This window comes from Apteryx mantelli, chromosome 23, assembly GCF_036417845.1.
Source record: "Apteryx mantelli isolate bAptMan1 chromosome 23, bAptMan1.hap1, whole genome shotgun sequence".
Taxonomy (NCBI): domain Eukaryota; kingdom Metazoa; phylum Chordata; class Aves; order Apterygiformes; family Apterygidae; genus Apteryx; species Apteryx mantelli.
The window spans coordinates 9,123,339-9,265,393 of NC_090000.1; the positions used below are offsets into that span (position 1 = coordinate 9,123,339).

Below are 142,055 nucleotides of genomic sequence, written 5' to 3' on the forward strand. Positions count from 1 at the left end.
GATCTGGGACGACCGAGGGGAAGGAGCAGGGTCCAGCCCTTGCTTACTCTGCACTTTGGCCCTGAGGTCTAAATCTCCAGGGCAGAAGAGGCTGGTGAGAGGCACCTGGCACACAACCAGGTCCCTGCAGAGCAGGTGCTCCAGCACAGAAGTGTCTGCCCCAGAGCAAGAGCCCCTCTGCACCCTGGGGTCCCCCTGCCCTGCCACACGCAGCCTGGGACAGAGATGCCTGAGACCCCTCGCTGAGCAGCACTGGGACTTTTCCCTCACGCCTACACTGCCTACATCCAGTCCCCTCCTGCGATCCCTTCCCAGCTCTGCACACATGGTCCAGCCCTCCTGCAAGGTCCCCAGCACCAGCGCTCCAGCCTGGAGAGGAGCTGGGACATCCCCAGCCCCGGGATGTGCTGCTGCCCATGGAGGGTCAGCGCAGGGCCCAGGGCTGGAGGAGCTCCCAGCGATGCCTGGGGAAGCGCTACCATGGGAGAGGGTGCTGGTGACAGCTGCCGGCTGCCTCCTCTCCTCGAGGGCAGGATCCTGCTTTTTGCAGGCTGCCAAGCTGTGGCTGTTCCCAATGGGGAGCCCAGCCACTGGGACTGGGACACACACAACCCCCACTGCTGGGTGGTGGCTTGGCTGCTGGGGGAGAGGAGACATGTCCCTCCTGGGACCCAGAGCTGAAACCCTCTTACGAAGCAGAGGCAGCGCTGGGCAGCACCGGGACTGGGGGAGTTATCCTCTGCCTCCCCAAGACAGGCACCAGACCCTGGGCAGACGCATTTGATTTTGTCTCCCAGCCTGATGGTGCAGGCTGCGGGGAAGAGGTGAGCTGTGCTCTGGCTGCTGGGCAGGGAGAGCTGAGGGCAGTCGCATGGCCCCATGCACTGCAAAAGGAAACATCTCCTCCCATCACTGCCTGCTCCCGTCCCCCTTTCCACTACACACAGATATTTGCCTCCACAAACCCAAACTGGCGCCCCAGGCGAGGCAGCTCCTTCTTCTGCCCTTGCAGCCCAGCAGCGGGAGGGCAGAGGGGTGGGGGGTGGATGGGAGCAGGAGGACGGGGGTCCCGGGGCTGCCCAGGGCCCTGGTGCCTCACAGCCCCTGCCAGGAAGGAGCCAGCTCAGGCTGGGCCAGGTGTGCTTGAGGGTCCACGAGGGCTGTGGGAGTGAGGAGCAGCCCCTGGAAACGGGAGTCCCTGCGGAGCCAGAGGAGGGGAAATCCCAGCTCCGGCTGCCCAAGCGAGCTGCTCTGTACCATGTGCCAGGGCAGCGGGAAGCAGAGCTGCCTCCCAGCTGCTATGGGGAGGTTATCCCTGGGTGATGAACCCCTCTGGGTCTGGCTGGGGTGTTCAGGGCCCTGCTGTCACCTCCGGACTCACGTCTGTGGGGCCACAGCCCAGAGATAACCCTGTCACTGCAGCTCTGTGGTGGCCTCCATGCCTTGGGACCAGGGTGACCCTGGTAGAGCCCCAGGGAAAAGAGCAAGTGGGGGCACTCTGGTGGGGGAGAAGACTGGCCCTCCCCCCCCAGAGGGGCATTACGGGACCCATTTTGTCTGGAAACTCTGTGTGCGGGTTGCAGGATGGAAATGTCTCTGCCAGCAGGAATATCCTCCAGCTGGCCTATTCACTGCTATCGCACTCCAGGGACCATGGGCACTTGCAGGTGCACAGCCTGTCTCAGAGCCCGCTGTTCCCAAGACGTGCCCCTTCCCCACTGCTGGTTCTTGGTGCTTTGCTCTCCCTGATCAGCCTTGGGGACACTCCCACCACCCGGGGAGGGAGGCACCAGCTCTGGATCAAAACTCCAAAGGGTTTAGTAAGAACAAATGCCAATGCACGCTGTAAAAGTACAGGAATAAAAATAGAGGAAAGGCCCAGCTGTTTCTGCTGCCAGTGGGAGAAGGGAGAGCGCTCTCTGGCACTCACGGCTCTCCTAGCTGCACAGGCCTCTCTTCTGTCCCCGGTGCGCCCAACTGCACGGCAGGGGTGGGCTCCCCTGGCCCTGGGCTCAAGGACCGTTTGGCACCAGGACCCTGTCTCTCAGCCTTGGTGTCCTCATGGGGATGTGCCAGAGCTGCCTCTTCAGCATCATCATACCCCGTGTCCATGGAGGGCAGGAATGGGGCGGCTCTCTTGTCTCCGGGGGCCCTGTCACTTCCTTGCGAGTGCAGGCTCCACCCTGGAAGCAGCAAGGACACTGCATTGCAGTTTTCCCCATGCGGGTGCCCCTCCTGGGCTCTATATCCCCTTCATCCCCCTCCCCTCACTGCCCCTGAGACATCCAGCCCGTTATCCCACCCCACTTTTCCCACCAGGAAAACACCTTGGACAGGATCCCTCCCCGTCCTGAGAGGTTGGGATCTCAGTAGGCAGTGACACTCTGGGCACTGGGGACGGCACCCCAGGAGCCGGCAGCACTGCATTCCCCCTCACCTCTCTGTGCCTCCCCGGGCTCGTCTCCCTCCTCTGCTTCCCTGGGTGTTTCCCAGTCTTGCTGCCCAGGAACAAAATCCTCCCTGGGCTCAGAGACTTCCTTGGCATCATCATAGTCATCTGCTGGGTCACCTCTGGGCAGGATGGGGACATCTGAAAGGAGAGGGGAGCTGTTGGCAATGAGAAGAGCCCTCCCGCAGAGCAGAGGAAGGAAGGAGGTGCCCGACCAAGGGGCTGAGATGCTGGTGCTGGCAGGACTACAGGAGACCCTGCGTTCTGCCCACCTCCCCTTGGGTACAGGAGTGTGCGTGCGGCAGTGGGGATCCCTCTCGCCCAGCCACAGGCTGGCAGTGTCGGGCTCTGCCCTGGAACTGGCTGTGAAGGCTCCCCGTGTGCCTGAGGAGATGTTGGGGCTTGGAGGCACGGCTCCTCGGGGCGAATTCGGGACCTGCTGGAGGCAGGGATGGGTCGAGCATGGGAAGTCCCCATGCAACCCCTCAGGGCACAGGGCTGCAGGTACCCAGATCCAAAGGGCACATCCGACCCTCGCCCGCTCAGGACAGCTCTGGAGTCGCACACGAGGGCGATTCCTCCCCACCGCGACAGTGATACTCAGTGATGCCGCTGTCCATTACACAGCTATGGGGAGGAGAGATCGACCCTTCCTCTGCCTCCCCCTCCATTACCTGGGGCTGACCCAGCACCGTCCTCCTCCTCCCTGTCCCTGGGGTCAGGCTGCAGCTTGGTCAGGGACCCCTCTGAAGAGGAGCCTGCGGAGAGGAGCAGCGGGTGTTATCAGGGTGAGCTCTGCTGACCCTGCTCATGGCCAGGGCTGCTGGGAAGGGGGACCTACACAGCAGGGACTGCACGGGGAGGAGGGCTTGGGGCTTGCCCTGCTCCCATGGGACAAACCCCATCTCAAAGGGCCTTTCAGAGCTGCCCTAGGACGGCCCCTTCCCTCACCCACCAGGTACAACCCCGGGGGTGCAGCAGGACAAGCAGGGAGGAGCTGTGCCCCTGGCTGCGATGGGCAGAGCTGGTGGGGAGGAAGCTCCTCTCCTGAGCCCAGCACTGGGCTGCTCTCCCCGCAGACTCCGTGGCCCCAGTGCTGCGGGGACCACTGGCCTGGGAGCTGCCGAGGTGCTGTCCTGGGTCAGGGCTGAGGGAAAGGGCCCTGCAGATGTGCTCCCTCCCAGCAGCGACCCACACTGACCTGAGCGACCAAACTTCGCCTGTTTCTCCCACGTCAGGCTGTAGTCAATCTCCTGGTACACAGCCTCAGAGAAGGACTCCAGAGACCTCCTGGAGCCTGGGGACAGAGGCAAGGTCAGCACAGGGACATGGAGACAGGAGACTGGACCCCAATGTGCTCACCCATCCCTTCTGCCTGGGCCAGCCCAGGACACACCCCACAGCCTGGCCCCACTGCTCTGTCCAGTCATCTTGGCCACATCCCTGCTGACAACAGCATCCCTGTGCATATGGTCTGGGGCAATGGCATCCTCACGCTCTCCCTTCAGAGACAGCCCCATGCCCCTTTTCACCCTGAGTCACTCCCTCCTCGGACCCTGGAGCAGCTCCCGCAGCTCCTCTCCCTGGTGAACTTCTCGCTCTCTGCCAGATGGTTCCTGGCATGGGTGGGAAGGGATGGACGCAGGGAGAAGCCCAGGGACCAGACACCCCCACACAGAGACCCCCCTGCTCTGCGTGCCTCCCAGCACCGCTCTTGCCCCACGACCTCCCTTCCAGCTCTGACCAGAGTGGGGCCAGCAGCATCCCCAAAGGTCTCCTGCTGCTCCCGTCTCCCCCAGCCCCTCACTGCTGTTTCTATCCTCCCCCATCACCATCTCTTCCTGCATTTTGACTCTCTCCACCTTGCTTGCTGCTGTCCCCAGCCAGACAGTGAAGGGGCAAGGATAGGGCAGGAGGCAGCACCCCCACCCCAGCTCTGTCTCTGCCCCTCACGGACACCCCACAGCACCCACAGGGCTGCCAAGAGGCGTTGCCCACCTGGGACCGATGGGGAAGGACCCACCTCTGCGCTGAGCTCTGGCACTTCTCACTTGCCCCACCAGCAGGGCCAGGATCAGGCACAGCAGGGCCCCCAGGATGATGCAGATGATGACAGGCACTGAGATTCTCCTGCTATCCTTCTCAAGGCCCCGGGGCAGATCTGCACAGGCAGGGACATGAAGGAGGCAGCTCCTGGCCTGGGGGAGGTGGGGCCCCAGGGACACCCCACTCCTTACCCCCCCCCCCACATGGCAGCAGGGGGTGGAGACACAGAGGTGGGTCATGGGGCAGCTCCCACACTGCTGGGGAAAAATCACAGCCCTCCCCAAAGCTACCCGTTCCCACCCCACGCCTCCTCTCCAGGGCTTCGCACCCCAGCACAGAGCCCCTTCCCTCAGGCTGCAGCTCACAGCCTGGCCTGGGGAGATCAACCCCCAGGGAGGAGGGCAGGTTACCTGCTCGGGGAGGTGACATTGTCGTCCTGGTTGGAGCTGCAGAGCAGAGAGAAACAGAGATGTCTGTGGGTGTCAGTGGATGTACCCTACAAGTCCCCTCTGAACTGCCCTTCTCTGCGTCCCTGTGACAGCACCCAGGGCCTCTGCTCTGGGACACACGGAGGACAGCACCGGCAGCCCAGGGGATGCACCCAGGGAGCTGCAGGAGTCCCACGGGCAGAGGCCTGAGGACACCCTGCCCTACAAACTGCTTCAACCTCCCAGTGCCTCCTTGATCATGCACAGCAGCCGAAACCCCCAGTAATTCAGTGTATACCAGCACGGCACTCAAGGCTCAGCCCCAAAGGGTCCATGGTGGGCAGAGGAGCAGACGGATGCTCCCAGAGGGGAGGCTTTCCTGAGCCAGAGTGCTGGCAGTGCCTGGGGCAGTGCCTGTTTTCCAAACAACCCACAGCCACCAGGACCGGTGTCACTCTTCCCATTCCCTCAGCAAACCACAGCCATGAGCAGGATGCTCTGCCCAGACTTTCCAAGCTAAAAGCTGGTGGTCCTGGTGCTCTCTATTGAAAATAAAGAGCAACAGGTGCCTCTGAGAGGTGTCCAAGATGAGGGCGAGGAGACCCTGCCTGCAGGTGCCTCTGCCCCTCCTTGGGCTATGCGGGGAGCTGAGGACAGCTATTGCTGATGAACGTGGGTCACCCCAAGAGCTGAAATCTTGCTCGTGTCACTACCAAGCTCTTTCTCTGCATTGCACCTTGCTGAACAGGGAGCAAGACTTGGTGTGAGCTTTGTGCCCAGGTGGCTCCAGCATTACCATTGCAGGTGATGTGGGCATTTTTTATTTTCTCCAGCCACTAAACCTTGCTCAGCCATACGCTGTCATTGCTCAGGAAGGTGCAGAGAGGGGAAAGCATGGGAGGTCCAGGCAAATCCCAGAGCCACCACATATGTCCTAAATGGCACATGTGGAGCAGCTCCAGCAGGAGGAAGCAGTGGCCTAGCCAATGGCCTGGGCGATGGACAGGATGAGCACAAGCCTTGCTCCTATCTCCACCCTGCGGCTGGCACCTGCTGAGATAGCCGGGGAAGAGCCCGCATGTCTCTGCCCTTCTGCATCCCCATGGATCGGGGGGACTGGGAGCTTGTGTCTTTGGCAGGAAGCAGAGAGAGGGGGGCCTTTCTGAAAAGACACATTGAGTTTGGGGTATATGCTGCAAGAAGCCAGGGCAAATCCCAGCCCTGCTCTGCTGCTCAGCCCCAGGCATTGCTCCTGCTGGGTGAACCCAGGGCAGTCCCTGCAGGCGGTGGCATCAGGGTCTCTCTGCAGGGCTCTCTGCGGCTCTGGGATGGGTCTGTGTGCTGCAGGAGGGAGCAGAGGGTCCTTTGCAGCCACCGTGAGTGGAGGTGTGCCCCGCAGCCCCATCCCATGCCTGTGCCACAGGAGGAGCGTGGAGGAGGCCAGGCCTGGTGGTGGCCCTTGGCGCCTGAACCACCTGCCCTGGGGAGGCAGAGATACTTCCTCCCTGCTCAGTCCTCCTCTCACAATGCAAAGTGGTCTGCCTGAGCAGGCAAAGCCCTTTGAATCCCTCCGTGGAAAGCCAGGGTTGCTCCAGGAAGAAATACAGGTTCTTGTTGCCTTGGGCTTCCCTGCTTTGTTGGCTTGCTGTGTCACACACAAGGGGCAAGTTTGGCTAATCCTGCGTTTTCCCTGCACTCACCTGAGCAGAAAACACCAGCATCATTGTCCTGTGAGCATTGGGAGGCCCCCAGGGCAGTCACAGGGCACTGTCCCAAATGGGATTCGGTCCCCTCGCAGTGGAAGCTCTCTCTCCAGACAGGGCCCGTTCCTCTCCCAAAATGCCCTCCTCCAGGAACAGACTCAGCTGTTGAGCTGATGACAGAGAACGTGGGCGTCGGAGACATCCCAGCAAGAGTCACAGAGCGTCCCCCAGGTCCCCTGCACCTTCATCTCCACTCGCCCTGAACACTCCGTGCTGCCATTCACCAGCCTGAAGCCTGTAAATACTGCAAAGCAGAGAGAGGGCAATTAGAGAGGATGGCTTTGTGCTCTTGCACCTCCAGTAGCCAAAGAGGGAAATGCCACAGAGATGCAATCCCATCTCCTTTGGCTGCATCACTGGAAGATTACAGACAACTCCACACCTCCTGTACTCACACCATGCTCAGCACGGTCACTTCCCCACTCCCCTACCCCACAGCGCACGGCTCACAGCAGGCATTTCACACCTCCTCCCTGAATGCTCACGTGTGCAGGTGACACCAGCGTCGTTCGCATGGGTGCAGGTCTGGTTGCTGAGGGACCTCCAGGGGCAGGAGGAGAGGAGCGATTCATTCCCCACACACTGCAGCTCTCTGTCCCAGATGGGACCGACCCCCTCTCCAAAGTGAGCTGCCCTGGGCATGGACAGGGCTCTGCCGCACTGCAGCTCCCTGCAGATAACGTCAGCGGCATTGAGATCAAAGTGTGAGTCACAGACTGTTCTCCACTGGCCTCCATCTCTGATCTCCACACGTCCTGAGCAGGGGCTGTCCCCTCCAGCCAGCTGCACAAATCCTGGAAAAAACACCAATGGCAGGCAGTTCCCAGAGGCTTCTGGCAGTTACATGCCCACATCCCACATCGTTTCCAAGGCAGACACATCCAAAATGCCCCGTGAACATCCCGGCAGCAGCTGTCAGTGGGTGCTGATGACACAAACCCTTCAGGGCCTCCCTCACCTCCTCTCACACCTGCACAGTGCTCCAGGGCTTGTGTCTATCCTGGAACCACAGCCACAGGCACTGCTCAGAGAAATGATGCTGCCCCAGAGACCCAGCACTGCCTGCCACAGGGTCCCCTGGCACAGCAGCACTTGGTCCAGGAAAATGGGCCCAGGTGCTCACGGCTCCTGCAGCTTGCTCAGCCCCTGCGGAGCTCAGGGCCAGGCTGGGGAAGCACCTCGGAGCAGCCCGAAATGCGCCCTGTTCCCAGGGCTGTCCTGGGGTGTTGAGGTGTCTGGGAGGGGAGACACGTGCCAGGCACAGAAATGGTGCAGCTGTAACTGGGTCGGTGTCTGGGCCAGCTGCCCCCTCTGATGTGTGCCCGGGGAGGGGTGTCCCCATGCAGGGCCACAGCACGCTGCCGGGGGTGCACACGGAGCAGGCCAGCGACCGGGCAGAGGAGCAGGAGACCCATGAGAAGCCCTGGGCCAACACCAGCTCTCACTGCAAAAGCAGGTGCAGATGAGGGTCAGTAAGTGCTGGCAAAGCCCTGTGGCACAGGGTAGCGTTCGGAGAGAGGGGCAGGCAGGAGCAGCTGGACTTCAGGTCAGCGCTGCCTGCATGGGCCGCGTTCCCCGCAGGGCTGTGACAGAGGACCCAGCAGGGCCGGTCTGAGCATGTGGTGACACAGGAGGGAGCAGCCAGCAGGGGGCCCTGGGCACAGGGTGCAAGGTCCTACCCGCCACCTTGCTCCTCTGCTCCACGACCTGCTCTTCTCCCCTCTGAAAAGCCCCTTTGGTTCAGCCGAGGCACTCCTGTTTGTGAGGGGAATGACCCGAGGGGAATGACCCTGGCCATCTCGTGCCATTGCCCAGCTGTGGGGGGCCGATAAGTCGTCCCTGGTGTCTAGGGCATGGGCACCCTCAGCAATACCCGATGGGTCCTGGCAGAACAGACGGAGATTGATGGCGACCAAAAGACCCTACAGGGCTGGGTGAGGGGTTCATATTCCAGCCCGAGGCACCGCCTGAGGGTGGCTGAGCCCCTTGTCCCCTGCAGGGACATCAGCAGCAACAGTCCCAGCCTGGCAGCAAGAGGAGCCACGTCAAGGCCAGCACTGGTACCCACACATTTCTCCTTCAGGGCACAGCCCAGTTAACGCCCTGATCCCAGCCCTGACCCCAAACGGGAGGGATTGGCTGACTCCTTACCTGAACAATTCACTCCAGCGTCCCAACCATGACAGCAGTAATGTTTTCCCCAACCAGCATGACTGCACTCAGACAAGGCAGTCTCGGTGCCTTGACACTTAAGAGAGCTCAGCCAAATCGGGCCAGATCCTCGCCCAAAATGTGTGTCCCGAAGAACTTGGAGAGCAGATCCACAGCCCAGCTGCTTACAAGCCACAGCAGCATCTTCCATGTCCCAGCCATAATCACACACTGTCCCCCACTGACCCTGGTGTTTCACCTCCACTCTCCCAGCACAGCGCCTGCCTCCAGCCTCCAGCTTCAGCTCCACAGCACCTTCAAACACAGACACGGGACCAGTTAGGAGAGCACCGAGACCCATTGCTACCGCTGTGTGGGGGATCCTCTGCCTGGGGCCAAGTCCCAGGCACTGGGGTGTGAGCCCTCTCCCCTCTCCGGGCTGTCCCGGGACAGTGTTGGGATCCCTCCTCTGCACATGGGCTGTGCTGGGCTCGGCTGGAGGATGCCCAGCTCCGACCCTGCTGGGACAGTCACACCCCGCAGCCCTCAGCACCGCCTCCCACCCCAGCAGCCCACTCCATCCTGCCCATGCCCACGTGGACACCGTGCCTGGCCCTGCACAGGGCACTCACTCCTCCACAGAAAAGTGCCCCAGGAGCAGCCCTGAACCCCCGGGCCTCCCCACACACTGCTGCTCCTCCCAGGGCCCCAGCCCCATGCCCACCGCCTGCTCTGGGAACCACCCAAACCCACCCACCTCCTGCAGGGTTTTCCACATCCCCAGGGAGCACTGAGGTGATCCTCATGATCCCTCCCAAACCACATCCCCTCCTCGCACATGCGCATGAGCCCAGCCTCTGTCCTTGGCCAGGACTCCCAGGAAGGACACCTCTCTGCTGGGCTGTGGGTGCAGGTGTCCTGCTCCCCTCCTCTCTGCAAAGCACAAACTGCCTTTCCTCAGGCCAAGCACACCCTGAACCCAGGGCAGTGAACAACACAGAAACCCTCCTGGGCACCTCAGGGGCTGGCTGTGCCCTGGGGATCGATGAGCAGTCGATCAGCAGTCACCAGCTGACTCACTGCCAGCTCCAAGGGCACAGCGCTGGGGGAACAGAGGGTCCCCAGAGGATGCCCAAGGATGGGCTGTCTCTAAACACACTCAGGCAATGACTGCCACAGCAGCACAGCAGCCCTGGAAGCACAAAAACCCTTCTCCTACCCAGGGAGGCAAAAGCAAAGGCACAGGCTGCATGGACTTGAGCACCTTCTGCCCCTTGCCTCTTTGGGCTGGGGGAGGAAACCCCATTTGCAGAGGGAGCCCAGTGACCTCACTGGTGCCTGTTGGCCCCAGGGCTGTGGGACAAGGAAGCAGGCACTTACCCCTGCAGAGCTGCACCCAGAGGAGCAGCCACAACACCCGAGGGACGAGGAGTCCCTCGGCCTCCATCCGCAGCCTCCTGCCCTGCTGGCACGGCCCTGCGGCAGCCCACTCCTTGCCACAGCTCCTGGGGACTCGCAGGGGACAACAAAGACAGGAGGGCAATAGATATCTGCAGGTGCTGGCCCAGCTGCAGGAGGAGCCAATCGAAGCAGCATTAGACATTTTTAGACATTATCAGGAGCCATCTCCCTTCTGACACAGCCCAGCCCTCCAATGAACTTCTCCAGTGCCATTCATGACCATATATGAGGGACGGCTCCGATGCGGATGTCACATTGCTGCACTGGGGCATCGTCATGGGACCCACCCCTGTGGGACAGGGCAGACTGTGGTGGGGAAATGGCTCTGCCGCCCCTTGTACCCCAGTGTGGGGACCGGGAGCTTTGGGCATCTCGTCCGCTGTGTGTACCCAAGCGTCCGAAGTGTGAGTGTCCCGTTGTCCCTGTACCATGGGGACCATGGAGCTGGGACTGCCCCGGGGGTGGGCAGTGTGACTGGCGAGTGAGGACTTAACAGGACTAAAGTTGTCTACCAACCGATATGCACAAGGATTGACATGCGCAAGGCTGCGGAATGGTAGCATTAACAAGACTGAAGAAGTCTGTCACCTGGAATCTGCACGGACCCCCAGGGAGGGAAGAAACAATAGGGAGGTGCTGTGGTCTTGCCTCGCTAGCAGAGTCCTCCCAAGCAGACAAACAGACAGTCCTGTGATTGTGAAACTTGCTAAAAGTCAGCAAAAGCAGTATTTGCCCAGAGCCCCAGCCTTATAAAAAGAGACTTGGGAGCTAGGAGAGTTTGAGCAGGGACGGGAACGTGACCTGACCATCCTCTCCGGCTGGACCGTGAGTATCCCCCCCCCCTCCCCTTTTCCTGGGACGCTGGGTTAAGGTAACTCCTCGAGGTTGAGAGCCCTCTCACTAGGAGATTGAACAAGCTAGCTTTCAAGCAGGGATAAGCAGTCCTTCCAATTAATAGTGCAGTAATATACGGTTTCAGGTTATCCTTTCTAAATTAGTAACTGATGGTTTTGTGTTATCCTTTCTAAATTAGTAATCGCATTATTTTAATGGATGTTACAAATCCAAGAACTTGTGTGAGGAAATAAACATCTTTTTTATTATTATTATATTACTGTCTCAGTCGTTGCTATCGAACCTTCATAGCATGACAGCGTGACACAGTGTCATGAAGGGAAGGAAACAGCCCCAACCCTGCTACAGCCCCACTGTGCTGGGAGCAGCAGCAGTGGTGAAAGGCCTCGTTACCATGGCCAGAGCCCCTTCCCGTGAGAATGGGCTTGTCGATCCCTTCCCGCACAGCCCCGCAGTGGGTGCCTTGGCTGGGAGCAGGGAGCTGGGGCATTTCACTCCTCTCACAGCAGACAGGGAAGCCCAGGCGTTCAGAGCCCTCCCTACTCTCAGGGTGTTCACCCAAGGGCCCGTTATTCCCTCTCTGGGGCTGATCGGGAGATCAAAGTCTTGCCTGCGGGTGCGCAAACCACAGCCCACGCGACGTCAGCAGCCCCCGTGCCACACTCTCCCTGCAGCAGTGCCTGAGCCAGGAAGACGGTGGTTTCTCTCTGGGCTCAGTGCCCCAGGCAGTGTCACAGCAGATCTCCACTGTGCCAGCTCCAGCCCTGAACCTGCTCCCAGGGATGGGGCTGCAGGGGCTGCTGCTGCTGACTTTGCAGACACAGGTGCTGCACCCAGGTCCTGGAGGGGGATTTTTCTCCTCAGGTGACTAAACTCCTCCTGGGCTTGTGGACTCAGGGCCAGGCAGGGGGGATGGATGTTTGTCCCCTGTGCAGCAGGGTCCCAGTGCTCACAGCTCACAGCACCTTCACAGCCAACGGCCACTGGCACTCGCCACCTCTCCATCTCTCTCTAACTGCCCTCTCATTGCACACCACCATTTAAGCAAAACAGCACACACATTTCAATGCAGATTTCTCCTTAGGAATGCTGCATCTCACACCATCACACCATTCTGCTATTGCACACCTTTATGCATTTCAGTGCCATTACACTTTCACATACAGTTATGTGTTTTACTTTTCCACTTAATGAGTGGATTCCTGTTGAAGAATTTGGGAGCATTGTATTAGGCTCTTTGAATAGTATTGTGGCTTGCTTTCTTCACGTTACTGTATTATTTTCCCCTTTAATGGGATGCTGGCCTTAGCCTCTCAGGAGCACTTGGCACTTAACTTATTTACCTTCCCGTCCCTTCCTTTCCCAACAGGCACGTGGCTTGGATATTGATTGTGAAGTCACTGGTTCCATAGGGCCTGATGGGCCAGCAGCAGGCACATGGCTGCGACACGTGCTTTTGAGGGCATTCCTGCTAGAGTAACTGATAGGCCAGCAGCAGCCACATGGCTTGAACGCTGGTTGTCAGGTCACTACTCCCTGAAGAGATGACAGGCCAGCAGCAGACACAGGCCTTGGATGTTGATTCTGATATCACTTCTCCCACATCCCTTGATAGGCCAGCAGAAGGCACAGGCCTTGGATCTTCAATCTGAGGTCAGTTACGCCTCAGCACCTGATAGGCAAGCAGCAAGCACATGGCTTGGCTGTTGACTGTGAGATCACTTCTTCCTGAGTACCTGACAGGCCAGGAGCAGCCACAAGGCTTGCATGCAAGCTGACTGCTAGGTCCCTGCTCCCGCAGTACCTGAGAGGCCAGTAGAAGGCACATGGCTTGGATCTTCATTCTGAGGGCACTGCTGCATTAGCATGGCGCATCAGGGACACAGAGGGGACAGGACTAGACATGGAAGCAGTCAGGAGCCTCCCCAAAGGCCTGAAAACACAGCAAGGGCCATTTTCCATCCCTTGAAGTTGCTTTTGTTCCCCCAACGGCTTTGAAAATGCACTTGCTCAGAACATCCATTTTCAGCCCTGCTCATGTTCAGTTCCCACCTCAAGGAATCTCAGGAAGTGCTCCCAAGGGGCTTCCCAAGGACGAATCTCTCCTCTCCCTTGTGCCTAATCTGCTGCCAAAAAGAGGCCTCTGTGCGCATTTTTCCCAGGCCTTTCTTTGCCGCTGACATTACCTCCGTCTCCTCCAAGAGCCTTTGCACCCATTCTCCAAGCAGAACATCCTCAGACAGAGCATCAGACATGTTACTGTCCCAGAGGTGATATTCAAGCAAGTGTACACATGAAGAACAGAGACCCAGTACAGACCCTGCAGGAAAATCTAACAAGCTCCCTGCTATTGGACAGGTGGAATTTCTACAGCACACGCAGCCTGGAAATCAGAGATTACTAACGCCACTGCTTACACCAGCTCCGGACTCATTTAGTGGCCTATGAAAGTCTTGCTGGCTCCCTGGCAGGCTTCAGCCTTCTAGTCTGAAAGAAGGACAAAATCCCACTCAATGTCCACAATTGCCAGAGGACAACATCCTCATTTTAAAGGTACCAGTACTAAAGAATGATAATGGAGTGGAATAAATTCATGTGCACACTGTTGCCCAATGAGCTTCTCTGACAGAAGTGTCCTCACAGAAGACATCCAAGCCTTTTGTCTCAGACAGAACTGACCCCACAAATGCTTACACCCACCATATGCCTTCTGCTGACCTGTGCACTTCAGAGACAGAAGTTTCTGCAAAAGAACTTCTCCAGCCATGAACATGCTGCTGGCCTATCCGCTCCTCACACAGAAGGGACCTCACTGTGACGTTTACAGCCATGTGCCTGTTGCAGGCCTAGATGCTGCCAGGACAGGAGTGACCTCCAAGGCAATTCCCAGCCATGTGCAAGCTGGTGGCCTGTCAGATACTCAGAAAGAGCTGACCCCACAGTCACCTTCACACCTATGTGCTTCTTCCTGGCCTGTAAGAATCTGAGATGGAAGTCACCTCACTGCAACTTCCCCAGCCAGGAGCCAAATCCTGCTTATCAGCTGCTCAGGCAGAAGTGATCTCAAAAGCATATATCCCAGCCATGTACCCGCTGCTGCCCTACCAAGAGCTAAGGGTAGAAGTGACCTCACATTCACCTTTCCAGCCACAGCTCTGCTGCTATCCAATCAGTTCATCCATCACAAGTGACCTCACTATCAATATCCAAGCCCTGTTCCTGCTGCTGACCTACCAGGTACTCAGGCAGGAGTGACCTCAGAATCAGTAGCGGAGTCATGTGCCTCCTGCTGACTTATCAGCTACTGACAAAGAGCTGACTTGACATCGGTGATTTTCTGGCATAGCTCTCATACATAGTCATAACCTCACTGCCCACACCCCGGCCACACGGCTATTGCCACCTGCAGCTCCCCCTGCCCTCCCCCAAGGCTGAGACAGCTCCTGAATGGCCTCCCTGATTCACCTTGTGGCCTCATATTGTTCATAGTGCAGCAAAACACCCAGTAGGTACCAGTTACTGCCTCAACAGAAGATTAGCTTCTGCCTATGTAGTACCCGCACCTCGCCTGTGATACTTCGGAATTGGATATCAACCTGCAAGTAATGACTGGCGACATTTTCTAACAGGACAACTGCATGGGAGCAGTGATCATGAAGCTGAAGACAGCAGGGCCTCATGTCTGAGTCAGAGCAAGAAGCCGGTCCTCAAAGAACTCACAAGTCTGCTTCCTTCCCAAATGATGAACAAACTCAGCAAATCCTCTACACATGAAGCAGAAAAGGCGTTGTCCTATTTTATGCTTTGATCTTCCCGGAGGAAAGCAGCTGGCTGCCTGGAGGAAAGCAGCCCTGTTGCCAGCAGTGCTGCCCCCACCCGGCATGAGGGCACCCGCTAGCATTTGAACGCACCCACAGCCCCACCAAACCCACTCACACCCTCTCTCTCTCCCCTCCTTTCCTCCCTCTCTTCTTCCCCACCGGCCCCCCAGGGACCTGCCGCGGTTCAGGGCATGGCCTCCCTCTCCCTGGGGGTCGCTGCAGAGCAGCGCAGCGCCCTGCTCCGGGCGCAGGCCTGGCTGCGGAGTAAGCTGCCCTGCCGGCTGCTGGCGCGGGGAGCTGCCTCTGTCCTGACGCCGCTGCCTGAGGGGGCTGTTTGCGCCCTGCCCCAAGCGACCGTCCTCGTGGGGCCGCGGGGCGTTGCTGCTGCGCAGCTCTGCCCTTCTCTCCCGCTCCTCTGCTCTCCTCTGCCCATCTCTCCCTCTCCCCTCTCCCATCTCTCTTTCACGCGGTTTTCTCCCTCTCTTCTCTCCCCCTCGCTCCCTCTCCCTCTTCTCTCTCCTCTCTCCCCCACCCAGGCCCCACTGCTTCCTCCCCTCCCTGCTGGACTCTGATTGGCTGACAGTGCCATCAGTCCAAGGGAGCCCCGCCCTGCTCCTCTTGCTAGCCAACAGGAGGGCTGCACTGGGGCGGTGCCATGGCAACCTTTCAGCCAGGAGAGGTGGCCATCAGCCCCCCTCCCCCACCCAGCAGGATGGCGCCATCTTAGAGGTGGCTGCGTGGAGCGCTGGGCATCCCGGGGCCTCGGGGAGAGGGTGTGGGGGGAGGCCCTGGGAGAGGCTGCTCAGGGTCGTTAAGGCCTGTCTGTGCCCTCAGGGCCCTGACTCGCACGTACAGGGACACACCTGGGAAAAGGGTCTCTCCGCTGGCTGCTCCTGGCCAGGGGCCTTTCCAGTAGCTGGCCCCAGACCCCACGGTCCCTGAGGTTGCTGGCACCCTCAGCTCACAGGCCCCATGACCGCTGGCCCCTTCTCCAGTGGTGGCACTTTGACCTCCATTCACACACATGCACACAGAGTAGAGAGCCCCTCAGCCCGGAGAACAGCTGGAAAGGGAGTCAAGAGAAGACAGGACGGGCTGCAGTTACCAGGCACAGACATGGCCAAACAAGCTGACTGACCAGGCACCTGTTCACAAGCAACCGGCACCTTTTATCCCCTTTGCCCTCTGTTTCTCCACATTGCTTCTTCCCTAAGCCAGTTTTTTCCCTCCCTTTCACCATCTTTGGCCCTTCCCCAAAACGTCCCATAATAAGTCTCCCTCAACTGCAAAATGTTCTTCCTGGTGTCCCCTATTGAGTCCCACACCTCTGCAGGCAGTAACCCCCTGCAAGGGGGTCTGCAAGGTGGTGCAGGGAGACCATTGACTCATTCAGTGGGTGTCACACAAGGACAAGGGGTTGAGTAGCTGGGTTCAGGTGCTCCGTTGGTTCTGATGAGGTTATGGGGGGTTCCTCTGCCTGTCACTGTTCCTTTGCTCCTCTGTGTTTGTAGAGATTAGCCTTTAGTCCCATAACCTATCATAAACCAGGAAGGAGAGGAAGAGCTGCCTGCTTCAGCAAGACATGCTTGGATCAGCTAGTAACTTGGTGCATTGCACTGCAGATTGAAAAGTCCGGTGAGAAACTGAATTGCAGCTAAATACACTTGGAAAAGCAAACAAGGCTGAAGAGGCTTCTGAAGTCTGGCATGCTCTTCATGAAACTTCACTTTGTAAACTGGACAAGCCGCAGTTCTCCAAGTCACCATGGCTTTCCTCACATTGTACAAGTGATAGCCCTCATCCTTCTTGTGCAAACAGCGATGTGAACGAGGTGAACAGGAACAAACAAAAGTGCTCTAAGCCTTGGACAGAATGAGTCTCCTTACCCATTTCTTTGTAGCTGGTGGGAGCTCATCCTAGGTGTATGTAGCAAGGTATGTGAGCCTTTGCTACCAGCTTCCTTTAAATGTTATGAGAAGGAAAGTTTGGTGTGGCAAGTTGGAGTCTTATGTTGACTGTTGGTTTCTTTTGGATAAATGCAGTGCTTCTAAAGGGAGTCCTTCTAGATCCTTCCAAACACAGCCATAAATGGGGGAGAGAGCAAGGGGAAAAAATGTCTTCTATGGAGAATTTAATTCTGGGACATATGAGGTAAGCTTTTTTTGTGAACCAATTATTTGGAAGGAAAAGGTGACTTTTTTCAGGAACCCCTAAGTTATGTGAAAGACTTTGCTGCAATAACTTTTCCAAAGAACATCATTTGCCTGCAAGAAGAGTGGGGTGGGGGAGGTTCAGCTTTGAAAGACTTTTCTTTGTGAGTTCTTCCTGAAGGCTACTTCTAGGCTCAGAAGTAAATCCAAGTTTTCCTGCTGACACTTGCCCCACTACGAAGCCAGGAGAGTTCTACAATCAAAATGCATAGGTAAGGCAGAATTTCCTTCTTAGCAGAACATACGTGGTTCAGAGAGTTACCTTCATGTTTGCTTATTTCCTTCAGAATTTTCTCCTGGCAAAATTGAATGTTTCACTAGACATTGTGTAAGATCAATGAGAAAAACCATCCCACCCTCTTCTGACTCTAGCCTTGACAAAAGCCTGCAAATATGGACACCTTACAAGGGAGTGTATTTCTCTACATCCAATCTCTGCTAAACTTCTAACTGGAAAAGGAAGTGTAACAGCAGCATAATGAGCTATGTCATGCTCGATCTACCTCTGAAAGTCTTCAGGGAATATGAGCATGTCAGTATCTTAGAACTGGCATCAGTCTATTCAGTGCAAGTCTTCAGCTTGTGTGCAAATCCTGCATCTTTTCCCCACTCTTTTCAGATCTCTCTCCCACTTTGGTCTTTGAGATCTTACTCCTGAGTCTTCAAAATGTTACCAAGTTTGGAAAGGCACCTACGCGTAGACCTGTGTCTATAAGGTACCCACCACACCTGAGTCCTGAATCTTTCTTGTAGTTTATAGGCTTTTCTCTGCAAAAACTTGCAGAGTGACTAAAAGAATCCTTCTTAGCAAGCCTGTGTACAATGCCGTGAGAGGGACTAGGGCCTTTCTCCTCTTTTTGAAAAGAAAAAGAGGTATTGTGCTTCCTGGCAACACTAGGGAAAGGTATTCAGTAGGAGGGCTGAGAATTCTCTATATCCTCCTCACTGTGTGCTATGTCCTTGTAATAACTGCGGGGATACAGGATCTCTCCATAATACGGTGCTGTTGGGGTTGCGGAACTTGGAATTTTGGAACCTTTGTTCCCCAGCAGCACATTCGCGTCCCTGTTACTATTTCCCTGTCATCTGTGGTGCTAGAACCTTTGTTCCTTGCTCAGATAGCGATCTACTCTTCCTCTGCCTACAAAGCTCTCTCCTGTAACTAGTGTCACCGAAATTGGGAGAAAAACTCCTTAACACCAATGTAGCATTAAGCAGGCATTCTCTTTATTACGGCGCCGGGTACACGGGGGATAGCTCCACCCAACATGCACACCATGTGTCGCATCATCTAAAGTTTATATTGCTCTATCCTATGCATATGCATTAAATTTCCAGGAATGATTATACATATTCATTCTATTTCCTAGAACTAGTTACTACATTTACATAATCATTACGCATGCAGTCTGAGTCTCTGGGGGTCTTCTGTGGGGGTCTCTGGTGGTCTCTGGTGGTCTCTGGTGGTGTCAGAAGAGGTGTCACTCAGTGTCGTGCCATGAACTTTGCTCTTCTTTTCCATACATGGTCTCAACTTGGCCTGCTTCCTTGTTTGAGAAAAGCTCTCTTGTTCTTAACCTTGGTTCCCACTGGCTTCTGCTGGTTTATCTGTACTTTCTCAGGATGTATCAGTCCCAGCTGCACTGGTGTCCTTGGGTATGTTTGTCTGAGGCTCCTGTTGAGACTCCTCCTTGTCCGAGCTGGTAACAGTTCCCCCATTCCCCCCCATTTGAGACTCTTTCTTGTCTCAGCCTTTTGGTAACACTAGTGTTAACATGTCTGTTGATTTCTGAATTGTACTTGTATTCCTTGGGATTGTGCAGCCAAGCTGGTTTGACCAGAGTGCTTTGCAAGTAGATAGCCACGGCTGTTTAAGTCTTCCCAGACTGAGAGGGCATGTGAGAGGAAGAGTTGTAAAGGCGCTTCCCATCTAAAGACTGTGACACAGCTCATGTTTGACTTGCCATTGCTGTCTTGGATGTTGGATTATCCTTTGATGAAAGACCTTCATACTAGAGCCTCTTGTGTCGATGGCCTCTGTGGTGCTTCCCCTTGTGACTTTCAGCAGATTTGTGCTCCTCAGCAATTGTCTCAGTACGAGAAACTCCTTCAGTATTAATCAGTTTTTGTTCCATGCTTTCAAAAGTTGAAATGTTGTTCGTACCCTGGTGGAATTAGGACACTGAATAAGAACGGACTGCAGACCAGCTGAAGTAGTTGTAACATTTCTGCATTCCTGTCTGGGGCTTAATTCTCAAGGGGCCCTTTGGGCAGCCCAAGCTGGCATTGTTTCCTAGGAGATTTGCAGTGAAACAATAGTGGGGTGCCTTGTCTAACGTAGGTAGTCATGGAAGAAACTTTACACCCCAGTTAAGAGAAGAATAGAGAGTCTTTGTATGTGAGGAAAGCAGTTAGCTGCCAATGACTTATTACTATCATGCAGAGCAGTTCAAGTACTGTTAAAATCTGCCATATTTTCTTCCTAATATCTTACTACGATCTTCAGAATTTCTCTGTTTCTTCTACAGAAGTGGATTTTTCAGTGCCCTCAGCAGGAGGGAAAATGAACCTAACTAGAGTGTGTGGCTGCAAATTCTCAAACACTTATTCTTCAATCTCTCTATAAAGAGTGAACATTTGAACTAGCATTTCCTTAGTTTTTAAGAACCTGCGTAAGTGTGAATGTGACTCTGTCGTTGTGTGCATTCCATACTAAGATGTCCTACTGCTTCTATTTATTCTTTCAACCCTTTTTCCACACTTGCTTTTCATTGCTGTGCCATGTGCAACTTTGCATTAGTTGCGCAGAAGCAGTATTACAAAGCCGTGGATGACATGAAGGTGATGGAAGATCTTGAGGTTTTCAGTGATGCAGAAGAAGTAAGGATTCATTTAATTTATTCTTTTTGTATAAGTAATGTATTTCTGTCAGCAAAATAATGTAAATGTACTTCAAATTTAGCTGAAATAACTTCTTCCAGAGAGCAGCACTATCTGAGAGAACCTTTAGTTTTCCTGGCCTGTCAGGTACTCAGGCAACAGTGACCCCACAATCAACATCCAAGCCATGTGCCTGCCACAGCCAATCAGTATACATGGAGAAGTGACTTCACAACCACATACTCCGCATATGTGCCTGCTGCTGGGGTATCAACACTCACACGGAAATGACCTCACAGCAACATACCCCTGTCATGTGGCTGCTGCTGGCCTATCAGGTAACCAGGTAGCAATGACATCACAAGCAACATCAAAGCCGTGTGCCTGCTGCTGGCCTATTAGCACTCCTGCAGTGATAAACACATTCCCATGCCATGTTCCTTGTTCTGATGTATGGCAGTGACCCCACCCAAGCGCCTGCTACTGGCCTATCAGGTACTCATGCAGGAGTGACCTCACAACCATATATCTGACCCAGCTGCCTGCTATTGGCCTAACTGGTGCTGAGACAGAAGTGCCCTCAGAAGCACATACCCAGGCCGTGTGCCTGCTTGTGATGTATCTGATATTCAGAAAGAAGGGACCTCACAATCAACATCAAAGCAATGTGCCTACTGATGGATTGTCAGGTATTCAGGAAGCAGTGACCTTACATGCAATATCCAAGCCATATGCCTGCTCCTGGCCTATCAGGTACTCAGGCAGAAGTGACCTCCCATTCAGTATCGAACCCCTGTACCTGATACTGGCCTAAGAGGTAGTTGGGAGGCAGTGTCCTCGCAAGCAACATCTAAGCCATGTGCCTGCTGCCTGCCTATAACTGACACAGATAGCAGTGACCTCAGGCAACATCCAAGCCATGTGCATGTTGCTGGCCTATCAGGTAGTGAGGAAGTTGTGGCCTCACAATCACTAGCCAAGCCATGTGCCTGCTGCTGGCTTTTCAGTACTCATGCACAAGTGACCAGAAAACCACTTACCTCTGCCATGTTCCTGCTTCTGGCCTATGATGTACTCAAGTAGCAGGGACCTCAGAATCAATATGCAAGCCAAGTGCCTACAGTTGGCCTATCAGTACTCATGCAGAAGTGACCTCACAACCACATATCCCAGGCACGACTGTGCCTGCGACTATCCCAGTGCCTGCGACTGCCTACCTGCTCCAAGTTTCTTTTTATATGGCCGGGGCTCTGGGCAAACACTGCTTTTGGTGACCTCTGTGAGTTGGCCAGTCACAGGACCGTATCTGCTTTTTCTGCTTGAAAAGTCCATGCTAGCGAGGGAAGACTGCAGTACCTCCGTATCACTTCCTCCCTCCCTGAAGTCCGTGCAGTTTCTATCCCAGAAGCCTTGCATAAATCAGCTGGCAAACTTCTTCAGTCCTGTTAACGCTTTACTCGCTCATCACCCAGATTTTACCCTAAGCTCCAGGGCTCACTTCTCCACTGGCTGCTTCACAGAATCACAGAATGTCTGCGGTTGGAAGGGACCTCCGGAGATCATCTAGTCCAACCCCCCCTGCTCAAGCAGGGTCACCTAGAGCATATAGCCCAGGACCCTGTCCAGACAGCTTTTGAATATCTCTGAGGAAGGAGACTCCAAAACCTCTCTGGGCAACCTGTACCAGTGCTCTTCTACTCTCACAGTAAGGATATCTTATTTAAAGCACCCTCTTTATAAGCTCCCTTCAGATACTTATACACATTGATAAGATCCCCCTTCAGCCTTCTCTTCTCCAGACTGACCAGGCCCAGCTCTCTCAGCCTTTCCTCACAGGAGAGATGCTTCAGTCCTTTAATCTTCTTAATGGCCCTTTGCTGGACTGGCTCCAGTAGCTCCATATCTCTCTTGTATTGAGGAGCCCAACACTAGACACAGTACTCCAGGTGCATCCCCACCAGGGCTGAGTAGAGGGGAAGGATCACCTCCCTCCACCTGCTGGCAACACTCTTCCTGATGCACCCCAGGATATCATTGGCCTTCTTGGCCACAAGGGCACATTGCTGCCTCATGCTTAACTTGGTGTCCACCAGCACTCCCAGGTCCTTCTCCACAGAGGTGCTTTCCAGCAGGTCAGCCGCCAACCTGTACTGGTGCATGGGGTTATTCCTCCCTAGGTGCAGGACTCTGCACTTGCCTTTGTTAAACTTCAGGAGGTTCCTCTCTGCCCATCTCTCTAGCCTGTCCAGGTCCCATGGCAGCACAGCTCTCTGGTGTATCAGCCGCTCCTCCCAGTTTTGTGTCATCAACAAACTTGCTGAGGGTGCACTCTGCTCCTTCATCCAGGTCATTGATGAAGAAGTTGAAGAAGACTTGGCCCAGTACTGACCCCTGGGGGACACCACTAGCTACAGGCCTCCAACTGGACTCTGCGCCACTGATCACAACCCTCTGAGCTCTGCCATTCAGCCAGTTCTCAATCCACCTCACTGGCCACTCATCTGGCCCACACATCCTGAGCTTGCCTATGAGGATGTTATGGGAGACAGTGTCAAAAGCCTTGCTGAAGTTGAGGTAGACAACATCCACTGCTCTCCCCTCATCTACCCAGCCAGTCATTTCATTACAGAAGGCTTTCAGATTGGTTCAGCATGATTTCCCCTTGGTGAAGCCATGCTGACTACTCCTGATCACCTTCTTTTCCTCCACATGCTTGGAGATGTCATCCAGGATGAGCTGCTGCATCAGCTTTGCAGGGATGGAGGTGAGGCTGACTGGCCTGTAGTTTCCTGGGTCCTCCTTCTTGCCCTTTTTGAAGGCTGCAGTGACATTGGCTTTCTTCCAGTCCTCAGGCACCTCTCCTGATTGCCATAACCTTTCAAAGATGACGGAGAGTGGCCTAGCAATGACATGCACCAGCTCCCTCAGCACTCGTGGGTGCATCCCATCAGGGCCCTTGGACTTGTGGATGTAAAGTTTTGTTAAGGAAATTTCTACTCTACTCTACTTTTGCAGAGAAAGAACATGCAAGGTCACGCGCCCTGCAAGCAGAACATCTTCTCTGACCTTGCCTTAGCCCTGTTTTTCATACAAAGTTGAAGAACTGCAAAGAAGCCGGTTCAATCCAGCCAGCAGCACAAGAAGTTGTTCAGAGGCAACACCAGAGGAGGTGCAAAATCAGCTGATGACTACTTTTAAGACGGACCATTTAAGGCTGGCACGAAACTATCTCCTACTGTAACACAGCAAGGGAATTGGTAGAACTAAGAATCGTGGGTAGATCTGGTCAGTGATGTAGACTACAGTATTGAATATGTAAGAACTTGCTATCGCTTAAAAGTTGTAACAAAAAGCTTCTTGGGGTCCCTTCTTGTGCTCCCAGCCAAGAGGCATTCTATTGCTAGCAATAAAACTTTAAAAACTTAGAAATGTGATTCCTGCTGCTCATTACTGGTGCCAGCGAATGACCAAAAGAGAACAGCTAATTTTAACAGGAGAAGGGACCCCAAACACCCCTAGTGCCCCAGTGTCTCCTTCCCTCTCCCCAATGTCCCCCTGTGTCCCCACATATCCCCATGTCCTCACCCTGGTCCTAATGTGTCTCCCATATCTCCCCTGTGTTCCCCTGTCCTCCCCCCAGTCCCCACATGGACACAATGTGTCCTCCGTGTCCTGACCCAATCCCCATGTGACCACTATGTGTCCTCCACGTTCCCAAACTGGTCCCCATGTGCCTCCTATGTGTCCCCACATCTTGCCCTGGTCCCCAATGTCCCCACGTGACCCCCAAGTCCTCACATCCTCACCCCAGTCCCCAGAATTCCAGGATGGCTGAGGTGGGATGGGACCTCTGGAGATCACCTCGTCCAACCTCCTGCTCCAGCAGGGTCACCCAGAGCAGGTGGCCCAGGACTGTGTTTCCCAGGTGGCTTTTGAACATCTGCAAGGATGGAGCCACCACCACCTCTCTGGGCAACCTGCTCCAGTGCTCAGCCAACAGTATTACTGGCTGACCTTGTTGCTTCTTGAAGGGGTCCGCAGCTCCTTATGGCACCCTGCAGTTCCCTGACACCTCGCAGCGCCCACCCTGACCCCATGCCTAGTGGGACACCTCACCTCAGTCACCCTGAAGGTGCCCAACCACCAGTTCTGGGGCACAGCAGAGCATGGGAAATCCAAATTCAACCCCGAGAATGGGTGTTTGCACCAAGAAGGGGTCAAACACTGCAACTTGGGGGCTCCATCCTTGGAGACATTCGAATCTCGAATGGGCCAGCCCCCAACCTCCCACATGGTGGGGAGATGTATGCGTATTTTTCTTCATATTGGGTTAAAAAAAGGCTGCAAAAACTCTCTTCTACCTCAATATTATGCAGCAGGCTGGAAGAATGAAGAATTTTTAATGTTTTTCTCCCTAGTGAATGACAATCTCCAAATTCATTTGAACTTTTCGCTTTCTGCCTTGGAGGGAAACTCCCAAATGGGGCTTTCGACCGCCTGCAGTGGGTGGGGCTTCCGATGGAAGTTGGTGTGGGGCTAATGTCACCTCTTACCCTTGGAGCAGGGAGGGAATGTCCTTTATTCCCCCTCCCTGTGCAAACCCCTCCTCTGTGAACAGGGGACCCAGGTGTCCGGGGGGGACCCAGACGACCCAGTGTCGCTCCCCAGCTGAACCCTCTACCTGTCGGGTATGAGGGACCCAGACAACGAGGCATCCACTCCAGGCCATTCCCTCTCCCCGTGGACAGAGGACCCAGGCATTATACACATCCGGAGCATCACAAGGCCATCACACACGTCCTAAGCGTGTCCCAAATACCCCCCCCCCTCGACCTCAAATCCCCACCAGTGTCCGCCCATGTCCCAAACTGTTCCCCAGTCTCCCTCCATGTCACCCTCACTGGCCCCAAGCTTCCCCCACATTCTCATCCTGGTCCCCGGTGTCCCTGTATGTTCCCAGTGTCCCCCTGCCCATGCCCAGAGTTCCCATATGTCCCCTGCACCCCCATGTGCCCTGAGCCCCCCTTTGTCCTCCACTGGTCACCAATGTCCTCCTGTGCCCCCAGATCCCCAGCCTAGTCCTGTGTCCCAACAACCTCATTCTGTCTCCACAGTCCTCACATGTCCCTACCCTGATCCCAATGTCCCTCCGTGTCCCCCACATCCTCACCCTGGTCCTAATGTTTCTCCCATGTCCTCGCCCTGGTGGAAGTCGCTCTTTGGACATGCCTCTGTTGGCTATCCTTGGCCATTCCCAATGGCTGGAGGTATTGAAGCCAGTTATGGGGGGACTGATGGATTTTTGTGGACAAGGGAGGAGTTGTAGATGTTTTAGTCGTATGCCGGGCAGAAGGGGGACTGGTGGAGGCATCTGTCCCACCAGGAGGTGCCATCACAGCATGCCTGGAGAAGGAGAGCAGAGCAGGTTTGGGGATGGTCACCAGGGCCAGCCACAGCCCAGCAATGGCCAGGCAAGACACAGCTTGGCCCAAGGAACCTCCTGCTCCTCAGCCTCTGCTCTTGCACGGCTGTGATGGGGACAAGAGGTGTGAGGGCAGGGCCGAAGTAGCTCAGCTGGGAGAGTGTTAGACTGAAGATCTAAAGGTCCCTGGTTCAAGCCTGGGCTTTGGCAGTGGGGTGCCCTGGTGGTCTTTTGCAGAGCCAGGCATCCAGGCCACGCAGGAGCTGCAGCTCTTGCCCTTCTCAATGCTCCTGGGCATCATCAACATACAGATGACACAAGATGGACTTGGAGTCATTAGAGAGGAGAGCAGGGCAGCTTATTGCTGCTGATGTTTCAGCTACTGACTCAGCATCGCATGGAGAAACCACTGCCCCAGGATCCAAGCTCTGGAGCCCAGTGGGGTGCCATACTGCAGGGGTCTGCAGGTGGCCATGTGGTGGCTGTAGGCCATGACAGTGAGAAGAGAAAACTGTGCTGCCATCAAGAAGAGAACCAGGCAGCCCTGGACAGCACATCCCAAGTGGGGAACAGCCCTGGTGTGCCTCAGGGAACTGGCCGTGGAGCAGCAGGCTGGCATTGTGAGGTGCTCAAGGGAAGGGCAGGGTCAGCCCAGTGGTCAGGGAGGGTGGGGGAGGCCAGAGGCAGGTGTGCGGGACAGCGCTTGGGTGCTGATGAGGAGGTCCTCTGCGCCCCCTCAGCTGACCAGCCAGAAGCTGGAGGCAGGCGTGGGAGCATATGAAGGGCACGGAGCTTTCAGTCAAGAGACAGCACATGTGTTGGGGAGGTCAGGGGTCTTCAGGTAATGGGGATGCCGCTGGCACAGGGACTGCGAGAGCACCTCTGGCAGGCCCCTACCCTAAGCCTAACCACGTACCTGAAGCCCTACCCTTCGGCCTTCCCTCCTTCCCCTCCTCTAGTCGCTAAGGCCAAACCCAAACTGCTGTGCTGCAGCCTCAATCCCTACCCTCTTACCCTGTGCCTGAAACAAAATGAAATGCAGCAATTTCCCTCTGAACATGAGGAAATACTTCTTTACTGTGAGAGTAACAGCACTGGAACAGGTTGCCGAGACAGGATGTGGATTCTCCTTCCTTGGAGATATTCAAAAGCCATCTGGACAGGGACCTGCATAAGCTGCTCTAGGTGAACCTGCTTGAGCTGGGGCGTTGGACTAGATGATCTCCAGAGGTCCCTTCCAACCTCAGCCATTCTGTGATTCGGTGAAGCAGCATGCTGTGGGGCAGTGAGCCCTGAAGGTTAGGGTAAAACCTGGGGTCAGAGGGGTTTGGATCATTTGGTGTGCCCTGATGAACCCACGGAAGAGCTCACTGGAAATTCCTGCCTTGAAGATGGCAATTGTCTTCTCCCCATTTAGGATGCTCTCAGGGATGTCAGAAGGAAAGCGGAGGGCCAGCTGGGAACTGTGTCCTGCTCCCACCCTGACATTCCCCCGCCGCCTCTGCGGGGTGCACGGCCACAGTGGAGAACCAAACCTTGGGGCACGCACGGCCCCCGTCCCAGCGGGCTGGGGCAGCGCAGCCAGGGCGCACAGGGCCCAGCTCCCCGGCGCTCCCAGCCCCACACGCTGCCCCGCCATGGCCGCCCCTGCCAGGCTCCAGCTGCCTCCACAGCCTGGGACTCCCTCCCCCAGGGCAGGGCAGGCCAGGCCCCACCCATGTTGCCTGGCAACGGCAACCACACCCTGCTGGCTGCAGGTCACCTGCCTCCTGCTGCCTGCCCCTGCGTCACCTGGCAACCGCACCCCATTGGCTGCAGGTCACCTGGCCTCCTCCTGCTGCCCCGCCCCCACGTTGCCTGGCAACCGTGGCCCTGCCTCTGCCAAGGGCTGCCCTGGGCTCTGCTGCCCTCCTGATACTGCCATAAAAACCAACAAAGAAACAAAAAACCCCCTTCTCCCTCCGAGTGATTTTACCCCTCCAGTACTGTCCTCCCCTTCGTGCTGGCACTGGCATTTGATCCACTCTGCAGCAACCTGGACTGGTGGGGAACTGAGCTGGGTTAACAGCGGGTAACTGCAGGTTTTGTGAAAAAGCTAACTGGGCAGGGAAGGAACCATTTGTTTGTGCTTTATGCTTTTTCTGATTAGATTTCCTTCTTCAAGATCAAGGCCCATGATCATGCACATTGATCAAGTTACGGTGCTGCTAGGCATTTTACAACAACGTGGTTTGGGGTCCTATTGCAGGAGGACTGTGCAGCAGCACTGATGTGACGCAGTATTTATCTCCACCCTGACCTTTGGCGCTGCCGCCACAGCAGCAATGCCCTGGCCCGGCCCCACACCCTGGCCCCGCACGGCGCCATGTCACACTGACCCAGCCCGGCCTGAACCGGCCCCAGCTGCCTGCTCCCACTGCCCTGGGCAGGGACAGGCCGCTGGAGCCAGCGTGTGGCAGCCACAGCGAGTCCCTTCAGGCTGGGGTGCCCAGCCCTTGGAGGGGCTGGCCCTGTGCCCACCCGGGGCAGAGCGGTTCCTCATCCTGCCCGGGCCCGGGGTGCCCAGCGCCGGCCTGGCCCCAGCAGGGACCTGGCACATGGCTGGTCCAGGGTGGGGACCAGCACACGTTTCCCCTGGGATGAGCACCTGGCACATGGCTGGCCCTGGCGATGGGCACAGACCCATCGCAGCCCAGTGACAGTCCCGGGCTCTTGGCAGACATGTGGTGGGGGCTGTTGGCAGCAGTGGGAGATGCCTGGCCCCGCAGGGGAAACCCAGGGGATGCCCTGAGCTCCCGAACTGCCCTGGGCATGGCACCGTCCTCTTGCTGAGTGGAAATCCATTGCCAAAATCCCTAGGGAGGGGGTCACCCTGTGACAGCTGCATGTGGCAGGAAAAGAGACCTGTCTGAAGAAGGCTGAGGGGCCCTGCAGCTCCTGCTGGGCTCTGGAGAAGCTGCCGGAAACACATGGCTTAGAAATGAATCCTTGGACTTTTCTGCACCTCCCAGTGGCTTCCTGTCTGGGAGACTGGCCACTGCCTCCTGCTCCTTCCCACTGGATCTCCTTGTACCTCCAGAGTGGCAGAGCAGGCTTTGACCTTGGGAACACAGTGTGGATGTCTCGTGGCAGGATCTCCATGCCCTAATGCCTCTGTTTGAGATCCACACCCCTCCTGGGTCCTCATTAAGGCAGTCCCCACCTCAGCTCTGCAGCTCCTGTCAGGGATGGGGTATGTTTGGGGATGGGGATGCTGTTTGAATACGCTTGCACTTGTCATCTCCTGGGTGAGGCATGGGCTGAATGGTTGTGAGTTGGCCCACCCAGAGCATGACGTGTCTTTCACTTACTTTCCAGAGACCCTTGCTACCTGGGGAGGTGTGTCTGACTACACTGTAAGGCAGCTGGTGCTGAGCCAGGTGGGACTGCCCCGCTAGGCCTGGAAAGTTCTTCGAAAGAGCTTCTCCAAGGCTTCTCCAAAGCTTTGCAGTACAGCAGGAGTGGGCAGGGCACAGAGCACCATCATCATGTGCTGACAGATCATCAGCCTGTCCACCTAACAGTCTCATAATTCTTCTCTTCCTTCCTGTTTTCAGGGAGTCAGAAGTATTCAGCTTGGGACCTTTGGTGTTGTAACTGGACAAGTTGGTGGTGGGAAGTGTGGCCTTCTGATTGTTCGCACACCTGTGTTCCACCTTTCAAAGAATATTGCAGAGGTTCACAGCCTCCCCAATGATAAGGCCTATGTTGCTGGTAAGAAGACAGCCTGGCACTTTTGCTTCCCCTTGGGACATCTTTGGGATGTGCACAAGTGCTGTTCAGATGTGACTGTTAGAAATTCAGAATTCCTCCACCAGGTCCTGAGAACAGCTCCATTTCTCTTTATTATTATTATCATGAGATCATAATGCACAATACAATTATACTCCCTCTCTCTCTGACTTGCTGTAACAGCTGGCAACATGCCCAGTGTACTGGGGCTGCCTCTTCCGCTCAGATCTAGTTAAAACCCTTGGTCCATGTTTATTGCCGCACCAGACCTTGTACAGGCAAACACCAGCGTTCATACTGCCTCTTGCATTCTCCTTCTACTTAGAAGTGAGCCAGATGTAGAGAGCCTTGAGAGAGAGATGGGGACCATGGTGAGGATGAAAACCCATCAGAGGCCAGCTTTGCTGTGACTGCTGGTCAGCGCTGCCAGCCCTGCAGATGTAGTGGACATTGGTGATGCCTGTGGGGCAGGAGGAGCTCAGAGCTGTGTTTGGAGTGGGTCTTTCCTTTCAAAGGATTCCATCTTCTCTCTTATGGCAACATGAGTCTGGCTCCTTTCAGGGACAGGCCTCTGGCACCCAAAGCAGGCATGTTTGCTGTGCACGTCTGAGGGCGCTGGGGATGGCCTGAAGGATCTGAAGGGGTGTAGTGCAGTGCTTGTGTAATGCACTGAGTGTGGGCACAAGTACCGTGACCTGGCACCCACTTCCCCATCATGGGAACTCTCTGCCTTTCTCCTCTCCTTGTCCTACCACTGTGTCTCAGGTTCATACTGGATTGCTAGGACATTCCCATCTCTGTAGGCAAGAAAACCTTGCTGTACGCTCGGCACATCAGTTGCAGAGTGCTTTGAACTTCTCCTAGGGAGGGATGACATCAGCTTCCCACAGGAGCTTTACCAAATGTTAAAGAAGACAGGCCAGTAGCAGTTTCTTGCTTGAAGACCTCAAAGCTGCTGACATTCTCTTTTAGCCTGCTGAACCGCTCTGTTAGTGACTTCATTCTTCTTGTGTTGCTTCCTAGGTCGTAAAGAAACAGAGCCCCTGAAGTATGCTCATGTAGCCTCAGACTTCTCCATTCCTTGGCAAACAGTGGAGGCCTGCACAGAAGAGACCATGTGTCTTTACTCTCGCTGCCTCAAGAGTGGCAAGAATGTTGCCCTTGTTCTGAAGGACATTGGCATGCTTGTTATTCAAGGAAAAGACGTGCAAGCGAGAATTTACAGAGACTTTCTGCAGAGGCTAAATGGGACTGAACAGCTGGTAGAAGTTCTTCTTGGGGTAAGTTTCCATTTCTCCAGTTCTGCTTCTCGTGCTTTTGAAATCCTAGCAAAGTGCAAGTGAATGCACTTCTGTTGGCCTGCCATGACCTCTCTGGTCATGGGGATGGTCCTGGCCTAGAGTAATGCCAGCTTCCTGGACTGTTCTTCTCTAGCGTTCAGAGGACTTGGTGACATAGAAGACCCTGGGACTTTCTCTACTGGGTCAAACCAAAGTCCCCTCCAGCCCAGGATCCTGTTCCCATGTGCTCATGGAAAAATTCAAACAAGAGATCCCACCTATTGTGTGTTTTGCCATGAGACTTCCCTTCTTCCAGAAAACCAGGCTTTAGTGCCTTTATGTCTTAGGATCACATTTGAATCCAAGACTGGAAGCCAAAGAACAGGCAGACCAAGGCCCAGATGGGAGCAGACCCCTTTTGCTGCTGTCACTGTGTTGGTCTAGTTGTGCTGACCAGCTCTTTGCAGTGCCTCTGGAGCCGCTGTGGCACAAAGGGGGGCTTCTCCTGATGTGTGCACCCACATGCCACACTGTGTCACAGAGAGAATCCTTCCACCCCAGTGCCCTTCCCCAGATCTGTAGTGCAGTGCTGTCCTTCAGCCTGGGCTTTCAGGGGCAGCTGTAAAGGTGAGATGTGAAAGCAGTCTGAGCTCAGCCCCTCAAGGGCTAAGCCAGAGATGCAAGCAGGCTGTAGCTGGTTCCCAGCTCTGTCTCTTCCTTCTGTCTTAGTCTGTGGCATTTTTTCAGTCCGTTCTCTGGGCCGGGACCATTTTTCCAGCTTTTGTTCCAGTGGGTGCCAGAGCAGGACCCTCAACTACCCCTTGAACACACACCAGAGATTTGGCCCTCACAGTTGTTAGCTGCTGTGTAAAGGGAAAGGAAGGGCTGTGTCACTCTGTTCCTCCATGCTGCAAAGGCAGCCGTCTGAATGTTAGGAGAGACTGTGGGGTTAACCCCATGTCTGAGACCTTTGTTCTCAGCTCAGGAGGCATCAACTCAAGGCAGCAGGAAAAATGCAGCAGCCAGGAACCCCAGCCAGTGAAATGCCTTCTCCTGTGCTTGCCTCCATCAACTGCTGCATTAGGAAGCACCTGGTCTCTGGGCTGAGTCTCTGGATTCTCAGCCTTGCAAAAAGCCTGACAGGGTTATTCCCCTTTCTCATGTATTCCCCTCCAGCTGCTAGGCTGTATAACTGAGGGGCTGCTGTGAGGAACAGAGTTCTTTGTTTCAGCATTTCGGAGAGGCAGCTTCTTCTCTGAGCAGTGGAAATGTTTGCTGCTCTTGTGAGCACTGAGATAATTTTCTTGGCATCATCTCACATGTGTCTCTTGCCTTTGCAGGTGCCAGAGATGAGGGATTCAGTCCTCTCAGGCAGCAAAGCTGCTCATTTTCAGACCCATTCTGGTCATGTCATTCTTTCCAGAGTGAGTATGTTGGCTTCTTAGCCCTGATTCCCACAGGAGACGGGAGATGGTCTCCAGTGGCAGCACAGAGGATTTGGGTTAAAAGGAGCTTTCTCACAGGAACGATAGGGAAGTCCTGGAACAGTCTGATGAGGAAGCTAATGCCCCTCCAAGCACTGGAGGTCTTCCTTATGTCATTCAGCTGGCTCATACAGTCCTCCAGCATCTGGTATAGTCTGCATATCCAAGTGTGGATTTGGGCATGCTGAGCTTTCTTCTGGGCATGTTGTGCAGCCCAGGGCGTTTCGGCTGGGGGGAATCCCTGTCTCTGTGGATGTAAACAGTTGGTTGAAAGCAAAATTCTCCTGTAGAACTGCCTGTGGTGGATCTTGGGAAACTGCATAGATAAGATATTTGCATGAGAAGCGGTAGACTAGGCGTAGCGGAAGATCACGCGGTGTGACGCGCAGCCTAGGGGTGGAAACGAAGTGCACCTGTATGTAAGCTTGCACGCAGCCCACAATAAACGCCATTTTAGCATCTCTCACATTGAGGCCTGTGCTTTGTGACCCTGCAGTAGAGGAGGCTGCAGCGCTCCCCTGGTGGCACCGTGGGTCCGGGCGAGAGCACGGCAACAAATGGTGACCCCGACGTGATTCGGCAGGACCGACACGTCTCGCCGTGAGACCCAGGGGGTGCGGGCCGTCTCCAGAAGGAGAACGGCGGCTGCAACGGCGAGCAGCGGGCGATAGCTGAGAGTCCGGACGATATGGAGGCGTTGATAAAGGTAGTTGTGTTCCTAGCTAAGACATGGGGAGCTTCTGTGAAGCCAAAAGATATTACACTATGTGTAGAGCGGCTCCAGAAAGAAGGAGTCATAAATAAGCCGGGGGACTGCTTGCAGCCGGAATTCTGGCCGCAATGCACTACGGTGCTGGCGGAGCGAGCTATGTCCACAAACAAGGCTAAAGATCTCAAGACGTGGGGAGTTATACTCCGTCTTTTGAAGCGGTCGCGGGAGGAATTACAGACTTGGAAGGCCGCCCGCGACGCGTTGCTTCATCAGGAGAAGGCTGAGATGGAAACGGAGGAGAAGTCTAGCTATGGGGGCGGGGAGGCCCCGGTGAAAGAACAGGAGAGCGGGGGCGGGGAGGCCCCGGTGAAAGAACAGGAGAGTGGGGGCGGGGAGGCCCCGGCGAAAGAACGGGAGAGCGGGGGCGGGGAGGTTCCAGTGATCCTACCGGTGGAATCCCAGGAGCCGCCTCCGGTGTATCCGTGGCAAGATCTCGCACAAGACAGAGAGGGATGGGGGGTCGACGGGACCGAACCCGAGGATTGCGTGCCTGGCGCAGTTTTGAGGAAGACGCTTAGTGAGGAAGATAGGACCCTGCTGCCGTGGGCCCCGGCAGAGGAGGGTGCTGTAGGCGGGGAGAGTCAGGCACTGCAGCGAAGGAGGAAGGGTAACGGCCAATCAGAGCGGAGAGACCAGAGTTCGACCTTGAAAGGAGGGAGGAAGGTTCGGGTGAGATTGCCGGTTGAGGAGGAGAGCGGAGAAGATAGCAGCGACGAGGAAGGCGGGGGCTTGCAAGAAGTTACGCGCACGCTGCGGGGGTGTGCAATAGAAGAGACACAGGCGAAAGGGAAGCCGAAGGGCGGAGAAGAAGTAACAACATCCCCAGTCGACACCCTATTGCGTGCATTAGAGGAAATAAGGCGGGAGGTCGAAAAACAGAGGGACCTGCTCAGCGGAGCTAAAAGGGGAGTGGCCCCTGCCAAGTCCATACCACTCACTGACTGGCAGCTAATAGCCGATTCATGTGCCCTTCAGGGCTTACGGTTCGAGCAAGTGCCGCAAGTCTGCCCCATAAGGGCAGTACCAGGGGAAGGGGTCCAGTGGGTGGCGCTCAAGCCCAAGATAGTACAGAGTCTGATGACCTCGGTGAAAGAGAACGGGCTGAAACATCAGCAAACCCAGATGTTGTTGGATAGTGTGCATGCCCAGGCGTGTACGCCTTACGACCTACGGCAGCTGGCGAGGGCGATACTGTCACCCACGCATTGGATGCTGTGGAAGGAGGCATGGCAAGGCCGTTGTGCCACCCTAGCTGCAGCTGCCGCCGGGAACCCGAACTACCACCTAGCAGGTACCACACTGGATCGCTTGGTGGGGCGAGGTGCAAACCTTGCATCCCCGAACCAGCAAGCGACAGCTCTCAGAGGCCGGGAGGTCATGGCCACAACAGAGGCTTCGCGGGCCGCGTATGAAGAACTCGGGAAGCTAGTAAAGGTAGAGCCACCCTGGACAAAGATAAAACAGACACACGCAGAGAGCTTCACTGAATTCTGTGACAGGCTCCAACGGGCCATTGCAGAGTCAGACTTGCCCCCTGAGGCCCAGGGTCCGGTCATGATGGAGTGCCTCTGGCAGCAGAGTAACGCCATGACGCAGGACATCCTGAAAACGATCCCTAAAGGAGCACCACTTTCGGTTGTCATCCGCACGGTACTGCAAAAACAGGATCAGGGAACAGCAGCAGCGCAGGCTCTTGTCTCGGCGGTGGACCAGATGAGAAAGGGACCACAGCGATGCTTCTCTTGTGGCAGATTAGGGCATATTAGCGCACACTGTCAGTGGCAGGGCCGGCCGATCTCGTGGCAAGGCCGAGGGTCATGCTGGGCTTGTGGGCAGTACGGGCATGTAGCCCGAGAGTGTCCCCAAAACCAACGGCGGAAACTGCCGGGAAACGGGGGGCGGGGGGGATATCGCAAAGGGGCGTCCCTCCCGAAGATCTTGGCCCCGCGCAGGAGTGTGACCGGAGTTGGCCCGACAGTGGCAGAGGTCCAAGAGGAAGACGTCCCAACGTGGCTCTGGCAGTAAAATTAGGTGACCGCCCGGTGGTGCGGGCGACGCTGAGCTTGGGAGGATGTAGTGACGAGGGGAGGAGGATAATAACCATGCTGGCGGACTCCGGAGCGGACGTGATGTGCATAGCACACGCCCAGTGGCCTGAGAGCTGGCCCTTGATGGATGCTGGTTACATAACCGGAGTTGGAGGAATGGCTAGTACGTACAGGAGTATGATGCCGGTGGAGATCCGCGTGCAGGACGACGACGGCGACGAGCTGATAGCTTGGGTCCGGCCGTACGTCACGCACATCCCTGACTCACTATTAGGCCGAAATGCCATGGCGCAAATGAGGCTCAAGCTCACAAATTTAGTATGAGGGCCACTGCTGGAGGCGGCGTGAAGATCACTTGGAAAACGGAAGAACCTGTGTGGATAGAGCAGTGGCCCCTTACGGAAGAAAAATTGAAAGCCGCCAGAGAAATAGTAGACCATGAGCTACAAGCAGGACACTTACAAGAGAGCTATAGCCCCTGGAACACTCCCATATTCGTGATTAAGAAGAAGGTGTCTGGGAAGTTTCGACTTCTTCACGATCTCAGAGCCGTTAATAGCCAAATGATGGGCATGGGATCATTCCAGCCCGGACTTCCACTGATCTCCACGATTCCGAGAGGATGGCCAGCAGTGGCATTGGACATTAAGGACTGTTTTTTCTCGATTCCTCTGCACCCGGACGATTGCCGTAGGTTTGCGTTCACCGTACCACACACCAATCTGGATGCCCCTGCAAAGCGGTACCAATGGACGGTCCTACCGCAGGGCATGAAGAACTCGCCCGCCTTATGCCAAACTTATGTTGCCAGAGCCCTGCAGCCGGTGCGTGACCACTGGCCGGACATGAAAATTATTCACTACATGGATGACATACTCCTGGCGGCAGAAGAGGACAAGCATCTAGAACAAGCCCTCCAAGAGGTCAGACAGAATTTGGAGGAGGCAGGACTGCAACTGTCAGAAGCGAAGCTCCAACGAGGAAGCGACATCAAGTACTTGGGGTGCTGCATCAGCCCCACGGAGGTGCGGCCCCTGAGAATAGAGTTGAACCCGAAGGTGACTACCCTACACGATGTACAAAAATTAGTAGGTGCGTTGCAGTGGCTGAGGCCTATCATTGGCATAATGCCGCAGGAGATGAACCCCCTCCACTATCTGTTAAAGGGGAAGGCACCCTGGGAGCCCAGACACCTTACGCCAGAGGCTCAGAAGAGTCTTCGCAACATAGAGCAACGAATGGCCACAGCTGGATTGGGAAGGTGGGATCCGCAGGCCCCTATCACCGCTATGCTGAAGGTAACCAAGGCAGGCCTTATAGGGGCCCTTGCGCAGAACGAAGCAGCTAAAGTGAGGATCCTACTGTGGCTATTCTCCAACCAAGTCGGTACAGCGTTCTTACCCATCACTGCGGCAACCGCTAAGGTAATCACCAAAGCACGGAAGGCTTGCTGTCGGCATTTCGGTAAGGACCCAGACGTCATCGCGACATCTATACCTAAGGCAACCTGGAATGCTTATTTTGCCCAAGACGAGGAGGTTGTCTTGGCGCTACATACCTTCGGAGGAGTGCTTCAGCACGGAAAAACCCCTGCGCTGTTAGAGAGCCTTCAGCATTGCTTTCCAGAGATTAAGCCGAGGGTACTTCCACAGCCCCAGCCGGGTCCGACGTTCTTCACGGATGCCTCGTCGCGAACCTCTACAGCAGCAGTAGTTTGGTACAAGGATGAGCAGTGGCACAAGGCTACGTGGCAGCAGGAAGCCAGCGTTCAGTGGCTGGAAGCGAAAGCGGTCTGCATGGCCCTGGCGCTAGGACCAAATAGCCATGCAAACATCACCACGGATTCCATCTTCGTTCACAATCTGGTAAACAGGATGGCCCAGCCTGGGTTCGTAGGAAGCGATATCTGCATGATGTTAGAAGAGGCGCTGCAGAGCCGGACTGCGCCCTGCACTATAATGCATGTCAACAGCCATCAATCGCTGCCTGGGTTCTTCTACGAAGGAAACAGCCTTGCCGACGGGGCTGCCAAGGGAATATGGACGATGACCGAGGCGAAGGAGGTGCACGACTTCCTTCATTTGGGGCCTCGTGCGCTGGCAAAGCACTCAGGCATTCCTCTGGCCAGAGCACGCGAAATTGTCACGGCGTGCCCATATTGTCAGAAAACACCGCTGTGGGAGGCGGGGGTGAACCCCCGGGGTCTAAAAGGGAATGAGATATGGCAGACGGACTTTACCTACTTCCCGGAGTTCAAGCCACGGCCTTGGCTGGCGGTAACAATAGACACCTGTAGCACTGTGATCATCGCAACGCAGCATCAGAAGCAGACGGCCCGAGCGGCACAGAGCCACTGGAACCTAGCCATTGCGTGGCTAGGGGTGCCAGCGAAGATAAAGACGGACAACGGGCCCTGTTTCATCTCTCAGAGCACAGCCGAATGGGCACAGCTATGGGGAATTGTTCTACTCAGAGGCCTGCCCTATAACTCCACAGGCCAGGCAATCGTAGAACGGGCCAATCAAACACTGAAAAGGAAAATAAAATCCCTAGCTGAGGCGGAAGGCTGTGGGGGAGGCATCCCTCCTGAGAAACAGGCGATGCTACTGCATCGCGCGCTCTATGTGCTGAACCATCACAGCAGAGGGGATTGCCCCATGGAGCCAGTGAGGAGACATTGGGGGCACCTATCGCCCTCGACGGGTCCAGGTGTGAAGGTCCGCTTCCCAGGGGAAGGGGAGTGGGAGACAGGATGGGAACTGATATCACAGGGAAGAGGGTATGCCGCGATAAAGCGGGAGGAGCAGATAAGATGGGTTCCAATGAAATGCATAAAACCTGACCTAAATGCACGTACGGGAGGGTCTGGGGTGTAACTAATCATTCTTGGTGAGATTCCATCCTGAACAGGGCGACGCCAGACGGGATGCTGCTGCATGGCTGCATTGATGTTTATCGCCGGCTTCATGATTCCGGGGACTGCAGAGTCATACTGGAGGAGATGAGCACAGGCGCACAGAGCAGCTCACTACTGTATCCCGTTCAACCCCGAGGCGGGGCCGACAGAGACTTTCCTGACAGGGAACAAGTCAACACAGGGGTGTGGATCTTGTCATGGTTTGATTAGAAATGGCTTATAACACTAGGCTTGATAGCATTCACAGTAGTAATAGTGATATGCTGCGGCTTGCTAATTCTGAATTATTGCTTACGGCATGTACGGCTTAACTGCTTGATAGACATGAGCGTAGAGTATATCAATTAATAGTACAGGAAAAAGAGGTTCTAGAAAAGGGGGGAGATGTGGTGGATCTTGGGAAACTGCATAGATAAGATATTTGCATGAGAAGCGGTAGACTAGGCGTAGCGGAAGATCACGCGGTGTGACGCGCAGCCTAGGGGTGGAAACGAAGTGCACCTGTATGTAAGCTTGCACGCAGCCCACAATAAACGCCATTTTAGCATCTCTCACATTGAGGCCTGTGCTTTGTGACCCTGCAGTAGAGGAGGCTGCAGCGTTCCCCTGGTGGCACCGTGGGTCTGGGCGAGAGCACGGCAACAACTGCCTTCTGCTGCAGGTGCCCAGCTTGTGAGCACTGATGGAGGCCCAGCTCCCCCTGTGTGTCCGTTGGCTGTATTTGCTTATGGGAGTTAAGGCTTAAAATTGACAATATTAGCTTAAGGGCATAAGAGTGCTGACTGGATGGCTCAAGTCAAGCGGCAGAGGCACAGGGAGAGACAGTCAATCGTGCCCTGCAGGAAGAACCAGCCATGCTGAACCCCCATCACCAGTCTTTCCCTGAGATCGAGTGCAGTGCAGGTTTCCTGCTCTGCAAGTGGCAATTCCCTTCCCTCATTTATGATGCCACAAGATATCTCAGACTGAGAGGTAAGTGCCAGTGGGAAACCGTAGTGAATCCTGGTTAGGCTGTGACATAGCCTTGGGGATGCTGCAGTGACTCTCCTGGTTCTCCAGCTATGGTTGCAGTATCCCTGCGTGGGGTGCCTGAGGCCAGGCCAGACCCAGGGGTCTGGTGACAGCACAGGTCCTGCAGGTGCTGGCTGCTCTAGTGGTGCATGTTCAGAGCCTCTGAGTGTGCCTGGAAGTGGGGCTAAAAGCTTCATTGCATTGTCTTGCAGGTTCAGCAGAGAACGGAAACACAGCCAAGGGTTCAGTCAGGCTCATTGCTTCCAGTTGGGAAGGAGAAGGAGAGTGAGTGGTGAGAAGCTGGCTGAAGAAAAGCCAAGTGTTCAGGAAGTCCTCAGGTACCACCTGGCATCAGATGAGGAGGTGACCGTCTATGTTTACTTCTCCGGCATAGACGAGGAGGAGAAAAGAGCAGCTGAGAGGCTGGGGACACAACAGACAGACTAAGTGTGTGCCAGATCCAGGAAAAGCATGGGAGAGTTGAGGGGCAGTGACCCCCCGAGATGTCAGAATCCCAGTCGCAGAGCCACTGGGTTTAATGTGACATCCTGAGACTTTCTGTGACTTGGGACTGACCTGGGTTAGACCTTGATACCATGCATCTCTCTGCAGCCCCAAGCAAATGGCCAGCACTCCTCTGGAGTTGGATCAGAGAGCCCTTCCATCCGAGTGGCTGCTATTTGGCACTGAGAATAGGATTACAATGTGGGCCATAGAAGTTCTGAGCAGCTACACACGAAGGGATCCCTGCAGTGTTTGTCTGCGCCTTTTTGATCCTCTCACTGAATGCTGAAACCCAGAAGCAGGTTCACCCCCAGTCTCGGCCCCACCGGACTCAGTCCCAGGCTGACCAAATGCACATAGGACCTTGTCTGGACCCAGGGGCCTGTGTCACACCACAGTGAGCATGAAAACACCATCAGAAGCACATCCAAAAATGTATGGTCTGGAATAGCCTGCAGAATTTCTCTGCCCTTCTGTCTGTCAATCCCACTTAGTATCGTTCTTTCCCACTCCTTAACTCCTCTGGGGAGAAGAGCTGCCTCCTGAGCCGGCAGGAGAGGTACAAGTGACTGCCAGCCATGCTGGAACACCCAGAGCTTTGTTCTTGTGAATTAAACCAAATCTCCAAACTGCTGTGGATCTTTCCTTGGTGTGGTGTGAACTCTGCCATTTGCAGCTTGTGAACATTGGAGGGGCCCCCAAATGACCACTGAGGAGTTAGGGGTTGAGGGCAGTGCCTGTTCCCAGGGCAGCTCTCTCCCAAGGTCATGCCATAGCTCTTTGTCTGCAGCTGCGGTCAGGGTGCCTCAGGGACCCCCCGCTCTTTGTAGGTCCTAGTCAGAGCAGTGGAGTCAGCCCTTTCATGGCCAGCACATGTCCTAGTGACAAGGGGACTCTGCAGGGAGGTGGGAAGAGCTGGTTTAGGCCTCCTGAGGCCGAGAAGGGGTTAAGGCAGAGCCTCGCTGTCCTGGTGCCAGTCCTGGCTGCAAGATGGGAGGGGACCCTCAACTCTCGTGTGCATGTTTGCTGCATTGAGGATTGGGCTTCTGGGGGTTTGACAGGAATAAGGTGGATCCCAAAGACTAGAAATGGTATCTGCTGGAAAGACAACACAGCTAGGCACAAACCGTCCCAGAGGTTCCTGCAGAGCATTGGTGACAACTTCTTGACACAGGTGGTGGAGGAGGCAACAAGGAGAGGTGTGCTGCTGGACCTCGTACTAACAAACAAAGAAGGACTGGTGGAAGATTTGACAGTCAGGGGCAGCCTTGGCTGCAGTGACCATGAGATGGTGGAGTTGAGGATCCTGCGAGGAGGAGGCAGGGCACCGAGTAGGATCGCACCCCTGGACTTCAGGAGAGCAAACTTTGGCCTCTTCAGGGACCTGCTTGGAGGAATCCCATGGGTTAGGGCCCTAGAAGGACAGGGAGTTCAAGAGAGCTGGTTAATATTCAAATATCACTTCCTCCAGGCTCAAGAGTGGTGCATCCCTATGAGAAGGAAGTCAAGCAAAGGAGGCAGGAGACCTGCATGGATGAGCAAGGAGCTCCTGGCAAAAGTCAACCAGAAGAAGGAAGTGCACAGAATGTGGAAAGGGGGACAGGCCACTTGGGAGGAATATAGGAGCATTGTCAGAGTATGCAGGGATGCGACGAGGAAGGCTAAGGCCTGTTTGGAATTAAATCTGGCAAGAGATGTCAAGGACAACAAGAAGGGCTTCTTCAAATACATCAGTAGCAAGAGGAAGACTAGGGAAAATGTGGGCCCGCTGCTGAATGGGGCGGGAGCCCTGGTGATGAAGGATGCAGAGAAGGCAGAGTTACTGAATACCTTCTTTTACTGCTCAGGCCAGCCCTCAGGAATCCCAGACCCTGGAGGCAAGAGAGAAAGTCTGGAGAAAGGAAGACTTTCCCTTGGTGGAGGAGGATCGGGTTAGAGATCATTTAAGCAAACTTGACACCCACAAATCCATGGGCCCTGATGGGATGCACCCACGAGTGCTGAGGGAGCTGGCGGACGTTATTGCTAAGCCACTCTCCATCCTCTTTGAAAGGTCATGGAGAACAGGAGAGGTGCCTGAGGACTGGAAGAAAGCCAATGTCACTGCAGCCTTCAAAAAGGGCAAGAAGGAGGACCCAGGAAACTACAGGCCAGGCAGCCTCACCTCCATCCCTGGAAAGCTGATGCAGCTCCTCCTGGAGGCCATGTCCAAGCATGTGGAGGAAAAGAAGGTGATCAGGAGTAGTCAGCATGGCTTCACCAAGGGGAAATAATACTCAACAAGCCTGATAGCCTTCTATGCTGGAATGACTGGCTGCGTAGATGGGGGGAGAGCAGTGGATGTTGTCTCCCTTGACTTCAGCAAGGCTTTCGACACTGTCTCCCATAACATCCTCATAGGGAAGCTCAGGAAGTGTGGGTTAGATGAGTGGCCAGTGGGGTGGATTGAGAACTGGCTGAATGGCAGAGCTCAGAGGGTTGTGATCAGCAGCACAGTCTAGTTGGAGGCCTGTAGCTAGCGGTGTCCCCCAGGGGTCAGTACTGGGCCCAGTCTTGTCCAATTTAGTCGTTAATGACATGGATGAAGGCACAGAGTGCACCTTAAGCAAGTTTGCTGATGACACAAAACTGGGAGGGGGGCTGATACACCAGAGGGCTGTGCTGCCATTCAGAGAGACCTGGACAGGCTGGAGAGGTGGGTGGAGTGGAACATCATGAAGTTCAACAAAGGCAAGTGCAGAGTCCTGCACCTAGGGAGGAATAACCCCATGCACCAGGACAGGCTGGGGGTTGACCTGCTGGAAAGCACCTCTGTGGAGAAGAACCTGGGAGTGCTGGTGGACAACACGTTGAGCATGAGGCAGCGATGTGCCCTTGTGGCCAAGAAGGCCAATGGTATCCTGGGCTGCGTTAGGAAGAGTGTTGCCAGCAGGTGGATGGAGGTGATTCCCGCCCTCTACTCAGCCCTGGTGAGGCCACATCTAGAGTACTGTGTCCAGTTCTGGGCTCCCCAGTACAAGAGGGATGTGGCACTACTGCAGCAAGTCCAGCGAAGGGCTACAAAGACGATTAGGGGACTGGAGCATCTCTCTTATGAGGAAAGGCTGAGAGAGCTGGGCCTGTTTAGCCTAGAGAAGAGAAGGCTGAGGGGGGAATCTTATCAATGTGTATAAATATCTGAAGGGAGGGTATAAAGAGGATGGGACCAGACTCTTTTCAGTGGTGCCCAGTGACAGGACGCGAGGCAACAGGCGCAAACTGAAACACAGACAATTCCATCTGAACATGAGGAAAAACTTTTTCACTGTGAGGGTGACAGAGCACTGGCACAGGTTGCCCAGAGAGGTTGTGGAGTCTCCTTCTCTGGAGATATTCAAAAGCTGCCTGGACGCGATCCTGTGCAATGTGCTCTAGGTGACGCTGCTTGAGCATGGAGGTTGGACTAGATGATCTCCAGAGGTCCCTTCCAACCTCAACCATTCCGTGATTCTGTGATTCTGTGAAATGGAATCTCACAACCAGAAGGGATGTGGCCATGATTGTCTGTGGCTGCCTTGGCTGTAGAGATCATGAAATAGTGGAGTTCAAAATCCTGAAGGGAGCGAGGAAGGAGAGTAGCAGAGTCAGGGCCTGGAGTTCAGGCGAGCAGACTTCAGCCTTGTCAGGGAACTGGTAGTGGGGGATTCCGTGGAGGCAGGTCTGAGCGGCAAAGGAGCTTGAGAAAACTGGCAGGTGTGTAAGAATAGCACCCCCCACCCCAGGCACAGGAACGGTCCACCTTGCTAGGCAGGGAAACAAGCAGAAATATCATGAGACTGGCTTGGCTGACCCGAGAACTCATGGTGGAACTCCAGTGCAAAGAAGGGAGTATACAGGAGGTGGAAGCAGGGACAGAAAGAGATCTTGGGTGTGCGGGGATGGTGTCAGGTATAGAAGAAATTCTTAATACTTTTGGGTTAGGTCAGAACAGAAGCTTTATTTACTATAGCTAGCTATAGGGGAGAGCAAACGGCAACAGTGGTCACAATAAACCTCACCACCATGGTCTCTGCATATCAAACAGGAACAAGGCTTTTTAAGTTCTTTCTTACTTCTTCAAGAAGTTTCTTAACCAGTCAAAGATCACAGTCAAAACCTTTCCTTTTACGGAATACTATACATCTGTTGGGCCTCAAGACTGGCTGGATCCAGTTTTAACTGGTAACTCTGACCCATGAAGGGAAGTGCCAGAACAGTTAAGAAACATCCATCATAGGCCTCAGTCAAGAGTTCCTTTTAAATCCCTAAGCAGTACAGCAAACCTTGAAATGCATTACGTGGTCTGTATATACACACAAGCAACCCATGGGAAAGCCAAAGCTCAGCTGGAGACTTGCAAGAAGAGCTTCCTCTGCTCAATGAGTACTTGAAAATATGGGCACCTTGCTGAACAGGGTGGTTGAATTAATGAGAGCAAAGCAGGTCAGGCTGAGCTCCTCTGTGCTTTCTTTGTGTCAGTCTTCACCAAAAGGCCTCTGGGCCTCTGTGCTTAGGGAGAGGGTTCAAGGAGGAGAAGAGCAAGCAGGAGTGGAGGAGGATGGAGTGAGGGATCTTTGATCTGACTGGGCAAGCTCTCGGCTGCCCCGGCTGACCTCACAACAGCTGCCCTCCTGCCTGCCTGCTGCTGGCTTATCACAGTGCTGAGGCAGGAGTGACCTCACAGTTAAGGTCCCAGCCATGTCCTCGTCTCCTCCTCTCCCTCTTCTCTCCCCCAAATCTGTTGCCTGTGCTGGGGGAATGTTCTGATGCCCTTGCTGAGATCACAATGCCTGCCCACCTGCCTGATTGCTGATGGCCTATGAAGTTGCTGTGATAAAGATGACCTCACAGTTTGTCTGGGCCTGAAAGGCACTAAGAGGTCTTAATGTTCCTGACCAGCCCCATGTGGGGCCTCCACTAAACCACTAGCCCTGGGCCCCGGAGCCCCATTTCAGCTCAGCCTGGGGGCTTCAGTCCCTGCCTGAGCTGTGTCATAGAGTGACAATCTCCAGCTCAGCCAGAGCCATGACTGACCCATGTGTGACTGGACACCAGTGATCTCGATCCTGGCCCATGGACTGACTTTCTGGCCTGCCCTTGGTCCTGCCTTGTTACCATGGTCCTGCCTGCTGATCACAGGGCTGTGTCTGACCCAGGTTACTCTCACCGGACCTGAACCTGACCTCGAGCCTGATCTTGTGATTGGCTTCCCAGCTTGAACTTGAACCTGTGTTCCTTCTATGCTACAGTACTTCTAATAAAATCCTACAGAAGCCCTGCAGGCCATAATACTGGTGAACCACATCACGGACGGGGTCTGCACAGTGCGCCATGCACTGACTCAAGCTCTGCCCCAGAGTTTATCAGCTTGGGGTTCCCAGCATCAGAAGAGACTTCTTTTTTTTTCTTTTTTTTAAAATAATTTGCTATAACCTTTTTCTGCGATGCTAATAAGATAGTATCTTTCTTAAGAGAGAGAGTTTGTTCCTTTCTTTGTGACCAAAAAGAACTAACTTCTCCTAGTGCAAAGCAGAAGTGCTGGCTGCAGAGGCACTGGGTAAGAGGGAGGTAGATCCCATGAGGATGAGGTGGATGATTCAAGGCAGTGGCTGGGGGTGTCACAAAAGGTCCCCCAAAGGTCAGCACAGTGGTAGTATTCTGACTCAGTGCCAGTCTAGGCAGTGTCCAACTTTGATGAAATATCAGCGTGTCAGCGTGCTCTTCTCTGGGTATCAGAAGGGAGAGAAACAGCACAGAGGGGCCTTGCTGGAGCCTCTTATGAACATCCCTCTGCATCAGCTCCATGCTGCTGACAGAGCACTAAGACAGGGTAGAAATGCAGTGATTCCCTGGGGTCTAGCAGGGAGGTTAAAAACTGACAGTAAAACTGAATTCACAACAGCCACAGATCACCAACTGGCAGTCACTTTTGCTCTCCAAATTTACCTTCCTTTGCATTTCCTGAACATTGCACACAGACTTTGCTTTTGTGTCCTCTATGCCCTCTGTAGCAGTTTGCAGCACAAATATCTCGATCCTCCCCACTTTCCTTACCCAAACCTACTCACCCATCGGGCTGCCCTGTGCAGCGCAGCTGCAGCACCTTGCAGCCCTCTGTCCGTGCACAGAGGGCAAAGCCCTGCTCCTGCCACCCCACAAGCTGCTTTGGTCCTCTTGCCAGCTCTCACTGCTGCTGAACCCTGCTCTCCCATTGGGATCTCAGCTGCAACTGTGACCAAGGACATCCCGCTCTGTCTTGAGTCTCAGCCTCTCTCCAGCTAACAAGTCAGACCAAGGACCGAGCACAGACTGCACTGAGGGTGCTGTGCTCTCCCCTGAGGTTGTGCCGGGGATTGATGAAGGGCTGACCCTGCCATGGGGGACTCTGGCAGAGCTGTCTGCATGTCACACAGATGTCTGAATTGCTTCCACATTCCCAGACAGTTGCTGGAGTGGGGACTCATCCAGCCTCTCTCACTGCCCCATGGCACTGCACCCTGCCTTCTCCCCATTCAGTAATGAGATGTGCAGATACGACCACCCAGCATGGACAGGCACTCTTCCCTCTTTTGTCCTTTCTGTCAGGGAAGAGCATGGCACCATCATTTCAGCTCAGGTTCAACAGGACGCTCATGCATCCTCCATGCTGCTCTCCAGCTTCTCTGGCCACCTTGCATGGTCCAGGAAGGACGTCCCACAGCAACATGCATGTCCCAGCCAGCAGCAGATCTGCTGTCCTAGAGCCAGCTCCCCAGGGATGTAGCTCCAGAGAAGTTTGGCTTTTGTTGTTTCCAAGCACAAGTGAGAGGAGTGGGGAAAAAGGGAGTAGCCATCCAAGCAAGGGGATTGTCTTGCCAGCTCTGAGAATGAGCTTGAAAATGCTTGTCTGTAGGGGCAGGGACTGCAGGACTGCCACTGCGCCAAAAGACTCCTTCCAGGCTGGTTTTGAGCCAGGAACAGGATCATCCTTGATGAGGATGAAGTTTGAAGCCATGTGCACAGAGCAGAATAGAGTAGCAATCCCTCTCCTTAACCTCTTGGCCACCTCTTCACCATGCTGTTGTTGTCAGTGTGTATTTTTCAACCTGGGATAAAACAAATCCAGCTACAGTGTGTTCTTCTGGACTTCTGGTTTTGTTTTTGAACATCAGTGCCAACCAGCAGGGAGAAGTCTGAATGATGTGTCCTGTGTTGTTGTAGGCAAGAGCTGAATCAAACAGTCCCGCCGACTCCCTTCTGGTGCAGGGAGGGGAATTTTCCTTTTCCCCTCTGTGTTTTCCAGGCCAGTTCCAGGGAGGGGAAAAGAGCATTCCTTCGAGCAGGGGAGGTGCAGGGAGGTTCCCAGCACATCAAGGGGCTGGTGAAGACACGGCCATGAGATGCTTTGGGAAAGTGTTTGGAATTCGTTTGTGGCTGTTCATGCTTCCCTTCCTTCTCTTCTCTGGAGGATGACACAGGGCATAATGGACAGCCTTCTCTAAAGACTGATTTGTTATATTTTGGCGGTAGTAAAGTGTGTGCCTTGTGCTTGGTGCTGATCCTTACCCTGTTGATCACCTTGCCTGTTCCCTCCCAGTGTAACACCCCTCAGCAAGACCCATCTCTGCACACACACACACACGCACACGCACACGCACACATGCACACAGAGAATTTTGTGAGCAAAATCCAGGGTTCCGGGCAACATGGTGCTGCCAGTCATGCTGCTAAAAGGACACTGTCCCTGGGTGGGCTTAAACCACGAACCTTTTGGTTAACAGCGGAACGTGCTCCCCCACTGCACCACAGAGACCCCAGCCTGGGGCTGTCCTGGAGCAGCTCTGGCCGGTGTCAGGACGGTCTGCAGTGATGCAGGAATGGGAACGTCCCTGAGCCCAGGCACATGCCCAGCACCAGGGAAGGGGACACTGCCCTTCACCCACTGCCGGGTGCTGGAGGGCAGAGCGGTGCAGGGGGGAGGCCTGGTGCCCGGCTGAGTGGCTGTGGGCAGTTCCCTTCCCAGCATCCACTCTACCTGTTTCCGTGGCCCCTCCACTGCACACACAGGGGCCAATTGGAGCTGTGGGCACCTCACTCCGGGGAGGGCCTTTCTCTCACCTCGTTTGCTGCTGCTGCTGCCGGTGTCGGGGACAGATATGATGCACACAGGAGTGCTGCACAGGGTGGCAGAGGTAACTCAGGGAAGGGGTTTGCTCCTCTCCATCAACCCTCCACTGGGAGGGCCAGAGCATGGGAGCAGTGCCTGCAGCAAGAGTCTCCTTCTGCCCCCATAGACAGCAGAGACGTTGAAGGGGCAGTAGTCTGTGGTGCAACCGTGGTCCAGGAGCAGTCCCCAGCTGAGAAGCCATGCCAGCTTCCCCCATCCCAGCCTATGGGCCAGCCAGAGGGTTCAAATGCTGTTTTCTGTGGAGGCTCTCAGGGCACCAGGGGTCAGCAGGGCTGTGCTTGGCAAAGGGCACATCATGGGACAACAGTATGTCCCAGCCCTCAGCAGGCTGTAAGGGGATGCAGGTCAGTGGAAGAGCTCCTGCTTTGCATGCAGGAGGTCCTGGGTGCAATTGCCCTCATTTCCAGGGGTGCTTTTGTCCTAAATCTCCATTGTCCCCACAGGGGTGAAGGCTGGGAACTGGATGCATTGCTCCTCTACAGAAATGGTGGGCCTGCCCTGTGACGGGATGCCCTGTGGGAAGTGGAGCTCCCCATGTAGGAAGTGACCAACTGGCACACCATCTGAAATGACACAGAACCCTGTGGGACAGGAGGGCGTGGCATGTATAAAGGCAACAGGACTGGATGCTGGCTGGGAGGCTATTTTAGCTGTAGCAGTAGGATTGCCCTGGGCAGGCAGGCAGGTGGTGTGAGGGCATCAGGCTCATCAGATGCACCTGACCATGGGAGATGAGAGCTCAGCAGGAGAGAGACCCCTTTTGGCTGGAAAGTCTGTGTGTGGGTTGCAGGATGGAAATGTCTCTGCCAGCAGGAATATCCTCAGCAGGAGGGCAGAGGGGAGGCAGGTGTAGGTGACCCCTGGGATGTCTCTGGTGAATCACTCCTGTCCCAGCAGCGCCCAACCAGCAGCAGGTGAGCAGGCACTGGAGTCACTGTGGGTGGCAGGAGCTGATTCAGCAGCTGTGGAGGGTGGGTGTGGGAGCAGGAGAGGCAGGAGAAAGCACAATGGCTGGTGTGGTGGTTGTGAGGTCACTTCCATTACACTTGGGCAGGCAGGCATTATGAGGTCATCAGTGGCATCCCAGATGCTGTCCATCAGCAAGGAGAGCTTGGGAGGAGGTGAGAGGGAGGGAGAGGTGAAGGTGACGGTGACATTGGTGGGTTTGATTATGAGGTCTCTCCTTTCACAGCAGTTTATTGGCCAGCAGCAGGTGGGCAGATGTGTGAGGTCATCAAGGGCATGACAAAGCCCATGAGGTAGATGTGAGAGGCTGGAGGGAGAGGCAGGTGACCATGATAGCTGTGGCATAGTGATTGTAAGATCACTTCTATGCTGCAACCAGATTGACCAGCAGCAGGCAGGCAGGTGGGCACTGTGAGGTCATTGAGGGGAGGAGAAAGCCCCCAGGAGAGAGGTGAGCTCCTGAAGAGGAGAGAGGCAGAGGCAGGTGAAGGTGGCATGGCTGGGAGCTTGTTTGTGAGGTCACTTCTACTGCAGCAATCTGATTGGGCAGCAGGCAGGCAGGCAGTGTGAGGTGAGGAAGCAGATCAGAAAGCCTTCCCCATGGAGATGAGAGCTCAGGGCGAAGGCAGAGGCAGGTTAGAGGGACATGCCTGGGTTGTTGATTGTGAGGTCAATTCCTTGCACCAGCTGCACTGGCTATTAGCATGTAAGTCATCAGGGAGGTGGTGTGAGGTCATCAAGAGCATCAGAAAACTCCTGCCAGCAGAAAGGAGAGCTCAGGGGTAGGGGAGAGGGGCAGGCAGGTAAAGGGGGACCAGCCTGGGATGGTGGTGTCACTTCCTTTGCCCTGTGGCAAGATTTTTGGAATTGGAGTTATGACTGATACAAGGATGACGTTTGGATTTGTCCAATATAGTCCTCTATCAGGAGAAATCGACAGATCCTGCATGCTCTGCAGTGGTTGCATAGGACCGTGGCCAGCTGGCTAATAAGGATTCACTGGAACAGCCCCATTCAGGGACTCTCATCCAATCCAGCTGAAGATGCTGTTGCAAGGACACCTGTGGCAGTGAATACCATCAAGAGCTAGACAGCAGCCAACTACCCTGTTCAAGAGGTTTGGATTCCCCACATGAGCATTACCTAAGTAACAGATCTCAAGGAATTTGATTTTTTTAAAACAAACTCTGTGTCCAAGAATGTCTGTGAAGCAAATGCATCATTCTGATCCATCACCTTCTGGTAATGGGCTTGGGCACTTGTGCGGTGCCCCTCTGCTCCTGCTGTGGGCGCTGTGTGGAGCTTCAGAGCAGGTGCACTGTCTCCTGCATCCAAGGCCAGAGATTTGGCTGCAGGTCTGCCCTTGGTTCTGGCAGATGTCTCCTGGGGATCCCAAGGACATCATGCTGGTGATGGAACAGGGCCATGTCTTCAGCTTTGTCACTCTTTGCCCATGTCCATGCACGTGAGTGTGGGAGCAGAGCCTGGCAAAGGGAACAGTCCCATCGCTCCTAGGGACATGCTTTCCTGCAGGCTCTGGGGATGGTCTGGTGGGCCTGGGCTGGGCTGGATGGTGCCAGCACAGAGACACCTGCCCCAAAGCCTTGCTGAGCGCAACCCCGGGTCCTGGGTACATCCCACCTCCAACCTTCTTGGGCGGCTGTGGTCCTGACCAGCCTGTGATGGGGGTCATGCTGGCCACAGGCCTGCTTCCAGGCTCTGACTCAGCCTGGGGGTGGTAGAGAAGAGTAAAGTGCCTGTCCTGTGCCTCTTCCCTGCCAGCTCTGCCCTCCGGCATGTGTTGTGTTTCTTCCTTCCCATAACACCAGGTGGGGGCATGTTTCATCCTTGGGCAGATGTGCCAGGGAGGGACAGGACCCCTGGCTGTCCAGGCATCCTCCCCTCTGCAGGGGCTGGGTGGCAGGGAAGGGGCCTCTCCCCAGCATGCTGAGCACTGAGGGGCCCCTGTGCCAGACCTTGGGGACAGCATGTCCTTTGGTGGGGGCTGAACCCAGCCCCACATGTGTCTGTGGGGCAGGGCAGGGCAGGGGCTGGCACAGCCCCAGAGCTGGTTGAACAGGTGCTTGTCCCACAGCAGATGGGCCGTGGGGCTGAGCAGAGCTGGCAGCCCTAGTCCTTGGGAAGGCAGTTTTGTGCTCGCCCCAGCATGGCCGTGAACTGCAGGTGAGCTCACCACAGAAGCTCCTGCTTGGTGCCATAGGGACGAGCAAACCAGGATCCAGTGCCCAGGTCCTGGGGAGGTTTGTGCTCCCATCCCCTGGTTTACAGAGGTAGTGCTCGAATCCCTGAGCTACAGGGCCACCCTGCAGCCCAGCAACAGCTCTATGGATGCACTGCCACCTTGGAGTGCTCCAAAGCTGTCATCTTCCTCCTGAGCTTCCCCTGAGCCCCAGGAGAAAGCCCCTGTCCTTCTCCACTCCAAATGTGGAAAGCCCACAGGAGAAGAGCATTCCCAGAGTGAGACCTCGTGGAGATGGGTGATGAACACGGCTGCTGGAAACACAACCCCCATCCCCACGGGAAACCCCTGCTCCTACTGGGCTCAGGCTCCAACCGTGCATTTCCCGCAGAGAGAAACAGGCAGGGGGCTGTTGACAGAGGGGGCTGTTTCAGGGCAGGGGCTGCCAGCAGGGAGGCTCCAGGTCCCAGGGCTGGAGGTGGAGTCTGAGCCCCAGCACCCCAAGGGCCCCCAGGGACACCCCAGCCCTGCCCCACCACCCTGGGGACGTTCTGGTGACACCATCTGTGTTCCCCAGCAGAGAGCAGTGCATGTAGGGCCAGATCCAGGCAGGAGGGCAGGGCAGACCATAAGTGGGGCTGGCGCAGTGCAGCTCTCCTGCAGTGTAGCTGAGGGCTGGACATGGTGACTGAGTGCCAACCAAGCCCCTGTGCAGCTCCGACTGGGACAGCAGCTGATCTGGGACGACCGAGGGGAAGGAGCAGGGTCCAGCCCTTGCTTACTCTGCACTTTGGCCCTGAGGTCTAAATCTCCAGGGCAGAAGAGGCTGGTGAGAGGCACCTGGCACACAACCAGGTCCCTGCAGAGCAGGTGCTCCAGCACAGAAGTGTCTGCCCCAGAGCAAGAGCCCCTCTGCACCCTGGGGTCCCCCTGCCCTGCCACACGCAGCCTGGGACAGAGATGCCTGAGACCCCTCGCTGAGCAGCACTGGGACTTTTCCCTCACGCCTACACTGCCTACATCCAGTCCCCTCCTGCGATCCCTTCCCAGCTCTGCACACATGGTCCAGCCCTCCTGCAAGGTCCCCAGCACCAGCGCTCCAGCCTGGAGAGGAGCCAAGACATCCCCAGCCCCGGGACATGCTGCTGCCCATGGAGGGTCAGCGCAGGGCCCAGGGCTGGAGGAGCTCCCAGCGATGCCTGGGGAAGCGCTCCCATGGGAGAGGGTGCTGGTGACAGCTGCCGGCTGCCTCCTCTCCTCAAGGGCAGGATCCTGCTTTTTGCAGGCAGCCAAGCTGTGGCTGTTCCCAGTAGGGAGCCCAGCCACTGGGACCAGGACACACACAACCCCCACTGCTGGGTGGTGGCTTGGCTGCTGGGGGAGAGGAGACATGTCCCTCCAGGGACCCAGAGCTGAAACCCTCTTACGAAGCAGAGGCAGCGCTGGGCAGCACCGGGACTGGGGGAGTTATCCTCTGCCTCCCCAAGACAGGCACCAGACCCTGGGCAGACGCATTTGATTTTGTCTCCCAGCCTGATGGTGCAGGCTGCGGGGAAGAGGTGAGCTGTGCTCTGGCTGCTGGGCAGGGAGAGCTGAGGGCAGTCGCATGGCCCCATGCACTGCAAAAGGAAACATCTCCTCCCATCACTGCCTGCTCCCGTCCCCCCGCGCCCTACACACAGATATTCCCCTCCACAAACCCAAACTGGCGCCCCAGGCGAGGCAGCTCCTTCTTCTGCCCTTGCAGGCCAGCAGCGGGAGGGCAGAGGGGTGGGGTGGATGGGAGCAGGAGGATGGGGGTCCCAGGGCTGCCCAGGGCCCTGGTGCCTCACAGCCCCTGCCAGGAAGGAGCCAGCTCAGGCTGGGCCAGGTGTGCTTGAGGGTCCACGAGGGCTGTGGGAGTGAGGAGCAGCCCCTGGAAACGGGAGTCCCTGCGGAGCCAGAGGAGGGGAAATCCCAGCTCCGGCTGCCCAAACAAGCTGCTCTGTACCATGTGCCAGGGCAGCGGGAAGCAGAGCTGCCTCCCAGCTGCTATGGGGAGGTGATCCCTGGGTGATGAACCCCTCGGGGTATGGCTGGGGTGTTCAGGGCCCTGCTGTCACCTCCGGACACACATCTGTGGGGCCACAGCCCAGAGATAACCCTGTCACTGCAGCTCTGTGGTGGCCTCCTTGCCTTGGGACCAGGGTGACCCTGGTAGAGCCCCAGGGAAAAGAGCAAGTGGGGGCACTCTGGTGGGGGAGGAGACTGGCCCTCCCTGCCCACCCAGAGGGCCATTACGGGACCCTGTAGAGAGACCCATTTTGTCTGGAAACTCTGTGTGTGGGTTGCAGGATGGAAATGTCTCTGCCAGCAGGAATATCCTCCAGCTGGCCTATTCACTGTTATCGCACTCCAGGGACCATGGGCACTTGCAGGTGCACAGCCTGTCTCAGAGCCCGCTGTTCCCAAGACGTGCCCCTTCCCCACTGCTGGTTCTTGGTGCTTTGCTCTCCCTGATCAGCCCTCGGGACACTCCCGCCACCTGGGGAGGGAGGCACCAGCTCTGGATCAAACCTCCAAAGGGTTTAGTAAGAACAAATGCCAATGCACGCTGTAAAAGTACAGGAATAAAAATAGAGGAAAGGCCCAGCTGTTTCTGCTGCCAGTGGGAGAAGGGAGAGCGCTCTCTGGCACTCACGGCTCTCCCAGCTGCACAGGCCTCTCTTCTGTCCCCGGTGCGCCCAACTGCACGGCAGCGGTGGGCTCCCCTGGCCCTGGGCTCAAGGACCGTTTGGCACCAGGGCCCTGTCTCTCAGCCTTGGTGTCCTCATGGGGATGTGCCAGAGCTGCCTCTTCAGCATCATCATACCCCGTGTCCATGGAGGGCGGGGATGGGGTGGCTCTCTTGGCTCCGGGGGCCCTGTCACTTCCTCGGGAGTGCAGGCTCCACCCTGGAAGCAGCAAGGACACTGCATTGCAGTTTTCCCCATGCGGGTGCCCCTCCTGCGCTGTATATCCCCTTCCAACCCCTCCCTTCACTGCCCCTGAGACATCCAGCCCATTATCCCTCCCCACTTTCCCCACCAGGAAAACACCTTGGACAGGATCCCTCCCCGTCCCAAGAGGTCAGGCTCTCAGTACGCAGTGACACTCTGGGCACTGGGGATGGCACCCCAGGAGCCGGCAGCACTGCATTTCCCCCTCACCTCTGTGTGCCTCCCCGGGCCCGTCTCCCTCCTCTGCTTCCCTGGGTGCTTCCCAGTCTTGCTGCCCAGGAACAAAATCCTCCCTGGGCTCAGAGACTTCCTTGGCATCATCATAGTCATCTGCTGGGTCACCTCTGGGCAGGATGGGGACATCTGAAAGGAGAGGGGAGCTGTTGGCAATGAGAAGAGCCCTCCTGCAGAGCAGAGGAAGGAAGGAGGTGCCCGACCAAGGGGCTGAGATGCTGGTGCTGGCAGGACTACAGGAGACCCTGCGTTCTGCCCACCTCCCCTTGGGTACAGGAGTGTGCGTGCGGCAGTGGGGATCCCTCTCGCCCAGCCACAAGGCTGGCAGTGTCGGGCTCTGCCCTGGAACTGGCTGTGAAGGCTCCCCGTGTGCCTGAGGAGATGTTGGGGCTTGGAGGCACGGCTCCTCGGGGCGAATTCGGGACCTGCTGGAGGCAGGGATGGGTCGAGCATGGGAAGTCCCCATGCAACCCCTCAGGGCACAGGGCTGCAGGTACCCAGATCCAAAGGGCACATCCGACCCTCGCCCGCTCAGGACAGCTCTGGAGTCGCACACGAGGGCGATTCCTCCCCACCGCGACAGTGATACTCAGTGATGCCGCTGTCCATTACACAGCTATGGGGAGGAGAGATCGACCCTTCCTCTGCCTCCCCCTCCATTACCTGGGGCTGACCCAGCACCGTCCTCCTCCTCCCTGTCCCTGGGGTCAGGCTGCAGCTTGGTCAGGGACCCCTCTGAAGAGGAGCCTGCGGAGAGGAGCAGCGGGTGTTATCAGGGTGAGCTCTGCTGACCCTGCTCATGGCCAGGGCTGCTGGGAAGGGGGACCTACACAGCAGGGACTGCACGGGGAGGAGGGCTTGGGGCTTGCCCTGCTCCCATGGGACAAACCCCATCTCAAAGGGCCTTTCAGAGCTGCCCTAGGACGGCCCCTTCCCTCACCCACCAGGTACAACCCCGGGGGTGCAGCAGGACAAGCAGGGAGGAGCTGTGCCCCTGGCTGCGATGGGCAGAGCTGGTGGGGAGGAAGCTCCTCTCCTGAGCCCAGCACTGGGCTGCTCTCCCCGCAGACTCCGTGGCCCCAGTGCTGCGGGGACCACTGGCCTGGGAGCTGCCGAGGTGCTGTCCTGGGTCAGGGCTGAGGGAAAGGGCCCTGCAGATGTGCTCCCTCCCAGCAGCGACCCACACTGACCTGAGCGACCAAACTTCGCCTGTTTCTCCCACGTCAGGCTGTAGTCAATCTCCTGGTACACAGCCTCAGAGAAGGACTCCAGAGACCTCCTGGAGCCTGGGGACAGAGGCAAGGTCAGCACAGGGACATGGAGACAGGAGACTGGACCCCAATGTGCTCACCCATCCCTTCTGCCTGGGCCAGCCCAGGACACACCCCACAGCCTGGCCCCACTGCTCTGTCCAGTCATCTTGGCCACATCCCTGCTGACAACAGCATCCCTGTGCATATGGTCTGGGGCAATGGCATCCTCACGCTCTCCCTTCAGAGACAGCCCCATGCCCCTTTTCACCCTGAGTCACTCCCTCCTCGGACCCTGGAGCAGCTCCCGCAGCTCCTCTCCCTGGTGAACTTCTCGCTCTCTGCCAGATGGTTCCTGGCATGGGTGGGAAGGGATGGACGCAGGGAGAAGCCCAGGGACCAGACACCCCCACACAGAGACCCCCCTGCTCTGCGTGCCTCCCAGCACCGCTCTTGCCCCACGACCTCCCTTCCAGCTCTGACCAGAGTGGGGCCAGCAGCATCCCCAAAGGTCTCCTGCTGCTCCCGTCTCCCCCAGCCCCTCACTGCTGTTTCTATCCTCCCCCATCACCATCTCTTCCTGCATTTTGACTCTCTCCACCTTGCTTGCTGCTGTCCCCAGCCAGACAGTGAAGGGGCAAGGATAGGGCAGGAGGCAGCACCCCCACCCCAGCTCTGTCTCTGCCCCTCACGGACACCCCACAGCACCCACAGGGCTGCCAAGAGGCGTTGCCCACCTGGGACCGATGGGGAAGGACCCACCTCTGCGCTGAGCTCTGGCACTTCTCACTTGCCCCACCAGCAGGGCCAGGATCAGGCACAGCAGGGCCCCCAGGATGATGCAGATGATGACAGGCACTGAGATTCTCCTGCTATCCTTCTCAAGGCCCCGGGGCAGATCTGCACAGGCAGGGACATGAAGGAGGCAGCTCCTGGCCTGGGGGAGGTGGGGCCCCAGGGACACCCCACTCCTTACCCCCCACAAATGGCAGCAGGGGGTGGGGACACAGAGGTGGGTCATGGAGCAGCTCCCACACTGCTTGCAGAATCACAGCCCTCCCCAAAGCTACCCGTTCCCACCCCACGCCTCCTCTCCAGGGCTTCGCACCCCAGCACAGAGCCCCTTCCCTCAGGCTGCAGCTCACAGCCTGGCCTGGGGAGATCAACCCCCAGGGAGGAGGGCAGGTTACCTGCTCGGGGAGGTGACATTGTCGTCCTGGTTGGAGCTGCAGAGCAGAGAGAAACAGAGATGTCTGTGGGTGTGTGTGTCAGTGGATGTACCCTACAAGTCCCCTCTGAACTGCCCTTCTCTGCGTCCCTGTGACAGCACCCAGGGCCTCTGCTCTGGGACACACGGAGGACAGCACCGGCAGCCCAGGGGATGCACCCAGGGAGCTGCAGGAGTCCCACGGGCAGAGGCCTGAGGACACCCTGTCCCACAAACTGCTTCAACCTCCCAGTGCCTCCTTGATCATGCACAGCAGCTGAAACCCCCAGTAATTCAGTGTATACCAGCACAGCACTCAAGGCTCAGCCCCAAAGGGTCCATGGTTAGCAGAGGAGCAGACAGATGCTCCCAGAGGGGAGGCTTTCCTGAGCTCTGGTGCTGGGGGCAGTGCCCGGGGCAGTGCCTGTTTTCCAAATAACCCACAGCCACCAGGACCGGTGTCACTCTTCCCATTCCCTCAGCAAACCACAGCCATGAGCAGGATGCTCTGCCCAGACTTTCCAAGCTAAAAGCTGGTGGTCCTGGTGCTCTCTATTGAAAATAAAGAGCAACAGGTGCCTCTGAGAGGTGTCCAAGATGAGGGCGAGGAGACCCTGCCTGCAGGTGCCTCTGCCCCTCCTTGGGCTATGCGGGGAGCTGAGGACAGCTATTGCTGATGAACGTGGGTCACCCCAAGAGCTGAAATCTTGCTCGTGTCACTACCAAGCTCTTTCTCTGCATTGCACCTTGCTGAACAGGGAGCAAGACTTGGTGTGAGCTTTGTGCCCAGGTGGCTCCAGCATTACCATTGCAGGTGATGTGGGTCTCTTCTTGTTGGTCATTACATGACTGCGGGTTCCAGGGAGAAGAGGGGCACTGCCAAAAGGAACTGTTCCTCTTCCCACATTCAACACGATCCAGCCACGTGGGGCCAGACACCTTGCCGTACTGCTGGACTCTTTCAATGGAGCCTTCATCTCCACAGCCCAGCTCTTTGCACACCAGGGACACGGTGGCGAGAGTCATTGAGTTGGAGCAAACACTTCCCCACGTCCCGTTGTAGAAAACCTGCAGGCGCCCAGAGCAGCCATCGCTGTTCTCCAGCCTCAGGGCCACAAACTCTGGAAGGAAAGGCACAAAGTGGGGGAACAAGATGGTTCTGGGGTGTGGAGGGAGAAACCGCAGGCATCCCTGACAATCCCCCGGGCTGTTCCGCAGCAGCCAAGGGCAGGAGAGTTACTCCAGGAAGCAGGGACCCTTCTGGACACCCCAGCGCTCAGACAGGCAGAGGGCACTGCCAGCAAGTCACCATTTCAGGAAGGGAGCAGAGAGCAGTCCCTGAGGTGCAGCAGTGCCCTCCCCTCTAGCCCCTGCGCATGGCTGTTCTCTCTCCGTAACCCTGAGTAAAGTCCGGTGGGGACTGTGCACGGCTCTCCCTAGGACGGGGGCAGGAAGGGGGCTTGGGACAGCCAGGGACAGTCCCGGCCATGCCCTGCTCTCCCCTCATCCCTACCTCCCCACGCACCAGGCTCCCACCACCGCTCCCAGCACACACCTGAGCAGACAACTCCTGTGTCCTTTTTGTGGGGGCAGTTGTGCTGTCCCCAGGTCGCGGCAGGGCAGTCCCAGAGAGCAGCTTCATCCCCAGAGCAGTTCACATCGTCCAGCCAGATCTGCCCGGAGCCTTCCCCGTAACGAGCAGAGCCGACCACCTCCACAGCCACCCCGCAGTCCAGCTGGTGGCAAACAACGGTGGCGTCGGACAGGTCCCAGGAGTCGTTGCAGATGGTCCCCCAGGTGCCCTGGTAGTAGATCTCCACTCTCCTGGCACAGCGCCCTGTCCCGTTCACCAGCCGGACCCGCCGGCTCCCTGCAGCCCGGAGAAACCCCGGCTGTCAGGGTCTTGCGGCCCTGGGGAGCACAGCGCAGCAGGGACTGTCAGAGTGACTCACCTGAGCAAACCACCCCCACGTCCTCAGCAGTTCCTGCTGGCGCTGCCTCAGGCAGGGAGATGTTGCAGAGGGTCAGGTGAGCCTCCTTCCCTCCACACTGGACCCTTCTCAGCTCCACGGGGCCTGTCCCTCCCTCAGGCTTTGGCAGGTTGTAGGCTCGCTCTGCCTCTCCGCACTGGAGCTGCCGGCACACCACGCTGGCATCTTTCACGTCCCACTCGTCATCCAGGACTCTGCCCCACGCCCTGTGCAGGGCCATCTCCACTCGCCCGTCACACCGGCTCCCTCCGTCCACCAGCCACAGGGATCCCAAGGGCCCTGCCCAGAGACAGGGGAAATGCCCTGCACCCTCTGCGAAACCAGGCAGCCCTGCACCCTGCCATGTGTCTCCCATTTCTGATGTCCTTGGACTCCCTGGAGCTCACCCATCTGTAGCCAGCTCACAGTGAGAAGCTCAGGGATGGGAGTTTTCCAAGGCATTTTTTATTTTCTCCAGCCACTAAACCTTGCTCAGCCATACGCTGTCATTGCTCAGGAAGGTGCAGAGATGGGAAAGCATGGGAGGTCCGGGCAAATCCCAGAGCCACCACATATGTCCTAAATGGCACATATGGAGCAGCTCCAGCAGGAGGAAGCAGTGGCCTAGCCAATGGCCTGGGCGATGGACAGGACGAGCACAAGCCTTGCTCCCGTCTCCACCCTGCGGTTGGCACCTGCTGAGATAGCCAGGGAAGAGCCCACATGTCTCTGCCCTTCTGCATCCCCATGGATCGGGGGACTGGGAGCTTGTGTCTTTGGCAGGAAGCAGAGGGAGGGGGGCCTTTCTGAAAAGACACATTGAGTTTGGGGTATATGCTGCAAGAAGCCAGGGCAAATCCCAGCCCTGCTCTGCTGCTCAGCCCCAGGCATTGCTCCTGCTGGGTGAACCCAGGGCAGTCCCTGCAGGCGGTGGCATCAGGGTCTCTCTGCAGGGCTCTCTGCGGCTCTGGGATGGGTCTGTGTGCTGCAGGAGGGAGCAGAGGGTCCTTTGCAGCCACCGTGAGTGGAGGTGTGCCCCGCAGCCCCGTCCCGTGCCTGTTCCGCAGGAGGAGCGTGGAGGAGGCCAGGCCTGGCAGTGGCCCTCGGTGCCTGAACTACCTGCCCTGGGGAGGCCAGAGATGCCTCCTCCCTGCTTGGTCCTCACCTCTCACAGCGCAAAGTGGTCTGCCTGAGCAGGCAAAGCCCTTTGAATCCCTCCGTGGAAAGCCAGGGTTGCTCCAGGAAGAAATACACGTTCTTGTTGCCTTGGGCTTCCCTGCTTTGTTGGCTTGCTGTGTCACACACAAGGGGCAAGTTTGGCTAATCCTGCGTTTTCCCTACACTCACCTGAGCAGAAAACACCAGCATCATTGTCCTGTGAGCATGGGGAGGCCCCCAGGACAGTCACAGGGCACTGTCCCAAATGGGTTTCGGTCCCCTCGCAGTGGAAGCGCTCTCTCCAGACAGGGCCCGTTCCTCTCCCAAAATGCCCTCCTCCAGGAACAGACTCAGCAAATCCACAGTTGAGCTGATGACAGAGAACGTGGGCGTTGGAGACGTCCCAGCGAGAGACACAGAGGGTCCCCCAGGTCCCCTGCACCTGCATCTCCACTCGCCCTGAGCACGCTGTGCTGCCATTCACCAGCCTGAAGCCTGCAAATATTGCAAAGCAGAGAGAGGGCAATTAGAGAGGATGGCTTTGTGCTCTTGCACCTTCAGTAGCCAAAGAGGGAAATGCCACAGAGACGCAATCCCATCTCCTTTGCCTGCATCACTGGAAGATTACAGAAAACTCCACGCCTTCTTGTACTCACACCAGGCTCAGCACGGTCACTTCCCCCCTCCCCTACCCCACAGTGCACAGCTCACAGCAGGCATTTCACACCTCCTCCCTGAATGCTCACGTGTGCAGGTGACACCAGCGTCATTTGCATGGGTGCAGGTCTGGTTGCTGAGGGACCTCCAGGGGCAGGAGGAGAGGAGCGATTCATTCCCCACACACTGCAGCTCTCTGTCCCAGATGGGACCGACCCCCTCTCCAAAGTGAGCTGCCCTGGGCACGGACAGGGCTCTGCCGCACTGCAGCTCCCTGCAGATAACGTCAGCGGCATTGAGATCAAAGTGTGAGTCACAGACTGTTCTCCACTGGCCTCCATCTCTGATCTCCACACGTCCTGAGCAGGGGCTGTCCCCTCCAGCCAGCTGCACAAATCCTGGAAAAAACACCAATGGCAGGCAGTTCCCAGAGGCTTCTGGCAGTTACATGCCCACATCCCACATCGTTTCCAAGGCAGACACATCCAAAATGCCCCGTGAACATCCCGGCAGCAGCTGTCAGTGGGTGCTGATGACACAAACCCTTCAGGGCCTCCCTCACCTCCTCTCACACCTGCACAGTGCTCCAGGGCTTGTGTCTATCCTGGAACCACAGCCACAGGCACTGCTCAGAGAAATGATGCTGCCCCAGAGACCCAGCACTGCCTGCCACAGGGTCCCCTGGCACAGCAGCACCTGGTCCGGGAAAATGGGCCCAGGTGCTCACGGCTCCTGCAGCCTGCTCAGCCCCTGCCGAGCTCAGGGCCAGGCTGGGGAAGCACCTCGGAGCAGCCCGAAATGCGCCCTGTTCCCAGGGCTGTCCTGGGGTGTTGAGGTGTCTGGGAGGGGAGACACGTGCCAGGCACAGAAATGGTGCAGCTGTAACTGGGTCGGTGTCTGGGCCAGCTGCCCCCTCTGATGTGTGCCCGGGGAGGGGTGTCCCCAGGCAGGGCCACAGCACGCTGCCGGGGGTGCACACGGAGCAGGCCAGTGACCGGGCAGAGGAGCAGGAGACCCACAGGAAGCCCTGGGCCAACACCAGCTCTCACTGCAAAAGCAGGTGCAGATGAGGGTCAGTAAGCGCTGGCAAAGCCCTGTGGCACAGGCCAGTGTGGGGAGCCAGGAGTCGTCCCTGGTGTCTAGGGCATGGGCACCCTCAGCACTGCCTGATGGGTTCTGGCAGAACAGGAGGAGATTGATGGAGACCAAAAGACCCCATAGGCCTGGGTGAGGGATTCATCTTCCAGCCCAAGGCACCGCCTGAGGGTGGCTGAGCCCCCTGTCCCCTGCAGGGACATCAGCAGCAACAGTCCCAGCTTGGCAGCAAGAGGAGCCACGTCAGGGCCTGCACTGGTACCCACACATTTCTCCTTCAGGGCACAGCCCAGTTAACGCCCTGATCCCAGCCCTGACCCCAAACGAGACAGATTGGCTGACTCCTTACCTGAACAAATCACTCCAGCATCCCAACCATGACCGCAGTAATGTTTTCCCCAACCAGCATGACTGCACTCAGACAGGGCAGTCTCGGTGCCTTGACACTCAAGAGAGCTCAGCCAAATTGGGCCAGATCCTCGCCCAAAATCTGCGTTCCAAAACATTTGGAGAGCAGATCCACAGTCCAGCTGCTTACAAACCACAGCAGCATCTTCCACGGTAAAGCCATAAGCACACACCGTCCCCCACTGACCCTGGTGTTTCACCTCCACTCTCCCAGCACAGCGCCTGCCTCCAGCCTCCAGCCTCAGCACCGCAGTACCTTCAAACACAGACATGGAACTGATTAGGAGAGCGCAGAGCCCCATTGCTACCACTGTGTGGGATCCTTTGCCTGGGGCCAAGTTCCAGACACTGGGGTGGGAGCCCTCTCCCCTGCGGGCCGTCCTGGGGTAGTGTCGGGGTGGGAGCCCTCTCCCCCCTGGGCTGTGCTGGGCTCGGCTGGGGGATGCCCAGCTCTGACCCTGTTGGGACATTAACACTCCACAGCCCTCAGCACCTCCTCCCACCCCAGCAGCCCACTCCACCCTGCCCATGCCCACGTGGACACCGTGCCTAGCTGTGCACAGGGCACCCACTCCTCCCCAGAAAAGTGCCCCAGGAGCAGCCCTGAACCCCCAGGACTCCCCACACACTGCTGCTCCTCCCAGGGCCCCAGCCCCATGCCCACCGCCTGCTCTGGGAACCACCCAAACCCACCCACCTCCTGCAGGGTTTTCCACATCCCCAGGGAGCACTGAGATGATCCCCATGATCCCTCCCAAACCACGTCCCCTCCTCGCACATGGGCATGAGCCCAGCCCCCTCTCTTGGCCAGGACTCCTGGGAAGGACACCTCTCTGCTGGGCTGTGGGTGCAGGTGTCCTGGTCCCCTCCTCTCTGCAAAGCACAAACTGCCTTTCCTTGGGTCAGGCACACCCCCGACCCCAGGGCAGCAAACACCACAGAAACCCTCCTGGGCACCCTGGGGGTTGGCTGTGCCCCGGGGATCGATGAGCGCTGCAGTCACCAGCTGACCCACTGCCAGCTCCAAGGGCACAGCGCTGGGGGAACAGGGGGTCCCCAAAGGATGCCCAAGGATGAGCTGTCTCTAAACACACTCAGGCAATGACTGCCACAGCAGCACAGCAGCCCTGGAAGCACAAAAACCCTTCTCCTACCCAGAGAAGCAAAAGCAAAGGCACAGGCTGGATGGACTTGAGCACCTTCTGCCCCTTGCCTCTTTGGGCTGGGGGAGGGAACCCCATTTGCAGAGGGATCCCAGTGACCTCACTGGTGCCTGTTGGCCCCAGGGCTCTGGGACAAGGAAGCAGGCACTTACCCCTGCAGAGCTGCACCCAGAGGAGCAGCCACAACACCCGAGGGACGAGGAGTCCCTTGGCCTCCATCCGCAGCCTCCTGCCCTGCTGGAACCCACTCCTTGCCACAGCTCCTGGGGACTTGCAGGGGACAACAAAGGCAGGAGGGCAATATATATCTGCAGGTGCTGGCCCAGCTGCAGGAGGAGCCAATCGAAGCAGCAGGCACCTTTTTAGACATTATCAGGAGCCATCTCCCTTCTGACACAGCCCAGCCCTCCAATGAACTTCTCCAGTGCCGTTCATGACCATATATGAGGGACGGCTCCGATGCGGATGTCACACTGCTGCACTGGGGCATCGTCATGGGACCCACCCCTGTGGGACAGGGCAGATAGTGGCAGGGAAATGGCTCTGCCACCCCTTGTACCCCACTGTGGGGACCAGGAGCTTTGAGTATTATTACTGTATTCTTGTCTGCTGTGTGTACCCAAGTGGCCAAGGTGTGAGTGTCCCGTTGTCCCTGTACCATGGGGACCATGGAGCTGGGACTGCCCCTGGGGTGGGCAGTGTCATGAAGGGAAGGAAACAGCCCCAACCCTGCTACAGCCCCACTGTGCTGGGAGCAGCAGCAGTGGTGAAAGACCTTGTTACCATGGCCAGAGCCCCTTTCCATGAGAACGGGCTTGTTGATCCCTTCCCACACAGCCCCGCAGTGGGTGCCTTGGCCGGGAGCAGGGAGCTGGGGCATTTCACTCCTCTGACAGCAGACAGGGAAGCCCAGGCGTTCAGAGCCCTCCCTACTCTCAGGGTGTTCACCCAAGGGCCCGTTATTCCCTCTCTGGGGCTGATCGGGAGATCAAAGCCTTGCCTGCAGGTGCACAAACCACAGCCCACGTGACGTCAGCAGCCCCCGTGCCACACTCTCCCTGCAGCAGTGCCTGAGCCAGGAAGACGGTGGTTTCTCTCTGGGCTCGGTGCCCCAGGCAGTGTCACAGCAGGTCTCCACTGTGCCAGCTCCAGCCCTGAACCTGCTCCCAGGGATGGGGCTGCAGGGGCTGCTCCTGCTGCCTTTGCAGACACAAGTGCTGCACCCAGGTCCTGGAGGGGGATTTTTCTCCTCAGGTGACCAAACTCCTCCTGGGCTTGTGGACTCAGGGCCAGGCAGGGCGATGGCTGTCCCCTGTGTAGCAGGGTCCCAGTGCTCACAGCTCACAGCACCTTCGCAGCCAATGGCCACTGGCACTCGCCACCTCTCCATCTCTCTCTAACTGCCCTCTCATTGCACACCACCATTTATGCAAAACAGCACACACATTTCAATGCAGATTTCTCCTTAGGAATGCTGCATCTCACACCATCACACCATTCTGCTATTGCACACCTTTATGCATTTCAGTGCCATTACACTTTCACATACAGTTATGTGTTTTCCTTTTCCACTTAATGAGTGGATTTCTGTTGAAGAATTTGGGGACATTGTATTAGGCTCTTTGAATAGTATTGTGGCTTGCTTTCTTCACGTTACTGTATTATTTTCCCCTTTAATGGGATGCTGGCCTTAGCCTCTCAGGAGCACTTGGCACTTAACTTATTTACCTTCCCCTCCCTTCCTTTCCCAACAGGCACGTGGCTTGGATATTGATTGTGAAATCACTGGTTCCATAGGGCCTGATGGGCCAGCAGCAGGCACATGGCTGCGACACGTGCTTTTGAGGGCATTCCTGCTAGAGTAACTGATAGGCCAGCAGCAGCCACATGGCTTGAACGCTGGTTGTCAGGTCATTACTCCCTGAAGAGCTCACAGGCCAGCAGCAGACACAGGCCTTGGATGTTGATTCTGATATCACTTCTCCCACATCCCTTGATAGGCCAGCAGAAGGCACAGGCCTTGGATCTTCAATCTGAGGTCAGTTACGCCTCAGCACCTGATAGGCAAGCAGCAAGCACATGGCTTGGCTGTTGACTGTGAGATCACTTCTTCCTGAGTACCCGATAGGCCAGGAGCAGCCACAAGGCTTGCATGCAAGCTGACTGCTAGGTCCCTGCTCCCGCAGTACCTGAGAGGCCAGTAGAAGGCACATGGCTTGGATCTTCATTCTGAGGGCACTGCTGCATTAGCATGGCGCATCAGGGACACAGAGGGGACAGGACTAGACATGGAAGCAGTCAGGAGCCTCCCCAAGGGCCTGAAAACACAACAAGGGCCATTCTCTATCCCTTGAAGTTGCTTTTGTTCCCCCAACGGCTTTGAAAATGCACTTGCTCAGAACATCCATTTTCAGCCCTGCTCATGTTCAGTTCCCACCTCAAGGAATCTCAGGAAGTGCTCCCAAGGGGCTTCCCAAGGACGAATCTCTCCTCTCCCTTGTGCCTAATCTGCTGCCAAAAAGAGGCCTCTGTGCGCATTTTTCCCAGGCCTTTCTTTGCCGCTGACATTACCTCCGTCTCCTCCAAGAGCCTTTGCATCCATTTTCCAAGCAGAACATCCTCAGACAGATCATCGGACATGTTACTGTCCCAGAGGTGATATTCAAGCAAGTGTACACATGAAGAACAGAGACCCAGTACAGACCCTGCAGGAAAATCTAACAAGCTCCCTGCTATTGGAAAGGCAGAATTTCTACAGCGCACACAGCCTGGAAATCAGAGATTACTAACGCCACTGCTCACACCAGCTCCAGACTCATTTAGTGGCCTATGAAAGTCTTGCTGGCTCCCTGGCAGGCTTCAACCTTCTAGTCTGAAAGAAGGACAGAGTCACACTCAATGTCCACAATTGCCAGAGGACAACATCCACATTTTAAAGGTACCAGTACTAAATGATAATGGAATGGAATAAATTCATGTGCATGCTGCTGCCCGATGAGCTTCTCTGACAGAAGTGTCCTCACAGAAAACATCCAAGCCTTTTGTCTCAGACAGAACTGACCCCACAAATGCTTACACCCACCATATGCCTTCTGCTGACCTGTGCACTTCAGAGACAGAAGCTTCAGCAAAAGAACTTTTCCAGCCATGAACATGCTGCTGGCCTATCCGTTCCTCACACAGAAAGGACTTCACTGTGACGTTTACAGCCATGTGCCTGTTGCAGGCCTAGATGCTGCTAGGACAGGAGTGACCTCCAAGGCAATTCCCAGCCATGTGCAAGCTGCCGGCCTGTCAGGTACTCAGAAAGAGCTGACACCACAGTCACCTTCACACCTATGTGCTTCTTCCTGGCCTATAAGAATCTGAGATGGAAATTACCTCACTGTAACTTCCCCAGCCAGGAGCCAAATCCTGCTTATCAGCTGCTCAGGCAGAAGGAACTGTAGACCAACCTGCAAGTAATGACTGGCGACATTTTCTAACAGGACAATTGCATGGGAGCAGCAATCATGAAGCTGAAGACAGCAGGGCCTCATGTCTGAGTCAGAGCAAGAAGCCGGTCCTCAAAGAACTCACAAGTCTGGTTCCTTCCCAAATGATGAACAAACCCAGCAAATCCTCTACACATCAAGCAGAAAAAACATTGTCCTATTTTATGCTTTGACCTTCCTGGAGGAAAGGAGCTGGCTCCCTGGAGGAAAGCAGCCCTGTTGCCAGCAGCACTGCCCCCACTCCGGCATGAGGACACCCCCCGGGATTTTAACGCACCCGCAGCCCCACCAAACCCACTCACACCCTTTCTCTCTCCTGCTCTCTTCTCTCCTTCCCTCCCTCTCTTCTTCCCCACCAGCCCCCCAGGGACCTGCCGCGGTTCAGGGCATGGCCTCCCTCTCCCCGGGGGTCGCTGCAAGAGTAGCGCAGTGCCCTGCTCGGGGCGCAGGCCTGGCTGTGGAGGAAGCTGCCCTGCCGGCTGCTGGCGCGGGGAGCTGCCTCTGTCCTGACGCCGCTGCCTGAGGGGGCTGTTTACACCCTGCCCTGAGCGACCGTCCATGTGGGGCCGCGGGGCGCTGCTGCGCGGCTCTGCCCTTCTCTCCCACTCCTCTGCTCTCCTCTCCCCTTCTCTCCCTCTCCCCTCTCCCGTCTCTCTTTCACGTGGTTTTCTGCCTCTCTTCTCTCCCCCTCGCTCCCTCTCCCTCTTCCCTCTCCTCTCTCCCCCACCCAGGCCCCACCGCTTCCTCCCCTCCCTGAGGGCCCTGCATGCTGGACTCTGATTGGCTGACAGTGCCGTCAGTCCAAGGGAGCCCCGCCCTGCTCCTCTTGCTAGCCAACAGGAGGGCTGCACTGGGGTGGTGCCATGGCAACCTTTCAGCCAGGAGAGGTGGCCATCAGCCCCCCTCCCCCGCCCGGCAGGATGGCGCCATCTTAGAGGCGGCTTCGTGGAGCGTCGGGCATCCCGGGGCCTCGGGGCAGCCCGGCGCTGTGGCCAGGCACGGACATGACTGCGGCTGCGCGGGAGACCAGCCCTCCTAGAGCAGAGCTGAGGCAGGGCCTGAAGGCCCAGGGCTGATCTTCAGTGGTGGCCTGGGCCCGGAGCAGGGGGTGTGGGGGGAGGCCCCAGGAGAGGCTGCTCAGGGCCGTTAAGGCCTGTCTGTGCCCTCAGGGCCCTGACTCGCACGCACAGGGACACACCCGGCAAAAGGGTCTCTCCGCTGGCTGCTCCTGGCCAGGGAGCTACTTTCCAGTAGCTGACCCCAGACCCCACGGTCCCTGAGGTTGCTGGCACCCTCAGCTCACAGGCCCCATGACCGCTGGCCCCTTCTCCAGTGGTGGCACTTTGACCTCCATTCACACACATGCACACAGAGTAGAGAGCCCCTCAGCCTGGAGAACAGCTGGAAAGGTGAGAAACTGGTGAGAAACTGAATTGCAGCTAAATACACTTGGAAAAGCAAACAAGGCTGAAGAGGCTTCTGAAGTCTGGCATGCTCTTAATGAAACTTCACTTTGTAAACCAGACAAGCCGCAGTTCTCCAAGTCACCGTGGCTTTCCTCACATTGTACAAGTGATAGCCCTCATCCTTCTTGTGCAAACAGCGATGTGAACGAGGTGAACAGGAACAAACAAAAGTGCTCTAAGCCCTGGACAGAATGAGTCTCCTCACCCATTTCTTTGTAGCTGGTGAGAGCTCATCCTAGGTGTATGTAGCAAGGTATGTGAGCCTTTGCTACCAGCTTCCTTTAAATGTTATGAGAAGGAAAGTTTGGTGTGGCAAGCTGGGGTCTTATGTTGACTGTTGGTTTCTTCTGGATAAATGCAGTGCTTCTAAAGGGAGTCCTTCTAGATCCTTCCAAATGCAGCCATAAAAGGGGGAGAGAGCAAGGGGAAAAAAAGTCTTCTGTGGAGAATTTAATTCTGGGACATATGAGGTAAGCTTGACTGGCCCTCTGAACCAATTATTTGGAAGGAAAAGGTGACTTTTTTCAGGAACCCGTAAGTTATGTGAAAGACTTGCTGCAATAACTTTTCCAAAGAACATCATTTGCCTGCAAGAAGAGTGGGGTGGGGGAGGTTCAGCTTTGAAAGACTTTCCTTTGTGAGTTCTTCCTGAAGGCTACCTCTAGGCTCAGAAGTAAATCCAAGTTTTCCTGCTGACAGTTGGCCCACGATGAAGCTAGGAGAGTTCTGCAATCAAAATGCATAGGTAAGGCAGAATTTCCTTCTTAGCAGAACATACGTGGTTCAGAAAGTTACCTTCATGTTTGCTTATTTCCTTCAGAATTTTCTCCTGGCAAAACTGAATGTTTCACTAGACATTGTGTAAGATCAATGAGAAAAACCATCCCACCCTCTTCTGACTCTAGCCTTGACAAAAGCCTGCAAATATGGACACCTTACAAGGGAGTGTATTTCTCTACATCCAATCTCTGCTAAACTTCTAACTGGAAAAGGAAGTGTAACAGCAGCATAATGAGTTATGTCATGCTCGATCTACCTCTGAAAGTCTTCAGGGAATATGAGCATGTCAGTATCTTAGAACTGGCATCAGTCTATTCAGTGCAAGTCTTCAGCTTGTATGCAAATCTTGCATCTTTTCCCCACTCTTTTCAGATCTCTCTCCCACTTTGGTCTTTGAGATCTTACTCCTGAGTCCTCAAAATGTTACCAAGTTTGGAAAGGCACCTACGCGTAGACCTGTGTCTGTAAGGTACCCACCACACCTGAGTCCTGAATCTTTCTTGTAGTTTACAGGCTTTTCTCTGCAAAAACTTGCAGAGTGACTAAAAGAATCCTTCTTAGCAAGCCTGTGTACAATGCCGTGAGAGGGACTAGGGCCTTTCTCCTCCTTTTGAAAAGAAAAAGAGGTATTGTGCTTCCTGGCAACACGGGGGAAAGGTATTCAGTGGGAGGGCTGAGAATTCTCTATATCCTCCTCACTGTGTGCTATGTCCTTGTAATAACTGCGGGGATACAGGATCCCTCCATAATACAGTGCTGTTGGGGTTGGGGAACTTGGAATTTTGGAACCTTTGTTCCCCAGCAGCACATTCGCGTCTCTGTTACTATTTCCTTGTTGGCTGTGGTGCTAGAACCTTTGTTCCTTGCTCGGATAGCGGCCTGCTCTTCCTCTGCCTACAAAGCTCTCTCCTGTAACTAGTGTTAACAGGTCTGCTGAGTTCTGAATTGTACTTGTATTCTTTGGGATTGTGCAGCCAAGCTGGTTTGACCAGAGTGCTTTGCAAGTAGATAGCCATGGCTGTTTAAGTCTTCCCAGACTGAGAGGGCATGTGAGAGGAAGAGTTGTAAAGGTACTTCCCATCTAAAGACTGTGACCCAGCTCATGTTTGACTTGCCATTGCTGTCTTGGATGTTGGATTATCCTTTGATGAAAGACCTTCATACTAGAGCCTCTTGTGTCGATGGCCTCTGTGGTGCTTCCCCTTGTGACTTCCAGTAGATTTGCACTCCTCAGGAATTGTCTCAGTGTGAGAAACTCCTTCAGTATTAATCAGTTTTTGTTCCATGCTTTCAAAAGTTGAAATGTTGTTCGTACCCTGGTAGAGTTAGGACACTGAAGAAGAATGGACTGCAGACCAGCTGAAGTAGTTGTAACATTTCTGCATTCCTGTTATAGGTAAACGTGACAAATTGACAACCACTGGGGCCGGGTTGCATAAATTCCAATTTAATAATTGAGCAAGTCACAAGTAAGCAAAACAGCGCTGGGCGGCCGGGGGGGAGTCTCCTGCTCCACCAACGGCGCGCACAACCCCCCCTCACAGTCTCCTTATATGCGATTCCAGTTCCGGGTATACGGGGCACCTCCTGTAACTTCTGCGGTTGCGCCGGCTGTTGCTAGGGGGTCTTCTTCAGCCCTCTGGTGGTCGTGGGGATGAAGGCTGGAGTCTTCCTCTGCATTGTGTGCCATGTTAGGCTATCTAAACTAACATTGCCGCTTCGCTAGCTCAACTCAATTTTCTCAGGCGGAGTACATGCCCCCCACCACAGGCTGTAGGATGTTCCCACAGATGTTCCCAAGGCTGTTTCTCGCTGATGTAACAAATTAGTACATACCACAATACAAGATGTTCCCAAGGCTGTTTCTCACTTTGATGCAACAAATTAGCACATATCACAATCCCCCCTTTTTGTTTTGGTCCCTTCTAATTTGTTCATCAAATCGAGCAACAGCCTCCTGTGCCAGGGAGAGCATAGGGTTATGCTTACTTTCATCTTCATTTAGTTGTTTATATTGACTTTTTATCAACAGTAGGTGGGCAGCTTCGAGTCTGCTTTTTGCTAAGTTAATAATTTTATTTACTATACACGGCCCAAAGGTCAACACAAGTACTAGTAAAGCTAATGGACCCGCTATTGCAGACAATAAGGTTGTTAGCCAGGGAGAACGACTGAACCATGATTCATACCACCCTTGCTGGGCTTCTCTTTCCTTTTTACGTTTTTCAAGGCCTTCTCTCAATTTCACCATAGTATCCCTGACAACTCCTGTATGATCCGCGTAAAAGCAACATTCTTCTCCTAGGGCTGCACACAATCCTCCCTGTTGTAAAAATAAGAGGTCCATCCCTCTTCTGTTCTGTAACACCACTTCTGATAGTGATGTTAACGACTTTTCTAAGGAGGTGATGGATTTTTCTACCATTTAAAGGGTTGGTGTACGTTATGTTCCCCTTTGATTCGTCTTCCTAATAAGCCCAGCACAATCATCTTCCAGAGGAGTAGTGGACCCATGGCTTGGTTAACGGATACTTTACAAACCCTTAATGCCTTGGAGGGGCGATCCATGATGCCAGGTGTCTCTGGGACTTTAAAGAGTCTGGGTCTTATAACTTTAGGTATTCCTGCTTAGGAGGTGGCTTGTCGGCCTCGATCCCCACAGTTTCTATACGTCTCTGTCTCCTCTGCCTACTCTTTTGCTCAGAGCAGCAGGGTGTACCTGTCTTCTCGACAGCAGCCGTATTCTTCAGGGGAACCTCCTTTATGTGCCTTTCTGATTTGAAAGGCTTCCCAGTTTTTCGAGAGAGACACCCAACATACGGCACAGTCCACCTACAATTGGTGTTTTTAATTTTAGCCTTATGTGATCGGGGTGGTTGGCATGAGTACAACCTTTCTCAGGTTGTACTCCTTTAACAAAGGCTTCCCACCATTCTACCGATCTTTTCTTATGATCTTTTAATGTCCAATAAGTCAATTTTGTCGTAACAAAGGCGGTAGATGCCGCTAGGGAGATACCCGTACTAACAACGAGTCCACTACTTCCCTTTACAAACCCTACATGCATAACACACAAAGGGATAACAAACACAATGTGGGGTTATAACAAATACTATGTTAGGTTTTACAAAATGTGGTCTCACTTATCGAGGATTCCAGGTTTCTTCTTAAAGGTTACTTTTAAATTGTCCGGATTTCCAAAGGCTTCCCACGATGATTCTGAAATCGGTCCTTTAATTCTGCTAGCGTGTGTCCATCCTTGCTCTGCGGTACGAATAGCAGTGTCTGTGGTAAGTGAGACAAGAAAAGGTCCCTCCCAGTGGGGAGTCAAGGACGAGTCTTTCCAGGTTTTTAATTAAAACCTTGTCTCCAGGGTTAACTCGGTGAATGGCTACATCTAGTGGAGGTCTCTGTTTGGCAGAGCTGAGGTGGGGCCCCAGCTCCAAGCACCAGACTAAAGCAGAGGAAGACAGCGAGCCGCCTCGGCGCGCAGAGCAGCACAGGCGGTGCTGGGCTGGGGGAGGCACCGTCACCCCACTACCTGCCTGCTGGGGGGGGCCTGGGGCTGCTGCCGCCGCCGGCCAGGGCAGCAGCATCTCCAGCGGGGAGAAGGGGGAAGCCTGCACCCCACTTCTCGCAGTGCCTGCTGGGACCCCAAGCAGGGTGCTCAGCCCAGGAGCAGCCGGGGTCTCATCCTGCCTTCCCGGGGCAGTGTAGGGGCTGATGCGGGAAGGGGGCTCCTTGCCAGGGCGGGGGCTGTCTCATCGCTCTGTGCCTGGAGCCGCACATGGGGCAGACAGGCTCTTCAGCCAACACACGGAGTATGGGGTGGGGGTATTATGGGGAGACATACAAGGCTCCAGTAACCTTTGATTTATTAGCCTCTGGATTACTGGTCGGAGTCCTTGCCTCCCTTCCTGTGACATTGGATATTGCTTGTCTCTAACAGGGATTTCTGGATTTCGTATACTCACTTCAAAGGGAGCAATATCTAGTCTTCCTACTGATTCTGGGGTATACCAAACTTCAGGGTTGATTTTGGCCTCATCTTCAATAGTAAGGGTGCATAATTTTATAACTAATTCTTGATTCTCTACTTCTAAATTGACTCCTAATTCAACCATCATATCTCGGCCCAGTAAATTATATTCAGCTTCGGGAACTAATAAAAAGGATCCAACACTTAGTCGAGATTCTGATTCTATTTCCACATTTTTAATTACTGGGACCTTAAAGGGTTCTCCCTTAGCTCCTATCACTTGTAATTTCTCTGGGGATGGTTTACACCCCCAGGGTACCGTTTGGACAGTAGATCTTTCTGCCCCAGAATCCACAAGGAATTCTACTTCTTGTCGCTGGGGACCCAATTTCAGTTTTATCAAGGGCTTGGTTCCTTTATGAGTCCCCAGCAGATAGAGCCCCTGGCCCCCCCTACTCTTCTTGGAACATTTGCTCATCCTGCATTCGTTTCCTGCAGTTTCTCTTCAGATGCCCTTTCTTCTGGCAATAAAAACACTCAACCTGCCTCAAGTCCCTTGTCACAACTTCCCTGGGTTGTCCTTCTTGGTGAGGTGGCTTCCTTTTAGGTCTGTTATACGACCTAGAGGGTTGTGCCTGGATTCCTCTCTGTCCTTCTCGGACTGCTGCCACCAGAATCTTTGCCTGCCGCCGATGGGTTTCCTCCTCCCTTCGCACATACACTTTCTGAGCTTCCCTCAGCAATTCGTCCAGTCCTCTATCTTGCCAATCATCTAACTTCTCTAACTTCCTTCTGATATCTGGAAAGGCCTTTGCTACAAACTGTTTTCAATAGAGCCTGTCCCACAGGGGTACTGGGGTCTACCCCGGAATAAAGTTGCAGATTTTTCCTAAGTCTCTTGAGCCATTCTGTTGGTGTTTCGTCCTTCTTCTGTTGTTCCATGAAGGCCTTATTAATATTTTGCCCCCTGGGAACAGATTCCCTGATTCCCTGAACCATTATGGTCCTTAGATCAGACATATGCGTCCGATGCTCGGCATTCTGAGCCGGAGTTGAGGGAATATAGGGGGGGAGGAAAAACGGGAAGTTCCTCCAGCATTTTATTTTTCTTCCTCGGACCTTTCTCTTTCAGGGTAAATATCATGGTCCGAGTATCTGGTCTTATCCATAAACTAGCATACTCACTTTCTTCTAAACTAAAGGGCTCTTTTGATTTCATATATATATTTAGAGCCTGACATATCCAATTTTCAAAAGGCCCGTATACTGGCCAATAAAGGTGGTCTCTTCTAATCTGCTTCCCACCCCATACTTGCATACAGTAATATACCTTTTTTTTTTTTTTTTTTTTCGGCTTTTGCCTTTTCTGGAGGGCCAATCGTTCCAATACTTAATCATTAATCCTAAAGGGCTATCGGGCGGTATATCCGGTAACCGTACCGTAAAGCCCTCTATGGGATCAGAAGACTTGCTCTTTTTCTGTCCCATCTTCCGGAGCACCCACCTCAGTCACTCTCTTTCTTTCCGCAGGGGACCACACTCACACCACCCAAGTCTCTACTGCTAGGACAGTTGTCCCTTCGCAGAGGGCGGCCCAGTCGGCTGTCGGGTGCCCCTTTTCGGTCCCCCGCTACACAAGGATCCCCTCTCCTGGAGGATCCGCACCAAGGACCCCCTCTCCTGGAGGGTCCGCACTCACTCCGTCCCCTGTTACACAAGGACCCCCTCTCCTGGAGGGTCCGCGCCCTGGGGACGTCTCACGTGCTCCGGGTATCCCACCCCAACCGAACGGAACCGCATACACATACTCACTCAGTCCTGAGTCTTCGTTCGGATCTTCGTGCACAAAGTTTACGGGGTACTGCAGTTCTTTTGCTTACTTGTCCTGATTTAGGGTTCGGAAATACAGGTTCTGGTAGGGGAACTACCCACTCAGGGGCCATCCGAAGATGGGATGGGGCGCCTCCCCTGAGTCAGAGTCCCGAAACCAGGGAAGCCTGTATCCGAGTCACGGCACCAAAATTGTTATAGGTAAACGTGACAAATTGACAACCACTGGGGCCGGGTTGCATAAATTCCAATTTAATAATTGAGCAAGTCACAAGTAAGCAAAACAGCGCTGGGCGGCCGGGGGGGAGTCTCCTGCTCCACCAACGGCGCGCACAACCCCCCCTCACAGTCTCCTTATATGCGATTCCAGTTCCGGGTATACGGGGCACCTCCTGTAACTTCTGCGGTTGCGCCGGCTGTTGCTAGGGGGTCTTCTTCAGCCCTCTGGTGGTCATGGGGATGAAGGCTGGAGTCTTCCTCTGCATTGTGTGCCATGTTAGGCTATCTAAACTAACATTGCCGCTTCGCTAGCTCAACTCAATTTTCTCAGGCGGAGTACATGCCCCCCACCACAGGCTGTAGGATGTTCCCACAGATGTTCCCAAGGCTGTTTCTCGCTGATGTAACAAATTAGTACATACCACAATACAAGATGTTCCCAAGGCTGTTTCTCACTTTGATGCAACAAATTAGCACATATCACAAAGGGACCTCACAATCAACATCAAAACAATGTGCCTACTGATGGCCTATCAGGTACTGAGGAAGCAGTGACCTTACATGCAATATCCAAACCATATGCCTGCTCCTGGCCTATCAGGTACTCAGGCAGAAGTGACCTCCCATTCAATATCGAACCCCTGTATCTGATACTGGCCTAAGAGGTAGTTGGGCAGCAGTGTCCTCGCAAGCAACATCTAAGCCATGTGCCTGCTGCCTGCCTATAACTGATGCAGATAGCAGTGACCTCAGGCAACATCCAAGCCATGTGCATGTTGCTGGCCTATCAGGTAGTGAGGAAGTTGTGGCCTCACAATCACTAGCCAAGCCATGTGCCTGCTGCTGGCTTTTCAGTACTCATGCACAAGTGACCAGAAAACCACTTACCTCTGCCATGTTCCTGCTTCTGGCCTATGGTGTACTCAAGTAGCAGGGACCTCAGAATCAATATGCAGGCCAAGTGCCTACAGTTGGCCTATCAGGTACTAAGGTAGCAGTGACCTCACAGCCATCGAAGCCATTTGCCTGTTGCTGGCCTATCAGTACTCATGCAGAAATGACCTCGCAACCACATATCCCAGCCACGTGCCTGTGACTGCCTACCTGCTCCAAGTTTCTTTTTATATGGCTGGGGCTCTGGGCAAACACTGCTTTTGCTGACCCCTGCGAGTTGCACAATTACAGGACTGCTTCTTCTGTACTAGCGCGGGAAGACTGCAGTACCTCCGTATTACTTCCTCCCTCCCTGAAGTCCGTGCAGTGTCTATCCCATGGCCATGCACATATCAGCTGGCAAACTTCTTCAGTCCTGTTAACGCTTTACTTGCTCGTCACCCAGATTTTACCCTAAGCTCCAGGGCTCTCTTCCTCACTGGCTGCTTCACAGAATAACAGAATGTCTGCGGTTGGAAGGGACCTCTGGAGATCATCTAGTCCACCTCCCCTGCTCAAGCAGGGTCACCTAGAGCACATAGCCCAGGACCCTGTCCAGATGGCTTTTGAATACCTCTGAGGAAGGAGACTCCAAAACCTCTCTGGGCAACCTGTACCAGTGCTCTGCTACCCTCACAGTAAGGATATCTTATTTAAAGCACCCTCTTTATAAGCTCCCTTCAGATTCTTATACACATTGATAAGATCCCCCTCAGCCTTCTCTTCTCCAGGCTGATCAGGCCCAGCTCTCTCAGCCTTTCCTCACAGGAGAGATGCTTCAGTCCTTTAATCATCTTAAAGGCCGTTTGCTGGACTGGCTCCAGTAGCTCCATATCTCTCTTGTACTGAGGAGCCCAGCACTGGACGCACTACTCCAGGTGTGGCCTCACCAGGGCTGAGTAGAGGGGAAGGATCACCTCCCTCCACCTGCTGGCAATACTCTTCCTAATGCACCCCAGGATACCATTGGCCTTCTTGGCCACAAGGGCACATTGCTGCCTCATGGTCAACTTGGTGTCCACCAAAACTCCCAGGTCCTTCTCTGCAGAGCTGCTTTCCAGCAGGTCAACCCCCAGCCTGTCCTGCTGCATGGGGTTATTCCTCCCCAGGTGCAGGACCCTGCACTTGCCTTTGTTGAACTTCAGGTGGTTCCTCTCTGCCCAGCTCTCCAGCCTGCCCAGGTCCCTCTGAATGGCAGCACAGCTCTCTGGTGTATCAGCCGCTCCTCCCAGTTTTGTATCATCAGCAAACTTGCTGAGGGTGCGCTCTGTGCCTTCATCTAGGTCATTGATGAAGAAGTTGAACAAGACTGAACCCAGTATTGACCCCTGAGGTAGACCGGTAGCTACAGGCCTCCAACTAGACACTGCGCCACTGATCACAACCCTCTGAGCTCTGCTTTCAGCCAGTTCTCAATACACCTCACTGGCCACTCATCTAACCCACACTTCCTGAGCTTACCTGTGAGGATGTTTTGGGAGACAGTGTCAAAAGCCTTGCTGAAGTGAAGGCAGACAACACCCACTGCTCTCCCTTCCTCTACCCAGCCAGTCATTTCATCATAGAAGGCTTTCAGATTGGTTCAGCATGATTTCCCCTTGGTGAAGCCATGCTGACTACTCCTGATCACTTTCTTTTCCTCCACATGCTTAGAGATGTCATCCAGGATGAGCTGCATGAGCTTTCCAGGGATGGAGGTGAGGCTAACTGGCCTGTAGTTTCCTGGGTCCTCCTTCTTGCCCTTTTTGAAGACTGCAGTGACACTGGCTTTCTTCCAGTCCTCAGGCACCTCTCCTGATTGCCATGACCTTTCCAAGATGACAGAGAGTGGCTTAGCAATAACGTCCGCCAGCTCCCTCAGCACTCGTGGGTGCATCCCATCAGGGCCCATGGACTTGTGGATGTAAAGTTTTGTTAAGGAAATTTCCACTCTACTCTAGTTTTTCAGAGAAAGAACATGCAAGGTCCTGCGCCCTGCAAGCAGAACATCTTCTCTGACCTTGCCTTAGCCCTGTTTTTCATACAAAGTTGAAGAACTGCAAAGAAGCCAGTTCAATCCAGCCAGCAGCACAAGAAGTTGTTCAGAGGCAACACCAGAAGAGGTGCAAAATCAGCTGATGACTAATTTTAAGATGCACCATTTAAGGCTGGCACGAAACTATCTCCTACTGTAACACAGCAAGGGGATTGGTAGAACTAAGAATTGTGGGTAGATCTGGTCGATGATGTAGACTAAAGTATTGAATATGTTAGAACTTGCTATCGCTTAAAAGTTGTAACAAAAAGCTTCTTGGGGTCCCTTCTTGTGCTCCCAGCCAAGAGGCACTTTACTGCTAGCAATAAAACTTTAAAAATTTGACATGTGATTCCTGCTGCTCATTACTGGTGCCCGCGAATGAACAAAAGAGAACAGCGAATTTTAACAGGTGAAGGGACCCCAAACACCCCTAGTGCCCCAGTGTCTCCTTCCCTGTCCCAAGTGTCCCCCTGTGTCCCCACATATCTCCATGTCATCACCCTGGTCCTAATGTGTCTCCCATGTCTCCCCTGTATTCCCCTGTCCTCCCCCCAGTCCCCACATGGACACAATGTGTCCTCCATGTCCTGACCCAATCCCCATGTGACCACTATGTGTCCTCCATGTTCCCAAACTGGTCCCCATCTGTCTCCTATGTGTCCCCACATCTTGCCCTCATCCCCAGTGTCCACATGTGACCCCCAAGTACCCATGTCCTCACCCCGGCCCCCAGAATTCCAGGATGGCTGAGGTGGGATGGGACCTCTGGAGATCACCTCGTCCAACCTCCTGCTCCAGCAGGGTCACCCAGAGCAGGTGGCCCAGGACTATGTTTCCCAGGCGGCTTTTGAACAGCTGCAAGGATGGAGCCGCCACCACCTCTCTGGGCAACCTGCTCCAGTGCTCGGTCACCAGCTTGGTGTCCACCAGGACCCCCAGGTCCTTCTCTACAGAGCTGCTCTCCAGCACGTCCCTCCCAGCCTGGGCTGCTGCCTGTGGTTATCCCTCCCCAGGGGCAGGACTCGGCCCTTTGCTTGGTTGAACTTCAGGAGCTTCCTCTCTGCCCCTCTCCAGCCCCTCAAGTTCCCTCTGAACAGCAAGAACCACTCAAGCCTGGCAGACTGTTACTGCCTGATTCCTCCCCAGTTTGTACCACGACCCCCATGTCATGTCTCAGAGGGGTGCTGAGATGAGCTTGTCCTTTCCGAGCTCTTCATTTTGGGGGACAAACCCCCTGTTTGTGGGATTTCTTCCCCAGCAAGGCTACAGGAGGAAGCCACTCTCTGGAGATGCCTCTGTTAGCTATCCTTGGCCATTCCCAATGGCTGGAGGTATTGAAGCCAGTTATGGGGGACTGATGGATTTTTGTGGACAAGGGAGGAGTTGTAGATGTTTTAGTTGTACGCCGGGCAGAATGGGGACTGGTGGAGGCATCTGGCCCACCAAGAGGTGCCATCGCAGCATGCCTGGAGAAGGAGAGCAGAGCAGGTTTGGGGATGGTCACCAGGGCCAGCCACAGCCCAGCAATGGCCAGGCAAGACACAGCTTGGCCCAAGGGACCTCCTGCTCCTCAGCCTCTGCTCCTGCACGGCTGTGATGGGGACAAGAGGTGGCAGGGCAGGGCTGAAGTAGCTCAGCTGGGAGAGCGTTAGACTGAAGATCTAAATGGTCCCTGGTTCAAGCCCGGGCTTTGGCACTGGGGTGCCCTGGTGGTCTTTTGCAGAGCTGGGCATCCAGGCCACACGGGAGCTGCAGTTCTTGCCCTTCTCAGTGCTCCTGGGCATTGATGACACAAGATGGACTTTAGAGAGGAGAGGAGGGCAGCTTATTGCTGCTGCTGTTTCAGCTACTGACTCAGCATCGCGTGGAGAAACCACTGCCCCAGGATCCAAGTCCTGGAGCTCAGGGGGGTGCTGTACTGCAGGGGTCTGCAGGTGGCCATGTGGTGGCTGTAGGCCATGACAGTGAGAAGAGAAAACTGTGCGGCCATCAAGAAGAGAACCAGGCAGCTCTGGGCAGCACATCTGCCCACTTATGCCTGAAAGCCTAAGGCCGAAGCTGCTCCCCTGAAGACCCTAACTGTCCAACCATCTTGGAAGCCTAGCTCCAAGGCATTGGGGGCCTGCGAGGCAGAGGCAGGGCAGGGCCTCTGGGGTCTGGGAGTGCAAGCACATGGAGGTGAGAGCAGAGGGCAGAGGCAGGGGAGGGGGAGGTGCAGGTGGAGGTGTCAGGGCGGGGCTGTCAGTTGTGAGGTCACTTGTGCTGCAGCAAGCTGATTGATGAGGAGCAGCAGGCTGACATTGTGAGGTGCTCAAGGGGAGGGCGGGGTCTGCCCAGGAGGGCAGAGAAGGTGGGGGAGGCCAGAGGCAGAGGCAGGTGTGCGGGACAGTGCTTGGGTGCTGATGAGGAGGTCCTCTGCGTCCCCTCAGCTGACCAGCCAGAAGCTGGAGGCAGGCATGGGAGCAGATGAAGGGCGTGGAGCTCTCAGCCAAGACAGCACATGTGTTGGGGAGGTCAGGGGTCTTCAGGTAATGGGGATGCCGCTGGCCCAGGGACTGCGAGAGCACCTCTGGCAGGCCCCTACCCTAAGCCTAACCATGTACCTGAAGCCCTACCCTTCCGCCTTCCCTCCTTCCCCTCCTCTAGTCGCTAAGGCCAAAGCCAAACTGCTGTGCTGCAGCCTCAAACCTTACCCCACTAACTCTCATTCTGACCCTGTGTCTGAGGCTAATCTCTAGCCTTCATCGCTTACCTTCAATGCTAGACCTGGCTCTAGCCCTCACCCCCACTCACACCGAAACCCAAGGCCACAAATGGAGCCCATCCCAAAACCCTGAGCAGAAACACAGAATCACAGAATGGTTGAGGTTGGAAGGGACCTCTGGACATCATCTAGTCCAACCCCCCTGCTCAAGCATAGTCAACGAGAGCATGTTGCACAGGATCGCATCCAGGCGGGTTTTGAATATCTCCAGAGAAGGAGACTCCACAACCTCTCTGGGCAACCTGTGCCAGTGCTCTGTCACCCTCACAGTGAAGAAGTTTTTCCTCATGTTCAGATGGAATTGTCTGTGTTTCAGTTTGTGCCCGTTACCTCGCGTCCTGTCGCTGGGCACCACTGAAAAGAGTCTGGTCCCATTCTCTTGACACCCTCCCTTAAGATTCTTGTACACATTGATAAGATCTCCTCTCAGCCTTCTCTTCTCCAGGCTAAACAGGCCAAGCTCTCTCAGTCTTTCCTCATAAGAGAGATGCTCCAGTCCCCTAAGCATCTTTGTAGCCCTTCACTGGACTTGCTCCAGTAGTGCCACATCCCCCCTGTACTGGGGAGCCCAGAACTGGACACAGTACTCCAGATGGGGCCTCACCAGGGCTGAGTAGAGGGGGAGAATCACCTCCCTCCACCTGCTGGCAACACTCTTCCTAATGCACCCCAGGATACCATTGGCCTTCTTGGCCACAAGGGCACATTGCTGCCTCATGCTTAACTTGGTGTCCACCAGCTCTCCCAGGTCCTTCTCCACAGAGGTGCTTTCCAGCAGGTCAGCCCCCAACCTGTCCTGGTGCAGGGGGTTATTCCTCCCTAGGTGCAGGACTCTGCACTTGCCTTTGTTGAAATTCAGGAGGTTCCTCTCCGCCCACCTCTCCAGCCTGTCCAGGTCCCTCTGAATGGCAGCACAGCTCTCTGGTGTATCGGCCATTCCTCTCATTTTTTTATCGTCAGCAAACTTGCTGAGGGTGCACTCTGTCCCTTGATCCAGGTCTTTGATGACTAAATTGGACAAGACTGGACCCAGTACTGACCCCTGGGGGACACTGCTAGCTGCAGGCCTCCAACTGGACTCTGCACTGCTGATCACAACCCTCTGAGCTCTGCCATTCAGCCAGTTCTCAGTCCACCTCACTGTCCGCTCATCTAACCCACACTTCCTGAGCTTCCCTATGAGGATGTTATGGGAGACAGTGTCAAAAGCCTTGCTGAAGTCAAGGGAGACAACATCCACTGTTCTCCCCTCATCTACGCAGCCAGTCATTCCAGCATAGAAGGCTATCAGGCTCGTTGAGTATTATTTCCCCTTGGTGAAGCCATGCTGACTACTCCTGATCACCTTCTTCTCCTCCACATGCTTGGAGATGGCCTCCAGAATGAGCTGCTGCATCAGCTTTCCAGGGATGGAGGTGAGGCTGCCTGGCCTGTAGTTTCCTGGGTCCTCCTTCTTGCCCTTTTTGAAGACTGCGGTGACATTGGCTTTCTTCCCATCCTAAGGCACCTCTCCTGTTCTCCATGACCTTTCAAAGATGACGGAGAGTGGCTTAGCAATAACGTCCGCCAGCTCCCTCAGCACTCGTGGGTGCATCCCATCAGGGCCCATGGATTTGTGGGTGTCAAGTTTGCTTAAATGATCTCTAACCCGATCCTCCTCGACCAAGGGAAAGTCTTCCTTCCTCCAGACTTTCTCTCTTGCCTCCAGGGTCTGGGATTCCTGAGGGCTGGCCTGAGCAGTAAAGACTGAAGCAAAGAAGGCATTCAGTAACTCTGCCTTCTCTGCATCCTTTGTCACCAGGGCACCCGCCCCATTCAGCAGCGGGCCCACGTTTTCCCTAGTCTTCCTTTTGCTACTGACGTATTTGAAGAAGCCCTTCTTGTTGTCCTTGACATCTCTTGCCAGATGTAATTCCAAACGGGCCTTAGCCTTCCTCGTCGCATCCCTGCATACTCTGACAATGTTCCTATATTCCTCCCAAGTGGCCTGTCCCCCTTTCCACTTTCTGTAGACTTCCTTCTTCTGGTTGACTTTTGCCAGGAGCTCCTTGCCCATCCATGCAGGTCTCCTGCCTCCTTTGCTTGACTTCCTACTCATAGGGACGCACCGCTCTTGAGCCTGGAGGAAGTGATGTTTGAATATTAACCAGCTCTCTTGAACGCCCCGTCCTTCTAGGGTCCTAACCCATGGGATTCCTCCAAGCAGGTCCCTGAAGAGGCCAAAGTTTGCTCTCCTGAAGTCCAGGGGTGCGATCCTACTCGGCGCCCTGCCTCCTCCTCACAGGATCCTGAACTCCACCATCTCATGGTCACTGCAGCCAAGGCTGCCCCCGACCTTCACATCTTCCACCAGTCCTTCTTTCTTTGTTAGTACGAGGTCCAGCAGCACACCTCTCCTTGTTGCCTCCTCCACCACCTGTGTTACACAAAGCCCAGCACTCAGCCATCACCCTAAAGAGTTCCCTAAGCCCACAAACTGCAAAGCACAAACCTCCCGCTCATGCCTCAAGCCTAAAGGCCGAAGCTGCTCCCCTGAAGACTCTAACTGTCCAACCATCTTGGAAGCCTAGCTCCAAGGCGTTTGGGGCCTGCGAAGCAGAGGCAGGGCAGGGCCTGTGGGGTTTAATCTTGGAGTGGAAGCACATGGAGGTGAGAGCAGAGGGTGGAGGGAGGGGAGGGGGAGGTGCAGGTGGAGGTGTCAGGGCGGGGCTGTAGGTTGTGAGGTCACTTGCGCTGCAGCAAGCTGATTGGTGAGGAGCAGCAGGCTGGCATTGTGAGGTGCTCAAGGGGAGGGCGGGGTCTGCCCAGGAGGGCAGAGAAGGTGGGGGAGGCCAGAGGCAGAGGCAGGTGTGCGGGACAGCGCTTGGGTGCTGATGAGGAGGTCCTCTGCGTCCCCTCAGCTGACCAGCCAGAAGCTGGAGGCAGGCATGGGAGCAGATGAAGGGCGTGGAGCTCTCAGCCAAGACAGCACATGTGTTGGGGAGGTCAGGGGTCTTCAGGTAATGGGGATGCCGCTGGCCCAGGGACTGCGAGAGCACCTCTGGCAGGCCCCTACCCTAAGCCTAACCATGTACCTGAAGCCCTACCCTTCCGCCTTCCCTCCTTCCCCTCCTCTAGTGGCTAAGGCCAAAGCCAAACTGCTGCACTGCAGCCTCAATCCCTACCCCCTTACCCTCACTCTTACCCTGTTTCTGAGGCTAATCCCTAGGCCTCATCGCTTGCCTTCAATGCTAGACCCGGCTCTAACCCTCACCCCCACCCCCACCCAAACCCCAAGGCCACAAATGGAGCCCGTTCCCAAAACCCTCAGCAGAAACACAAAGCCCAGCATTCAGCCATCACCCAAAAGAGTTCCCTAAGATCCCTAACTGCAAAGTCCCAACCGTGCACTGATGCGTGAAGCCTAAGGCCGAAGCTGCTCCCCTGAAGAGCCTAACTGGCTGCGCTGACGTGACGGAGTATTTATCTCTGCCCCGACCTTTGGTGCTGCCACCACAGCAGTAACGCCCCAGCACGGCCCCGTGCCCTGGCCCGGCCCTGCACCCCAGCCCCACACAGCGCCATGTCACACTACCCCAGCCCGCCCTGAACCGGCCCCAGCCAACTGCTCCCACCGCCCTGGGCAGGGACGGGCCACTGGAGCCAGCGTGTGGCAGCCACAGCAAGTCCCTCCGGCCCAGGGTGCCCAGCCCTTGGCGGGGCTGGCCCGGTGCCCACCCGGGGCAGAGTGGTTCCTCACCCTGCCTGGGCCCAGGGTGCCCAGCGCCTAGTGACAGTCCCGGGCTCTTGGCAGACGTGGTGGGGCTGTTGGCAGCAGTGGGAGATGCCTGGCCCCACAGGAGAAACCCGGGGGATGCCCTGAGCGCCCAGACTGCCCTGGGCATGGCACCGTGCTCTTGCTGAGTGGAAATCCATTGCCAAAATCCCTAGGTCGGGGGTCATCCTGTGACAGCTGCATGTGGCAGGAAAGGAGAGCTGTCTGAAGAAGGCTGAGGGGTCCTGCAGCTCCTGCTGGACTCTGGAGAAGCTGCCAGAAACACATGGGATAGAAATGAATCCTTGGACTTTTCCTCAGCTCCCAGTGGCTTCTTGTCTGGGAGACTGGCCATTGCCTCCTGCTCCTTCCCACTGGATCTCCTTGTACCTCCAGAATGGCAGAGCAGGCTTTGAGCTCAGGCACACATTGTGGAAGTTCCGTAGCAGGATCTCCATGCCCTAATGCCTCTGTTTGAGATCCACACCCCTCCTGGGTCCTCATTAAGGCAGTCCCCACCTCAGCTCTGCAGCTCCTGTCAGGGATGGGGTATGTTTGGGGAGGGGGATGCTGTTTGAATACGCTTGCACTTGTCATCTCCTGGGTGAGGCATGGGCTGAATGGTTGTGAGTTGGCCCACCCAGAGCATGACGTGTCTTTCACTTACTTTCCAGAGACCCTTGCTACCTGGGGAGGTGTGTCTGACTACACTGTAAGGCAGCTGGTGCTGAGCCAGGTGGGTCTGCCCCGCTAGGCCTGGAAAGTTCTTCCAAAGAGCTTCTCCAAGTAGTATTTAGTATTTTAGTATTCCTCCACCAGGTCCTGTGAACAGCTTCATTTTTTTTTTTCTGTTATTATTATCATGAGATCATAATGCACAATACAATTATACTCCCTCTCTCTCTGACTTGCTGTAACAGCTGGTGACATGCCCAGTGTACTGGGGCTGCCTCTTCTGCTCAGGTCTAGTTAAAACCCTTGGTCCATGTTTATTGCCACACCAGACCTTGTACAGGCAAACACCAGCGTTCATACTGCCTCTTGCATTCTACTTAGAAGTGAGCCAGATGTAGAGAGCCTTGAGAGAGAGATGGGGACCATAGTGAGGATGAAAACCCATCAGAGGCCAGCTTTGCTGTGACTGCTGGTCAGCGCTGCCAGCCCTGCAGATGTAGTGGACATCGGTGATGCCTGTGGGGCAGGAGGAGCTCAGAGCTGTGTTTGGAGTGGGTCTTTCCTTTCAAAGGATTCCATCTTCTCTCTTATGGCAACATGAGTCTGGCTCCTTTCAGGGACAGGCCTCTGGCACCCAAAGCAGGCATGTTTGCTGTGCACGTCTGAGGGCGCTGGGGATGGCCTGAAGGATCTGAAGGGGTGTAGTGCAGTGCTTGTGTAATGCACTGAGTGTGGGCACAAGTACCATGACCTGGCACCCACTTCCCCATCATGGGAACTCTCTGCCTTCTCCTCTCCTTGTCCTACCATTGCGTCTCAGGTTCATTCCAGATTGCTAGGACCTTCCCATCTCTGTAGGCAAGAAAACCTTGCTGTGCACTTGGCACATCAGTTGCAGAGTGCTTTGAACTTCTCCTAGGGAGGGATGACATCAGCTTCCTGCAGGAGCTTTACCAAATGTTAAAGAAGACAGGCCAGTAGCAGTTTCTTGCTTGAAGACCTCAAAGCTGCTGACATTCTCTTTTAGCCTGCTGAACTGCTCTGTTAGTGACTTCATTCTTCTTGTGTTGCTTCCTAGGTTGTAAGGAAATGTAAGGAGCCCCTGAAGTATGCTCACATAGCCTCAGACATCTCCGTTCCTTGGCAAACAGTGGAGGCTTGCACAGAAGAGACCACGCGTCTTTACTCTCGCTGCCTCGAGAGTGGCAAGAATGTAGCCCTTGTTCTGAAGGACATTGGCATGCTTGTTATTAAAGGAAAAGACGTGCAAGCGAGATTTTACAGAGACTTTCTGCAGAGGCTAAATGGGACTGAACAGCTGGTAGAAGCTCTTCTTGGGGTAAGATTTCCATTTCTCCAGTTCTGCTTCTCGTGCTTTTGAAATCCTAGCAAAGTGCAAGTGAATGCACTTCTGTTGGCCTGCCATGACCTCTCTGGTCATGGGGATGGTCCTGGCCTAGAGTAATGCCAGCTTCCTGGACTGTTCTTCTCTAGCGTTCAGAGGACTTGGTGACATAGAAGACCCTGGGACTTTCTCTACTGGGTCAAACCAAAGTCCCCTCCAGCCCAGGATCCTGTTCCCATGTGCTCATGGAAAAATTCAAAGAAGAGATCACACCTATTCTGTGTTTTGCCATGAGGTGTGCATCCACATGCTGCTAGTGATGGCCACACTGTGTCACAGAGAGAATCCTTCCAGCCCAATGCCCTTCCCCAGGTCTCAAGTGCAGGCCTGTCCTTCAGTCTGGGCTTTCAGGGGCAGCTGGAAAGGTGAGATGTGAAAGCAGTCTGAGCTCAGCCCCTCGAGGGCTAAGCCAGAGATGCAAGCAGGCTGTAGCTGGTTCCCAGCTCTGTCTCTTCCTTCTGTCTTAGTCTGTGGCATTTTTTCAGGCCATTCTCTGGGCCGGGACCATTTTTCCAGCTTTTGTTCCAGTGGGTGCCAGAGCAGGACCCTCAACTACCCCTTGAACACACACCAGAGATTTGGCCCTCACAGTTGTTAGCTGCTGTGTAAAGGGAAAGGAAGGGCTGTGTCAATCTGTTCCTCCATGCTGCAAAGGCAGCCGTCTGAATGTTAGGAGAGACTGTGGGGTTAACCCCATGTCTGAGACCTTTGTTCTCAGCTCAGGAGGCATCAACTCAAGGCAGCAGGAAAAATGCAGCAGCCAGGAACCCCAGCCAGTGAAATGCCTTCTCCTGTGCTTGCCTCCATCAACTGCTGCATTAGGAAGCACCTGGTCTCTGGGCTGAGTCTCTGGCTTCTGAGCCTTGCAAAAAGCCTGACAGGGTTATTCCCCTTTCTCATGTATTCCCCTCCAGCTGCTAGGCTGTATAACTGAGGGGCTGCTGTGAGGAACGGAGTTCTTTGTTTCAGCATTTTGGAGAGGCAGCTTCTTCTCTGAGCAGTGGAAATGTTTGCTGCTCTTGTGAGCAGTGAGATAATTTTCTTGGCATCATCTCACATGTGTCTCTCACCTTTGCAGGTGCCAGAGATGAGGGATTCAGTCCTCTCAGGCAGCAAAGCTGCTCATTTTCAGACCCATTCTGGTCATGTCATTCTTCCAGAGTGAGTCTGTTGGCTTCTTAGCCCTGATTCCCACAGGAGATGGGAGATGGTCTCCAGTGGCAGCACAGAGGATTTGGGTTAAAATGAGCTTTCTCACAGGAACGATAGGGAAGCCCTGGAGCAGTCTGATGAGGAAGCTAATGCCCCTCCGAGCACTGGAGGTCTTCCTTATGTCATTCAGCTGGCTCATACAGTCCTCCAGCATCTGGCCTAGTCTGCATATCCAAGTGTGGATTTGGGCATGCTGAGCTTTCTTCTGGGCATGTTGTGCAGCCCAGGGCATTTCAGCTGGGGGGAATCCCTGTCTCTGTGGATGTAAACAGTTGGTTGAAAGCCCAATTCTCCTGCAGAACTGCCTTCTGCTGCAGGAGCAGGTGCCCAGCTTGTGAGCACTGATGGAGGCCCAGCTCCCCCTGTGTGTCCGTTGGCTGTATTTGCTTATGGGAGTTAAGGCTTACTATTGACAATATTAGCTTAAGGGCATAAGAGTGCTGACTGGATGGCTCAAGTCAAGCGGCAGAGGTGGCAGTGAGAGACAGTCAATTGTGTCCTGCAGGAAGAACCAGCCATGCTGAACCCCCATCACCAGTCTTTCTGTTGAGATTGAGTGCAGTGCAGGTTTCCTGCTCTGCAAGTGGCAATTCCTTTCCCTCATTTATGATGCCACAAGATATCTCAGACTGAGAGGTAAGTGCCAGTGGGAAACAGTAGTGAAACCTGGTGAGGCTGTGACATAGCCTTGGGGATGCTGCAGTGACTCTCCTGGTTCTCCAGCTACAGTTGCAGTATCCCTGCGTGGGGTGCCTGAGGCCAGGCCAGACCCAGGGGTCTGGTGACAGCACAGGTCCTGCAGGTGCTGGCTGCTCTAGTGGTGCATGTTCAGAGCCTCTGAGTGTGCCTGGAAGTGGGGCTAAAAACTTCATTGCATTGTCTTGCAGGTTCAGCAGAGAACTGAAATGCAGCCAAGGGTTCAGTCAGGCTCATTGCTTCCAGTTAGGAAGAAGGAGCAGAGTGAGTGGTGAGAAGCTGGCTGAAGAAAAGCCAAGTGTTCAGGAAGTCCTCAAGTACCACCTGGCATCAGATGAGGAGGTGACCGTCTATGTTTACTTCTCTGGCATAGACGAGGAGGAGAAAAGAGCAGCTGAGAGGCTGGGGACACAACAGACAGACTAAGTGTGTGCCAGATCCAGGAAAAGCATGGGAGAGTTGAGGGGCAGTGACCCACCGAGATGTCAGAATCCCAGTCGCAGAGCCACTGGGTTTAATGTGACATCCTGAGACTTTCTGTGACTTGGGACTGACCTGGGTTAGACCTTGATACCATGCATCTCTCTGCAGCCCCAAGCAAATGGCCAGCACTCCTCTGGAGTTGGATCAGAGAGCCCTTCCATCCGAGTGGCTGCTATTTGGCACTGAGAATAGGATTACAATGTGGGCCATAGAAGTTCTGAGCAGCTACACACGAAGGGATCCCTGCAGTGTTTGTCTGCACCTTTTTGATCCTCTCACTGAATGCTGAAGCCCAGAAGCAGGTTCACCCCCAGTCTCGGCCCCACCGGACTCAGTCCCAGGCTGACCAAATGCACATAGGACCTTGTTTGGACCCAGGGGCCTGTGTCACACCACAGTGAGCATGAAAACACCATCAGAAGCACATCCAACAATGTATGGTCTGGAATAGCCTGCAGAATTTCTCTGCCCTTCTGTCTGTCAATCCCACTTAGTATCGTTCTTTCCCACTCCTTAACTCCTCTGGGGAGAAGAGCTTCCTCCTGAGTCAGCAGGAGAGGTACCAGTGACTGCCAGCCGTGCTGGCACACCCAGAGCTTTGTTCTTGTGAATTAAACCAAATCTCCAAACTGCTGTGGATCTTTCCTTGGCATGGTGTGAACTCTGCCATTTGCAGCATGTGAACATTGGAGGGGCCCCGAAATGACCACTGAGGAGTTAGGGGTTGAGGGCAGTGCCTGTTCCCAGGGCAGCTCTCTCCCAAGGTCATGCCATAACTCTTTGTCTGCAGCTGCGGTCAGGGTGCCTCAGGGACCTCCCGCTTTTTGTAGGTCCCAGTCAGAGCAGTGGAGTCAGCCCTTTCATGGCCAGCACGTGCCCTGGTGACAAGGGGACTCTGCAGGGAGGTGGGAAGAGCTGGTTTAGGCCTCCTGAGGCCGAGAAGGGGTTAAGGCAGAGCCTCGCTGTCCTGGTGCCAGTCCTGGCTGCAAGATGGGAGGGGACCCTCAACTCTCATGTGCATATTTGCTGCATTGAGGGTTGGGCTTCTGGGGGTTTGACAGGAATAAGGTGGATCCCAAAGACTAGAAATGATATCTGCTGGAAAGACAACACAGCTAGGCACAAACTGTCCCAGAGGTTCCTGCAGAGCATTGGTGACAACTTCTTGACACAGGTGGTGGAGGAGCCAACAAGGAGAGGTGTGCTGCTGGACCTCGTACTAACAAAGAAAGAAGGACTGGTGGAAGATTTGACGGTCGGGGGCAGCCTTGGCTGCAGTGACCATGAGATGGTGGAGTTCAGGATCCTGCGAGGAGGAGGCAGGGCACCGAGTAGGATCGCAACCCTGGACTTCAGGAGAGCAAACTTTGGCCTCTTCAGGGACCTGCCTGGAGGAATCCCATGGGTTAGGGCCCTAGAAGGACGGGGCGTTCAAGAGAGCTGGTTAATATTCAAGCATCACTTCCTCCAGGCTCAAGAATGGTGCATCCCTATGAGTCGGAAACCAAGCAAAGGAGGTAGGAGACCTGCATGGATGAGCAAAGAGCTCCTGGCAAAACTCAACTGGAAGAAGGAAGTGTGGAGGGTCATGACAGGTTTAAACTGTTGGAAAGTTGCAAGTAGCAAGCAACAGGAGCCTCAGACAAATGTACCCAAGGACATTGGTGCAGCTGCGAAGGATACATCCTGAGAAAGTATAGATAAACTAGCAGAAGCCAGTGGGAACCAAGGTTAAGGGCAAGACAGCTTTTCTAAACAAGTAGCAAGGTACAAGGCATGATCGCTGCATGCGTTATCGGTGTAATGATTGGCTACCTGTGACATAATCTGCATGATGATTGGCTTAGCAAAGTGGGTCTGTGAAACCACTGAAGCAGCTAACTTTTTAAATATGCTCAGAAACAAACAATAAAGGTCTCAGGACGCAAAGCCTCCTGAGTCCGTGCATTCAATCCGCCACAAGGAAGTATACAGAAAGTGGAAAGGGGGACAGGCCACTTGGGAGGAATATAGGAACATTGTCAGAGTATGCAGGGATGCGACGAGGAAGGCTAAGGCCCGTTTGGAATTAAATCTGGCAAGAGATGTCAAGGACAACAAGAAGGGCTTCTTCAAATACATCAGTAGCAAGAGGAAGACTAGGGAAAATGTGGGCCCACTGCTGAATGGGGTGGGTGCCCTGGTGACAAAGGATGCAGAGAAGGCAATGTTACTGAATGCCTTCTTTGCTTCAGTCTTTACTGCTCAGGCCAGCCCTCAGGAATCCCAGACCCTGGAGGCAAGAGAGGAAGTCTGGAGAAAGGAAGACTTTCCCTTGATCGAGGAGGATCGGGTTAGAGATCATTTAGGCAAAGTTGATACCCACAAATCCATGGGCCCTGATGGGATGTACCCGTGAGTGCTGAGGGAGCTGGCAGATGTTATTGCTAGGCCACTCTACATCATCTTTAAAAGGTTGCGGAGAACAGGAGAGGTGCCTGAGGATGGGAAGAAAGCCAATGTCACTGCAGTCTTCCAAAAAGGCAACAAGGAGGACCCAGGAAACTACAGGCCAGTCAGCCTCACCTCCATCCCTGGAAAGCTGATGCAGCAGCTCCTCCTGGAGGCCATGTCCAAGCATGTGGAGGAAAAGAAGGTGATCAGGAGTAGTCAGCATGGCTTCACCAAGGGGAAATCATGCTGAACCAATCTGAAAGCCTTCTGTGATGAATTGACTGGCTGGGTAGATGAGGGGAGAGCAGTGGGTGCTGTCTGCTTTGACTTCAGGAAGGCTTTTGACACTGTCTCCCATAACATCCTCACAGGTAAGCTCAGGAAGTGTGGGTTAGATGAGTGGCCAGTGAGGTGGATTGAGAACTGGCTGAATGGCAGAGCTCAGAGGGTTGTGATCAGTGGCGCAGAGTCTAGTTGGAGGCCTGTAGCTAGCGGTGTCCCCCAGGGGTCAGTACTGGGTCCAGTCTTGTTCAACTTCTTCAGCAATGACCTGGATGAAGACACAGAGTGCACCCTCAGCAAGTTTGCTGATGATACAAAACTGGGAGGAATGGCTGATACACCGGAGAGCTGTGCTGCCATTCAGAGAGCTGGACAGGCTGGAGAGGTGGGCGGAGAGGAACCTCCTGAAGTTCAAGAAAGGCAAGTGCAGAGTCCTGCACCTAGGGAGGAATAACCCCATGCAGCAGGACAGGCTGGGGGTTGACCTGCTGGAAAGCACCTCTGTGGAGAAGGACATGGGAGTGCTGGTGGACACCAAGTTAAGCATGAGGCAGCAATGTGCCCTTGTGGCCAAGAAGGCCAATGATATCCTGGGGTGCATTAGGAAGAGTGTTGCCAGCAGGTGAAGGGAGGTGATCCTCCCCCTCTACTCAGCCCTGGTGAGGCCACACCTGGAGTACTGTGTCCAGTTCTGGGCTCCCCAGTACAAGAGGGATGTGGCACTACTGGAGCAAGTCCAGTGAAGGGCTACAAAGATGCTTAGGGGACTGGAGCATCTCTCTTATGAGGAAAGACTGAGAGAGCTGGGCCTGTTTAGCCTAGAGAAGAGAAGGCTGAGAGGAGATCTTATCAATGTGTATAAATATCTGAAGGGAGGGTATAAAGAGGATGGGGCCAGACTCTTTTCAGTGGTGCCCAGCGACAGGACGCGAGGCAACGGGCACAAACTGAAACACAGGCGGTTCCATCTGAACATGAGGAAAAACTTCTTCACTGTGAGGGTGACAGAGCACTGGCACAGGTTGCCCAGAGAGGTTGTGGAGTCTCCTTCTCTGGAGATATTCAAAAGCTGCCTGGATGTGATCCTGTGCAACATGCTCTAGGTGACGCTGCTTGAGCAGGGGGGGTTGGACTAGATGATCTCCAGAGGTCCCTTCCAACCTCAGCCATTCTGTGATTCTGTGATTCTGTGAAATATGTATAAATATATACTGCATGTATTTATATGAAAATACAGCATGATATGTAATGTGTCTATTTATGACACTATATGCATAATATATATTCAGATATTTACTTCTATATTCATGTATTCAAATTTATAAAGGGATAAAGATTAAATATGTATATAAATAGCCATAAATGGGAGTTGCTGGTTTCTGGGTTTGCTTGAAGCTTTTTAGAAAAGCAAAGGAATTCAGGAAAGTCACTCTTTTGACATTGTTAGATGTATTTTTAGGGGAATAACCCAAAGGGGCTGGTCCCATATTGGTCAAAAGCCCAATTTGGGAGTTTCCCTCCAAGGCAGAAAGCGAGAAGTTCAAGTGAATTTGGAGATTCTCATTTGCTAGGGAGAAAACATTAAAAATTCTTCATTCTTCCTGCCTGCTGCATAATATTGAGGAAGAAGAGAGTTTTTGCAGCCTTTTTTTTACCCAATATGAAGAAAAATACGTGTACATCTCCCCACCATGTGGGAGGTTGGGGGATGGCCTGCTTAAAATTCGAACGTCTCCAAGGATGGAGCCTCCAAGTTGCAGCGTTTGACCCCTTCTTGGTGCAAACACCCATTCTTGGGGTCGAATTTGGATTTCCCATGCTCTGCTGTGCCCCAGAACTGGTGGTTGGGCACCTTCAGGGTGACTGAGGTGAGGTGTCCCACCAGGCATGGGGTCAGGGCGGGTGCCGCAAGGTGTCAGGGAACTGCGGGGTGCCATGAGGAGCTGCCTTTGCCCTTCAAGAAGCAACAAGGGCAACAGGGGAGGCCATCAGCCAGAAATGCTGGGTTTTCCTCCTTACCAGGTGGCTTGAGGTGCAAACTGCAAATCGCAAACACAGCTGGAAATTGCAGAATGCAAACACAGGTGCAAGCTGCAAATTGCAAATGCAGTGGCAAATTGTAAATTGCAAATGCAGGGGCAAGTTACAAATTGCAAATTGCAAACTTAGGTGCTGGGGGCAGCGATCCCTGAAGATCAATCCATCCATGAGGGGACTGATGGGGCCCTTCACAGCCCCTTGGACACCAGGTCTTTGCAGCACTTCCACATCCTTGCTGGGACGGCATCTGAGCGGACAACCAGGACTGGTTGTCCCGGATGTTCCTGCTGCTCCTAGTGCTCCTGGATACAGGTGCAGCCCCATTGGTTTGGAGAGCTGAGCCTGGACCTAGGGCCCCCCAATTTGGCAGGAAATATTGGTCATTGAGGACAAAATGTGTGTCCGGCTCCCTGGACTCTGCAGAGTGGAAGCGCCTTCTTCTTAAGACACAGTGCCATGGTGGGGTGTATCAGGCAGATGGGGGAAAAAGAGGGAGCAGACAAAGTTGCGGGGGGAAACTTGCGGTTGGGTGGGGACACAGACTGTTGTTAGGGACACTTCTTCCCCAACAGTCTCCTGGGACATTTGAATGAGAAAAAGGCCCTGACAAAGGGCCAGGGAGCGTTTGCTCCATCTCCCATTTCACCCTAGTTCCTGCAAGTGTCGCTGGAGCCCATCAAGAGCCAGGCCCGGACCGTGGGGCTGAGCCGGGAGCTGAGCCAGCAGCGGGGCAGCTCTCCCAGTCTGTCCAGGGAGAAGGTGTGTTCCCATCCCTGTGCTCATGCACCTGGGTGGGTTCCCTTTCCCTTTCCCCATCACCAGCAGCGATCCCAGTGCAGTGGGGTCAATCATGGTCTCCTGACAGGTTGGGCTGTTACTGCAGCTTGTTCTCGGCCTCTTCTCTATCAGTATTTCCTCTACAAAGCTTTTGGGGCAGTGCTTGCAGCTCATCAACATCCCACCTATGTCCAAGGACAGATGCTGAAATATCTCAAGGAGACAAAACTTTCGGAGCTGTCTGAGACACAAGTGAGGTTTCCTCATCTCTCCCCGCTTTCCTGAGTATCCCCTGCATGTTCCTGGGGAAAAGGGGTTCTCCTTGCCCTGCTCCAGACCTTTCTCATTTTCTTTTTGCTGCTGTCTCCCTCAGGCAATGTCTTGCCTGGGTGGTGTAGCTTGCCACGACTAAATGTTTTGGCTAGACCTGACTCACTGTTTCTTCTACATTGCAGGGAATGATTTCTGTCGTCTCCTGCTCTGCCAAGAGTCACTTCCACCTGGCCTTGGACACGGTCAAAGAGTTTGCTGCTACCTTGAGCAAAGTCCAACAGCCTGCGACTTCCAAACATGGGAAGGTAAATAATCCAGGGATTCGTTGCTGGTTTTTCTTCCGCCTCGCTTTCACTTCTACATCAGTAGATGCCTGATCCCAAACCCCTTAAGTTGGTGGTAAGACCCCCAGTGATGAGCATGATAGAGGCTCTGCCCTTTCCTGTCTGAGAGCCCCGGCCTGGGAGATGGGTGATGTGTCCGGGGACATCAGGCTGATGTCTCAGGTCTTCTCCAGTGATGCAGAAAGTCCAGCAGAGGAAACTGGCGAGCACAAGTCACCGCCATTATGTGAATCTCCAGCAGGATCTCCCTGTGTGCCCCCAAGAAGCAGCCGCTGGCCTGCATGGAGGGACATATCGTGGCAAATGTCCTGCTGCTCTACAGAGGCAGCTGGCAGGTGGGAGCTCGGCGCGTGCAGTGGCAGAGAACGGCCAGGTGCCTCCAGCTTCTCTGAGCTGGGGCTTCCCAAGATGGCCAGTCTCTTTCTAAAGACCCCCCGAGGAATGGGTTGTCCTGGATGTCCAGTTCCCAGCCCTTCCCCATATCCCGGCTCATTGACTCTATTTCTCTTTCCATGTGCATCGATGAGTCAGCCAAGGTAAATCCCACCTAATTGCGTCTTGCTCCATGCCCTTCCCATGCACACCTTTCCCATTGCAGCCATGCCAGACTTGCTCTCTGGCCAGGGCCTGTGGGGTGTCTTTCCGGTTGGCACCTGGGGAAGTTACTTGCTTCCAAGTGGGAAGCTTCTTCCCCAGAGGGAAGAGGAAGTTTCCTTCGTCTAAAGCAGGTGCTGAGGTCATGTCCATTGGGCTCCTGGAGGGTCTGCTCTCTGCAATGTGCTCTGAGGCTTGATTCCCCCTGACCCAGGCTCATCTTTCAGCCCTCAGCCCTTCAAATGGTTCACACAGTGGCTGCTCTGCACATACAGGTCCCCACTGGCCCTTCTAAGCCCGTCTCTCAGGTGGGATCCCACCACAGCATGCCCTGCACTCTGGTACATCTTCATGTGATGCCCAGCCTCAGTCATCCTTTCTGGTTTTGGTCTCTGCACACATCTTTCCTGGATGCCCTGGGCTGGCTCATGGCAGCCTTTCTCAAGGCAGAGCTGATGGCTGCCTGCTTCGAGGAGATGGTCCTGGTCTTGGGCTTCACCGTGGCCTTCACTGCCCTCACTTGGGTCCTCCTTTAGCAATATCTGGGGCCGGAGGTTTGGTTACCATAAATGTGTCTCCCCTTTTCTCCTGGTTCCAGCCAAGACCATGAACGTGGAGTCCAAGATGGATGAGATCAGGTGCCTGTGTGGGAGATTGAACCCCCCAGATGCAAAGTTCAGTGAAGGTAACCGAACCCTAAAAAGCAGGGTGGGAGCAGAAGGCACTGTGAAAGGAGAAGATACCATGATATGAGTCTGCATGTCCGTGTGTGTGTGTGTGTGTGTGTGTGCGCATGTGAATGCCTAGAACAAACTCACCACCAGACATGAGCCAGGGCTCAGACAGGGTGGAAGGGGTGAAGATTAGAACTTGGTGACATATCAAGGGAGCAGGCCTTGCCCAGTGCTGAACGATCTTGTTTAGGCCCTGTAGAAGGTTGGGGAAAGGATGCGCCAAGCCATTCTTTCTCATCTTCTTCCTTTCAGATGCCAAAAATCCTGAATATCCTTCACATCCGCATGCATCTGACGTGTCACGCAGCAGAACATTCTCAGGCTCTTCCCGTTTCATGTGGTGTTTCTCCTAGCCCACTTTCACCAACAGCCTCTTATCAACAGCCTCCTCCAGAAATGTCTGCCCATGAGCAGGTATGTACAGGTTGTTCTTCCCCTGGAAAGCATGAGTGTTCCTAGATTGTGTGCTTGTGCATCTGCCGCAAACCAGGCATCATTAGCCCCGTTGGAGACAAGGCGAATGTTTGGCCTCTAGTGAGGGCATCAGAGGATACGGGCTCATGTCTATTCCCTTGCAGCATCATGGTGGAGCTGTGGAGGAGACCAGGGAGAAGAATCCATGGGTTTCAGGTCCTGAAGCACTTAGCAGAGAAATTAAGGGCAGCAGAAAACAACAGCCACAGGACTGAATCCTGGGTTTGCTGCTCCTGGCTCTCAAGGCTGTCGCAGAAGTGAGAACTGCAGACAGTAAAAGCCGCCCGGGCAGATGGGGGGACCAGGCTGGTGGGAAAAGCTCGTGTTTTAACAGGTAGTTCTTGGTCAAATTTCTCTATAGATCACCCATGCTGTCTTTGAGGTGGTGCAGGTTCTTTGCCTGCTGAGTGTCCTTCCTTTCCCTCAACTAACCCCACTGAGAAAAGTGGCCGGGAGAGACAGTGCACTGGCCAGGTCCCTCGAGATGGGGAAGGCCGTGGCCTGGCTCTGTGGCTGGGGTAACTGGTGCAGCCCAGGGCACGGGGACCTGGGGACCTGGTTGTTTCAGCAAGGCCAAAACTGACACGTTTGGTCACACATGAGAAAGTAGGAGTGGTTGGTTCAAGGCGCTCGCAACTGGAGACTTGGCTGCAGCATGGTCATTCCTGCCCTTAAAATCTGTTCCACCAGCTGGGGAGCCCCATTGGGTGGCTTCCTCATAGTGTTGTGCTCTGCCCACATCCCTGCTCCTCAGGGATAGGAGAAAATCAGTGCTGGCTGTTGCCTGCAAGTCATTCTTCACAAAATGCTGGTTAGAAGAGCTACTAGGGACTGTCTTGGGCATCTAGCATCGAGGAAGTCTAGGGACCCTGAGTTTTCTCCTGCTGTCAGTGAGCTTGGGGCATGACAAAGGATGAAAACACCAGTTTTCTGTTAGCTTTACAGGCTTGAAGGCTATGAAGCATCATTTCAGGGGTAGCTTGCCTCTCCCTTGGTGGAATTTAGGATGAGCGAACAAACACCTCCCAAGGTAGCTGAGCTTTTTTAGCTCTGCAAAAGACATTTTCCCCAAACTTCTGTGACTGGAGGGTTTTTTTTTTTTTTTTTTTTTTTTTTTGGCCAGGCTTTCCATTGAGGGGAAGAAAGAGTTCAGAGGGGGTTTACTAAGAACCTACTTCTTAGGATGTCTCCTCCTGTGGGAAGATCCCAGAAGAAAGCGTTGCTGTAGAGACTTGAATGGATCCTCCTTTGTACGGAGCTTCTCGGGAGCTGCACCTCCCCTGCCTGCTGAGTCCTTCCCTGAGCTGCTGCCAGGGGTGTTATTGCCCCTCTGAACTAGTCTGTCCTGATCTTCCTCAGTGGTCAAATCTAGTCTGTCATGGTCCTTGTCACTGGTCCTGTTGGGGGAGGAACCCCGGATGGGTGTTTGGTCAGTGTCCCCTTTCCAAGGCTACCCCCTGACCCCAGCTAGGACGTGCTTCTGAGCTAAATCGACCTTGGCAGATCTCCTGAACTGCATCTTGATGCTAGTGGATGTGTTGCTTTATTGTAGCTGATGAAGGACCCACTGATGAAAGGAGAGGAAGCTCCTTAAGTCACTCTTAACGTGCCTTAGTGGAGAAATCACACGACCGAATCATCACTGTGGGGCAGATGGCAGTGAGGGCCTGGGCAACATGGTCAAGGGAGCACCCAAGAAGGTGAGGTGAACTTTTCTCCCCTCTAACCATGGCCCCTTACTAGAAAGATCCTGGTGGAGAGCTGCACAGGGCTTAAAGAGCCTGGATAGACTAGCAAAGGCAAAGGTGGGTGTTTCCTAAAGCCATACCCCTTTCTCTGACATCAGGAGGGTTGGAAAGGGGAAATTTGGTGCAAAATGTGGATCTCTGGACTGAGATATTCTCTGGACATGTTTCTAGCAACTTTAACCCCTGGCAGCAATGTAAAGAGCAGACATTAGAAGCATGAATAGGGAGAAGCTCGTGCACGTCTTTTGCTTTGCAGCTGCGAAAGCACAGGGAGGCTGTTCTGGAGCTGCTGCTGAGGGGCCAGGAGGACATTACCAGTTTGGAGATGGTTACTGAGAGCGTGCTGGTGCTGGCTAAGGTAGTGAGGGAGCTGAAGGCAAAGCACTTGGGATCTGCCTTTGAAGACATCACCAGGTCCACCGAGAAGTGGCTGTGAGGGAACCCACTCTTTCTCTCACTTCCATGAGAGGTGTGGGGTGGGCAGGGCCAAGTAGGTCACTTGGGGGTTCGTGGAAGACATGGAGACATGTTTTGGAGAAGACTGAGGAGAAAGGGATGAGATGTGGCGTGATCTCTCCTGGATCATGGTCTCATGCAGGTGTTTGGGGTCACCTTGGAGCGAGGTGATGGAGGTCTGGGCATGACGGGAAGGAGTCATCTCACTGCACTGCAGCTCTCTGCAGCTGGGCTTGTCTCTTCAGGTTTCTGTCATAGGCAGTGGAGAGAATTGCTGCTCGGAGCGTCTCTGCTGGACACTCTGCAGGGAAGGAACGTGGACGAGGCGATCTTGTTTCTGAATCTTTCTCCAGAACGTTATTTCCAGAAGAACTGCATTCAAACACACTGATTTATTGGTCACTGGGATTTGGATGGGTAGCTGAGAGCTGCTTCTTGGGATGCTGTCCTCCATGGGCAGCGCTCCATTGTTGAAGAGAGGTTTGTATGAGGCGCCCTGGTTACCAACCAGGGTTGCTCAGTTTCAGGAGAAAGAGGTCCTTCGCTCCTTGGCCTTCACCCTCCATGGAGTCCTGGCTTCCTCTGCCTCAGGGCAGAGATTGTTCTTCACCAGGGAACTGGAGGAAGCATTGGCCAGCATTCTCCTGCACCCTTGGGACCCAAAAATCTCTGATGTAAGAGTCCCTGGAGCTTCTTTGCAAAGCTGCAGAAAGCCACACAGCAATAGCAGAGATGTTCTGCCGCTCCCGCCTGCTCGGCGGCTGCCGGGTGTTTCTGCACTTGATTGCTAAAACTATTCCAACAAGGTTTCTCCTTCAAGTACTTGTGCTGAGCGTTCTCCCATGATTTGGAGCCAAAAGCAATAGGGTGAGAGCAACATGGATGACACATAATCCAGGACAGAAAGAATAAGGTCTGCTATCCTTGCAGTTTTACCAGCAACTGCTCACCAACACCTGATAAGACCGAACTCTTCAGAATGATCAAGTTCTTGCCCAGTAACTGAAGCGACCCATAGGGTTGGTACAGACCAAACTTCCCAGCCGGAAGGTACAAATACATCAGCTCACCCAAACAGCCTTTGAAGCTGCTCACCAGCTGCAACTCGTGGGGAAAATGGGAAAAATAACAGCCCTTTTGCCCACAGTTTACCCCACATTGATGCACTCCTAACTGTGAGCTTGTTTCAGATGGCTGCTCCCCTGTGCAGCAAGCTGGTTAATATTCCACAGTACCAGTGACCTGATGCCATCCATCCTGTTAAATGAATTAATAAAGCAGCTGGAGGAACTGGGAATCATGATCAGATCTCTTTCCCCTTATAATTCTCCTGGATGGCCTGTAAAGAAACCTCATGGCAAGTGGCAGCTAATGATAGATTATAGAGCCCTGACTGCTGCCAGCGAACCCTTTACTGCAGCTGTTCCCAGTATAACAGATATAGGTAGTTGTCTTAATGAATGCCACTTTCCATTGATGGCGACTATAGATCTGAAGGATATATTTTTTTATCCACCTAATACCTGAGGCAGATAGGAAGAGATTTGCTTTCACCTGGCAGGGACTCCAAAGTACATTTACTCATTTGCCACAAATTTAAACAAAGTCCTACATTGCTCATGCGCTATTGGCTAAGGAGCTGCGACCACTAAAATTACCACAAGAAGTCAATGATGTACAGTACATAGACAATGTCCTAATAGGCGGCCACTCTGCTGAATCTGTAAAATGGGCCACGGACACTATTATCACAGGTTCACAGAATAGCCAATGTTGGAAGGGGCCTCTGGAGATCATCTAGTCCAACCCCCCCTGCTCAAGCAGGGTCATCTAGAGCATATTGCACAGGACCCTGTCTGGATGGCTTTTGAATATCTCCAAGGATGGAGACTCCACAGCCTCTCTGGGCAACCTCTTCCAGCTCTCAGTCACCCTCACAGGAAAGAAGTTTTTCCTCATGTTCAGATGGAACTTCCTGTGTTTCAGTTTGTGTCCGTTGCCTCTCGTCCTATTGCTGGGCATCACTGAAAAGAGTCTGGTCCCATCCTCTTTATACCCTCCCTTCAGATATTTATACACATTGATAAGATTCCCCCCTCAGCCTTCTCTTCTCTAGGCTAAACAGGCCCAGCTCTCTCAGTTTTTCCTCATAGGAGAGATGCTCCAGTCCGCTAATCACCTTTGTAGCCCTACACTGGACTCCCTCCAGTAACTCCATGTCTCTCTTGCACTGGGGAGCCTAGAACTGGACACAGTACTCCAGGTGTGGCCTCACCAGGGCTGAGTAGAGGGGAAGGATCACCTCCCTCCACCTGCTGGCAACACTCTTCCTGATGCACCCAGGATACCATTGGCCTTCTTGGCCACAAGGGCACATTGCTGCCTCATGCTTAACTTGGTGTCCACCAGCACTCCCAGGCCCTTCTCCGCAGAGGTGCTTTCCAGCAGGTCAGCCCCCAACCTGTCCTGGTGCATGGGGTTCTTCCTGCCTAGGTGCAGGACCCTGCACTTGCCTTTGTTGAACTTCAGGAGGTTCCTCTCCGCCCACCTCTCCAACCTGTCCAGGTCCCTCTGAATGGCAGCACAGCTCTCTGGGGTATCAGCCCCTCCTCCCAGTTTTGTATCATCAGCAAACTTGCTGAGGGTGCACTCTGTTCCTTCATCCAGGTCATTGATGAATAAGCTGAACAAGGTTGGACCCAGTACTGACCCCTGGGGTACACCAGTAGCTACAGGCCTCCAAATAGGCTTTGCACCACTGATCACAAAAAGGGTATCTCCAAAAATAAAAAAAATGGAACTCCAAAAAGGGATGGTGCTTCCCCCAATGCAATGCCTATCCCACTGACAGCAGAACCAGGAGAAAGAGGCTCTGTCCCTGAGACCTCCCAAGAGACAGAAGCAGGTTTCTGACTCTGGCCTTGAACTGGATGTCCCTGACATCCCAGGGGGAGTTCTTGGGCACCCAGAATAGGCTTTCAAAATGGGACATAAAAGTCCTGGCTGAAGACAAGCGAAACACTCTGATATTTGGCTCTCCCTTTCCCAAAGCAGGTAATGTATCCTCCCTTCGTGGAGTACTGACACCAAGATGACTTGCCTTGAGGGTCAAACCCTGTTCTGTGCAAACTCTCAGCCCTCCTGACTCAGTCCCCAGCTCATTAGATGCACATGGGACAATGTCGTGGGCTTAGGCACAAGGGGCTTAGGCTTCAGGCATCAGTGGAGGGTTTGGGCTTTGCAGTTTGTGGTCTTAGGGAAATCTTTTGGGTGATGGCTGAGTGCTGGGCTTTGTGTTTCTGCTGAGGGTTTTGGGAATGGGCTTGATTTGTGGCCTTGGGGTTTTGGTGTGGGTGGGGGTGAGGGCTAGAGCCAGGTCTGGCTTTGAAGGCAAGCCATGAGGGGTAGGGATTAGCTTCAGGCACAGGGTAAGAGTGAAAGAAAGAAATAAAAAAGAAACTAAATCAAAGAAACAGTTTTTTACAGTTTTCAGCTTTTAACACTCTTTGTATTCCTATCGTCCTGCTTGTTCTTTTTTTTTTTGTTTTTGTTTTTATATGCTGGTCTTATTTTGCTGGGGATGTTTTGTGTGTGTGGTCTTTTTAAGGACAATTATTTTCAGAACTGGGGTGGGATGCAGTCACAAGATCACAGAGGTCTGGTGCCAGTGTAGTTGCCTTGGTGCCTTCTGCCTAGCCCCCATCTGTAGCTCTGAGGGGCTCCAGTCTCCCGCCGGTCCTCTGTGAGAGCTGCCAGGCCCAGGCAGGGACCTCAGATACACCAGGACCTCTCAAAGTGCCGCTGGATGCCTGTGGTTAGATAGCTGAGCTCTGCCTGAAAAGGTGAGGAACTTAAAAAAAAAATTAAAAAATATTTTAACATGTTTTTATCAGCTGAAATGATTGACTAATTTTAATGAACTGTCAGTGTTTTCCTTTGATGAAATAATGGAAATTTTGAGGAAGGGAATGAATCTCAGGAGAAGAACTATTGATCTGCTGCTGAACTTGCATTACTACTGCTCTGTCTTATGCTGTGGTTTTAATCTCGCTAATCTTTCACATATTTCCCCATACTCTGACTACATTGATCGTTTCTGAAGTCATCTTTGCATTAGACTTTTTGGACATATGAACTTTCTCTCGTGTCCCACTTTTCTTCCTCCCCTTACTTTTAATTCACTCAGAAACCTCTCATCTCTCTAGTTGCTGCTTTGAGCTTTGGGGAGTTGAAACTTGCCTCGTTTTTCAGGAGTCTAATTGTCTCATTAGTGAACTCCTTAGCTACGTTTTTCTCTATCCTCTTCTATCTCTCTGTCAAAAACATTTCAACATTCCTTGTGGCAAGTTCCTTGGCATGTTAATGGGTCCCACTGCGGGCCATTACCAACAAAGCCTCCCCAGGGGCTAATTAGAGCAGGAAGCTGAAGGCACTGATTACAGGTGGGCAAAGGAAATGTGCAGGTGGCTCTGATGCCAAGGAAACCTTGATGTGTTTTATCAGGTAGATCTGCCAAGCACTGATACCCAGCCCCTGGCTGTGGTGATCCTTTCCCTCTCGCTTAGCTCAGGGCTCTTTCTGGGGGCAGCGTGAGGGTGGGGGTGTGCAATCCTGAGTGCAGGACAACGATACGGCACCTCCTGGGCTCTCTGGGGACGAGGAGGCAACAAGGCCCCAGTGCTGTAAGGATATGGCATCTTCTGGTAGGCCTCAGTGGCAGAGACAGCAGCCATAGCCAAGAGGACAAAGACGTCAGTTCTATCAGAGGCTTTCAGCCTTGGCAGTGCCCTTGGCTGTCTCAACCACAAACTGTCCTACACTGTCCCAAACCTGGGCCTTTTTCCCTGTAGCCTGTAGACACCCAACCTGCTTCCCCACCTTGCTCTCACCCCTGGATCTCCCCACCTTTACTGATGTCTCTCCATTCTTGCAGGTCTTTACACACAAAGCCATGGGCTCACCCCAGACTTCCTTTGGGTCACCTGTCACCACAGCACAACCCTTCAAGTGACATGTCTTTTATCTAACATCCTGTCTGAACCTCTCAAGCTACAGACTGTGACTCTTTCCCCTTCTCGTGCTGCTTCCCACTACCAAGAAACCCTCCATCATCTCAGAAACCACCCTTCAAGCAGTCATAGGCTACTACTATACTGCCCATAGCCTCCCTTTCTGCAGGCTAAAGAGGCCCAGGTCCTTTAGCCTCCCCTGTGGGTGTGGTTATTCCTCCCAAGGCACAGGACTTGCCACTTCTCTTTGGAAATCTTCATGAGGTGCTTGTTGTCCAAATCCCCTAAGTTTCTCAAGGGCCCTCTGGACTGAAGCTCCTTTGTGTCAAAAGAACCTCAAAGCAGTGCCAGTGCGGAAAGGGTAAAGAGGGGTGGGCTGACTGTGTGGCAGGATGGTAAAAGAGATATACTTAGTAAAGGGGAAAAGGAGAAAAAAATGAAACAAAATGTGAGGAATAGAATTTATCAGGGCTGTTTGTAGATACGTACCTGAAACCCTACATCTGGACAATGTATACGTGGTCTAATGAATACCAAGAAGAGGGGGATAATCACTTCCCTTGATCTCCTGGCTGGTTGGGTGAGGGGACACCCACTCAAAGCCCAAACAGGCACTAACCAAACTAACCCCAGCTTCCCTGAGGTAGGAGTTCGAGCAGGAAAGCTTGAGGATCTGGGGGACTTCACAGAAGAACTGCCCAATGGCATTGCCTTGGCAGAGTGGTACTGAAAGGTGTTACTAGCGTGCAGCACAGCATTGAGAAAACCACTGCCCCAGGCAGTTGCTGCCATTTTGACACAAGCTCTGCTGCCCGGGAGGGTTCCACAGTGCAGGGGTTTGCAGATGGCAATACAGCAGTCATAAGCCACGACAGCGAGAAGAGAACCCTCTGCTATTATCAGAAAGACAAACAGAAAGACTTGGGCAGCACATCTTGAGTAGGAAATGGCCCTGGTGTTCCAGAAGGAATTGGCCATAGATTTGGGGACAGTGGTGGAGATGGAGCCAAGGTCAGCAAGGGAGAGGTTGAGGAGGAAGAGGTACATGGAGGTGTGGAGGTAGTAGTCAAAGGCTATGGCTGTGATGATGAGGCCATTGCCCATGAGTGCAGCCAGGTAGATGCCCAGGAAGAGCAAGAAGTGCAAGAGCTGCAGCTCCCATGCGTCTGCAAACATCAGGAGGAGGAACTCGTTGAGGGAGCTGCTATTGGACATTTGCGTCCTCTGGACTTTGAGGACTGTCCAAGGAGGAAAAGACATTGACAAGTTAGGAGAGACCTCTCAAGGGGGGAAAAAAGTTCCATTTCTCATTAAAAGCACCACATTGCCTCTCTTTATTGGGAGGATCACTGGGCAGGTACCTTGCTTGAGCTCTTGTTTGTGCTGGCAGAGGGTGTCGTGAGGAGCAGGGACCTCTGCCCCTGGGCTCTGGAGGAGTCCGTCCTGCTGTACAGCAGGAGGGACTTGGGAATGGGGGTGAATAGCTCTGACACTCGCTATTTCTGTCAAAAGGATTCACTGTCACTTGGTGCAGAGTGAGGAAAGCTAGTCTGCCGATTAGCCTTGGTACCAGCTGTCCCATGCTCGCACCTCTCTGAGCTGGAGGATGATGTCACCCTAAAAAGAAACCAGTCACTGCTGAGAGCAGAGGAGTCCAGTTATGAAATGCAGATCTCCAAACTTCTCTCCCTTTCTCAGAGCACCTGAGGGAGGTCTCCACACTCCCCTTCTAGCCAAGGACACACAGGGCTCTTTTCAGCTGCCCCTGTACAGCCTCCCACCACCATCTCTGTACTCTTAACATCTCTGCAGCTTCTTCATGCTTCTCTCGGATATCAGAGAGATGCTATGAGACAGATGAGCCTTTCTGGAGGGCAGCTCAAAGTCTGGCAGGACACCACAGGGAAACAGTCAAATGTCCTACAGAGGGTCTCTCCTTCAGGGAGGGTCAGTTCATTTCCCAACACCATGGACTGGATTTCCTGGAGCCACGCAGGTTTGAAGGGGGCTGGGGCAATCTCATTCCCATGCAGGCTCTCTGTTGCACAACTTGCAGCATTGGTGTCTGAACTGCACCTGAAACCTCCCAACCCTTGAAAGCCCAAGAGAAGAACAGGAGCAGCATGGGCAGGAGGGAAAACAAGGAGCAATATCACGATCCTGCTGCCAAAAGAGGCAAGCAGAGAGAGACAGACAGGCACTCAGGAAAGTCTTCACCTTTACCCAGTTGGGCAGGCCACCTTGCAGACAGCGATATTGCAGGGCAGTCACTCTCAGCCCCCCCTGTTGGGCAGCATGAAACAGGCCCGTGGAAAGAGAGATGTCCCTCTCCTCAGCCAGAGGTCTTGCTGCAGAGGAGGCAGCTCGTGCCCTGGACTCCGTGTCTGTCAGGGCAGAGGCTCTGTTGAGTAGGAGAGGGGACATGAGGGGCTTTCTCAGAGGAAGGTGTCTGCGTCAGAGGGACTGACCATGACTTGCCCAAATCCATCTGCCCATGACAATTCTTTTAGCAGTTCCATCAGCCCCAGAGCTGGCTGAACAGGTGCTTGTCCCACAGCAGATGGGCCGTGGGGCTGAGCAGAGCTGGCAGCCCCAGTCCTTGGGAAAGCAGTTTTGTGCTCGCCCCAGCATGGCCGTGAACTGCAGGTGAGCTCACCACGGAAGCTCCTACTTGGTGCAATAGGGACAAGCAAACCAGGATCCAGTGCCCAGGTCCTGGGGAGGTTTGTGCTCCCATCCCCTGGTTTACAGAGGTGGTGCTCAAATCCCTGAGCTACAGGGCCACCCTGCAGCCCGGCAACAGCTCTATGGATGCACTGCCAGCTTGGAGTGCTCCAAAGCTGTCATCTTCCTCCTGAGCTTCCCCTGAGCCCAAGGAGAAAGCCCCTGTCCTTCTCCACTCCAAATGTGGAATGCCCACAGGAGAAGAGCATTCCCAGAGTGAGACCTCGTGGAGATGGGTGATGAACACGGCTGCTGGAAACACAACCCCCATCCCCATGGGAAACCCCTGCTCCTACTGGGCTCAGGCTCCAGCCCTGCATTTCCCACAGAGAGAAATGGGCAGGGGGCTGTTGACGGAGGGGGCTGTTTCAGGGCAGGGGCTGCCAGCAGGGAGGCTCCAGGTCGCGGGGCTGGAGGTGGAGTCTGAGCCCCAGCACCCCGAGGGCCCCCAGGGACACCCCAGCCCTGCCCCACCACCCTGGGGACATTCTGGTGACACCATCTGTATCCCCCAGCAGAGAGCAGTGCATGTAGGGCCAGATCCAGGCAGGAGGGCAGGGCAGACCATAAGTGGGGCAAGCGCAGTGCAGCTCTCCTGCAGTGTAGCTGAGGGCTGGACATGGTGACTGAGTGCCAACCAAGCCCCTGTGCAGCTCCCATTGGGACAGCAGCTGATCTGGGACCACCGAGGGGAAGGAGCAGGGTCCAGCCCTTGCTTACTCTGCACTTTGGCCCTGAGGTCTAAATCTCCAGGGCAGAAGAGGCTGGTGAGAGGCACCTGGCACACAACCAGGTCCCTGCAGAGCAGGTGCTCCAGCACAGAAGTGTCTGCCCCAGAGCAAGAGCCCCTCTGCACCCTGGGGTCCCCCTGCCCTGCCACACGCAGCCTGGGACAGAGATGCCTGAGACCCCTCGCTGAGCAGCACTGGGACTTTTCCCTCACGCCTACACTGCCTACATCCAGTCCCCTCCTGCGATCCCTTCCCAGCTCTGCACACATGGTCCAGCCCTCCTGCAAGGTCCCCAGCACCAGCGCTCCAGCCTGGAGAGGAGCCAAGACATCCCCAGCCCCGGGATGTGCTGCTGCCCATGGAGGGTCAGCGCAGGGCCCAGGGCTGGAGGAGCTCCCAGCGATGCCTGGGGAAGCGCTACCATGGGAGAGGGTGCTGGTGACAGCTGCCGGCTGCCTCCTCTCCTCGAGGGCAGGATCCTGCTTTTTGCAGGCAGCCAAGCTGTGGCTGTTCCCAGCAGGGAGCCCAGCCACTGGGACCAGGACGCACACAGCCCCCACTGCTGGGTGGTGGCTTGGCTGCTGTGGGAGAGGACACATGTCCCTCCAGGGACCCAGAGCTGAAACCCTCTTACGAAGCAGAGGCAGCGCTGGGCAGCACCGGGACTGGGGGAGTTATCCTCTGCCTCCCCAAGACAGGCACCAGACCCTGGGCAGACGCATTTGATTTTGTCCCCCAGCCTGATGGTGCAGGCTGCGGGGAAGAGGTGAGCTGTGCTCTGGCTGCTGGGCAGGGAGAGCTGAGGGCAGTTGCATGGCCCCATGCACTGCAAAAGGAAACATCTCCTCCCATCACTGCCTGCTCCCGTCCCCCTGCGCCCTACACACAGATATCCCCCTCCACAAACCCAAACTGGCGCCCCAGGCGAGGCAGCTCCTTCTTCTGCCCTTGCAGCCCAGCAGCGGGAGGGCAGAGGGGTGGAGTGGATGGGAGCAGGAGGATGGGGGTCCCAGGGCTGCCCAGGGCCCTGGTGCCTCACAGCCCCTGCCAGGAAGGAGCCAGCTCAGGCTGGGCCAGGTGTGCTTGAGGGTCCACGAGGGCTGCGGGAGTGAGGAGCAGCCCTGGAAACAGGCGTCCCTGCGGAGCCAGAGGAGGGGAAATCCCAGCTCTGGGTGCCCAAACAAGCTGCTCTGTACCATGTGCCGGGGCAGTGGGAAGCAGAGCTGCCTCCCAGCTGCTATGGGGAGGTGATCCCTGGGTGATGAACCCCTCTGGGTATGGCTGGGGTGTTCAGGGCCCTGCTGTCACTTCCAGACTCACATCTGTGGGGCCACAGCCCAGGGGTAACCCTGTCACTGCAGCTCTGTGGTGGCCTCCATGCCTTGGGACCAGGGTGACCCTGGTAGAGCCCCAGGGAAAAGAGCCAGCAGGGGCACTCTGGTGGGGGAGGAGACTGGCCCTCCCCACCCAGAGGGCCATTACGGGACCCATTTTGGGTGGAAACTCTGTGTGTGGTTTGCAGGATGGAAATGTCTCTGCCAGCAGGAATATCCTCCAACTGGCCTATTCACTGTTATCGCACTCCAAGGACCATGGGCACTTGCAGGTGCACAGCCTGTCTCAGAGCCTGCTGTTCCCAAGACGTGCCCCTTCCCCACTGCTGGTTCTTGGTGCTTTGCTCTCCCTGATCAGCCTTGGGGACAATCCCGCCACCTGGGGAGGGAGGCTTGGGATCAAACTTCCAAAGGGTTTGGTAAGAACAAATACCAATGCATGGTGTAAAAGTATGGGAATAAAAATAGAGGAAAGGCCCAGCTGTTTCTGCTGCCAGTGGGAGAAGGGAGAGCGCTCTCTGGCACTCACGGCTCTCCCAGCTGCACAGGCCTCTCTTCTGTCCCCGGTGCACCCAACTGCACGGCAGCGGTGGGCGCCCCTGGCCCTGGGCTCAAGGACTGTTTGGCACCAGGACCCTGTCTCTCAGCCTTGGTGTCCTCATGGGGACGTGCCAGAAACACCTCTTCAGCATCATCATAGTCCGTGTCCATGGGGGGCAGGGATGGGGTGGCTCTCTTGGCTCCGGGGGCCCTGTCACTTCCTTGGGAGTGCAGGCTCCACCCTGGAAGCAGCAAGGACACTGCATTGCAGTTTTCCCCATGCGGGTGCCCCTCCTGGGCTCTATATCCCCTTCTTCCCCCTCCCCTCACTGCCCCTGAGACATCCAGCCCAATATCCCACCCCTCTTTCCCCACCAGGAAAACACCTTGGACAGGATCCCTCCCCATCCTGAGAGGTCGGGCTTTCAGTACGCAGTGACACTCTGGGCACTGGGGACGGCAGCCCAGGAGCCGGCAGCACTGCATTTCCCCCTCACCTCTGTGTGCCTCCCCGGGCTCGTCTCCCTCCTCTGCTTCCCTGGGTGTTTCCCAGTCTTGCTGCCCAGGAACAAAATCCTCCCTGGGCTCAGAGACTTCCTTGGCATCATCATAGTCATCTGCTGGGTCACCTCTGGGCAGGGTGGGGACATCTGAAAGGAGAGGGGAGCTGTTGGAAATGAGAAGAGCCCTCCCGCAGAGCGGAGGAAGGAAGGAGGTGCCCGACCAAGGGGCTGAGATGCTGGTGCTGGCAGGACTACAGGAGACCCTGCATTCTGCCCACCTCCCCTTGGGTACAGGAGTGTGCGTGCAGCAGTGGGGATCCCTCTCGCCCAGCCACAAGGCTGGCAGTGTCGGGCTCTGCCCTGGAGCTGGCTGTGAAGGCTCCCCGTGTGCCTGAGGAGATGGGGCTTGGAGGCACGGCTCCTCGGGGCGAATTCGGGACCTGCTGGAGGCAGGGATGGGTCGAGCATGGGAAGTCCCCATGCGACCCCTCAGGGCACAGGGCTGCAGGTACCCAGATCCAATGGGCACATCCGACCCTCGCCCGCTCAGGACAGCTCTGGAGTCACACACGAGGGCGATTCCTCCCCACCGCAACAGTGATACTCAGTGACACCGCTGTTGGTCACACAGCTATGGGGAAGAGAGATCGACCCTTCCTCTGCCTCCCCCTCCATTACCTGGGGCTGACCCAGCACCATCCTCCTCCTCGCTGTCCCTGGGGTCGGGCTGCAGCTTGGTCAGGGACCCCTCTGAAGAGGAGCCTGCGGAGAGGAGCAGCGGGTGTTATCGGGGTGAGCTCTGCTGACCCTGCTCATGGCCAAGGCTGGTGGGAAGGGGGACCTACACAGCAGGGACTGCACGGGGAGGAGGGCTTGGGGCTTGCCCTGCTCCCATGGGACAAACCCCATTTCAAAGGGCCTTTCAGAGCTGCCCCAGGACGGCCCCTTCCCTCACCCACCAGGTACAACCCCGGGGGTGCAGCAGGAGAGGCAGGGAGGAGCTGTGCCCCCGGCTGCAATGGGCAGAGCTGGTGGGGAGGAAGCTCCTCTCCTGAGCCCAGCACTGGGCTGCTCTCCCCGCAGACCCCTGGCACCAGCGCTGCGGGGACCACTGGCCCGGGAGCTGCCGAGGTGCTGTCCTGGGTCAGGGCTGAGGGAAAGGGCCCTGCAGATGTGCTCCCTCCCAGCAGCGACCCACACTGACCTGAGCGACCAAACTTCGCCTGTTTCTCCCACGTCAGGCTGTAGTCAATCTCCTGGTACACGGCCTCAGAGAAGGACTCCAGAGACCTCCTGGAGCCTGGGGACAGAGGCAAGGTCAGCACAGGGACATGGAGACAGGAGACTGGACCCCAATGTGCTCACCCATCATCCCTTCTGCCTGGGCCAGCCCAGGACACACCCCACGGCCTGGCCCCACTGCTCTGTCCAGTCATCGTGGCCACATCCCTGCTGACAACAGCGTCCCTGTGCATATGGTCTGGGGCAATGGCATCCTCACGCTCTCCCTTCAGAGACAGCCCCATGCCCCTTTTCACCCTGAGTCACTCCCTCCTCGGACCCTGGAGCAGCTCCCGCAGCTCCTCTCCCTGGTGAACTTCCCGTTCTCTGCCAGATGGCTCCTGGCATGGGTGGGAAGGGATGGATGCAGGGAGAAGCCCAGGGACCAGACACCATCACACAGAGACCCCCTGCCCTGCGTGCCTCCCGGCACCACTCCTGCCCCACGACCTCCCCTCCAGCTCTGACCAGAGTGGGGCCAGCAGCATCCTCAAAGGTCTCCCGCTGCTCCCGTCTCCCCCAGCCCCTCACTGCTGTTTCTATCCTCCCCCGTCACCATCTCCTCCTGCGTTTGGACTCTCTCCACCCTGCTTGCTGCTGTCCCCAGCCAGACAGTGAAGGGGCAAGAACAGGGCAGGAGGCAGCACCCCCACCCCGGCTCTGTCTCTGCCCCTCACAGACACCCCACAGCACCCGCAGGGCTGCCAAGAGGTGTCGCCCACCTGGGACCGATGGGGAAGGACCCACCTCTGCGCTGAGCTCTGGCACTTCTCACTTGCTCCACCAGCAGGGCCAGGATCAGGCACAGCAGGGCCCCCAGGATGATGCAGATGATGACAGGCACTGAGATTCTCCTGCTATCCTTCTCATGGCCCCGGGGCAAATCTGCACAGGCAGGGACATGAAGGAGGCAGTTCCTGGCCTGGGGGAGGTGGGGACCCAGGGACACCCCACTCCTTACCCCCCACACATGGCAGCAGGGGGTGGAGACACAGAGGTGGGTCACGGGGCAGCTCCCACACTGCTGGGGAAAATCATAGCCCTCCCCAAAGCTACCCGTTCCCACCCCAGGGCCTCCTCTCCAGGGCTTCGCACCCCAGCACAGAGCCCCTTCCCTCAGGCTGCAGCTCACAGCCTGGCCTGGGGAGATCAACCCCCAGGGAGGAGAGGTTACCTGCTCGGGGGGGTGACATTGTCATCCTGGGTGGAGCTGCAGAGCAGAGAGAAACAGAGATGTCTGTGGGTGTGTGTGTCAGTGGATGTACCCTACAAGTCCCCTCTGAACTGCCCTTCTCTGCGTCCCTGTGACAGCACCCAGGGCCTCTGCTCTGGGACACACGGAGGACAGCACCGGCAGCCCAGGGGATGCACCCAGGGAGCTGCAGGAGTCCCATGCGCAGAGGCCTGAGGACACCCTGCCCCACAAACTGCTTCAACCTCCCAGTGCCTCCTTGATCATGCACAGCAGCTGAAACCCCCAGTAATTCAGTGTATACCAGCACGGCACTCAAGGCTCAGCCCCAAAGGGTCCATGGTTAGCAGAGGAGCAGACGGATGCTCCCAGAGGGGAGGCTTTCCTGAGCCAGAGTGCTGGCAGTGCCTGGGGCATGGGGACTTTCCAGTCTAAATGCTGGTGGTCCTGGTGCTCTCTATTGAAAATAAAGAGCAACAGGCACCTCCGAGAGGTGTCCAAGATGAGGGGGAGGAGACCCTGCCTGCAGGTGCCTCTGCCCCTCCTTGGGCTATGCGGGGAGCTGAGGACAGCTATTGCTGATGAACGTGGGTCACCCCAAGAGCTGAAATCTTGCTCGTGTCACTACCAAGCTCTTTCTCTGCATTGCACCTTGCTGAACAGGGAGCAAGACTTGGTGTGAGCTTTGTGCCCAGGTGGCTCCAGCATTACCATTGCAGGTGGTGTGGGCATTTTTTATTTTCTCCAGCCACTAAACCTTACTCAGCCATACGCTGTCATTGCTCAGGAAGGTGCAGAGATGGGAAAGCATGGGAGGCCCAGGCAAATCCCAGAGCCACCACATATGTCCTAAATGGCGCATATGGAGCAGCTCCAGCAGGAGGAAGCAGTGGCCTAGCCAATGGCCTGGGCGATGGACAGGACGAGCACAAGCCTTGCTCCCGTCTCCACCCTGCGGCTGGCACCTGCTGAGATAGCTGGGGAAGAGCCCACATGTCTCTGCCCTTCTGCATCCCCATGGATTGGGGACTTGGAGCTTGTGTTTTTGGCAGGAAGCAGAGGGAGGGGGGCCTTTCTGAAAAGACACACTGAGTTTGGGGTATATGCTGCAAGAAGCCAGGGCAAATCCCAGCCCTGCTCTGCTGCTCAGCCCCAGGCATTGCTCCTGCTGGGTGAACCCAGGGCAGTCCCTGCAGGCGGTGGCATCAGGGTCTCTCTGCAGGGCTCTCTGCGGCTCTGGGATGGGTCTGTGTGCTGCAGGAGGGAGCAGAGGGTCCTTTGCAGCCACCGTGAGTGGAGGTGTGCCCCGCAGCCCCGTCCCGTGCCTGTTCCGCAGGAGGAGCGTGGAGGAGGCCAGGCCTGGCAGTGGCCCTCGGTGCCTGAACTACCTGCCCTGGGGAGGCCAGAGATGCCTCCTCCCTGCTTGGTCCTCACCTCTCACAGCGCAAAGTGGTCTGCCTGAGCAGGCAAAGCCCTTTGAATCCCTCCGTGGAAAGCCAGGGTTGCTCCAGGAAGAAATACACGTTCTTGTTGCCTTGGGCTTCCCTGCTTTGTTGGCTTGCTGTGTCACACACAAGGGGCAAGTTTGGCTAATCCTGCGTTTTCCCTGCACTCACCTGAGCAGAAAACACCAGCATCATTGTCCTGTGAGCATTGGGAGGCCCCCAGGGCAGTCACAGGGCACTGTCCCAAATGGGATTCGGTCCCCTCGCAGTGGAAGCTCTCTCTCCAGACAGGGCCCGTTCCTCTCCCAAAATGCCCTCCTCCAGGAACAGACTCAGCAAATCCACAGTTGAGCTGATGACAGAGAACGTGGGCGTCGGAGATGTCCCAGCGAGAGTCACAGAGCGTCCCCCAGGTCCCCTGCACCTGCATCTCCACTCGCCCTGAACACTCCGTGCTGCCATTCACCAGCCTGAAGCCTGGAAATATTGCAAAGCAGAGAGAGGGCAATTGGAGAAGATGGCTTTGTGCTCTTGCACCTCCAGTAGCCAAAGAGGGAAATGCCACAGAGACGCAATCCCATCTCCTTTGGCTGCATCACTGGAAGATTACAGACAACTCCACGCCTCCTGTACTCGCACCAGGCTCAGCACGGTCACTTCCCTGCTCCCCTACCCAACAGCGCACAGCTCACAGCACCTCCTCCCTGAATGCTCACGTGTGCAGGTGACACCAGCGTCGTTCGCATGGGTGCAGGTCTGGTTGCTGAGGGACCTCCAGGGGCAGGAGGAGAGGAGCGATTCATTCCCCACACACTGCAGCTCTCTGTCCCAGATGGGACCGACCCCCTCTCCAAAGTGAGCTGCCCCAGGCACGGACAGGGCTCTGCCGCGCTGCAGCTCCCTGCAGATAACGTTGGCAGCTTTGAGATCAAAGTGTGAGTCACAGACTGTTCTCCACTGGCCTCCGTCTCTGATCTCCACACGTCCTGAGCAGGGGCTGTCCCCTCCAACCAGCTGCACAAATCCTGGAAAAAACACCAATGGCAGGCAGTTCCCAGAGGCTTCTGGCAGTTACATACCCACATCCCACATCGTTTCCAAGGCAGCCACATCCAAAATGCCCCGTGAACATCCCGGCAGCAGCCGTCAGTGGGTGCTGATGACACAAACCCTTCAGGGCCTCCCTCACCTCCTCTCACACCTGCACAGTGCTCCAGGGCTTGTGTCTATCCTGGACCCACAGCCACAGGCACTGCTCAGAGAAAGGATGCTGCCCCAGAGGCCCGGCACTGCCTGCCACAGGGTCCCCTGGCACAGCAGCACCTGGTCCAGGAAAATGGGCCCAGGTGCTCACGGCTCCTGCAGCTTGCTCAGCCCCTGCCGAGCTCAGGGCCAGGCTGGGGAAGCACCTTGGAGCAGCCCAAAATGCGCCCTGTTCCCAGGGCTGTCCTGGGGTGTTGAGGTGTCTGGGAGGGGAGACACGTCCCAGGCACAGAAATGGTGCAGCTGTAACTGGGTCGGTGTCTGGGCCAGCTGCCCCCTCTGACGTGTGCCCGGGGAGGGGTGTCCCCAGGCAGGGCCACAGCACACTGCCGGGGGTGCACACGGAGCAGGCCAGCGACTGGGCAGAGGAGCAGGAGAACCATGGGAAGCCCTGGGCCAACACCAGCTCTCACTGCAAAAGCAGGTGCAAATGAGGGTCAGTAAGTGCTGGCAAAGCCCTGTGGCACAGGCCAGCGTGGGGAGCCAGGAGTCGTCCCTGGTGTGTAGGGCATGGGGACCCTCAGCACTGCCCGATGGGTTCTGGCAGAACAGGAGGAGATTGATGGAGACCAAAAGACCCTGCGGGGCCAGGTGAGGGAATCATCTTCCAGCCCGAGGCACCGCCTGAGGGTGTCTGAGCCCCCTGTCCCCTGCAGGGACATCAGCAGCAACAGTCCCAGCTTGGCAGCAAGAGGAGCCACGTCAGGGCCTGCACTGGTACCCACACATTTCTCCTTCAGGGCACAGCCCAGTTAACGCCCTGATCCCAACCCCGACCCCAAACGGGAGGGATTGGCTGACTCCTTACCTGAACAATTCACTCCAGCGTCCCAACGATGATCGCAGTAGTGTTTTTCCCAACCAGCATGACTGCACTCAGACAGGGCAGTCTCGGTGCCTTGACACTTAAGAGCGCTCAGTCAAATCGGGCCAGATCCTTGCCCAAAATGTGTGTACCAAAAAAACTGGAGAGCAGATCCACAGCCCAGCTGCTTACAAACCACAGCAGCATCTTCCATGCTAAAGCAATCATCACACACCGTCCCCCACTGACCCCGGTGTTTCACCTCCACTCTCCCAGCACAGCGACTGCCTCCAGACTCCAGCCTCAGCTCCGCAGCACCTTCAAACAGACACAGGACCGGTTAGGAGAGCACTGCGACCCATTGCTACCACTGCGTGAGGTCCACTTGCCTGGGACCAAGTCCCAGGACTGGGGTGTGAGCCCTCTCCCCTCTGGGCCATCCCGGAACAGTGCTTGGGTCCCTCCTCTCCCCGCGGGCTGAGCTGGGCTCGGCTGGGGGATGCCCAGCTCTGATCCTGCTGGGACAGTCACACCCCACAGCCCTCAGCACCTCCTCCCACCCCAGCAGCCCACTCCACCCTGCCCATGCCCATGCGGACACCATGCCTGGCCCTGCACAGGGCACCCACTCCTGCCCCGAAAAGTGCCTCATGAGCAGCCCTGAACCCCCAGGACTCCCCACACACTGCTGCTCCTCCCAGGGCCCTGACCACCGCCTGCTCTGGGAACCACCCAAACCCACCCACCTCCTGCAGGGTTTTCCACATCCCCAGGGAGCACTGAGATGATCCCCATGATCCCTCCCAACCCACATCCCCTCCTTGCACATGGGCATGAGCCCAGCCCCTGCCCTTGGCCAGGACTCCCAGGAAGGACACCTCTCTGCTGGGCTGTGGGTGCAGGTGTCCCGGTCCCCTCCTCTCTGCAAAGCACAAACTGCCTTTCCTCGGGCCAGGCACACCCCGACCCCAGGGCAGCGAACACCACAGAAACCCTCCTGGGCACCCTGAGTGTTGGCTGTGCCCTGGGGATCGATGAGCGCTGCAGTCATCAGCTGATCCACTGCCAGCTCCAAGGGCACAGTACTGGGGAACAGGGGGTCCCCAGAGGATGCCCAAGGATGGGCTGTCTCTAAACACACTCAGGCAATGACTGCCACAGCAGCACAGCAGCCCTGGAAGCACAAAAACCCTTCTCCTACCCAGAGAGGCAAAAGCAAAGGCACAGGCTGCATGGACTTGAGCACCTTCTGCCCCTTGCCTCTTTGGGCTGGGGGAGGAAACTCCATTTGCAGAGGGATCCCAGTGACCTCACTGGTGCCCGTTGGCCCCAGGGCTGTGGGACAAGGAAGCAGGCACTTACCCCTGCAGAGCTGCACCCAGAGGAGCAGCCACAACACCCGAGGGACGAGGACTCCCTCGGCCTCCATCTGCAGCCTCCTGCCCTGCTGGCACGGCCCTGCTGCAACCCACTCCTTGCCACAGCTCCTGAGGACTCGCAGGGGACAACAAAGACAGGAGGGCAATATATAGCTGCAGGTGCTGGCCCAGCTGCACGAGGAGCCAATCGAAGCAGCAGGCACCTTTTTAGACATTATCAGGAGCCATCTCCCTTCTGAAACAGCCCTCCAAAGAAGTTCTCCAGTGCCGTTCATGACCATATATGAGGGACGGCTCCGATGCGGATGTCACAGTTGCTGCACTGGCGCATCGTCATGGGACCCACCCCTGTGGGACAGGGCAGACCGTGGCGGGAAATGGCTCTGCTGCCCCTTGTACCCCAGTGTGGGGACTGGGAGCTTTGGGCATCTTGTCCGCTGTGTGTACCCAAGTGTCCAAGGTGCGAGTGTCTGGTTGTCCCTGTACCATGGGAACCATGGAGCTGGGACTGCCCCTGGGGTGGGCAGTGTCATGAAGGGAAGGAAACAGCCCCAACCCTGCTACAGCCCCACTGTGCTGGGAGCAGCAGCAGTGGTGAAAGGCCTCGTTACCATGGCCAGAGCCCCTTCCCGTGAGAATGGGCTTGTCGATCCCTTCCCGCACAGCCCCGCAGTGGGTGCCTTGGCTGGGAGCAGGGAGCTGGGGCATTTCACTCCTCTCACAGCAGACAGGGAAGCCCAGGCGTTCAGAGCCCTCCCTACTCTCAGGGTGTTCACCCAAGGGCCCGTTATTCCCTCTCTGGGGCTGATCGGGAGATCAAAGTCTTGCCTGCGGGTGCGCAAACCACAGCCCACGCGACGTCAGCAGCCCCCGTGCCACACTCTCCCTGCAGCAGTGCCTGAGCCAGGAAGACGGTGGTTTCTCTCTGGGCTCAGTGCCCCAGGCAGTGTCACAGCAGGTCTCCACTGTGCCAGCTCCAGCCCTGAACCTGCTCCCAGGGATGGGGCTGCAGTGGCTGCTCCTGCTGACTTTGCAGACACAGGTGCTGCACCCAGGTCCTGGAGGGGGATTTTTCTCCTCAGGTGACCAAACTCCTCCTGGGCTTGTGGACTCAGGGCCAGGCAGGGGGGATGGATGTTTGTCCCCTGTGCAGCAGGGTCCCAGTGCTCACAGCTCACAGCACCTTCGCAGCCCACGGCCACTGGCACTCGGCACCTCTCCATCTCTCTCTAACTGCCCTCTCATTGCACACCACCATTTATGCAAAACAGCACACACATTTCAATGCAGATTTCTCCTTAGGAATGCTGCATCTCACACCATCACACCATTCTGCTATTGCACACCTTTATGCATTTCAGTGCCATTACACTTTCACATACAGTTATGTGTTTTCCTTTTCCACTTAATGAGTGGATTTCTGTTGAAGAATTTGGGGACATTGTATTAGGCTCTTTGAATAGTATTGTGGCTTGCTTTCTTCACGTTACTGTATTATTTTCCCCTTTAATGGGATGCTGGCCTTAGCCTCTCAGGAGCACTTGGCACTTAACTTATTTACCTTCCCCTCCCTTCCTTTCCCAACAGGCACGTGGCTTGGATATTGATTGTGAAGTCACTGGTTCCATAGGGCCTGATGGGCCAGCAGCAGGCACATGGCTGCGACACGTGCTTTTGAGGGCATTCCTGCTAGAGTAACTGATAGGCCAGCAGCAGCCACATGGCTTGAACGCTGGTTGTCAGGTCACTACTCCCTGAAGAGATGACAGGCCAGCAGCAGACACAGGCCTTGGATGTTGATTCTGATATCACTTCTCCCACATCCCTTGATAGGCCAGCAGAAGGCACAGGCCTTGGATCTTCAATCTGAGGTCAGTTACGCCTCAGCACCTGATAGGCAAGCAGCAAGCACATGGCTTGGCTGTTGACTGTGAGATCACTTCTTCCTGAGTACCTGACAGGCCAGGAGCAGCCACAAGGCTTGCATGCAAGCTGACTGCTAGGTCCCTGCTCCCGCAGTACCTGAGAGGCCAGTAGAAGGCACATGGCTTGGATCTTCATTCTGAGGGCACTGCTGCATTAGCATGGCGCATCAGGGACACAGAGGGGACAGGACTAGACATGGAAGCAGTCAGGAGCCTCCCCAAGGGCCTGAAAACACAACAAGGGCCATTCTCTGTCCCTTGAAGTTGCTTTTGTTCCCCCAACGGCTTTGAAAATGCACTTGCTCAGAACATCCATTTTCAGCCCTGCTCATGTTCAGTTCCCACCTCAAGGAATCTCAGGAAGTGCTCCCAAGGGGCTTCCCAAGGACGAATCTCTCCTCTCCCTTGTGCCTAATCTGCTGCCAAAAAGAGGCCTCTGTGCGCATTTTTCCCAGGCCTTTCTTTGCCGCTGACATTACCTCCGTCTCCTCCAAGAGCCTTTGCATCCATTCTCCAAGCAGAACATACTCAGACAGATCATCGGACATGTTACTGTCTCAGAGGTGATATTCAAGCAAGTGTACACATGAAGAACAGAGACCCAGTACAGACCCTGCAGGAAAATCTAACAAGCTCCCTGCTATTGGACAGGTGGAATTTCTACAGCACACGCAGCCTGGAAATCAGAGATTACTAACGCCACTGCTCACACCAGCTCCGGACTCATTTAGTGGCCTATGAAAGTCTTGCTGGCTCCCTGGCAGGCTTCAACCTTCTAGTCTGAAAGAAGTACAGAGTCACACTCAATGTCCACAATTGCCAGAGGACAACATCCACATTTTAAAGGTACCAGTACTAAATGATAATGGAATGGAATAAATTCATGTGCATGCTGCTGCCCGATGAGCTTCTCTGACAGAAGTGTCCTCACAGAAAACATCCAAGCCTTTTGTCTCAGACAGAACTGACCTCACCAATGCTTACACCCACCATATGCCTTCTGCTGACCTGTGCACTTCAGAGACAGAAGCTTCAGCAAAAGAACTTCTCCAGCCATGAACATGCTGCTGGCCTATCCGCTCCTCACACAGAAGGGACTTCACTGTGACGTTTACAGCCATGTGCCTGTTGCAGGCCTAGATGCTGCCAGGACAGGAGTGACCTCCAAGGCAATTCCCAGCCATGTGCAAGCTGCCGGCCTGTCAGGTACTCAGAAAGAGCTGGCCCCACAGTCACCTTCACACCTATGTGCTTCTTCCTGGCCTATAAGAATCTGAGATGGAAGTTACCTCACTGCAACTTCCCCAGCCAGGAGCCAAATCCTGCTTATCAGCTGCTCAGGTAGAAGTGATCTCAAAAGCATATATCCCAGCCATGTACCCGCTGCTGCCCTACCAAGAGCTAAGGGTAGAAGTGACCTCACATTCACCTTTCCAGCCACAGCTCTGCTGCTATCCAATCAGTTCACCCATCAGAAGTGATGTCACCATCAATATCCAAGCCTTGTTCCTCCTGCTGACCTACCAGGTACTCAGGCAGAAGTGACCTCAGAGTCAGTAGTGGAGTCATGAGCCTCCTGCTGGCTTATCAGCTACTGACAAAGAGTTGACTTGACACTGGTGATTTTCTGGCATAGCTCTCATACATAGTCATGACCTCACTGCCCACACCCCGGCCACACGGCTATTGCCACCTGCAGCTCCCCCTGCCCTCCCCCAAGGCTGAGACAGCTCCTGAATGGCCTCCCTGATTCACCTCGTGGCCTCATAATGTTCATAGTGCAGCAAAACACCCAGTAGGTACCAGTTACTGCCCCAACAGATTAGCTTCTGCCTATATTGTACCCGCACCTCCCCTGCGATACTTTGGAATTGGAGAACAACCTGCAAGTAATGACTGGCGACATTTTCTAACTGGACAACTGCATGGGAGTAGCGATCATGAAGCTGAAGACAGCAGGGCCTCATGTCTGAGTCAGAGCAAGAAGCCGGTCCTCAAAGAACTCACAAGTCTGCTTCCTTCCCAAATGATGAACAAACTCAGCAAATCCTCTACACATCAAGCAGAAAAGGTGTTGTCCTATTTTATGCTTTGATCTTCCCGGAGGAAAGCAGCTGGCTCCCTGGAGGAAAGCAGCCCTGTTGCCAGCAGTGCTGCCCCCACCTGGCATGAGGGCACCCGCTAGCATTTGAACGCACCCACAGCCCAACCAAACCCACTCGCACCCTCTCTCCCTCTCCTCTCCTCTTCTCTCCCTCTCCCCTCTCCCGTCTCTCTTTCACGTGGTTTTCTCCCTCTCTTCTCTCCCCCTCGCTCCCTCTCCCTCTTCTCTCTCCCCTCTCCTCCACCCAGGCCCCACGGCAATCCTCCCCTCCCTGAGGGCCCTGCATGCTGGACTCTGATTGGCTGACAGTGCCATCAGTCCAAGGGAGCCCCGCCCTGCTCCTCTTGCCAGCCAACAGGAGGGCCGCACTGGGGCGGTGCCATGGCAACCTTTCAGCCAGGAGAGGTGGCCATCAGCCCCCCTCCCCCGCCCGGCAGGATGGCGCCATCTTAGAGGCGGCTTCATGGAGCGTCGGGCGTCCCGGGGCCTCGGGGCAGCCTGGCGCTGTGGCCAGGCACGGACATGGCTGCGGCTGCGCTGGAGACCAGCCCTCCTAGAGCAGAGCTGAGGCAGGGCCTGAAGGCCCAGGGCTGATCTTCAGTGGTGGCCTGGGCCCGGAGCAGGGGGTGTGGGGGGAGGCCCCAGGAGAGGCTGCTCAGGGCCGTTAAGGCCTGTCTGTGCCCTCAGGGCCCTGACTCGCACGCACAGGGACACACCCGGCAAAAGGGTCTCTCCGCTGGCTGCTTCTGGCCAGGGAGCTACTTTCCAGTAGCTGACCCCAGACCCCACGGTCCCTGAGGTTGCTGGCACCCTCAGCTCACAGGCCCCAGGACCGCTGGCCCCTTCTCCAGTGGTGGCACTTTGACCTCCATTCACACACATGCACACAGAGTAGAGAGCCCCTCAGCCCGGAGAACAGCTGGAAAGGGAGTCAAGAGAAGACAGGATGGGCTGCAGTTACCAGGCACAGACATGGCCAGACAAGCTGACTCACCAGGCACCTATTCACAAGCAACCGGCACCTTTTATCCCCTTTGCCCTCTGTTTCTCCACATTGCTTCTTCCCTAAGCCAGTTTGATCCCTCCCTTTCACCATCTTTGGTCCTTCCCCAAAATGTCCCGTAATAAGTCTCCCTCAACTGCAAAATGTTCTTCCTGGCGTCCCCTATTGAGTCCCACACCTCTGCAGACAGTAACCCCCTGCAAGGGGGTCTGCAAGGTGGTGCAGGGAGACCATTGACTCATGCGGTGGGTGTCACACCAGAACAAGGGGTTGAGGAGCCGGGTTCAGGTGCTCCGTTGGTTCTGATGAGGTTATGGGGGGTTCTGCTGCCTGTCATTGTTCCTCTGCTCCTCTGTGTTTGTGGAGATTAGCCTTTAGTCCCATAACCTATCACAAACCAGGAAGGAGAGGAAGAGCTGACTGCTTCAGCAAGACATGCTTGGACCAGCTAGTAACTCGGTGCATTGCACTGCAGATTGAAAAGTCCGGTCAGAAACTGAATCGCAGCTAAATACACTTGGAAAAGCAAACAAGGCTGAAGAGGCTTCTGAAGTCTGGCATGCTCTTAATGAAACTTCACTTTGTAAACTGGACAAGCCGCAGTTCTCCAAGTCACCGTGGCTTTCCTCACATTGTACAAGTGATAGCCCTCATCCTTCTTGTGCAAACAGCGATGTGAACGAGGTGAACAGGAACAAACAAAAGTGCTCTAAGCCCTGGACAGAATGAGTCTCCTCACCCATTTCTTTGTAGCTGGTGAGAGCTCATCCTAGGTGTATGTAGCAAGGTATGTGAGACTTTGCGACCAGCTTCCTTTAAATGTTATGAGAAGGAAAGTTTGGTGTGGCAAGCTGGGGTCTTATGTTGACTGTTGGTTTCTTCTGGATAAATGCAGTGCTTCTAAAGGGAGTCCTTCTAGATCCTTCCAAATGCAGCCATAAAAGGGGGAGAGAGCAAGGGGAAAAAAAGTCTTCTGTGGAGAATTTAATTCTGGGACATATGAATTTAATTCTGGGACATATGAGGTAAGCTTGATGGGCCCTCTGAACCAATTATTTGGAAGGAAAAGGTGACTTTTTTTAGGAACCCGTAAGTTATGTGAAAGACTTTGCTGCAATAACTTTTCCAAAGACTATAATTTGCCTGCAAGAAAAGTGGGGTGAGGGAGGTTCAGCTTTGAAAGACTTTCTTTTGTGAGTTCTTCCTGAAGGCTACCTCTAGGCTCAGAAGTAAATCCAAGTTTTCCTGCTGACAGTTGCCCCACTATGAAGCCAGGAGAGTTCTGCAATCAAAATGCATAGGTAAGGCAGAATTTCCTTCTTAGCAGAACATACATGGTTCAGAGAGTTACCTTCATATTTGCTTATTTCCTTCAGAATTTTCTCCTGGCAAAACTGAATGTTTCACTAGACATTGTGTAAGATCAATGAGAAAAACCATCCCACCCTCTTCTGACTCTAGCCTTGACAAAAGCCTGCAAATACGGACACCTTACAAGGGAGTGTATTTCTCTACATCCAATCTCTGCTAAACGTCTAACTGGAAAAGGAAGTGTAACAGCAGCATAATGAGTTATGTCATGCTCGATCTACCTCTGAAAGTCTTCAGGGAATATGAGCATGTCAGTATCTTAGAACTGGCATCAGTCTATTCAGTGCAAGTCTTCAGCTTGTGTGCAAATCCTGCATCTTTTCCCCACTCTTTTCAGATCTCTCTCCCACTTTGGTCTTTGAGATCTTACTCCTGAGTCCTCAAAATGTTACCAAGTTTGGAAAGGCACCTACGCGTAGACCTGTGTCTGTAAGGTACCTACCACACCCGAGTTCTGAATCTTTCTTGAAGTTTATAGGCTTTTCTCTGCAAAAACTTGCAGAGTGACTAAAAGAATCCTTCTTAGGAAGCCTGTGTACAATGCCGTGAGAGGGACTAGGGCCTTTCTCCTCCTTTTGAAAAGAAGAAGAGGTATTGTGCTTCCTGGCAACACTAGGGAAAGGTATTCAGTAGGAGGGCTGAGAATTCTCTATATCCTCCTCACCGTGTGCTATGTCCTTGTAATAACTGTGGGGATACAGGATCTCTCCATAATACGGTGCTGTTGGGGTTGGGGAACTTGGAATTTTGGAACCTTTGTTCCCCAGCAGCACATTCGTGTCCCTGTTACTATTTCCTTGTTGGTTGTGGTGGTAGAACCTTTGTTCCTTGCTCAGATATCGGTCTGCTCTTCCTCTGCCTACAAAGCTCTCTCCTGTAACTAGTGTTAACATGTCTGTTGATTTCTGAATTGTACTTGTATTCCTTGGGATTGTGCAGCCAAGCTGGTTTGACCAGAGTGCTTTGCAAGTAGATAGCCAGGGCTGTTTAAGTCTTCCCAGACTGAGAAGGCATGTGAGAGGAAGAGTTGTAAAGGCGCTTCCCATCTAAAGACTGTGACACAGCTCATGTTTGACTTGCCATTGCTGTCTTGGATGTTGGATTATCCTTTGATGAAAGACCTTCATACTAGAGCCTCTTGTGTCGATGGCCTCTGTGGTGCTTCCCCTTGTGACTTTCAGCAGATTTGTGCTCCTCAGCAATTGTCTCAGTGTGAGAAACTCCTTCAGTATTAATCAGTTTTTGTTCCGTGCTTTCAAAAGTTGAAATGTTGTTCGTACCCTGGTGGAGTTAGCACACTGAAGAAGAATGGACTGCAGACCAACTGAAGTAGTTGTAACATTTCTGCATTCCTGTCTGGGGCTTAATTCTCAAGGGGCCCTTTGGGCAGCCCAAGCTGGCATTGTTTCCTAGGAGATTTGCAGTGTAACAATAGTGGGGTGGCCTGTCTAAGGTAGATAGTCATGGAAGAAACTTTACACCCCAGTTAAGAGAAGAATAGAGAGTCTTTGTATGTGAGGAAAGCAGTTAGCTGCCAATGACTTATTACTATCATGCAGAGCAGTTCAAGTACTGTTAAAATCTGCCATATTTTCTTCCTAATATCTTACTACGATCTTCAGAATTTCTCTGTTTCTTCTACAGAAGTGGATTTTTCAGTGCCCTCAGCAGGAGGGAAAATGAACCTAACTAGAGTGTGTGGCTGCAAATTCTCAAACACTTATTCTTCAATCTCTCTATAAAGAGTGAACATTTGAACTAGCATTTCCTTAGTTTTTAAGAACCTGCGTAAGTGTGAATGTGACTCTGTCGTTGTGTGCATTCCATATGAAGATGTCCTACTGCTTCTATTTATTCTTTCAACCCTTTTTCCACACTTGCTTTTCATTGCTGTGACATGTGCAACTTTGCATTAGTTGCGCAGAAGCAGTACTACAAAGCAGTGGATGACATGAAGGTGATGGAAGATCTTGAGGTTTTCAGTGATGCAGAAGAAGTAAGGATTCATTTAATTTATTCTTTTTGTATAAGTAATGTATTTCTGTCAGCAAAATAAGGTAAATATGCTTCTAATTTAGATGAAATAGCTTCTTCCAGAGAGCAGCACTATCTGAGAGAACCTTTAGTTTTCCTGGCCTATCAGGTACTCAGGCAGCAGTGACCCCACAATCAACATCCAAGCCATGTGCCTGCCACAGCCAATCAGTATACATGGAGAAGTGACTTCACAACCACATACTCTGCATATGAGCCTGCTGCTGGCCTATTAGCACTCCTGCAGTGATAAACACATTCCCATATCATGTTCCTCATTCTGATGTATGGCAGTGACCCCACCCAAGCGCCTGCTACTGGCCTATCAGGTACTCATGCAGGAGTGACCTCACAACCATATATCCGACCCAGCTGCCTGCTATTGGCCTAACAGGTGCTGAGACAGAAGTGCCCTCATAAGCACATACCCAAGCCATGTGCCTGCTTGTGGTGTATCTGATATTCAGAAAGAAGGGACCTCACAATCAACATCAAAGCAATGTGCCTACTGATGGCCTATCAGGTACTCAGGAAGCAGTGACCTTACATGCAATATCCAAGCCATATGCCTGCTCCTGGCCTATCAGGTACTCAGGCAGAAGTGACCTCCCATTCAATATTGAACCCCTGTACCTGATACTGGCCTAGGAGGTAGTTGGGCAGCAGTGTCCTCGCAAGCAACATCTAAGCCATGTGCCTGCTGCCTGCCTATAACTGATGCAGATAGCAGTGACCTCAGGCAACATCCAAGCCATGTGCATTTTGCTGGCCTATCAGGTAGTGAGGAAGCTGTGACCTCACAATCACTAGCCAAGCCATGTGCCTGCTGCTGGCTTTTCAGTACTCATGCACAAGTGACCAGAAAACCACTTACCTCCGCCCTGTTCCTGCTTCTGGCCTATGATGTACTCAAGTAGCAGGGACCTCAGAATCAATATGCAGGCCAAGTGCCTACAGTTGGCCTATCAGGTACTAAGGTAGCAGTGACCTCACAGCCATCGAAGCCATTTGCCTGTTGCTGGCCTATCAGTACTCATGCAGAAATGACCTCGCAACCACATATCCCAGCCACGTGCCTGTGACTGCCTACCTGCTCCAAGTTTTTTTTTATATGGCTGGGGCTCTGGGCAAGCACTGCTTTTGCTGACCCCTGCGAGTTGCACAATTATAGGACTGCTTCTTCTGTGCTAGCGCGGGAAGACTGCAGTACCTCCGTATCACTTCCTCCCTCCCTGAAGTCCGTGCAGTGTCTATCCCATGGCCTTGTACATATCAGCTGGCAAACTTCTTCAGTCCTGTTAACTCTTTACTTGCTCGTCACCCAGATTTTACCCTAAGCTCCAGGGCTCACTTCCCCACTGGCTGCTTCACAGAATGTCTGCGGTTGGAAGGGACCTCTGGAGATCATCTAGTCCAACCCCCCTGCTCAAGCAGGGTCACCTAGAGCACATAGCCCAGGACCCTGTCCAGATGGCTTTTGAATACCTCTGAGGAAGGAGACTCCAAAACCTCTCTGGGCAACCTGTACCAGTGCTCTGCTACCCTCACAGTAGGGATATCTTATTTAAAGCACCCTCTTTATACCCTCCCTTCAGATACTTATACACATTGATAAGATTCCCCCCTCAGCCTTCTCTTCTCCAGGCTGATCAGGCCCAGCTCTCTCAGCCTTTCCTCACAGGAGAGATGCTCCAGTCCTTTAATCGTCTTAATGGCCCTTTGCTGGACTCACTCCAGTAGTGTCATATCTCTCTTGTACTGAGGAGCCCAGCACTGGACACACTACTTCAGGTGTGGCCTCACCAGGGCTGAGTAGACGAGGAGGATTACCTCACTCGACCGGCTGGCAACACTCTTCCTAATGCACCCCAGGATACCATTGGCCTTCTTGGCCACAAAGGCACATTGCTGCCTCATGCTTAACTTGGTGTCCACCAGCACTCCCAGGTCCTTCTCCGCAGAGCTGCTTTCCAGCAGGTCAGCCCCCAACCTGTCCTGGAACATGGGGTTATTCCTCCCTAGGTGCAGGACCCTGCACTTGCCTTTGTTGAACTTCATGAGGTTCCCCTCTGCCCAGCTCTCCAGCCTGTCCAGGTCCCATGGCAGCACAGCCCTCTGGTGTATCAGCCGCTCCTCCCAGTTTTGTATCATTGGCAAACTTGCTGAGGGTGCACTCTGTTCCTTCATCCAGGTCATAGATGAAGAAGTTGAACAAGACTGGACCCAGTACTGACCCCTGGGGGACACCGCTAGCTACAGGCCTCCAACTAGACTCTGCACCGCTGATCACAACCCTCTGAGTTCTGCCATTCAGCCAGTTCTCAATCCACCTCACTGTCCACTCATCTAACCCACACTTCCTGAGCTTCCCTATGAGGATGTTATGGGAGACAACATTCACTGATCTCCCCTCATCTACCCAGCCAGTCATTTCATCACAGAAGGCTTTCAGATTGGTTCAGCATGATTTCCCCTTGGTGAAGCCATGCTGACTACTCCTGATCACCTTCTTGTCCTCCACATGCTTGGAGATGGCCTCCAGGATGAGCTGCTGCATCAGCTTTCCAGGGATGGAGGTGAGGCTGACTGGCCTGTAGTTTCCTGGGTCCTCCTTCTTGCCCTTTTTGAAGGCTGCAGTGACACTGGCTTTCTTCCAGTCCTCAGGCACCTCTCCTGATTGCCATGACCTTTCAAAGAGGATGGAGAGTGGCTTAGCAATGACATGCACCAGCTCCCTCAGCACTCGTGGGTGCATCCCATCAGGGCCCTTGGACTTGTGGATGTAAAGTTTTGTTAAGGAAATTTCCACTCTACTCTAGTTTTTCAGAGAAAGAACATGCAAGGTCATGCGAATATCTTCTCTGACCTTGCCTTAGCCCTGTTTTTCATACAAAGTTGAAGAACTGCAAAGAAGCCAGTTCAATCCAGCCAGCAGCACAAGAAGTTGTTCAGAGGCAACACCAGAAGAGGTGCAAAATCAGCTGATGACTACTTTTAAGATGGACCATTTAAGGTTGGCACGAAACTATCTCCTACTGTAACACAGCAAGGGGATTGGTAGAACTAAGAATCGTGGGTAGATCTGGTCAGTGATGTAGACTAAAGTATTGAATATGTAACAACTTACTATCACCTAAAAGTTGTAACAAAAAGCTTCTTGGGGTCCCTTCTTGTGCTCCCAGCCAAGAGGCACTTCATTGCTAGCAATAAAACTTTAAAAACTTAGAAATGTGATTCCTGCTGCTCATTACTGGTGCCCGCGAATGAACAAAAGAGAACAGCGAATTTTAACAGGGGAAGGGACCCCAAACACCCCTAGTGCCCCCAGTGTCTCCTTCCCTGTCCCAAGTGTCCCCCTGTGTCCCCACATATCCCCATGTCCTCACCCTGGTCCTAATGTGTCTCCCATGTCTCCCCTGTGTTCCCCTGTCCTCCCCCCAGTCCCCACATGGACACAATGTGTCCTCCATGTTCTGACCCAATCCCCATGTGACCACTATGTGTGCTCCATGTTCCCAGCCTGGCCCCCATCTGTCTCCTATGTGTCTCCACATCTCACCTTGGTCCCCAGTGTCCCCATGTGACCCCCAAGTCCTCACATCCTCACCCCAGTCCCCAGAATCCCAGGATGGTTGAGGTGGGATGGGACCTCTGGAGATCACCTCGTCCAACCTCCTGCTCCAGCAGGGTCACCCAGAGCAGGTGGCCCAGGACTGTGTTTCCCAGGCGGCTTTTGAACAGCTGCAAGGATGGAGCCGCCACCATCTCTCTGGGCAACCTGCTCCAGTGCTCGGTCACCAGCTTGGTGTCCACCAGGACCCCCAGGTCCTTCTCTACAGAGCTGCTCTCCAGCACGTCCCTCCCAGCCTGGGCTGCTGCCTGTGGTTATCCCTCCCCGGGGGCAGGACTCGGCCCTTTGCTTGGTTGAACTTCAGGAGCTTCCTCTCTGCCCCTCTCCAGCCCCTCAAGTTCCCTCTGAACAGCAAGAACCACTCAAGCCTGGCAGACTGTTACTGCCTGATTCCTCCCCAGTTTGTACCACGACCCCCATGTCGTGTCTCACAGGGGTGCTGAGATGAGCTTGTCCTTTCCGAGCTCTTCATTTGGGGGACAAACCCCCTGTTTGTGGGATTTCTTCCCCAGCAAGGCACAGGAGGAAGCCGCTCTTTGGAGATGCCTCTGTTGGCTATCCTTGGCCATTCCCAATGGCTGGAAGTATTGAAGCCAGTTATGGAGGGACTGATGGATTTTTGATGACAAGGGAGGAGTTGTAGATGTTTTAGTCGTATGCCGGGCAGAAGGGGGACTGGTGGAGGCATCTGTCCCACCAGGAGGTGCCATCACAGCATGCCTGGAGAAGGAGAGCAGAGCAGGTTTGGGGATGGTCACCAGGGCCAGCCACAGCCCAGCAATGGCCAGGCAAGACACAGCTTGGCCCAAGGAACCTCCTGCTCCTCAGCCTCTGCTCTTGCACGGCTGTGATGGGGACAAGAGGTGTGAGGGCAGGGCCGAAGTAGCTCAGCTGGGAGAGTGTTAGACTGAAGATCTAAAGGTCCCTGGTTCAAGCCTGGGCTTTGGCACTGGGGTGCCCTAGTGGTCTTTTACAGAGCTGGGCATCCAGGCCACACGGAAGCTGCAGCTCTTGCCCTTCTCAATGCTCCTGGGCATCATCAACATACAGATGACACAAGATGGACTTGGAGTCATTAGAGAGGAGAGGAGGGCAGCTTATTGCTGCTGCTGTTTCAGCTACTGACTCAGCATTGCGTGGAGAAACCACTGCCCCAGGATCCAAGCCCTGGAGCCCAGGGGGGTGCTGTACTGCAGGGGTCTGCAGGTGGCCATGTGGTGGCTGTAGGCCATGACAGTGAGAAGAGAAAACTGTGCTGCCATCAAAAAGAGAACCAGGCAGCCCTGGGCAGCACATCCTGAGTGGGGAACAGCCCTGGTGTCCCTCAGGGAACATGGATTTAGGGACAGTGGTGGAGATGGAGGCAAGGCTGAGGAGGAAGATGCCCATGGGGGCATGGAGGCAGTGGTCACAGGCTGTGGCTGTAAGGATGAGGCTGTTGCCCTGGAGGGCAGCTAGGGAGATGCCCCAGGGAGATGGGCCTTCCCGAGATGGACAGTCTCTTTCTAAAGACCCCCCGAGGAATGGGTTGTCCTGGATGTCCAGTTCCCAGCCCATCCCCATATCCTGCCTCATTGACTTTATGACCCATTTCCTGCTCCATGTGCATCCATGTCTCACCCAAGGTAAATCCCACCTAATGGAGCCTTGCTCCATGCCCTTCTGTGCACACCTTTCTCATTGAAGCCGTGCCACCCTTGCTCTCCATCACCCAAAGATTTCCCTAAACCCATGAACTGCAAAGCCCGAACACCCCACACATGCCTGAAAGCCTAAGGCTGAAGCTGCTCCCCTGAAGACTCTAACTGTCCAACCAGTTGGAAGCCTAGCTCCAAGGCATTTGGGTCCTTTGCTGCAGAGGCAGGGCAGGGCCTGTGGGGTTTAGTGTTGCAGTGGAAGCGCATGGAGGTGAGAGTAGAGGGCGGAGGCAGGGGAGGGGGAGGTGCAGGTGGAGGTGTCAGGGCGGGGCTGTAGGTTGTGAGGTCATTTGTGCTGCAGCAAGCTGATTGGTGAGGAGCAGCAGGCTGGCATTGTGAGGTGCTCAAGGGAAGGGCGGAGTCAGCCCAGGAGGGCAGGGAGGGTGAGGGAGGCCAGAGGCAGAGGCAGGTGTGCGGGACAGCACTTGGGTGCTGATGAGGAGGTCCTCTGCATCCCCTCAGCTGACCAGCCAGAAGCTGGAGGCAGGCGTGGGAGCACATGAAGGATAAAGAGCTGTCGGCCAAGAGACAGCACATGTGTTGGGGAGGTCAGGGGTCTTCAGGTAATGGGGATGCCGCTGGCCCAGGGACTGTGAGAGCACCTCTGGCAGGCCCCTATCCTAAGCCTAACCATGTACCTGAAGCCCTACCCTTCCGCCTTCCCTCCTTCCCCTCCTCTAGTCGCTAAGGCCAAACCAAACTGCTGCGCTGCAGCCTCACTCTTACCCTGTGTCTGAGGCTAATCCCTAGCCTTCATCGCTTGCCTTCAAGAGCTAGACCTGGCTCTAGGCCTCACCCCCACTCACACCGAAACCCAAGGCCACAAATGGAGCCCATCCCAAAACCCTGAGCAGAAACACAGAATCACAGAATGGTTGAGGTTGGAAGGGACCTCTGGACATCATCTAGTTCAACTCCCCTGCTCAGGAAGCATTGCCTAGAATATGTGGCACAGGACCGCATCCAGGCAGCTTTTGAATATCTCCAGAGAAGGAGACTGCACAACCTCTCTGGGCAACCTGTGCCAGTGCTCTGTCACCCTCACAGTGAAGAAGTTTTTCCTCACGTTCAGCTGGAACCGCCTGTGTTTCAGTTTGTGCCCGTTGCCTCGCGTCCTGTCGCTGGGCACCACTGAAAAGAGTCTGGTCCCATCCTCTTTATACCCTCCCTTCAGATATTTATACACATTGATAAGATTCCCCCCCTCAGCCTTCTCTCCTCTAGGCTAAACAGGCCCAGCTCTCTCAGTCTTTCCTCATAAGAGAGATGCTCCAGTCCCCTAATCATCTTTGTAGCCCTTCACTGGACTTGCTCCAGTAGTGCCACATCCCTCTTGTACCGGGGAGCCCAGAACTGGACACAGTACTCCAGATGGGGCCTCACCAGGGCTGAGTAGAGGGGGAGAATCACCTCCCTCCACCTGCTGGCAACACTCTTCCTGATGCACCCCAGGATATCATTGGCCTTCTTGGCCACAAGGGCACATTGCTGCCTCATGCTTAACTTGGTGTCCACCAGCACTCCCAGGTCCTTCTCCGCAGAGCTGCTTTCCAGCAGGTCAGCCGCCAACCTGTCCTGGTGCATGGGGTTATTCCTCCCTAGGTGCAGGACTCTGCACTTGCCTTTCTTGAACTTCAGGAGGTTCCCCTCTGCCCATCTCTCCAGCCTGTCCAGGTCCCTCTGAATGGCAGCACAGCTCTCTGGTGTATCAGGCGCTCCTCCCAGTTTGGTATCATCAGCAAACTTGCTGCGGGTGCACTCTGTGTCTTCATTCAGGTCATAGATGAAGAAGTTGAAGAAGACTTGGCCCAGTACTGACCCCTGGGGGACACTGCTAGCTACAGGCCTCCAACTAGACTGTGCCGCTGATCACAACCCTCTGAGCTCTGCCATTCACCCGGTTCTCAGTCCACCTCACCGGCCACTCATCTAGCCCACACTTCCTGAGCTTCCCTATGAGGATGTTATGGGAGACAGTGTCGAAAGCCTTGCTGAAGTCAAGGGAGACAACATCCACTGCTCTCCCCTCATCTACCCAGCCAGTCATTCCAGCATAGAAGGCTATCAGGCTCGTTGAGTATTATTTCCCCTTGGTGAAGCCGTGCTGACTACTCCTGATCACCTTCTTTTCCTCCACATGCTTGGACATGGCCTCCAGAATGAGCTGCTGCATCAGCTTTCCAGGGATGGAGGTGAGGCTGACTGGCCTGTAGTTTCCTGGGTCCTCCTTCTTGCCCTTTTTGAAGGCTGCAGTGACACTGGCTTTCTTCCAGTCCTCAGGCACCTCTCCTGATTGCCATGACCTTTCAAAGAGGATGGAGAGTGGCTTAGCAATGACATGCACCAGCTCCCTCAGCACTCGTGGGTGCATCCCATCAGGGCCCTTGGACTTGTGGATGTAAAGTTTTGTTAAGGAAATTTCCACTCTACTCTAGTTTTTCAGAGAAAGAACATGCAAGGTCATGCGAATATCTTCTCTGACCTTGCCTTAGCCCTGTTTTTCATACAAAGTTGAAGAACTGCAAAGAAGCCAGTTCAATCCAGCCAGCAGCACAAGAAGTTGTTCAGAGGCAACACCAGAAGAGGTGCAAAATCAGCTGATGACTACTTTTAAGATGGACCATTTAAGGTTGGCACGAAACTATCTCCTACTGTAACACAGCAAGGGGATTGGTAGAACTAAGAATCGTGGGTAGATCTGGTCAGTGATGTAGACTAAAGTATTGAATATGTAACAACTTACTATCACCTAAAAGTTGTAACAAAAAGCTTCTTGGGGTCCCTTCTTGTGCTCCCAGCCAAGAGGCACTTCATTGCTAGCAATAAAACTTTAAAAACTTAGAAATGTGATTCCTGCTGCTCATTACTGGTGCCCGCGAATGAACAAAAGAGAACAGCGAATTTTAACAGGGGAAGGGACCCCAAACACCCCTAGTGCCCCCAGTGTCTCCTTCCCTGTCCCAAGTGTCCCCCTGTGTCCCCACATATCCCCATGTCCTCACCCTGGTCCTAATGTGTCTCCCATGTCTCCCCTGTGTTCCCCTGTCCTCCCCCCAGTCCCCACATGGACACAATGTGTCCTCCATGTTCTGACCCAATCCCCATGTGACCACTATGTGTGCTCCATGTTCCCAGCCTGGCCCCCATCTGTCTCCTATGTGTCTCCACATCTCACCTTGGTCCCCAGTGTCCCCATGTGACCCCCAAGTCCTCACATCCTCACCCCAGTCCCCAGAATCCCAGGATGGTTGAGGTGGGATGGGACCTCTGGAGATCACCTCGTCCAACCTCCTGCTCCAGCAGGGTCACCCAGAGCAGGTGGCCCAGGACTGTGTTTCCCAGGCGGCTTTTGAACAGCTGCAAGGATGGAGCCGCCACCATCTCTCTGGGCAACCTGCTCCAGTGCTCGGTCACCAGCTTGGTGTCCACCAGGACCCCCAGGTCCTTCTCTACAGAGCTGCTCTCCAGCACGTCCCTCCCAGCCTGGGCTGCTGCCTGTGGTTATCCCTCCCCGGGGGCAGGACTCGGCCCTTTGCTTGGTTGAACTTCAGGAGCTTCCTCTCTGCCCCTCTCCAGCCCCTCAAGTTCCCTCTGAACAGCAAGAACCACTCAAGCCTGGCAGACTGTTACTGCCTGATTCCTCCCCAGTTTGTACCACGACCCCCATGTCGTGTCTCACAGGGGTGCTGAGATGAGCTTGTCCTTTCCGAGCTCTTCATTTGGGGGACAAACCCCCTGTTTGTGGGATTTCTTCCCCAGCAAGGCACAGGAGGAAGCCGCTCTTTGGAGATGCCTCTGTTGGCTATCCTTGGCCATTCCCAATGGCTGGAAGTATTGAAGCCAGTTATGGAGGGACTGATGGATTTTTGATGACAAGGGAGGAGTTGTAGATGTTTTAGTCGTATGCCGGGCAGAAGGGGGACTGGTGGAGGCATCTGTCCCACCAGGAGGTGCCATCACAGCATGCCTGGAGAAGGAGAGCAGAGCAGGTTTGGGGATGGTCACCAGGGCCAGCCACAGCCCAGCAATGGCCAGGCAAGACACAGCTTGGCCCAAGGAACCTCCTGCTCCTCAGCCTCTGCTCTTGCACGGCTGTGATGGGGACAAGAGGTGTGAGGGCAGGGCCGAAGTAGCTCAGCTGGGAGAGTGTTAGACTGAAGATCTAAAGGTCCCTGGTTCAAGCCTGGGCTTTGGCACTGGGGTGCCCTAGTGGTCTTTTACAGAGCTGGGCATCCAGGCCACACGGAAGCTGCAGCTCTTGCCCTTCTCAATGCTCCTGGGCATCATCAACATACAGATGACACAAGATGGACTTGGAGTCATTAGAGAGGAGAGGAGGGCAGCTTATTGCTGCTGCTGTTTCAGCTACTGACTCAGCATTGCGTGGAGAAACCACTGCCCCAGGATCCAAGCCCTGGAGCCCAGGGGGGTGCTGTACTGCAGGGGTCTGCAGGTGGCCATGTGGTGGCTGTAGGCCATGACAGTGAGAAGAGAAAACTGTGCTGCCATCAAAAAGAGAACCAGGCAGCCCTGGGCAGCACATCCTGAGTGGGGAACAGCCCTGGTGTCCCTCAGGGAACATGGATTTAGGGACAGTGGTGGAGATGGAGGCAAGGCTGAGGAGGAAGATGCCCATGGGGGCATGGAGGCAGTGGTCACAGGCTGTGGCTGTAAGGATGAGGCTGTTGCCCTGGAGGGCAGCTAGGGAGATGCCCCAGGGAGATGGGCCTTCCCGAGATGGACAGTCTCTTTCTAAAGACCCCCCGAGGAATGGGTTGTCCTGGATGTCCAGTTCCCAGCCCATCCCCATATCCTGCCTCATTGACTTTATGACCCATTTCCTGCTCCATGTGCATCCATGTCTCACCCAAGGTAAATCCCACCTAATGGAGCCTTGCTCCATGCCCTTCTGTGCACACCTTTCTCATTGAAGCCGTGCCACCCTTGCTCTCCATCACCCAAAGATTTCCCTAAACCCATGAACTGCAAAGCCCGAACACCCCACACATGCCTGAAAGCCTAAGGCTGAAGCTGCTCCCCTGAAGACTCTAACTGTCCAACCAGTTGGAAGCCTAGCTCCAAGGCATTTGGGTCCTTTGCTGCAGAGGCAGGGCAGGGCCTGTGGGGTTTAGTGTTGCAGTGGAAGCGCATGGAGGTGAGAGTAGAGGGCGGAGGCAGGGGAGGGGGAGGTGCAGGTGGAGGTGTCAGGGCGGGGCTGTAGGTTGTGAGGTCATTTGTGCTGCAGCAAGCTGATTGGTGAGGAGCAGCAGGCTGGCATTGTGAGGTGCTCAAGGGAAGGGCGGAGTCAGCCCAGGAGGGCAGGGAGGGTGAGGGAGGCCAGAGGCAGAGGCAGGTGTGCGGGACAGCACTTGGGTGCTGATGAGGAGGTCCTCTGCATCCCCTCAGCTGACCAGCCAGAAGCTGGAGGCAGGCGTGGGAGCACATGAAGGATAAAGAGCTGTCGGCCAAGAGACAGCACATGTGTTGGGGAGGTCAGGGGTCTTCAGGTAATGGGGATGCCGCTGGCCCAGGGACTGTGAGAGCACCTCTGGCAGGCCCCTATCCTAAGCCTAACCATGTACCTGAAGCCCTACCCTTCCGCCTTCCCTCCTTCCCCTCCTCTAGTCGCTAAGGCCAAACCAAACTGCTGCGCTGCAGCCTCACTCTTACCCTGTGTCTGAGGCTAATCCCTAGCCTTCATCGCTTGCCTTCAAGAGCTAGACCTGGCTCTAGGCCTCACCCCCACTCACACCGAAACCCAAGGCCACAAATGGAGCCCATCCCAAAACCCTGAGCAGAAACACAGAATCACAGAATGGTTGAGGTTGGAAGGGACCTCTGGACATCATCTAGTTCAACTCCCCTGCTCAGGAAGCATTGCCTAGAATATGTGGCACAGGACCGCATCCAGGCAGCTTTTGAATATCTCCAGAGAAGGAGACTGCACAACCTCTCTGGGCAACCTGTGCCAGTGCTCTGTCACCCTCACAGTGAAGAAGTTTTTCCTCACGTTCAGCTGGAACCGCCTGTGTTTCAGTTTGTGCCCGTTGCCTCGCGTCCTGTCGCTGGGCACCACTGAAAAGAGTCTGGTCCCATCCTCTTTATACCCTCCCTTCAGATATTTATACACATTGATAAGATTCCCCCCCTCAGCCTTCTCTCCTCTAGGCTAAACAGGCCCAGCTCTCTCAGTCTTTCCTCATAAGAGAGATGCTCCAGTCCCCTAATCATCTTTGTAGCCCTTCACTGGACTTGCTCCAGTAGTGCCACATCCCTCTTGTACCGGGGAGCCCAGAACTGGACACAGTACTCCAGATGGGGCCTCACCAGGGCTGAGTAGAGGGGGAGAATCACCTCCCTCCACCTGCTGGCAACACTCTTCCTGATGCACCCCAGGATATCATTGGCCTTCTTGGCCACAAGGGCACATTGCTGCCTCATGCTTAACTTGGTGTCCACCAGCACTCCCAGGTCCTTCTCCGCAGAGCTGCTTTCCAGCAGGTCAGCCGCCAACCTGTCCTGGTGCATGGGGTTATTCCTCCCTAGGTGCAGGACTCTGCACTTGCCTTTCTTGAACTTCAGGAGGTTCCCCTCTGCCCATCTCTCCAGCCTGTCCAGGTCCCTCTGAATGGCAGCACAGCTCTCTGGTGTATCAGGCGCTCCTCCCAGTTTGGTATCATCAGCAAACTTGCTGCGGGTGCACTCTGTGTCTTCATTCAGGTCATAGATGAAGAAGTTGAAGAAGACTTGGCCCAGTACTGACCCCTGGGGGACACTGCTAGCTACAGGCCTCCAACTAGACTGTGCCGCTGATCACAACCCTCTGAGCTCTGCCATTCACCCGGTTCTCAGTCCACCTCACCGGCCACTCATCTAGCCCACACTTCCTGAGCTTCCCTATGAGGATGTTATGGGAGACAGTGTCGAAAGCCTTGCTGAAGTCAAGGGAGACAACATCCACTGCTCTCCCCTCATCTACCCAGCCAGTCATTCCAGCATAGAAGGCTATCAGGCTCGTTGAGTATTATTTCCCCTTGGTGAAGCCGTGCTGACTACTCCTGATCACCTTCTTTTCCTCCACATGCTTGGACATGGCCTCCAGAATGAGCTGCTGCATCAGCTTTCCAGGGATGGAGGTGAGGCTGACTGGCCTGTAGTTTCCTGGGTCCTCCTTCTTGCCCTTTTTGAAGGCTGCAGTGACACTGGCTTTCTTCCAGTCCTCAGGCACCTCTCCTGATTGCCATGACCTTTCAAAGAGGATGGAGAGTGGCTTAGCAATGACATGCACCAGCTCCCTCAGCACTCGTGGGTGCATCCCATCAGGGCCCTTGGACTTGTGGATGTAAAGTTTTGTTAAGGAAATTTCCACTCTACTCTAGTTTTTCAGAGAAAGAACATGCAAGGTCATGCGAATATCTTCTCTGACCTTGCCTTAGCCCTGTTTTTCATACAAAGTTGAAGAACTGCAAAGAAGCCAGTTCAATCCAGCCAGCAGCACAAGAAGTTGTTCAGAGGCAACACCAGAAGAGGTGCAAAATCAGCTGATGACTACTTTTAAGATGGACCATTTAAGGTTGGCACGAAACTATCTCCTACTGTAACACAGCAAGGGGATTGGTAGAACTAAGAATCGTGGGTAGATCTGGTCAGTGATGTAGACTAAAGTATTGAATATGTAACAACTTACTATCACCTAAAAGTTGTAACAAAAAGCTTCTTGGGGTCCCTTCTTGTGCTCCCAGCCAAGAGGCACTTCATTGCTAGCAATAAAACTTTAAAAACTTAGAAATGTGATTCCTGCTGCTCATTACTGGTGCCCGCGAATGAACAAAAGAGAACAGCGAATTTTAACAGGGGAAGGGACCCCAAACACCCCTAGTGCCCCCAGTGTCTCCTTCCCTGTCCCAAGTGTCCCCCTGTGTCCCCACATATCCCCATGTCCTCACCCTGGTCCTAATGTGTCTCCCATGTCTCCCCTGTGTTCCCCTGTCCTCCCCCCAGTCCCCACATGGACACAATGTGTCCTCCATGTTCTGACCCAATCCCCATGTGACCACTATGTGTGCTCCATGTTCCCAGCCTGGCCCCCATCTGTCTCCTATGTGTCTCCACATCTCACCTTGGTCCCCAGTGTCCCCATGTGACCCCCAAGTCCTCACATCCTCACCCCAGTCCCCAGAATCCCAGGATGGTTGAGGTGGGATGGGACCTCTGGAGATCACCTCGTCCAACCTCCTGCTCCAGCAGGGTCACCCAGAGCAGGTGGCCCAGGACTGTGTTTCCCAGGCGGCTTTTGAACAGCTGCAAGGATGGAGCCGCCACCATCTCTCTGGGCAACCTGCTCCAGTGCTCGGTCACCAGCTTGGTGTCCACCAGGACCCCCAGGTCCTTCTCTACAGAGCTGCTCTCCAGCACGTCCCTCCCAGCCTGGGCTGCTGCCTGTGGTTATCCCTCCCCGGGGGCAGGACTCGGCCCTTTGCTTGGTTGAACTTCAGGAGCTTCCTCTCTGCCCCTCTCCAGCCCCTCAAGTTCCCTCTGAACAGCAAGAACCACTCAAGCCTGGCAGACTGTTACTGCCTGATTCCTCCCCAGTTTGTACCACGACCCCCATGTCGTGTCTCACAGGGGTGCTGAGATGAGCTTGTCCTTTCCGAGCTCTTCATTTGGGGGACAAACCCCCTGTTTGTGGGATTTCTTCCCCAGCAAGGCACAGGAGGAAGCCGCTCTTTGGAGATGCCTCTGTTGGCTATCCTTGGCCATTCCCAATGGCTGGAAGTATTGAAGCCAGTTATGGAGGGACTGATGGATTTTTGATGACAAGGGAGGAGTTGTAGATGTTTTAGTCGTATGCCGGGCAGAAGGGGGACTGGTGGAGGCATCTGTCCCACCAGGAGGTGCCATCACAGCATGCCTGGAGAAGGAGAGCAGAGCAGGTTTGGGGATGGTCACCAGGGCCAGCCACAGCCCAGCAATGGCCAGGCAAGACACAGCTTGGCCCAAGGAACCTCCTGCTCCTCAGCCTCTGCTCTTGCACGGCTGTGATGGGGACAAGAGGTGTGAGGGCAGGGCCGAAGTAGCTCAGCTGGGAGAGTGTTAGACTGAAGATCTAAAGGTCCCTGGTTCAAGCCTGGGCTTTGGCACTGGGGTGCCCTAGTGGTCTTTTACAGAGCTGGGCATCCAGGCCACACGGAAGCTGCAGCTCTTGCCCTTCTCAATGCTCCTGGGCATCATCAACATACAGATGACACAAGATGGACTTGGAGTCATTAGAGAGGAGAGGAGGGCAGCTTATTGCTGCTGCTGTTTCAGCTACTGACTCAGCATTGCGTGGAGAAACCACTGCCCCAGGATCCAAGCCCTGGAGCCCAGGGGGGTGCTGTACTGCAGGGGTCTGCAGGTGGCCATGTGGTGGCTGTAGGCCATGACAGTGAGAAGAGAAAACTGTGCTGCCATCAAAAAGAGAACCAGGCAGCCCTGGGCAGCACATCCTGAGTGGGGAACAGCCCTGGTGTCCCTCAGGGAACATGGATTTAGGGACAGTGGTGGAGATGGAGGCAAGGCTGAGGAGGAAGATGCCCATGGGGGCATGGAGGCAGTGGTCACAGGCTGTGGCTGTAAGGATGAGGCTGTTGCCCTGGAGGGCAGCTAGGGAGATGCCCCAGGGAGATGGGCCTTCCCGAGATGGACAGTCTCTTTCTAAAGACCCCCCGAGGAATGGGTTGTCCTGGATGTCCAGTTCCCAGCCCATCCCCATATCCTGCCTCATTGACTTTATGACCCATTTCCTGCTCCATGCGCATCCATGTCTCACCCAAGGTAAATCCCACCTAATGGAGCCTTGCTCCATGCCCTTCTGTGCACACCTTTCTCATTGAAGCCGTGCCACCCTTGCTCTCCATCACCCAAAGATTTCCCTAAACCCATGAACTGCAAAGCCCGAACACCCCACACATGCCTGAAAGCCTAAGGCTGAAGCTGCTCCCCTGAAGACTCTAACTGTCCAACCAGTTGGAAGCCTAGCTCCAAGGCATTTGGGTCCTTTGCTGCAGAGGCAGGGCAGGGCCTGTGGGGTTTAGTGTTGCAGTGGAAGCGCATGGAGGTGAGAGTAGAGGGCGGAGGCAGGGGAGGGGGAGGTGCAGGTGGAGGTGTCAGGGCGGGGCTGTAGGTTGTGAGGTCATTTGTGCTGCAGCAAGCTGATTGGTGAGGAGCAGCAGGCTGGCATTGTGAGGTGCTCAAGGGAAGGGCGGAGTCAGCCCAGGAGGGCAGGGAGGGTGAGGGAGGCCAGAGGCAGAGGCAGGTGTGCAGGACAGCACTTGGGTGCTGATGAGGAGGTCCTCTGCATCCCCTCAGCTGACCAGCCAGAAGCTGGAGGCAGGCGTGGGAGCACATGAAGGATAAAGAGCTGTCGGCCAAGAGACAGCACATGTGTTGGGGAGGTCAGGGGTCTTCAGGTAATGGGGATGCCGCTGGCCCAGGGACTGTGAGAGCACCTCTGGCAGGCCCCTATCCTAAGCCTAACCATGTACCTGAAGCCCTACCCTTCCGCCTTCCCTCCTTCCCCTCCTCTAGTCGCTAAGGCCAAACCCAAACTGCTGCGCTGCAGCCTCAACCCTTACCCCACTAACAATCACTCTTACCCTGTGTCTGAGGCTAATCCCTAGGCCTCATCGCTTGCCTTCAAGAGCTAGACCTGGCTCTAGGCCTCACCCCCACTCACACCGAAACCCAAGGCCACAAATGGAGCCCATCCCAAAACCCTGAGCAGAAACACAGAATCACAGAATGGCTGTGGTTGGAAGGGACCTCTGGACATCATCTAGTCCAACCCCCATGCTCAAGCAGGGTCACCTACAGCACATTGTACAGGATCGCATCCAGGCAGCTTTGAATATCTCCAGAGAAGGAGACTCCACAACCTCTCTGGGAAACCTGTGCCAGTGCTCTGTCACCCTCACGGTGAAGAAGTTTTTCCTCATGTTCAGATGGAGCTGCCTGTGTTTCAGTTTGTGCCCTTTGCCTCGCGTCCTGTCGCTGGGCACCACTGAAAAGAGTCTGGTCCCATCCTCTTGACACCCTCCCTTAAGATTCTTGTACACATTAATAAGATCTCCTCTCAGCCTTCTCTTCTCCAGGCTAAACAGGCCCAGCTCTCTCAGTCTTTCCTCATAAGAGAGATGCTCCAGTCCCCTAATCATCTTTGTAGCCCTTCGCTGGACTTACTTCAGTAGTGCCACATCTCTCTTGTACTGGGGAGCCCAGAACTGGACACAGTATGCCAGGTGTGGTCTCACCAGCGCTGAGTAGAGGGGAAGGATCACTTCCCTCGAACTGCTGGCAACACTCTTCCTGATGCACCCCAGGATACCATTGGCCTTCTTGGCCACAAGGGCACATTGCTGCCTCATGCTTAACTTGGTGTCCACCAGCACTCCCAGGTCCTTCTCCGCAGAGGTGCTTTCCAGCAGGTCGGCCCCCAAC

At 54.9% G+C, this 142,055-nt stretch overlaps 1 pseudogene; it reads right to left on the reverse strand.

Moving 5' to 3' along the window:
- Positions 1-1,926: 1,926 nt before the first annotated feature.
- Positions 1,927-116,228, reverse strand: LOC136993985 (scavenger receptor cysteine-rich type 1 protein M130-like; annotated as a pseudogene).
- Between the last annotated feature and the right edge of the window lie 25,827 nt (positions 116,229-142,055).